At 39.0% G+C, this 144,179-nt stretch overlaps 6 protein-coding genes across 7 annotated transcripts; 4 read left to right on the top strand and 2 right to left on the bottom strand.

The window, feature by feature from the left end:
* The first annotated feature begins 3,448 nt into the window (after positions 1-3,448).
* Positions 3,449-27,700, top strand: lbh (LBH regulator of WNT signaling pathway). The gene is made up of 3 exons (XM_033988233.2): positions 3,449-3,679; positions 17,146-17,248; positions 23,909-27,700. The coding sequence occupies exons 1-3, from the start codon at positions 3,651-3,653 to the stop codon at positions 24,140-24,142; spliced, it is 366 nt and encodes a 121-aa protein (XP_033844124.1). The 5' UTR covers positions 3,449-3,650; the 3' UTR covers positions 24,143-27,700.
* Positions 27,701-41,783: 14,083 nt separating this feature from the next.
* On the top strand, positions 41,784-62,776 carry lclat1 (lysocardiolipin acyltransferase 1). Its single transcript, XM_055230987.1, has 6 exons — positions 41,784-42,134; positions 49,130-49,297; positions 50,310-50,508; positions 51,032-51,178; positions 52,635-52,751; positions 59,393-62,776. The coding sequence occupies exons 2-6, from the start codon at positions 49,130-49,132 to the stop codon at positions 59,890-59,892; spliced, it is 1,131 nt and encodes a 376-aa protein (XP_055086962.1). The 5' UTR covers positions 41,784-42,134; the 3' UTR covers positions 59,893-62,776.
* Positions 62,777-70,937: 8,161 nt separating this feature from the next.
* On the bottom strand, positions 70,938-77,210 carry LOC129457328 (zinc finger protein 3 homolog). Its single transcript, XM_055230988.1, has 5 exons — positions 76,993-77,210; positions 75,305-75,425; positions 72,692-74,383; positions 72,199-72,325; positions 70,938-72,114 (listed from the first exon to the last, which is right to left on the bottom strand). The coding sequence occupies exons 1-5, from the start codon at positions 77,063-77,065 to the stop codon at positions 71,386-71,388; spliced, it is 2,742 nt and encodes a 913-aa protein (XP_055086963.1). The 5' UTR covers positions 77,066-77,210; the 3' UTR covers positions 70,938-71,385.
* A 7,931-nt stretch (positions 77,211-85,141) lies between these two features.
* On the bottom strand, positions 85,142-90,091 carry LOC117390539 (protein yippee-like 5). The gene is made up of 3 exons (XM_033988293.2): positions 89,971-90,091; positions 88,694-88,855; positions 85,142-88,321 (listed from the first exon to the last, which is right to left on the bottom strand). Exons 2-3 carry the CDS (start codon positions 88,832-88,834, stop codon positions 88,097-88,099), a joined length of 366 nt encoding a protein of 121 aa, XP_033844184.1. The 5' UTR covers positions 88,835-88,855; positions 89,971-90,091; the 3' UTR covers positions 85,142-88,096.
* Positions 90,092-92,907: 2,816 nt separating this feature from the next.
* On the top strand, positions 92,908-118,006 carry plb1 (phospholipase B1). 2 transcript variants are annotated; one of them, XM_033987759.2, is made up of 43 exons: positions 92,908-93,135; positions 95,807-95,859; positions 95,940-96,003; positions 96,582-96,645; positions 96,728-96,762; positions 97,513-97,576; positions 97,673-97,718; positions 97,832-97,897; positions 98,450-98,515; positions 98,669-98,724; positions 98,845-98,917; positions 99,339-99,428; positions 100,253-100,306; positions 101,994-102,065; positions 102,159-102,245; positions 102,660-102,720; positions 102,816-102,874; positions 103,593-103,666; positions 103,747-103,790; positions 104,531-104,639; positions 105,553-105,604; positions 105,690-105,770; positions 105,852-105,917; positions 106,016-106,116; positions 106,847-106,928; positions 107,103-107,207; positions 107,770-107,865; positions 107,935-108,006; positions 108,092-108,169; positions 109,027-109,087; positions 109,856-109,914; positions 109,990-110,057; positions 111,233-111,276; positions 111,366-111,468; positions 112,273-112,324; positions 112,403-112,483; positions 113,814-113,879; positions 113,952-114,046; positions 114,307-114,388; positions 114,483-114,587; positions 115,363-115,458; positions 116,397-116,471; positions 117,042-118,006. In XM_033987759.2, the coding sequence occupies exons 1-43, from the start codon at positions 93,081-93,083 to the stop codon at positions 117,288-117,290; spliced, it is 3,261 nt and encodes a 1,086-aa protein (XP_033843650.2). In that variant the 5' UTR covers positions 92,908-93,080; the 3' UTR covers positions 117,291-118,006. The 2 variants fall into 2 exon arrangements, with proteins under 2 accessions (XP_033843650.2, XP_055086955.1); XM_055230980.1 differs by having other exon boundaries at positions 93,000-93,135; positions 102,000-102,065; positions 117,042-118,000.
* Positions 118,007-119,055: 1,049 nt separating this feature from the next.
* On the top strand, positions 119,056-143,033 carry LOC117390385 (serine/threonine-protein phosphatase PP1-beta catalytic subunit). The gene is made up of 8 exons (XM_033988108.2): positions 119,056-119,136; positions 126,302-126,433; positions 132,695-132,925; positions 133,539-133,643; positions 133,734-133,805; positions 137,936-138,087; positions 140,110-140,244; positions 141,153-143,033. The coding sequence occupies exons 1-8, from the start codon at positions 119,085-119,087 to the stop codon at positions 141,255-141,257; spliced, it is 984 nt and encodes a 327-aa protein (XP_033843999.1). The 5' UTR covers positions 119,056-119,084; the 3' UTR covers positions 141,258-143,033.
* Positions 143,034-144,179: the final 1,146 nt, after the last annotated feature.

Below are 144,179 nucleotides of genomic sequence, written 5' to 3'. Positions count from 1 at the left end.
GGAGGCCCTCCTCCAGGCCAAATAAGACTCTGGTTTGTGGAAATACAAGCTCATTCACAGTAAGGACATCCATCCATCCATTTCTTCTTCCGCTTATCTAGGGCCGGGTCGTGGGGGCAGCAGTCTAAGCAGGGACTCCCAGACTTCCCTCACCCCGGACACTTCCTCCAGCTCCTCCGGTGGGACCCCAAAACATCTTTTTCCGGTCAAGAACCATGGCCTCAGATTTGGAGGAGCTGATTCTCATCCCAGCCGCTTCACACTCGGCTGCAAACTGGCTCGAAGAAGCCATCAGGACAACATCATCTGCAAACAGCAGAGATGAGATCCTGTGGTTCCCGAACCAGGCCCCCTCCGGCCCCTGGCTGCGCCTAGAAATTCTGTCCATAAATATAATGAACAGAACCGGGGACAAAGGGCAGCCCTGGCGGAGTCCAACATGCACTGGGAACAGGTCTGACTTACTGCCAGCAATGCGAACACAGCTCCTGCTCCGGTCATACAGGGACCGGACAGCTCTTAGCAAAGAGCCCCGGACCCCATACTCCCGGAGCACCCCCCAAAGGACACCATGAGGGACATGGTCGAATGCCTTCTCCAGATCCACAAAACACATGTGGACTGGTTGGGCAAACTCCCATGAACCCTCAAGGACCCGATGTAGAGTATAGAGCTGGTCTAGTGTTCCGCAACTGGAACAGCCCCACAACATCCAGAGACTTGAGGTACTCAGGACGGATCTCGTCCACCCCCGGAGTCTTACCACCGAGGAGCTTGCCAACTACCTCGGTGAATTCAGCCAGGGTGATGGACGAGTCAACAAGGCTCGATAGGACTCCTTCTTCAGCCTGATGGCATCCCTTACTTCCGGTGTCCACCACCGGGTTTGGGGATTGCCGCTGCGACAAGCACCGCAGACCTTACGACCACAATTACAAGCAGCCGCATCGACAATAGAGGTGGAGAACATGGCCCACTCAGAGTCCATGTCCCCAGCCTCCCCCGGGATCAGGAAGAAGCTCTCCCAGAGGTGTGAGTTGAAGACTCCTCTGACAGAGGGCTCCGCCAGACGTTTCCAGCAGACCCTCAGGCTTGGGCCTGCCAGGTCTGTCCGGCTTCCTCCTCCGCCAGCGGATCCAACGCACCACCAGGTGGTGATCAGTTGACAGCTCAGCCCCTCTCTTCACCCGAGTGTCCAAGACATGCGGTCGGAGATCAGATGACACGACAACAAAGTCAATCATTGACCTCTGACCTAGAGTGTCCTGGTGCCATGTGCACCGATGGACACCCTTGTGCTCGAACATGGTGTTTGTTATGGACAAACTGTGACTAGCACAGAAGTCCAATAACAAAACACCACTCGGGTTCAGATCGGGGAGGCCGTTCCTCCCAATCACGCCCCTCCAAGTGTCACTGTCCTTACCCACATGGGCATTGAAGTCCCCCAGGAGAACAACGAAGTCCCCGGTTGGTGCACTGTCTAGTACCCCTCCCAGGGACTCCAAGAAGGCCAGGTACTCCGCACTGCTGTTTGGCCCGTAGGCTGACAGAACAGTTAGAGACCTGTCCCCGACCCGAAGGCGCAGGGACGCAACCCTCTCGTTCACCGGGGTGAACTCCAACACGTCGGCGAGCTGGTGTGGGCTTGCTCATTGCCCCACAGCTCAGCCGCCGCTCCCCACGGGCAACGCCAGAGAAATGGAGAGTCCAACCCCTTTCAAGGAGTTGGGTTCCAGAGTACAAACTGTGCTGACTATCTAGCCGGTAACGCTCAACCTCCCGCACAAGCTCAGGCTCTTTCCCCCCCAGCAAAGTGACATTCCATGTTCCCAGAGCTAGTCTCCATGTCCGGAGATCCGGTTGTTGAGGTCCCCGCCTTCGACTGCCGCCCAGATCTCTCTGCACCCGTCCCTCATGGCTCCTCCCGCAGGTGGTGGGTCCACGGGAGGACGGCCCCACGTCGTTCCTTCGGGCTGGGCCCCGTGGGGAAAGGCCCGGCCACCAGGCGCTCGCTGCCGAGCACCCACCCCAGGCCTTGCTCCAGGGTGGGGCCCCGGTAACGCCAGTCCGGGCGATGTAACTGGCCTTGCTGTCTCTCTCCTCATGTTGGGCTTCTGAACCGCTCTTAGTCAGACCCGTCTCCCAGGACCTGTTTGCCATGGGTGACCCTACCAGGGGCATGAAGCCCCCGACAACCTAGCTCCCAGGATCATTCGGGTGCTCAAACCCCTCCACCACGTTAAGGTGGCGGTTCGGGGAGGGGGTCCATTTTGGGGCTAAAAAGTGACATACAGTGGCTTTAAATACCTGTTATTTGAAAAGAAGGAAATTTTCATAACAAACATATTGTTAAAATGATTATTGTGGAATAGAAATAAAAATAGATAAACAAATTGACAAATAATCTTAATTTTTGAACAGAAAAACTCGTGTTTCAACAAGCGCCTTCAGTCTTCAAAAAGATTTCCATCCTCCACCGCTTGGCGGCAGCAGAGTGCTACACAGATTTACCGCTGGCTCCGCTCCTAAAAAATCTGCGCGGGTCCCGAGTGTGCACCTGCTCCGTTTTCCCTTCACACCAGCACATCCAGCGCTGAGGAGCTCCGTGCGTAAATTACGAGCCGTGAAGGTCACTTTGGCACCGTTACGCACACTTGAAGGCGAACATTTTGACACTAATCAACCGTGGTGCAACTGAATGCCTGAGTGATGTAACACCCCTCAACGGGATTACACACGGTTTGGAGACAGGGAAGCGGAATATAAAGCCTATTGACTTGCCCTTGGAATACATTTGTGAATGGGCAAAGCTGTGTCCCTCCCTCGCCTTTTACGCATTACCTAACGAGAGAGTTTTGTCATTCAAGACGCACTGCTGCTGCTGGCACTGTCCTCACGTTGCCTTGGAGACAATAAATCAATCGCACCACGTATCTCATCACCCATATAGTCTAGATTACACGAAAGGACCCATGCATAGGCTACAATTCAGACGGCTGGCAGGTCGGAATTTTATAGTGGATAGATGAAAAGCGTTAAAATGCAGATCTTTACCCTCACAAAGTTGTGCCTTATCTGTTAGTAGCGTTAAAATGACTTTTTTCCTCCTACAACAGCCTCTTAATAACTGGCAAAAAGACATCAGATTAACACAGTAAATGAGAAACCAACTAAAATTATGGTATATAGGTTATTTATGCAACTGCAGCAAGTAGTTTATGCAAACTGCAAATTTTTTTCGATATTTAATTTGAAACAGTAGCACCCACAGAACAATATCACCCCTCGCCCTTGATCTGAGATTTTGACATCATCAAATTCTATTCCCAACGAGGACCTGCAATGACTTCTGACGTCACTAGGGTCCTGTGATACGATTGGCTGGCGCGCGTAAAAGGAGGGGGCCCCACCACCACTCACCCATAGTCATTGAAACATTTGCGCCGTGCGAGCGTTTGGTTTGGAGGGAGGTGTGTGTGTCATACTCCACTGGCTAGCTCAGATACCCGCCTCTCGCATATATAGTGCGCGTGGAACTCGAGCAAAGCGCAAATTAAAAGGTTTGTGGCCGCGTCTAGACGAGGCGCAGCTGGGTTGATTGTTGAGTTCGTTCGTTCGGAAAGTTTGGAGTTCCAATTGTCTGTTCCATGTCTGTAGTTTCCCCCTACATCTACTGGTGAGTGGCACATCCTCTTTTCTAGAAGCAAGGTGCATTGGTCTTAGGAGATGAACAAGATAGTTCTGAACAAAGGTGGCTGCGTTGGCACGGACGGTTAATAAGAATGTTCGCGCGTAATTTGGGTTTAATCGTTTTCCAAATGGAGAAATTGCAACACGTGGAACAAACAACTCTCTTCCATCATGTGTGTAGGGAAAATATGTAAATTTATGGGGAATTCACCTAGTTTAATAGAAAATTGATACTTTGTTGTTCCATTAATTTAAATAATAATTTAGTCAAAAGTCAAAATTGGTATTATTAATTTTATTTGAAAATTTTGATTGCTACAGACCTTAAGAATGACCTCTCCATCCATCTGTTTTCCATAGATTCTTCTTGATATAGTTCAGTTTTACAATCATAAATTCTACTACAGAATTGTCTTGACTCAATTTCTAGGTTCCAAGGTCACACCTCATCTCGAATGCCAAGCTAGTTTCTTACATTCCCAAAAGTTTAGCTGTAAAATTGCATTCCATATTTTAATCCGAGTGCAAAACCTCTTTCTGCTAAACCTCTTTTTCACATGGCCTATAAATACTGTGTAGTACTTTCCCTGGTTCTGTTCCGCCTCTGTTGTGCACCCACTGGAGTTTCCTTTAAAGAATCTTTCCTAAAGCATTTGAATCTATGTCATGCCACAGTGTATGTTAATGTGGCATCTTGAAGGTTTGCGTTACTTTTTGATCTCAAAGGCTGTCTAATCTGGAATGTGTGAAGTATCTTGTCACGTTAAATTGTTACTAGTTCCTTTTTTAAACAATTTACAGTGGTTCAAAATTATTCCTCACTTACCTTATGTATTCTGAGCATCCTAATTATTCACCACGATGACTTTACAAGAGCTATTCACAACTTTCAGAGAGATGTTTTGCTGTAGTGGTAAGGCTAACAGCAACTGGCATGCCAATGTGCACTTCCTGACTACTGGGCAGTAAATCACTTTCTAATTAGATGCAGACGCTACACAGATTATTTATTTTGATCTCAAGAGCTGCTTATGCAATGTATCTGTATTGGAACTAGACAGATGTTGCTTAAATACATGGAGAAAATTAGGTACTCCTTTATACGGAACTTTTGTGGATAGAGGTGATATTGTTCGCTTTGGGGTTATAAATGGTAAAGTGAGATGTTACGAGAAGTTGGTTGAGTCCAGTCTATTGCCATGGGTGAATAAATATCTTACACTAACCCTAACCCTCACGATGGCCATTCAGTTTGGTGGTGAAGATGTAAGAAGTATGTTGTTGTTTTTTGGTTTTTTTCTCCTGACAGTACGTGGGTAGGCCTGTCACCATGATTTCTATATTGTCTTATCTTTCAATATATATAAAATGAAACATTAATTTTTGGGGGTTCAGTATTGGGGACTTTTTCTTTGTACTCGTGGGAAATTTTTGGCAATTTTTTTCTGTACTAAGATGAGATTTGAGCTGTAGAAGGTCAATTTAGTTCATATTTAAAACCATAGTGTGCATTTTTAGAATAGTATTGGGGAGATGGTTCTGCTTTATGGTTTGGTTTCAATATTCTTGTTTATCGTCTGTAATTACTTCAGCAATATATCAGACTTCAAAATTTGTTATCACGATAGGCCTTTAAATGGGGCTTGGATAAGTATTGTGGTGACTTTTGGTTCCCTGTGCAACTTTTTCTGGTTGAGGGTACCGCTTGCTTGTCTACACGGAGATGTTGTTGCTGGAGTTTAGTTTATCGCCATGGGGACAAGCAGCGACGCCACTTGGCAAGTTGCACATGGCGTCGAAACTTCACGCAGACCAAAGGTGTGTGTTTTATCAAGGTGTTTTTTTATTTATTTTTTTTAATTCAAATACCTGTACAGTGTAGATAAGTTTGACGGGGGGAACATTCCAAGCAAAGTAATGACCTCTCTATGGAAACAAGCAGGTGGCGCACCATCCACCAGAGAAAATATACAGCATCTTGATTTGCTATTACTTTGAAAATCAGCCAGTCTTTGTAATCTTCAAACTAATGGAAGTAAGAAGTACATATTTAAACTGTTTTTGCACGACCAACACAGTCTCACCTCAAAACATAACATGGTGAACATTTACTTGAGTCACTATTCAGTACTTTTCAGAGTAGTTAAGTACTTTTTTTTTCTTTTCTCTTACTCGCAGTGGGAAGAGTAACCAAAACTTTTACTCAAGTAAGTCTACAAGTGTCAAAAGCTTTTGATTAACAACAAGAAATGATTTAAACATTTGTCTTTCTTGCACTACTATTATTCTTTTGAAGTAACTTTTGGCTACTCTACCACCTCTGACAGTGAAGTACAGTCAGTCAATAAAATGAATTTTTATTATTATTATATGCAGACAGCGATTTGGACACTGTCAGCTTTTACCATATACTCTAGTTGAACTGTTTTTGTGAGTAGGCTACGTGCACCTGCAAAACTCCATCACCCACAAGTAATGGAAAAACACTGCAAACATTAAAGGGGACCCCAGCTCTTTTTTTTTTTCCTACACCAAATATTCTAACCTAACCTACATACTTATGCACAGTTGTACACATAGAAAGGGGTGGGTATGTTTGTGCTACTGCTGCTGCTGCTGCTGCTGCTGCTGCTGCTTGGGAACCTGTCACTTTGAAACATGATTTGGCTCAAACCTCAGCTAACATAGCGCAAGGAGGAAGTTCTGAGCCCACGTCTTTACAGTAACCACACGATGCTTTTCCGTCAGCCCCAAAGTTGCTCCTCTCCGGTTCTGCTTGGGTTTTCTGAAGGAACAGGAAGACCTTTTGGTAAACAATGCTCACAAGAATGTAGCATGGAATTTAACTCTGAACGGTAGGCCTGTCGCGATAACATATTTTGAAGTGTGATTATATAATGCTGAACCAATTTACGCCGCTGACACAATAACCCAAGAGCAGATTTATACCACAAAAACATTCTAAATCTACAATATAAAAACAAAAACATGAGCTGCAATGAAAAAATGTCAGAATGAAACACTTCAGTACTTAGTTTGCCTCTGTAATGTGTCATAAAAATGATTAATTCAACCTTTTACAGCTTAAATCTTATACAGACAAAAAAATAACACATTTCCCAGTAGTGCAAAGAAAGTACACACTATACATACTGACCCCTGAAAAATATTGTTCCATGTATCACATATTGAACGTAAGTCGATATAGTAATTATCATGACAGGTCTAGTGAGTAATAAGGAATGAGAGTAGCTGTTAGGGCTGAAAGATGAACCGTGTTTGCGATGTTCCAATTATGTCCATTGCAATTTCGATTCAAAGACTACAGTTATTTACCTGGCTTAACTTCCTCTACAAACAATAAAGTAAATGGTGTAATCTGTTCTAATAGCTGACTGCTAACCCTGTAGTTTAGATCTCTGTAAACATGTTCTGAAATGCAATGGGATTCATGGGTCACATTACAGTCTCAAATGTCAATGCTCCAGGACAGGTCGAAAATGCAGGCTTTGAACAGAGTCAACTATTAAAACAAATTGATAATCGTAATTTTAATCAGAAAAATCGCAATTTGATTTTTTTTTTTTTTTTTTTTTTTTCCTCTTTCAAAAATTGTGACAGTCTGGGCTGTTGGTCAGTATTTTTCATACATACTTTTTGAGTCCAGAGCTCGGAGTAGAGCCGCTGCTCCTACACGTTGAGAGGAACCAGCTGAGGTGGCTCGGGCATCTGCTCAGGATGCCTCCTGGACGCCTCCCTAGGGAGGTGTTCTGGGCATGTCCCACCGGGAGGAGGCCTCGGGGAAGACCCAGGACACGCTGGAGGGACTATGTCTCTCTCCTGGCCTGGGAACGCCTTGGGGTCCCACCCGAGGAGCTGGAGGATGTGTCCGGGGTGAGGGAAGTCTGGGAGTCCCTGCTTAGACTGCTGCCCCCGCGACCCGGCCCCGGATAAGCGGAAGAAAATGGATGGATGACTTTTTGAGTCGGCAGTCTTTACAATTTTCTTTTTTTTTCTTTTTTTTTTTTTACAGCTTATGAACGTGCATTGTGTTCTGCATCCTGATTGGCTGAAGGACTGTAGACCTTTGTCCATCAGTCTCCTCCGTGCCGTGTCTCCTGTACGTTACAGAATGTGCACCTCTTGACAGATTTACATGAATGTTCGATCTCAGTGTGACTCTGAAGTGTTTGCAAGTTTTCTCCCCGACAAAACCCACAATGTCGATGAGACATTCTGCATTGACAAGTTTCCGAAACACTTTGGACTCAAAAGTGTTTTTCTGCACAGAGAGGCAACTCTGTGGATACTAGTGGAGCAGAGGCACGTGAACAACACATTTAAAGCGATCGAGGAAGAGGGGTATGATATACGTAGGTGTGAACTTTGAGAGTGTTTAAACGGGAGAAATGTGAGAAAATGTTAATGCCTGATTTTGCATATTGGGGGTTATTTTTAGAACGTAACCCCTGCGATAAACAAGGTACCACTGTAAAGCTAGTATATTGAAAGTGTCTTGCTCAGGGACATAACACTGATAACACTTGACAGCGGCTGTCAAACCACAGACCTGTACGTGCACTGTCAGTATCGCCTTGGCGCTCCACGATAAGCACTGTAAAAATTAGATTGTTTTAGTGTCTTGCCCAAAGAAACATCAGCAGTGAGTCACGCTGTAGCTGGGGATTAATCTCACAACCTCAAGTTGACGAATAGTGGTTAATTAACTGCGTATATTGTAGTTGTCATTTTGTAAGGACATCAGCTTTGTTTGTTTTGGCCATGTTAAAACAGTGTACCATCACCATAAGCTTACTCAGTTGTATTTCCGTTGACTCCTGCGTGTTTGAGTAATCCTGTGCTGTCTGGCATTTTGAGGCTCAAGTGCGCAGAAAAAAGAAAAAAAAAAAAACTTCTTGGAATCGCAGATGCTAAAATTAGATTCAAGATTGTATTGATTTTAAATTCTTCCAAATCGATACAAAGTTCCGTCGTCCATTACGCATTTGTCATTGGTGAAGAGTTTTATATCATTAGGAGGATGGGATGGAGGATGGATGGTACTTTCCTGGAGGTTGACCTCCAGTTTCCCCAGGGAGAGGTGCTCTTATCTGGAACACAGTGCAGAGGTTGTTGTGAGTATCTACTTGGTTGTACGTTACCTGTTGAAGTATTGTGCCTGTTTTTGATGCAGTCTCCTTTATATGGGTTTGGTCAGTGGTGGATGAAGTACTCACTTGTGTTACTGCTACTTTTACTTGAGTAACTTCTTACCTCTGCATCTGTACTTTTACTTAAGTATCACAGGAAAAAAAAATCTACTTGAAATATTCAAGTAATCATTTAAATTGTACTTTAACAAATGAAAAACACTTGTGTCTTTTTGCTCTTAAAGTCTCTTAATTTTTCTTTAAAATTTTGTATTTATTTTTGTTTGCTTAAAGCTGAAACCTGAACTTGAAAGTCAAATAAAAAAATTAAAAAAAACATCCTCAAATCATAGGAAAAGTACTTTTTACTTTTCAGTCCAGTTGAAAAATGTAGTGGAGTAGAAAGTACAGATACTGCTCTCAAATGTAGTGAATTAAAAAGTGTCCACTGTAAAATTTAAGTGCAGATACTACTTTCTACTTAAGTACTGTACCCTACTACTTGTACTTTGTTACCTTACACCACTAGGTTTGGTCTGAAGCTAAAATAAAAACAAGATAATCAGTTCTTGGCGTAGATCACAATTTTACCAGTTAGGGCTGCAGCGATTAGTCAATTATATTAAAAAAAGTTGTATTTTGATAATCTTAATCATCACTGGACGATACCAACCTTATTTAATCAAAATAAATGTAAAAAATGTCTGATTTCCCATAATACACTTGCATACTAAATACTCTCAATTCAGAACCCTTCAGTCGTCATATTTCAACATTTTGTTCGATAAAACGTTCCAATGTACAACAGTAATAATCGCGTGACCTGTTGATTGACCGGAAAAATAACTGCTGACTAGTCGACCGCTAAAATAAGTGGCGTTAATATGACTGAGCTTCAGGAGCAGGACCACGCCTCGACCTCCTCCTGCTCCTCTCCAGCAAACCACAGCTCACCTCAACCACGCCTCTAATTACCCAGAAGCCCCGTTTATACAAGTCTATCCAAGCAACACTGTCTCCTGAGTCTCCACCCATCCTCCACATCGATCCATGTCATCAGTAAGTCTCTTTATCGCACACCGTTGTTGTGGCGTGGTCCTTGTTAGTGAATCGTTGGTTGCGATTCCAAAGCCCATAGCAGGTTTTGTTTTTGAAAAGTAAAAATGGTTGGCGTACTTTACAAATGGTTAAGTATGCTGCTTTACAAGTGAGTTTAACCAATGATTTTTCAGAGATCAGCTGATATGTTTAGTTTTTTTTATTATTGCCGATACGATTGTTTAAAATCCAGAGAAACCTATGGCCGATGAGCTCTGCCAATATTAGATCATTTTGCCCAAATTCTGTCATTTAAATTTACTACAAACTCACCCACATCTCTTTTTTTTTAACCTATGAGACCTGTGTAGTCATAGTAGTGCAGTTATCTCTTCCCACTCAAGTGTCAAAACAAAGCTTTATGTGGATTCTTTAGGCAGCAGCAGGTTGGGGAAAAAAATTTACCTGCTGGAGATTTCAGTCCGATAACCACTTCGCTAAAACATGCAAATATCAGCCATATCGATCCATCTTTACTTCGCCTTCACTCATTCAGAGGAAAAGGAGCGACAGGAGTTTTGACATATCAGATCGCAATAAGATTTTTCATATCCAACCCTCACCTGTTTTCTTATGAAAACCAAACTCAAATACTTTCATCTGTGTGTGTTTGAGTGATCCTGTGTATTTACAGCTGCTATTTAAGTCGTTCCGTGTCATCGGGTGCTTTCCTTTTTAACCCTCTTTCATTGCGTTGTATGAAGGTTGTAATCTAAAACAGGAAATGTAGCAGAATATTTTTAAAAAAATGACCTGTTATAACACTTTTTCTTGGAAGTTCACCTCAAAAATCCCCAAAGAGTTGTACAGTCACGTTTACAACTGAATTTAGGGCATGGGTTAAGTACATTTGGTAGAACTGGCGTATGGAACTTTTTCTTTTTGATTTTGCGACACCTCTCCCACAATAGCCTGCAGAAGTCACAGCGATATGTCTAGCACTCTTGACTTGAATTTGCACGACACTCGGCAAGTGAAAGTGATCTGGGAAAGGCAGAACGTGAGAATGAATGCTCCGATTGGGCAAAACGCTACAAAAAACACGATCTAGCAAAACTTTGGCATCCCGGCTCGTTCTGCTTAAGACAAAAGCATAGACATGTACGGATTGAAGCGCTTTTGCATTTGTGGAATGGAACGAGATGAGTCTTGCTTTATTTCTGTTAAAATAGCCATTGAATTTTGCACAAACCATAATGCTGCGCTGTGATTGGTCCAAACTCCTTCCTATCATGCGATGAAGGTTAAAACCGGCATTGGAACAAAGTTGGATTCTCGTGTTATAAAATTCCTTTTTTTTTTTCTTTTTTTTTTTTGGAATTTTTTTTTTTTTTTTTGGAATTTTTCTGTTAGTTATTGTAACTTTTTTATGGTTTGCTAACACAACATTTTTAGATCACTGTTACCTTTTTATTGATTAAAAAATGCTACTCACGAAGTAGGGTGGACAAACGTATGAAGACGCGCGCAGATATGACTTAAGAAGGCCGTTTGTTCTTAAAAATAGGGATGTGCGATGAATTTTTTGAGTTATGACCTCGATCCAGATTGACACTCGGTCATGGCCAGTAAAAGCCGATGGTTCGGAACTCCATCTCACCGTCAAGCGTGCCATGTAACCTTATAACAACTTGGCGTTATATTCACTCGTCTGCTCCCCTCCCTCCTCCATCAGTTCTCCCTCCTCCTCTCTTTCTTCTTATTGTCCTCTTCATGTTTTATTAGGCCGGTGCTCTGTTATTCTTAGCCAAGCAGGATGTTTATAGGATCCCAGTGCAGAAATATGACGGACAAGGACTCGCTGTTTATCTCCACTCCCCACTCCTCTGCGCAGGTCCCTCTCCTGTGCTCCATGGAATATCTAGAATATTTGTATGGTTTGGCTTCACGTGTCTATTTTCATTCACTCGTCTGTTTAAAACGACACATCTGGCAGATTTTGTGTTCCGTAATCCTTGCATATCCTCCTTAACCTTCTTTTTGTATTTTTGGATATCCGGGTATTGTCTCCAGAAATGTCTGCGGTGTTCTGCTGGACTGTGCTGGAAAGGTCATGGCACACGCAAAGTTTTTGTATGCAACTCTGATGGTTATGAAAAAATACATGTTTATACATTTTTCGGACTGTATTTTAAGTGTATTTCCATAAACTGTGTGTAATCTATGCAAGTACACCACAGTCCACTGACAAAACCACAGTGGCAGAGCGGTTAGTAAGTCTCCCTTTTTTTCTTTTTTTTTTCTTTTTTGAGCAAGAAGGTCTCAGATTCAATTCCCCGACCATGTGTCTGGCTCAAGAGTATTAGACCCCGGACACTGCACTGGTTCTTTCAGTGTTATTAAAAGGCCACATTTGCTTTTTATAGAAAATGTGCAGAATAACAAAGCCGTACCTTTGGCTTGACTGGGCCATTTATTTCCTCCAGTTGAAATGATCTGCGATATTCCATTTTATTACCTCATCTATATTTTATACAGTTAAGGTGATGTAGTTAAAGGCAGTTTATCATGTTCTTATGACAGTAAAAACAAAATCATAAACAGAACTACTTCATTTTAAACCGTTTGCATAATACAAGTGAGGAATGACTTTGGACCACTGCATTCAGAGCATCCTAATTATTCACAGCGACGAGTTTATAAGTACTTTTCACAACTTTCAGAGGCCAGTGGTGAGTTGACAGCAACAAGCTAACAACAACTAGCATGCTAACAGTGCACCTACTTAACCTTGACCTCTAAACGCTTTATAATTAGATCATAGTACACAGCTGACTTATGTTGACCTCAAGAGCTGCTTATACATTATATCTGCACTGGGGCAAGACACATTTTTCTCAACCACATGGGAAAAAAAATCTGGTACATCCACTTTAAGTCAGTCACGTCACTGTCAGGGTTTGAGGTTTGGTTCCTTGCCATTTTTTTACTATTACTAAGGACAACTAGTATGCCAAAGTGCGCTTCTTTAATTTTGGACATTAAAACGCTTTATAATTGGATGCAGATAGTTCACGGTGGACTTGTGCTGTATAGGCAGCTCTTGAGGTCAAAATATCTGTACTGGGGCAAGACATATTTTGCTCAAGTACATGGAAAAAAAATGGCTTTTACTATAGCTGCATGCAAAAGTTAAATCTGTCAACTGGACAAAACGTTGGAGTGAAGACGTTTCTCTGCTCATTCTAGCCGCTTCTTCAGTGCATTCAGCTACTTTAAGTCACCCCACTATCAGTTTGTGGTTTGATTCCTGCTATTTACTTGGATTAGTGGTGCTAACTAGTTGAATAAAAACCTTCTGGTTGGTGGTCAAATGTTCTAACCACTAAGCCACTGCATAGACCTTTTTTGGGTTCAAACATTTTCACCCATATCCTTCGATTCTAGGACTGGCAATTCTTGTTTTTACAATTGGTCTTCTGCAAAAGTCACATGAATTCAGTTTGGAATTTGCAATGGAATCTATTTTTGCTTTTGATTTATTTCTTTTGCAGTTGCACGTGCTTGTGTGTTTCTGTTTTTAGCTGTTTTTCCGCTTTTCCAAAAGGCCAGGTCCCATAAGATTTAGGATCCAGACTGGGCCGCAGCACAACAAGGCTAACCCTGACCGCCGCTGTAATGGGTAGCTTCAGAACGGCAGGACAGTCCAAGGAGTTAGAGGGATGCACTTAAACATTCGGTGCGGGTTCTTTCCTTGCTCTGTGCCTTATGGTAATGTGAGTGTTACCTAATGGGGTTAGCGTGACGTGGCTGCTTGTGTTTACGTAACCATAAGTCATCATTTTAAGTAGGACTGTGCCCAAGAATCAGTTGTATGTATCCTTGCTTAAGAAACTATTTTTAAGGTTGTTTTTTTCTTTTTTTTTTTCCCCCTTTTTTCCCTCCTTGTTTAAATTTTGGTTTATGTCTGCAACAGTTTGAGTTTCTGAAAATTACAAAAACAAACAAAAAAATTGAATGGCATGTCATTTTAACCAGATTTAGCTGCACAACCCTACCGAAAGACTTTAGTGAATATTTTGTGCCATGTTTGTCATCAATCCTTCCAGCACATGTATGAATAATCATTTACAATTATTAAATACGATGCTTGTTATATTTGATTAATCAGTCTGACTGGTCACTTGTATTATCCATTCACTCCATACCCACTGTGATAAACTGCGATTGTAGCCACAGCTGCTCTGGGACTGACCTGAATAGATAGAAATGTGGCTGCCAATCTGTGCCTTTGGTCCCTCTGACCACCACTGACCCTCACACACCACATTCATACCAACGGTACACTGTAGTTTTAGTATCAGTCAGTATAGCTATAGTATGAGCATTAATATTAGTGTTTAATGTAATTTCCTGCTTTGAAAATGCACTCGCCTCACAGCAGTTTTTGTGGATATTTTTGAAACTACTACAAATGAGCTCCAGCCCGCGATAAATCATTCAAATTCCACCTCCAAAGTGGGTCAAAAAGCAATTGTGTTACTGAACCCGGCGACAGGCTGATATGACTAAGCTGGCTGTTCTTTGTCCTTTAAAAGTCAGTTAGCTCACACGTAGCGCACCAGCCTGCAGCCACTGACCAAAATGCCCTTTACTTTAAATAGCTCTCGTGAGAAGGCCCGCCAGCGTCTCCTCTCAAAACATGGGGCTACTTTTTTTTCCTCCCAGATGATAATTCTCAAAAGTGGATGCATCGGACGTGGATAAACAGTGGTCTAAAATGGAAAGTTTGATGGAACGGAGTACATGACGGTCGAATACCACAGCACGCCCCCAGCACTCTCCAAATGACTGATTGCCTAAAGAGCTTGCACATTAGAGCCGTTAGCGAGCACCTTATGCAAGCGTGTGTACCAAAGCCCAGAAACTTTGTGGTCACATAGAAAGAGAAACCCCCAGAGCATACACCGTGAGCCGTACTGAGAAAGAGTTGGTTAGAATTCAGAATAACGTTTATAATTTTGTCTATTGACTTTAATCGGCCCCACCCACTTTTGCTGTAAATGCTACTAAACCGGGCCTTCTTTGTGGTTACACTTACAGTTAAGCGGGAATCCCATGCATTTCAATGGAAAATTTGAGAAAAGTTTTGCCGTTAAATTATGATTTTAAAGTTGATTGGTTTGTATAAAATGAACAGTGAACACTCTATTTTGACGCTAAGGAATTGACTTGATACTCCTTACCTATTCTGATACCACAATGATGATTAAAAACACTCTTTATTTAGGGAATATGTGATTGTTCAACATTAAATAGTAACATTTTCTTTTTATATTCCCGTGTGGCCTTATATCTGTGTAATTCCCCACTTGTCTTGGTAGGTTCCATAGTGGTCTACGGGTGTATACTAGTCTGTGTCTTATACTTGTTCTGATACAGCTCAAGATCATTGTAAAGTTATTCAGGAAAGGTTCATTTATGCACTATGAATGGGACTTTTTTTTTTTTTTTTATATTGATACCCGCTCAAATGAGTATACAGTATTGATTAGTGTCAGGTTTATGGAGATTAGGACTGTCAAAAGTACCAAAAATCAAACTCTAACTTTGCCTCTTCCTTCTTGTTTCCATGGAAATGTCATTCCTTTTGCAGAGAATGTTCAGTACTATGGTTTTAACTTTCTATTGCCATGGAATCATGCAGGTCACACACCACCTTCAGAAAGTTGCATAAAACTAAACTGAAATAAGTTTAAAATATTTATTTCATGGTTTCCACATAATTATCTTTAGTGATTGAGTACAGTCTTTTGCTTCTGCGCAGTTGAAAATAACTAATTATGCCTTGGGTTTATATGGCACTTTTCAGGGTAATTCAAAGATGCTTCGTAATAGTTAACACAAAACAAGGACAGGACCAACTAAATAGGGCTTAAACCTGCTTTGCAAAGGATAAAATATGGTTGCATGCAATATTTACAGTTCTATGCAAATGCTCTGATCTTGTCACAAATCGCTGCTCTTGGTACATTTTCTTTTTCTTCGTATAATATATATATATTTTTTTTTTTATAAGAGAAAATATCATATTGCCATGTCAGTGTCATAATCTGGTATTTTGTATTCATATAGAAATAATAACACTTACTCTGTTGTAGGATGCGTGGATCAGATATTGCCGCAGATACTAAATATTGCCTTCCAAATATCGGTTCAGTCAATATCCTGTTTGGACGTATAAATGTATGTAATATCCCAAAAAGTCTCAGTGTTTGAACTTGTATTTACACAGCTGTTTTATAGTTACTTGAAGGTTACGGTAACGGCTAAATAACACAATTTGCCTTATTTTATTTGTGTTTAAAGGAAATAAATGCTGTTTTCAATCTCTGCGCTGGTACCGGGATCGAAATCTGTATCGGAACTCTGTAGAAGGATCGTTATTCCAAAAAACCACCTCACTTTGCATTTAAAAGCATCAGTGATTGACAGGGTTGTTGCAGTATATTTTTGTTCTCTGCTGGATCAGTTCATGCTACAGAAGGAGCCGTTCTAAAGGTTGTAATGAATCCGGCTCTATGGTTGCATAAGCATCACAGGGCATAGGTGTCATTCTCGCTGCTGAGGAGGCACTTGTTGGCTGGTTAGTAACTCAACAGTGATCCAATGGTCCAATGATCCAGCTAGGTACTCTCGAATCCTGACGAAGTCTTACTCAGGATCTTTCTGGGATTGAGCACTAATCTTTTCCTAGATTTCTGTGGGCCAGTGTGGTTTTCTGGCATTTTGTTTTGTAAAATCTTCTACACATTTTGGGTTGGTCCTTGCTTATAACTCAGGCTGTATGAAGTATTGTGTTGTCCAGAAAGTAGGATTCTAGATTCAAAATTCACATTGTTAAAAAAAAAACCTGAAGTATTAACATTTTAGAGAAGACTGAAATATGTTCTGACAGTCATGCGATCCTTGAGTTAGTTTAACAGTTCATGTTTGTAGAGGTCTAAACTACAGGTAAAATATGATTTTTCTATAATTGCTAGATATTTTGTTCTATGCAGACGACATTCTATTATCTAAATGACTCCAGCCTTTGCACTAACTCGGATTGTGTTTTCAAATTAATTGTGAAATATTGTGCAGCCCCATGTTAGACCTTGTTTAAACCTGGAATAGTCCTGGTTTAGATCTGGTACCACTGGTTTGCATAATAAGGTGATGTGGAGTGTCATACCTCATAGTGTTGTTCTCTCTGCCTCCACAGCCCAGTGTTTGTGCCCTGCTCAGACATGACTGAGGTGATGATCAGCAGCACCCCCATGGAGGACATCCGGCTGAGCCCCGGCAAAGACAGGCTCTCCTACCAGGTACATGCACACACACATTTACACACATACAAAAGGACAGCGTCTCCTACCACATACAAGCACATGCAAAAGGACAGCATCTCCTACCTCATACATGCACAAGTGGGTCTGCCATGAGAACAAAAGTTGATTATATATTACATAAATATCTTCTTACGATAATATTGAAACTACTTTAAATACCATTGACTACACCAAAGCAGGATGATCCTGTGAAATCTTTCTCTAAATGTATACTGTAAAATGAGTTTGAACAAAGACAAGAGACAAGACATAGAAGTTACTAATTATTCAGCTCTGAACAGGCCAAATCTCATATTACAAAATACGTTCCCGACTAAGAACACGTACACACTTGAGCCCCGAAAAGTTTTATCGATTCGTTTGGATTCCACTGTAGTGTCATCCTTTTCTAGAAGTATACCATAGTGTGTTATGTAAGGCGTTGTTGCAGACAGCTTGATTAGTGCGGCCCAGATGCAGGTGTACAGGAATAGCAGAGTCCATCAGGTGCTGATGACAAGCTCTTTCCACGCCTTTGTTTTACTGTCACTTCAGGAGCTATTCTTGACACATGTACGACCTCACGTCTGACAGGGACCTGCTCGGCTTTAGCGGGCAGAAAATAACTCCCATGCAAAATGGCCTAAAATGGTCTCAGTTAATAGAACTGTATGTAGCATACACTCTTACAGTTTTAAATATTAATATATAATTTATTCCAGAGCTTTAAGCTGCCTAATAGAGGATTCATTAATGACTCATCTGAATGGTCTCTACCTTAACCCCGCACCTGCAGCCAGAGAGTCCTTTTTAGGTTTAAACCAACTGGATTTCAGCATTGAAACTGGCAACACAAATGGAGAGATTCATGGGAGGCTCATTCTGCTTTTTAATTGGATAATCTTCATGTTATAATTTGGTGTCTTGGTTCAACAAGACCATCATGTCCAATGTGTTTGATAATTATTGTAATGTGAATTTATTATCAGTATAAGCCTGTTTTGATTTGAACATGTTTATTACCTGGGGACAGATTATTATTATTATTATATATTTTTATTGAATTATTAATTTATTATATATATATATATATATATATATATATATATATATATATATATATATATTTTTTATATTTTAACTTATTTATTTTTTACAAAACCATAGATCAAACACATCCAAATATATTCTTGTTTATGCAGTTTGTTTTCAATATGGATTTGGCAGTGTAGTGCATTTTGTTAAAAGGCCCTGTACCCAGTTTTGAACTATGAACAAACATGTTTCAGGATGAACTGTTAGCCACGCCCACTCCATTCTCTCACTCTGATGTTGGAACGAAGACAATCAGCTGTTGGATGTGTAAAACCATGTGTAAACAACAGCATGTGACTATTGGATCCAACTGTGAGGACCATACAGAAGCAACAACCAGGGACAGATTAAAATGCCTTTTATATATTTGGAATATCACTAGTATTTATATATAATTTTTCCCCCCATAAATTGCTGCTTTTACAATGATTGATATACTTGTTGTGGGCGAGATTGAAAAATGTGCTAGATCAGATATCTGCTTCCAAATATTTGTTCAGCCGATATCTTAGTTGGACATATAAATTGATGTAATAAGACGTAGTTGGCCAAGAAAGTCTCATAATGTTTTTATCCTACTAGTAACTACACGAAAACTTTGTATTAAAAGACAAATTCAAATTAGGATCAGTTTCATCTTATTTTACATTTGTTTTAAGTAAATAAATGCTGTTGTCAGTCTCTGCACTTATATCGGTTGGTATCGGGCATGGGCAGATACTTAACCTACTTAACTAAACTTATACTATCGGGATCAGAAGTGAAAAAGCCAGATTGGTGCATCCCTGTTTACAATATACTGTATGTATGTTGAGCCTAGACGCTTTAGAATGCCACAGTACCACCCTTAAAATACTCGTCGCGTGCATGAAAATCAAATGGAAATCCAATTCGGCGTCCACAAAGCCGGCTTCCTTCCTTATAGCATTTGAAGCTAGTATGACTAACACCATCCGCTCCTGTTTACCATCAGCCACCCAACACACTTCCAGCTGTATCCACTGAAGATTATTGAAATGACTTGGCCCATACAGAGGATAAGGAAGTGGCTGCGTCCATACTGTAGTAATCTCCCAGGACTGCTAACACGCTCTCTATCCCACTCCGAAGGCTCTTAAAATAGCCCTCATTGTGTAGTGTGAAGTGCGAAAGGTGGAAGTCAGACAGGCTGTGACATATGAGGGTATCGGGAGCAAAAGGGCAACTACGCTTTGTCCGGGCACCCGCAGAGGACGCATGGGAGACGGCGATAAGAACGTGATTGGACATAGGTAGGCCTGTCATGATGATCAGTATATCCACTTATCGTTCAGTATATGAAAGCTGGGACAATATACGTGCGGCTCAGTGTTTATCGTGTGTACAGTTTCAGTGTAAAAGCAGGGACATTTGGGGGATTTTTGTTGGTAGAAGATGAGATTTGAGATGTAGAGGGTTGAAAAAGTGTCATTCTGCGATGTATTTGCTGCAGCTCGTGCCACTTACTAGTACTGTGTATTTAAAAATAGTTTACTGGGATTATTTTACATTATTGTTATTGTATCAGTGCCATAAAGTACTTTCAGTATTATTGTTTATCGCAGTATGTCTCCGTAGCAGTATAGCGTGCTTCAAAATATGTTTTCGTGACAGGCCTAGAACTCTATTAATCTTACAATGCTGTCACAAATTATGTTCTCTACAAAGAACAAAATATCCAGTTTTAAGTTTGTTAAAGATCTATTGTTCTTTTGTCTGGTATGTAGTTATAATCTTTGACATCCGTGGATCATTAGGTAATGTTTTGGACATTTTAAATCACAATTTTGATCTAAAATGACTTGATAAAAGAAACAAGGCCATTAACTCCCAGGTTGAAAATGCAGAACAGATTCTCTCCTGCCTTTTTACAGCACATCACGCAAACGTAATCCCGTAAGTCAGATTAAACTCTTTTATATAAATACATTGTCTCCTAGTACTTTTTGCTGCATAAATGGTAGTTTTTGCATGAACTCCCCCTGCAGGTGTGGTGTTGAGTGCAGTTTGAGTCCGATACATAATAGTTTTGTGAGGTTTTTGTCATCCAATAATTTCTATTCTCTCCATTAAACCAACTGATCATTGTTAATTAAAATTTGACTAATTGCCCTAACGTTATTGGTCCTAGTGTTGTTTACAATGTACGCTACCCTACCCTTTTAAACCTGTGTGGGTCCAAGCATTTCATCTGCACAGATTTCTTCTACTCTTCTGTCATTTCTCGAGGAAGAATGTAAGCTCATATATAAAACTGCATACTTGTTTTATCAGACGACTGTCCACATTCACAGGATATTTTTAGCTGGTTTTGTGTGTTCCTCGGCCTCATCCATCTCCTGGAGGAATCTGTGTGGACACAGCTGGATCTTCTCCATCTCCTCTCCCTCTTCATTTCATTTCTCTTCATCTCTTTTTCTCATCTCTCTCTCTCTCGCTCTCTCATTGGTTCTTTGTTTCTCTATATATATCTGTTATCTTTTGTTTCTCTCCCTCTGCTTGTTTCTCTCTCCATCTTTCTTTCTCTCTGTTTGTTTCTCCATCTTTTCAGCTTGTTTCTCTCTCCATCTTTCTGTTTGTTTCTCTCTCAATCGTCCTTTCTTTCCCTTTGTTTCTCTCTTCTTTCCCTTTGTTTCTCCTTCCATCTTTCTTTCTCTCCGTTTCTCTCTCAATCTTATCTGTTTCTCATTCTTTCTCTATTTCATGCTCTTTTTCTCCATCCTTCTCTCCATTTCTCTTATATCCCCTGTCTTCTCTCCATCTTTCTCTCTTTCTCATTCTTTCTATTTTTCCCTCTTCATCTCCCTCTTCTTCTCTCTTCATCCATTTCCCTTTTCTCCTCTTCTTCTTCCCTCTCTCCAGTCGGCGCAGTGCCCAGACAGCCACACTGCCCCCACCGCCCCCAATGTCTTGGAATGAAATATGCAGGTCTAAAAATACTTCCCGGGACAAATGCTGTTCTTGGCCGAGTCGGAGGCTGTTTGTTTGGGAGCTTTATGAGAACAGATGCGGAGAACCAGTCTCATCCGCACAGCGCTGTCTAAAGCAGGAGCCTCATATCCCTGTGCCTGTCATATGAAGATCCACTGCCGACGACCTCTGACCTCACGGGTCAAGTGCCCGGTTACATAAGCCAATTTTCCATCGACTGTTGCGGCTCCTGAATGTGCACAGAGTCGACTCAATTGGTGGTTTTCAGATTCTAAAATGTGATATTATACAAGGAGAAGGGGCAAGAGTTTTCCCCGTTGTTTACGTTGTACTTTGCCATGAAATATCCAAAAAGTAAATGCACAAATGTTGAACCGGATTATTATATCATTAACTAGACCAAAGAACTCGATGCATTATAACCATAGACTGTATGTGTAAATGGACATGGCTAAACCGCTAGCTGCCACACTCCAAATAGGAAGTGATTTAATTGACAGCATTGCTAAGCACCCACTTCCTGCTAAACCAGCGGAGCAGGTGGGATGTTCTCTTCAACAGCCTCGCCCCAGATTGGCTCTCTGGTTGCCATGATACTCGCTGTCGGAATTCCTAATATGGAACTCGGCTCCAAATTTCCTCCTATAACTGCTAGCCTCAAAGTCCACTTCTTCTTAGTCAGTGATTACAACAAAAAACTGCATTTCAACAATATTTTTAGATTCCCCTAAATCTGTATTAAAAATGACTGGCCTATTGAATTTTGTGACATCATCTGAAACCCAGCAACAGTGAAGCAGAGTTGAAGTACAGTTCAGTACAAAACCATTTGTATTGGTGGGTAAAATGGCAAAATGTTTTGTTTTTGTCACGGTTCATGTACAGCGTATGGTTCTGTTGTTTTTATGAGGAAAAGGATGTAATCTGCCTGTTCTGAAACTTCACTGTTTGGTTAAATCCAGCTGTCACTCACTCAGAGAGTTACATGGGCTGAGCAATAGAAGTGGAAGAGAAAGTGTCTGAGCAGCTGCATTAAATGGATAATGGCTAGGACTGTTTTGGTCATATTGTCAGAATCCAGTCATATTTTAAGTGTTATCTGGGGTGAAGCTTTCTTGTGATTTCAGGTGTTATCCAAAAGTTATCCCAGTCCATGTCTTAAACTGAGACAATAAAGCAGATAAAGTATAGAGTCATAGAAGCAGTCTCTGCCGTTGACTTAATCCAGTCTTTCATCTCAGGGCGTACAGTAGTTTTCCAGTGCGTCAGGATAATCCTTGACGCTGTTCCAACCATGAGCACAGAAAAAACAGGTTTGGAGATTTTCGGCACCCGAGACTGGTCTTCTAATAAACGCAGATCTGAAAAGACACCTGAGCTCTACCAACCTATTAGAACCACCATAACTTTAATCAGGTATGACATTATGAAAGAACATTCCCAGAAACAATGAAGAAATATCCCAAGTTCAATTTTACATTTCCAAAAAAAGTTATCAGGGATTATTTTCATACTGTGTAACCCAGTCGTTGCTTGATAGTATCTGTTTGAATGTTCTTTTGTTTGCATTTACTTATGGCTTCACATATTTCTCAGACACTTTACATGAGAAATGGTGGGAGATTTTGTCAAGGTTAAGATCCCTCTGTCATAAAAGTTTCATGTTTGAAGAATCACCCTTTTATTGTTCAACAACATATAAAACTGAGATGCAGCGTGGCATTTTAATAAAATCTAAAATAAGTTTCTCACCACCCTCTAAATGTATCACAGTGCCTCATTTGTAACTATCTCCATGTTTAAATGTTTAAACAAGTTCAGCCTAAGACATAAATTGCCCGTCTATGTACAAATCTCCAATAGTGTGAATGCCACTGCAAAACACTTTTCCAATACAGATAGTAGAGATATGGAAGATCTGCCTCAGCAAAAGTGTGCATCTGTTTGGAATAATCCAGCTAAGTCTCAACTTTTGCTTGATTGATGTAACATGAGGAGTGACAGTTTGTTATGCACTGCCAATTTGAATAACCTCAGCAAGCAAGGTCATGTCGGCCCGCGGAGGTGTTTGGCTTTGTTGCTCATCGTCTCTGTTTTGCAGGATGCCACGTGCGCTCATTCCTGTTTTTAGTTTTGAAAGCATGGTGATTTCAAGCTTTTTCCCTTTACAAAAACAACACCAATACTTTACACCAATGAGAGAACTTAAAACTGAGCCACACACTTTCAATAGAAGTCAAAGTGTGACTCCTCCATCTCCAGATCTTGGTCAGAACTACTTTTAGCTGGAGGATTTGACCTATTGTGCATGTTTTGGGTTGGGTGAAACTGCATGTTCTCCCTGTGTCTGGGTGGGTTTCCTCCAGTCACACCAACCTCTACATATGGAAAGGACCGGGCACCAAACCTAGAACCTTCATGCTGTGAGGTGAAAGTGCCACTCAGCCTCCATAGGATCGATATTACGACTGAGATAGCATTATTTGGTGTCTGAAAAACAAAAAAAAAACAAAACAGATCAATGTTTTTCACTACTGCTACAGCTATATTTACCCACTTCTTCATCACTAGTCTAGTCTTGACCACCCCGTCTTCATGTTTTTGTATCTCCAGATCTTCCCGGACCCATCGGACTTTGATCGCTGCTGTAAGCTGAAGGACCGGCTGCCCTCCATCGTGGTCGAGCCCACAGAGGGGGAGGTGGAGAGCGGGGAGCTGCGATGGCCCCCGGAGGAGTTTGTGGTCAGCGAGGAAGAGGAGGAGGACGACGAAGAAGATGAGGAACAGCACGCGCACAACAACGGCAACCTGCAAAACGGACAAGCCACGCAAATCTCCCAGCACTAGGCTCCCGTCCGCTCCCCCCGCCACCACCAGCCGCCATCTTGGTAGACTCCAACCCAAAGTAACATTCTGTCACCAGACCAAAATATTTCTTTCAGCAATATTTTGTTCCTCAGTGTTCTGTCATCGATGGAATTTAAAGACACTGGTTTTCTTCATTTTCAACAAGAATGAACTTTCTTGAATGGACCTTTTTGTTTTTTTCACATCATTAAAAGTTACAGAAAGTTTTGGAAAACTCTGGAGAAGCTGCGTCTCTGTAGCACGACGTCAACAACATAAGCAATAACATTTTAATTATGATTTTGGTTTTTTTTTGGCAAGGTAAACGTCATTTTGCTCTTCCTTAGCCTTCCACTGTGTCTACCGGAAGTCGTGATGTTTGGGGAGGGGGCACCCGCAGCCCTTTAGCCCATGGACAGAGCCTCGCTGCTGGGTTAAGGCTGCTTTGTGTTGTCCTCTGTTGTGGTTTGTCCCAAAGGCTTTGATTTCTGCACATGTTCACACTGACCGAAGATTCTGTTGGGGTTGAGATGGGCAGTTGGATAAACATAGATGCTCGTTTGTGTAAGCAGTTAAATGAAGGGACCATTTTGTTACTGTTGTTGGGCCTAAAAAGTTCAAATGGTTATGTGTATATATTGATGCCCTACAAAGCTTAACATAAAGTAAGAAAGCTTCGAACAAAATGACTTGATTTGGTCTTATTCAATCTTTTTGAAATGAAGATGCACTGTGCAAATTTTTAGGTGTGTCGGGGTTTGTCCATCACCTGCTTGTCGCCATGGAGATGTTATTGGATTGCCTAAAATGACCCACAGTATGGCATTAAACTATCTAGCTTGCATTTATTCAATTATACGTGTTTTTGTTGCTCAGATATTCATGCATCTTGAATATTATGAGCTTTTTGTGCGCAGTGCTGCCTCTCCAGAGAGCTGAGTTTTAAGTTGGCCTGGTCGTCTCCATGGAGATAGACAAGTTTAATGTCATGCTGTGGAACATTCCAGACAAACCGATGGGTAAATGATCACGTTTATATAGCGCTTTTCTACCTTCAAGGCAGTCAAAGCGCTTTACATAAAAGAACTAGTCATCCATTCACACACACTGGGGGTGAGGTGGGTTAAGTGTCTTGCCCAAGGACACAACAACAGTATTCATCTGTGGAAGCTGGAATCACACCGCTAAGAGGATGCGCACTCTACCAACTGAGCTACAGTTACTTTTTCACTCGCACTCACTAGAAAAGTTACATAGTGCATCTTTACGAAAACAAATATATGATTATTTTGTGTGATTATGTTGTTCACAATTGGGAACCATTTCTACTCTGCCAAAAAAAATATATCGCCAAAATACAATAATTTCCATAATTTTCAGTCTAACTTGTGCAGATTTGTCTTTTGGTGGAGTGTATCTCTAACTGCTGTCTAAATTCTGTCTTGTAACCGTTTTTGTGAATAGTCTGTTGAATTTTTCATGTTTAATATTATCCACTTCACCTGCAATAATTGTCTGATTTGTCTGATTTGTGGCCTTATGTTCAATAATTTACACAAATATTAATTGAGAAGGCGGCATACCAGCATATTCTACCTATGTATATTTTTAAAAGTCAGTCTGGCAATGTTGTGAGTGAATTGGTGACTGGTGAAAAAGATTTTAAAGATTTTTGTGGGAGGAATATGAAAATTGTTTTAAAAAAAAAACATACAAAAAATGCAATGTACAGACCCATGAAGAATATTTGTAAATATTTGTAGTTCTTTGTATTAGAAAAGTAGTGTGATTTCCTCTGGGTGGTTTGTATCAAAAATAAAGAAGTCTTCCTTTTTGCAAACATTTATATTGTCGTAATATGATATGAGTGGGCAGTATCTCAAACAGTAATGTTTAAACATGTTCACCATTTTGTCATTTCAAGAACTTGTGTGTATGGTTTGGTTTATACAATTCTTCTAATAAATAGCAAAAAATATTTGATAGCCCCTGCCAAGCATGAATGACGCTGTGTCCACACTTTGCAGTTTGAAATGTTGTTAAAGACTCAACTGGTAGATTTTTATGCCGTTTGCCCAGGTATTGCCTGAAGACACACACTTAATACTATTAGAACCATCTACTTTATTGTTTGAGGGCAAATGCTTATGGAGTGTGCCACTGTCACTTTGTCAGCAATCTCACCAAAATACAAAAAAATATCTTCTATATTTTGATTGTATATGGTGCCACAGAGAGTTGAGGATGACAATATGACTGCATTGTCAACAGCTACACAACTTTTTTTTTCCTTTTTTTTTTTTTTTTTGTGGCAACTGGCAACCTACATTTATTTGATAATGTTTATTGAATATTTTGGTATCCATTTTTTACATATATTTTTTTTAAACTGTAGATTTTAGGGATGCAAGATAAATCACAATTGAATTTGAGAAAAATTGCAATTTGAATGGACACAACTGGCAAATCAGGCTGCAAGGTTTGAAATGCCATAATTTCCTTAAAACATGAACTTTATAAATTGCAAATCTAATCGCAACGCTTATCACAAAATTTGCAATAGGATATTTTACTCAAATCATCCAGCTCTAATAGGTAGGCTTATTTGGAAGTAGAACCTTGGTAAACATCTATTTTTGTGGCAACTGGCAAACTACATTTATTTGAATATTATAAAAACTCATACCAAATATAAAGTAGTAAATCAAATTAAAATGGTGTTGGTATTGGGATAACCTATTAAAATGAAACTGTGGAAGTAGGGCTTGAGTCACTAGCATGGACTATATAAAGCTGCTAGCATCAGTGTGGACATGGCTAACATGCATCTTCCTAATACGTGTGGTGTTAGCGCAGTGTGTCATTGCACCTTTCATACCGGGTACCAACTTCGTACTTTTAGCCAAACTGCGCATACTTAATAGCAACTGTGTTAAAGTCATTTATAGGTACTTTACAAATTATATTGTGTATTTATATTAAGCATAGTTGTAAAATCCTACCCGGTACTACGTCAATTCGATTACTCCTTCATGTATAAATTAATGGAGAAGCCAATCCTCATATTACAATATATAAAATGTTTAATTCATGATATTTAAGTCTCCACTCCAGTAACATGTAAAGAAAAAGGATGTTTAGTGGTCTGCTAAATGTACGATAGCATTACCATCGAACAAAGTGTCCACTAATTATGTCTACGTTTAGCAGCAGCTAGCATCCAATGTCCACACTTGCAAAATAGTGGAAATCTTAGATAGCTATATATTAGATCACATGCTAACAACACGTAGGCCAACTTAAACCCAGAAAATAAATAAAACTGTTAAATGAGGCACGTTTAGCTAGCTTAGGTTATCTTTAAGGTTGTAAGTGGGCACCCGGTACAAAAGGGTCATTCCACTGTGTACCAAACTGTCTTCCTTGTGTCTGCCCGCTGTTTCCATGTTTGTGTAAAGCTCAGGGAGACGTGCCACCGCCATCTTGTTTTTTTTGTTTTGTTTTTGGAATCTTGCGCACTTTGTGAAACTGTAAATAAACATTTGCTACCCGACTGTGTGCAGCTTCACCTGCTCTCACTTCCTGCCCTGTTTCTCGCATAGCTACAAGTCTAACCAATGTAACCAGCAGCTTTTCAGATCAGGCCACATGCTACTTCCTGTCTTTGAATGTTTCTGTGCAGCGTTTGTTATCTTTGTAAATGCAGTTATAGCTTCAGTGTAAAGTGTAGCCTACATGAACAGCACATGTTTAAACTTGGTAATTTCACATAACAGAATCAAATATGAGATTGTGGAAGAGTGCAGTGGCCCGTTGAATGGCAATGGAGAGTGGGTCAAATGCAGTAAATAACTTTTACCGTAATGGTGCATCATGTAACTTTTTGGCTCCATGGGCTGCCATGTGCTTATCCCTGTGGAAATTATTGGTGTTATCGTTTACCTGGAATGTTCCACAGGATGGCATGAAAAGCAATGCATTATTCCTCTGAGTAGGGTTGCCTCTCCACAGATATGACTTGTAACTAGGCCTAAAGGTGTTACATATTTGTCTGCATGGTGTCATATAAGTTAACATATGGCCTAGTGAAGCAGACCCTCCACTAGAAAAGTATAGGCTTTTTTACTATTCTTCCCAGTAGGCACATTATTATTATATTAATGTGCATTTGACCCATCCTTAAGAATCACCTACAGCTCATAGTAAAGAGGGGGTATTAACTGTTAGCACATACCATATTTAGTGTTGTGCTGTGTTTACTTGTATTGCTTTGAAAATGTTATATTTGCTGAGAACAATTCATTAACACATTTTATAAGTTTCACTTTCATTTTTGACACTCTCACCTTCCTTTGCTTTCTGTGGTCACTCCCCCTTCAGAGCGCTATCACAACACAATCAGCTCCATCCCGCTAATGCAACTACTGCACATCACATCAGGTTCACATCAAGTTGTTGTGTACAGTTTTGTGTCATGCTTTTGTATACTTATGAAGACTTGTCGTGTGAGAGCCTGGGTGGCTTGTGGGCGGAGTATTACACAGAATCTTACATCTAACCATAAGGACGGTCCAACTATGTCCCACTAAATTACTGAAACAAGCATGGATGACATCTGAAACCTCCTCAGGCATGTTTTTGATGAGGGAACAATATAACATGGTAGAAAAAAATCTCAAAAAATCTATTTTTCATAAAACCCCCTCTTTAAGCAATTAAAACACCTCTAATTGAACAAGATGCAAGACTGTGGAACATTCCAGTCAACGCAATAACATCTCTGGAAAATCTTCACTTTAAGGTCAACAGTGACTGGGAAAATACCGGAACCCACCCTTATGAGAACATGAAATTTCCACACAGAATGCCCTCGCACAATGCTGGAATCAATACTGCTACACAATTAATGTTTTCCATGAAAATCACTGGAGAATCTTACTTGGAATCTTTGAATAGACAATAGGAAAAATAATCTTCCTGGAATAACTACATAACTATAGATGTGCTGTAGTTAATCATACCCCAGGTCTGAAGACACAACTCACAGAAACAGCCCATCAGACTGAACATGCTCATCTCTAATCAGGGAGTGGAAACAGTGCAGAGGTCAGGTCAGTATATGGAAGGTCATAGACCTCTTGTACTTAAACTGGAGCTATGGAAACATGCCTGAGGTGAAGAGGACTGTGGAGTCAGCAGGGCTCTGACGCAGAGATATCCAGATCATCTGAGGATCTGTATGTCAAACCCCTTTAACTTTCAGAGTTATGATGTTGTTTTCTCTTTCAAAAAACACTCCTGAAGTTGTTCGGTTTCACTCACATAACTCTAAGTTAAAAGTGTCCAGAAAATGCTTGGTCCCACCATATGATGTCATCAGAGGTGGGTAGTACTGTTACATTTACTTGAGTAACTTTTTAAAAAATCTTTTGTATCAATTCAATTTATTTTTGTAAAGCCCCAAATCACAACAGCAGTCACCAGGGCTTGACAGGAGCGTTGATTTAACTAACAGAAAGTTAGAAAATCCAGACACTGGTCAATAACAGACAAACAGTTTAACCAACATTTATTATGTTGGTTAATCATTACCAACAAATTGTACTTTTCAGAGTACTTTTCTAGCAACAACTACTAGCATGCTAACATGCACTTCCTGATTATTGGACAATACCACACTTTATAGATGCAAACTGTACACAGCAGACTTATTCTGACCTAAAGACGCGCTTATACAATATGTCTCTACTGGGACAAGGCACATTTTTGTCGGGAAAAAAGCAGGTGCCTAAGTTTGGATCATTGTTTATTCAAGTCATTTGGTGTCTTCTATTTTATAGCTTTATTTTTATGTGCACTGTAAAAAAAAATGCTAACACTATATAACACTGCAGTATAAGCTTATACCATCACAAAGTGAAAACAGTTCCCTATTAAATCTGCCAAACTTTTAGCTGTCCATAGATGTACATTAGTTATTTCTGTTTTAGTTGAAGCTCGTCCCTCATAACAGTCGTTCGTCTGTTTACCTGTTGCTATGGTTATGCTCACAGTGCAGTGATACAGAGCAGTGATGAACTGTTGCTGGACCTGCGCAAAAATAAGTTAGCATTTGAATTCTTACTGACTATGGTATAAACGAATAATACGATCCTTATTTTGGACATAATTCCACATCCATTCTCACCACATTAGACACGATGACAGTGCAAGTACACGCTGTATTCGGACCGCTGAAGTCACTCACGGCTCTTCTGGATCATTCTTGGGATTCTTTCCGACGGAAACAATCTTCGTCTCTGATCCCAGTGTGTCAGCAGCAGAGAGCCTGACCTGCCCACCCCTGGTCTACTGTCCTGCAATACACCCCCCTCCCCTAAAACACTCATGATGTCGTCTCAGATGTCAACGAATAACACCACATTTTTCATGCTCTCAACTTGTTTCCATGGTTAGCTAAAAATAAAATGTCGGCCAATCAAATGTGTTGTACCTCATTACTACTGGCTTAAAATGTGAATAACAGAACTGGTTTGCGGAAGTCCAAAGTTAGGCTACTCTTCATTTACCTCATGCATTCCAAGCATCTGTATTTGTAAGTGCTTTTCAGAGGCCAGTGAGCTTTGCCTTTGCTGTAATGCTAACAGCTACTAGCATGCAAACGGCATGTTCTGATTCTAGGACAATAAAACCCTTTACAATTAGATGAAGACAGTACACCTCATGAGATCCTTGTACAATATATCTGTACTGGGGCAAGACCATAGACTGTATGCATAAATAGACATAGCTAACCTGCTAGCCGCCGCGTTCTAAATATGAAGTGAGCATGACCGCACTTCCTGCTTCATCAACTCTGGCTCCAATGACTTTACATTGAAAAACTGTCACCCTTTTCTCTGTAACTGCTGCTGTCAGGCTTGTCATTTTGATCTTTAAATGTTTATATTAACCCGCTCTACATGATCCCATTTTTTATTTTGTTATTTTGTCCGTGAATCTAGATATGAACATTAATAACAGACAAATCAGGCGCCTTCTTTTCCCGAGGTCACTCCTACTATCATTAGCAACAGGTTTGATTGACAGCGTTGCTAAGCTCCCGCTCCCTGCTAAACCAGCGGTGTGGGTGGGAAGGGGCGTTACCGTCATCAGCCTTGCTCTGGATTGGTTGCTATGATACTCCCGGTCGGAATTCCAAATATGTAACTTGGCTCCAAATTTGCCCCTATAACCGCTAGCCTCAATGAGTCTACTTCTTCATACAGTCTTATACGTCTTATACTACATTGTAAAGTAGAAAAGTAGAAAATATATATATATTGATTTAGGGTAAAAATTCCATTGTCTTTGAGTTTAATAATTGTACTGTGACCTATTTCCATTGTATCACTTATGCTGATACAAAGAAAATAATTTGAATTTACTTTACCTGTAATTAGGACATCACAAACACTGCAGATTTAGGTTTTATCATTTCAGAATTTTGATTTCTGATAATGTTGGTGTCTTATTCTATGTTTGCTAAGCTCACCCTGTAGTTTACTCTAAGCCTCTTGCATCTGATTCTCGCATTAGTTCATATTTCAGTCTCTCAAATTGTAATGCTCCTATGCATAATGTAAACAGTTGGAGCCGGATCTCGTTTTTTTCAAATTTGTATGCATTCTTACACCGATTAATGCTGAACCAACGCAAGAATCAGCACAGAAGAGCAGAGCAGGAGGCACGAGTGAGAGCTTTGAGCATTAAAAAAGTATTTCCCATGTATAAAGTGTTCTATTGTCCTAGAATCAGAAAGGACGCTGTTAGCATGCTTTTTTAAAATGATCATTATAGCCCACCTTTTGTATTTAGATTATGTATAATTCCAAAGGCTAAACACACTCCCACTCTCAGTTTGAACCATTTTAAACTGACTGGAGCCTTGGTCATTTCTCTCAGTGATTAGTTTGTTGTTAAAATTAGTTCTCACATTGGCTTCTGTTGTATAATTCAATATAAAAAGAGCCAGGCTTCCAAACAGCTGTTTGCAATGAACAGCTCCAAAAGATTCAGAGCCGAAAGTCCCGTCGCTATATCCATACGAACTTTCATTGTGAAGTGACTCCTGATCTTGCATTATTTCAGTTGAAAACAAACAGAAGTTGACTTGCGCTCTGGCCCTGCTGGTGTATTGTCTCAGATGTACAGTATGTTATACGGGCTCGTACTTGGCAGTCGGCTTGTGCAGTGCATTCCCACACAGCAGCAGTAAGTTTATGTAATGTGAGCCCAGTGTAAACAGTGACGTTGCATGTGCCTCAACAACAGCTGTTTTCAAAGCCCCAGAGAAAAGTTATCACAAGACACAATAATGCAGATAGTGTTGTTATACTTAAACGCCCTGTATTACACAAAATGGACTCTTGGGAGTTTTAAGGCATGTTATAATGTTGTTACCTCATCAAAAACATACCCGGAGTTTCATTCACACATGTTTGAGCAATCCTTGAATATTGTCCTGTCTACATCTCCACAGTTCAACATGCTCTGTCCCACCTTGTGATGTCATGAAGTGGTAGTTTTGTCACTCATTTGCATCAAGGACAGAACTTTTATCATTTGTGTATTTTCCATGTATTTCAGCAAAATGTGTCCCTTTGCCCCGGTACAGATATAAACTCTATAAGCAGCTCCTGAGGTCAAAATAAGTCAGCTGTGTACTGTCTGCACGATTTAATGATAAAGTGTTCTATCGTCCGAGAATCAGGAAGTACGCTGTTAGCATGCCAAGTGTTATTAGCATTACCGGGAATAATTAGGATGTTTGGAAAGCATAAGGTAAGTGAGGAATAACTTTGGACCGCTGCAAACTCTTTATGCAGATTAGTACTTGGATGGGAGATCGCTGGGAATACGAGGTGTCACAAAATAGTACCTTGGAGTGAATGAATATTGTAATGTCAAATACTTTTACTTTCACTTAGCTTCTCCAAACTAGTATTGATTTGGTCCTGGTTAGATCCTGGTTTTGTCCTTATATACCAATAGTTTTGCCTCGTATCAGTCAAAGTAAACACATTCATGGATATTACAGTATCAGTGGTGGAACGTAACAAAGTAAAAATAGCAACGTAATGGTACTTTTAGATATTTTCTTACTTTTACTTCGCTGCATTTGAAGGTATCTGTGCTTTCTACTCCATTACATTTTTGAACGGATGGAAAAGTTAGGGTTTTTATTATAATTTGAGTCCTGCTGAAAAGGCTGAGGGTTTATTTTTTATCAAGTTAAAAAATATACAAATAAAAATAGCTAGAAAAAACGATCGCTTCAATCGTTTCACAAATCTTTATCAAAATCAACACGTGTGAAGACTCATAAGACCTCGAAATACACGCGAAATACTGTGACTTTTCACTCTTAGTACATTTTTTATACTTTTACTCAAGTAGATTTTTTCATGTGACACTGTTTTTGCTCCGGTATCTGCACCTAAACTTAAGTAACAAAACTGAGTATTTCTCCCATCACTGTATTCATTTATTATTCATTCATCACCATGGAAACCCAAAGTTTTATATAGCATAATCGCGTGTGGTCTGAGCGTTAGGGAAAGAGTCTACTCCCATGGCTCCTCCAGTGTGAGACTCTCAGAACATGGAGAGGTCTGGAGTTATTTATAACCTGTCTGGAGACGCAGATATGGCACTGTCAACAAGGGGCCATACCCAGGGACGGGCTCACCACGGCGGGGAGGAGCAGCGTGAGGAGAGGGGTGCATGTGGGGGTCAGCGGGTTAAACAAGACAGGTTAGATAACTGAAACGGATGGAAATATCTGACACTCATAAGTCAGCTTTTACGGGCCTGCTGCATCGGCATGACAACCGACTCATAAGACGATGATACGCAAGTGAAGTAGAAGTGAAATATGGTGGGGTTTTCAGCATTCCTTCAGGTAAATAGAAGGAGTATGGGAATGGTGGAGTGTTATGAAGTACAAGTAGTGAAGTAAGTACTGCGTTTAAGTGTAAATTATGGGTATCTGAACTTTACTCATGTATATTTGAAAGTGGATGCTTACTTCCACTTCTCTACGTTTGAGAGAAAGTATCTTTACTTACTTTCTACTCCACTACTTTTTTTTTTTTACTGGACTGGAAAGTAGAAGTATTTTTATTATTGTTTCAGACATGCTGATTTATTTTTATCTAGGTCATAATTTTAGCAACAAAAATATACAATTAATCAGTACAAATCTTTAATCAAATCAAAACATTCTCAAAGTCTGTGTGAAATACTTTTACTTTTTAATCTTGAAGTGGATTTTTAAACAGGTACTTTTATTTTTTGCTTGTGGTATCTGTACGTTTACTTAAGTAACAAAACTATGAGTACTATACCAGCAGTCATGTGTAAAATATTTTAGGAATAAAACATCTATTGTGTCCAGACATGTGACAGTAACATGTGAAATAATGTAGGCTCAATGAGACAAAATACCATGAAAATTTAAAGGTCAGATCTGCGGAACTGCAGACCCTGCTCACAGTAAAAATGCAGTTAAATAGATGAAAAGATAGAAAGGTTTAATGCCATACTGTGGATCATTCCAGGCACAGCAATAATATCTCCAAGGACACATGCAGGTAGTAGTCTGGCAAACTTTCACCAGAAAAGTTACACAGTGCATCTTTAACCTGGGTAATCTGAGTGTTTAAAGTACAAAGTTGTATTTTACTATGGGGTACTGCTAACACATAACATATTTAGATCACCATGTTACATTTTATTGTTTTAAAAGTGCTAAAAACAACATATTAACTTTACATATTAAGTTTCCTGTTCTTTTTTGATGCTCTAAGTCCTCCCTCCCTTTTCTCTCTGCACTAAATCACTCCTCCTTCAAAGCGCAATCAGCGTGCATCCGACTAATGACACTACATCTCATTGTATCAGGTTTGTGAAGTTGTAGTATATTGTTTTATATCATGTTTTTGTATATTTATGGAGAATTGACGTGCAGGAGCATTCGTGGACTCAGCATTAGACAGGATCGTACTGCTAACCGTAAGGAGGGTCCTAACAAAGCTCGGCAGAGATCGCTAGATTACTCAAAAATCTGTGAATGACACCTAAAACCTTTTTTTTTACGAGTGAAAAGCTCTATAAAGTTGATTTTTGCATAATACCCCCCAAATAAACAGCTATCACTATAACAACAGCATATTCGTGTCACATAACAGTAAACTTTGACATTGCAAAACCTCTTTTCACTAGTCAACATTCCAGCATGATTCAAACCCTATCTTCCATGTACTTGTTGTCCACATATAAATAGCTGTTTTATGGTTCGCTCCCACATCCTAGAATCCTTGCGGTACTGTAAAGGAGGAATCCATCGGCCTTTTCTACCGCTAGTCCTAAACTCCACAAGCTCCAGGTGTGCGCCCTCAGCTTAGGAAACAGCAGAGCAGCTAAATCACCCATGCCCCCGCTCTGACCCGGGAGAGAAAACAAGCCCTCTTAATGGAAGAATGTACCAAACCCGTGGAAGTGCTATCAATAGACTCCAAATAAACCGGCACAGAAACATACAATGCCCAAAAAGGCCTCTGCGGTGCTCCCAGCAGATGTTATGTAAGGCCAATTCTCTACTGCATTTATCATTGTTTTATAACCCGTAATTAAGTCAAGGAAGAGGAACTGTACGGCCCGGAGTGTTTTTGGACAGTTAAATGCATTCTTAGTGTCTCTATAGCTGGAGCTCAGTGAGGCAATGGAAAAAGAAATGATAAAAAATGTATGTAGTAATATTTTGTTCACTAAATGAGTAATAGGTTTTGGGGTATTTTGGATTCAACAACAGTATGCACCAGTATGAGTATTGGTTCAAGCTAGGACAGTGAACTTAAACCACTCACCCCCCCAATCGCATTTTTATGTAGCGCTTTTTCACCTTCAAAGCACTTTACATCAAGGAACCACTCACCGATTCACACATACATTCATACACCAGTGTACGCAGACACTGGGGGCGAGGGGGTGGGTTAAGTGTCTTGCCCAAGGACACAATGACAGCATTCATTTGTGGGAGCTGGAATCGCACCAGCAACATGTGGGTGAGTGGACCTGACCACTCAACTAATGATGTCACCCTAACACTATATAAAGTATGTTTAAAATGTCAGTCAAAGTAAGAGTGGCAGTGGTTGGAGGTTTGACCCCGATGTGAAATTTTGCTGTGTCCTTAGGCAAGACCCTTCACCCACCTTGCCTAGTATGACTGTGTTTGGAACTTGTGCGTGAGTGACTAGTCATGATCGGACAGGCAGATGGCGCAGGTCAGTCTGTCCCAAGGCAGCTGTGGCTAAATTAGGAGCTTACAACCAGCAAGTAAGGAGTGAATGAATAATGCAATGTAAAAGATCTTTGCGTGTTCACGAAATGTGCAGATAAATTGAATCCAGTATTATTATTTAACATTAAAGGTACAGTATGTAACTTTCTGGAGGAGACCTGTTGACTGCATCATTCCATGTGGAAAGGTAAACCCATACTTCAGAACATTCTCCTTGGAGATAGATGCCCAAACAGGAGGCCGCCCTCTTCCAGGCCAGAGAGGAGGGTGTCAGGTTTGTGGAGATGCAAGCCTGCTAACAGTAGGGATGTTTTTCAGTACAATAAACACAACCAGAATTTACAAAAAAGTTACATACTGTGGCTTTAAAGGTGCACTATGAATCTTTTCTGGTGATGTGTCTGGATGTAACTTATGCATTTTATCGCTAAAAATAATAGGTCCAAGCAAATCAAGCAGGTCGCTGACCCTCCACTGGAAAAGTTACAAGGTGCACCAAATACTTTCTGTTCTTCTTCCAAATGAAACTGAGCAGTATTTTTCCTCTGCATGTTCTCACCTCTATCTCCTCACCCTCTTATCCTCACGCATGCTTTTCTTTCCATCATGCTTTTGGATCATAAACTAAGCCAGCCTTTCCACAAGCTTCAGATATTTCAAATTCTCCAAGAAGAGGACTATAATTAGAACTGATCGAACGCCTACATTGCGTTAGCCTGGTGCTATTCATTACACGGACCGTGGACTTTTCCTTTTTGGAGTCGAGACTTGGCTCTGAAATGTAAAAATAGAGCTTGTGGTTTGAAAGCATAACATTTTTCCATTGCCCCCTCTCTCCCTCTCCTTCTGAAGTGATGCGGTGACCCTTATGCTGATAATGCTGTAGTACCTCAGATAGAGTGCATGCCTTACCCAGCAGCTCATGGAAAAGCTGGAGAGGGTGTACTTGTCTGTCAGTCAGCCTGCACGCTCTCAACGCAGGGCCCAAAAACATGACTGAGGGCTGAGGTCACCGGGGCGATCGCGGGCTTAAGAGCTGTTCAGATGCGCACAAATCAGGACTGAATCAAGCCCACAGCCTGTACAAAAAAGTGTATTAAGTGAGTGTGACGTCACCCATAGCGTTCGGCTCCAGGCAAATGAAGCTCATCGAGGCTGGAGCAGTTATAGGGGCGAATTTGGAGCAAAGTTTCATATTTGGAATTCTGACTGCGAGTGTCATAGCAACCAAAGAGCCAATCTGGAGCAAAGTTGTTGAAGATAATTCCCCTTTCCCCCTCGCACCACTGGCTTGGCAGGAAGTGGGCACTTAGGAACTCTGTCAATCAAACCTGTTGCAAATGCTAGCTGTTTATGTCTTGACTTATGGACACTATAGCGAAATAAAAATAGTGACAGTTTTTGAATGTAAAGTCAATTGGAGCTTGGGTCGATGGAGCCAGAAGTGTGCCCATGATAATTTCCTACCCAGCGGTCAGCAAGTTAGCCATGTCCTTTTATATATACAGTCTATGATCTAGCTAGGACTGACCAAACAATTAGAGCTGCACACTTAAAGAAGACACTGTGATTTTGTCTGCTGTTTAGTTATATTCCATGACACCTGTGGATTATTATGTTATTATTTGCACATTTTAGATTGTGATATTAATCTAAAATTCCTTAAAGAAACAGGTCCATTAACTTTTGGGCAGGGATATGGAGCTCAACAGTCCTGCCCCGCTCTGGAAGAAAACCCGCCATTCATTTTTTAGTTTGACTTTTCGAAAACCCAAATGTTAAGAGTGTAAAGACATGACAGACGCTAACCAGCTATGTGACTAATATCTAAAACATAGTTATTTTAAGTCCATAAAGCACGTTCAAAACACAAGATTTGGAAAAATGTTATCTTTGTGGTTTATAAAGTTTCAGAAACAGATTTGAAATAAAAATATTGGTTTTGTGGTTTCCATTTAGCTGATTGTTGAGCTGCATTGCAGAGGCCAACTGGAGCTGATTTCCGCCTACCTCTTTATGGTAAGTTGCTGTAAATGTCATCACAATAGTCCAATGAGGTCTTCCGTCCATTTATTTTAATAGACTCTTTTTCCAGACCAAGGTTTAGTTTGTTTTCATACCTGACAGTTTGGACGGCTCACTAGCGCTCTTTGTCAGAGTGGTCACGTGATGTTGCTGTGATGTGTCTGTTCAGCTGATTTAAACAAGTTTTGGCGCTGTCTTCCTACCGCTGGAGGCAGGACGGCAGCACCATCTGCAGTCCGACTTCTTCAGGACAGTATCCCAGGTATGTGACAGTGAAAAGGCCCCCTTGTCCCAGTTTAAAGTCCAGTTGCTTTCTTAATTGCCTCCTTAATCAAGCACTGATGTTTGTTGTCCTCTGTCCCTGTGATGTTTGCTTCGTCTCAGTCCATAAGGGGGTCTCTCTTTTACAGTGGTCAGAAATGGACAGTTTGAGTTGCTTCTGCCTTAGCTGTTTCATCACAACAAAGCGTCTCCTTTGATGAAGCTGTAGCTGTAGATCACGGTAGCTAGTTGTTTTCTTTCATTAGTGCCAAAATGGCTATGTGACGCTGTCAAATCTTACGTGTATCATCGATTAAGCAAAGAAATTAGAGACTGAATTAAGTATGTCACAGTACCAGTGGCAGAGAAAACAGAGTTAGCAACGACATCTTAAATATAGGAGTATAAAAATGACTCAAACATGCATGAATCACTCTAAATACAACTTCAGAGGGTGAATCAGAAGGGGAAAGTTGTGAGACGTTGTTTTTTCATAATAGTCCTCCTTTAATGACAATCAAATCACAAAGGCTGCAGTTAATTAAATACTAGATTGACCTCTGCACAGAACAAAAAATCCTGACTTTTTATAGAGAAATCTTATGTGTAGTCTGCAGGGAGACCTCTACGAAATACATGGGATTCTTGTTTATTAGTTCATATTTCAGTATCCTCTCTAATGTTAATGTGCACTCTGAACTCTAAATACTTTTTTTATTTTTTTTATTTTTACATATTGCTAATCTCATTTTTTTCATTTTCATGCAGTCCTACAGACACACATAGACTTCTGCATAGGACTTCTGAAGATCTGAACAGGGCAAAAGATGCATCAGACCAAAGGAATCTATTAATAGTTTACTGTGGTTAAAAAGTAGGCTACAGAGAGCTGCCATGCATGGGCCTGTAAGGAATCTGGTCCGCATGAGATATGATCATTAGATTAAACAGTTACATGGGAATGTTGGTTTTCCATGGTTGATTTTCAGAGCAATGGCGTAGTGGGTTAAAATGCATATGACAGGTCAGACTGTGCATTTCTCTAATTGTATTTATCCACTATCATAAATACAAATATGCAACGCAAATTAAAGACTTTTCACCAGGATGTTCATTCATACACCGTCCGGATGCCCTCCCACACACTTGTTCCCCCGCAGCACCTATTGTGCCACATTGTTTAGTCAATAAAGTTAGTTGCCGGTACTATCAGAACTCTGTGCACAGAGTCAGGGAGCGGGAGATGAGGACAGTGGCGCTGGCGGTCAGAGGAACTTTGTACTCATTCAGAAATAGGACGAAGAACCCAAAATGACTATCATATCATTCCTTTAGACATGCAAATTTCATTAACTTCTGAAAATATGTATTGTAAAATATGGATTATGTTGAAGATTTTGCTAAACATCTTGTCTAGTTTTTCCTAGTGTTGTTGTAATCTTAGTGAAGTTTATTGTTTTACTTCCTGGTTGGACATGGCCAGCAGATATAATATGCATTATATAGAGGTGTGTTATCTAGCAATCATAATGTTCACAAAGACCAAAAACCTGGTCTAAATGACACAATATTTATTATTTGACCAATAACAATAAATGACAACACCTTTATTTTGTAAACTATCAGAAAAACTTCTTTGTGCATAAATTGTCCCTGTATTTTGATGGAATTGATGACGTTTGATGACAGGAAGAGAGATTCTGTTTTAGAACTCACAGCCACTTTGTATTTTCCAAGTTTTTATTTATGTTTTTCTTCACAAACTTTCATTTAACTGATATAAAATTATGATGAATATTTAACTCACGTGCTATCCCACTAAAACCAAGTCATTATTAGAAAAAATATATTTATATGTCAAATGCACTCAAAGCTATCATCAAACAAGAAGGAAAAAAGAGAGAGAGAAAGAGATATATTGGTTTACTTTGGATGTTTTGCAGTATGACAGTGAACTATTGGTGTATTACTGGTGTTTTAATTACATATAATACCTGCATTCTTTCTGTAAGTGGAGATAGATAAGTAGGCTATAATGCCATGCAGTGGAACATTATAGGCAAAGCAATAACATCTCCAAAGAGACAAGCTGGTGGTGCTAGAAGAAGTACTGGTTACTGGTTTGATTCCCGGAGATTGTGTGGCCTTTCTCTGCATAGTTTGCATGTTCTCCTTCCTTATTGGGACATCAGTGGCACTGATGAAATGATGCAAATGCAGACACCTCTGTAATTAGTAGATAGATAACCACCAGACAGTCCAGTTTTGACACATGCTTTCCAGCACTTAAAGATGATAACAAACATGCCAGAGACAGACCAGACATGTTGCTGTTTTGGAAAATAGCAGGTTTAAAATAGATTAATAGGTTAATGGGACTATCTTTGGTTGTCGCCTACTGTTGACAAAATCGTATGGGAATTTATCAAAAGTTAATTAACAAGAACATCATGACAACTGGGCAAAACAAAAATTTAATGTTATTGTTATTATGATTATTGTTGTTGTTATTATTATTATTGTTATTATTATTATTATTATTATTATTATTATTATTATTATTAGTAGTAGTAGTAGTAGTAGTAGTAGTAGTAGTAATAGTAGCAGTAGTAGGGAATAATAGTATTTTATTTACATTTTTTACATTAGCAAGTTGAACTACTCGCAGCAGGAAAAAATATTGTTATTATTATTTTTATTGTTGTTGTCGTTGTTGTTGTTGTTATTATTATTATTATTATTATTATTATTATTATTATTATTATTATTATTATTATTATTATTATTATTATTATTATTATTATTATTAGTAGTAGTAGTAGTAGTAGTAGTAGTAGTAGTAGTAGTAGTAGTAGTAGTAGTAGTAGTCTTTTATTTTTTCATTTAGCGAGTAGAAGCTGGCAGCAGGGGGAAAAAAAAACATAGCAGTAGTATTTTTTTTCTTTTCATTATTATATCATAAAGAAGCCACATATAATAAATAAATCATAATCACAAAAAAAGCATGTTGCACGGTTGAGGGGTGAAGAGTTCAAAGGTCGCGCTGCATCATTTTCACAACACTCCACCTGCATCATCTCTCAGGCCAGAAGATCGCTCTATTTTTACAAATCAACCTTTTTTTTTTTTTTTTTTACTTTGCCACAACTTCAACTCATGTGTCGTTTAGTTTCGACTCGGTGCCAACAGCTGTCAGATCCGAATAACCCAAAACAAGGTCGATGTTTTGCTTACGAGATGCTACGGGCTGCTACATGCTAACAGGCTAGCTGCTACTGTTGCTGCAATGTCGCAACCAAGAAGTGGTGTGTGGAGATAGTTGGCTTTCTTCATTTCTACCTCAAGTTTACACAGAGGAAGGTGAGTGATGTGATCATATTTTTAAATTGTTATCGCTGTAAAATGTATCAGTTTTGGCTTGTTTTTTAGCAACGTTGTTGATACTTTTCGAGCTACTTTAGCTTGTAGCCTTGCCATGATTTTCGTGACCGTAAGCACAGCGTGTACCTGGTGTCAGATATACTGTCAAATTAATCAGGAATTTCCAAGATTATGTTTGAGCAAACTGTCCCGGTTGTTCAGATCAAGTTGACTGTCATGAAATAATCACCTACTTTTCGATTCTTAGCATTGCTCAATTAAACGATGTACTTGCTGTTTATGTTGGCTTAATCCACTTGTAAGTAACTTAACTTGCTTCTGATACATGTTCTTCACCTAAATACAAATTCAACAGTGCAATTTCCATGTTAGGTGACCTATAGCTGGGATTTAGGTTCATTAATATTTTTAATAATAATATCAACGACACAGACGTGAGTACTGCCAAGTTGCATTTACCCAGGTACCTTTGCGTGATTTTCAGACACCATTCTTTTATTCCTATTTGAATAATATATTTGACAGTGTAACATTACTCTTAATTTGTTTACTGTTCCCACTGTGAGTGTGTGTACAAGTAACAAAAGGTTTATGTTGACAATATTAAATTATTTCAACATTTGTGTTTCTTGCACCGCTCCTTTAGATATGACTTTGTTTTTGTCATTTTTTCAATCCATCACTTGGAAGTCTGTGCATTATTTAATATTTTATCCTCCCAATAGTTCATTACAACCGAATAATGGCACCCACAGTTAGCACTAGAGACACATAAATGGCAATTGCACAATTCACAATACATTACATCCCCCTTTCTCAGCAATAAAATATAATTGACTGAGAATAGTGCAAATAGCTATCTTACTGTATTTTTTAATGATCTAATATTTTGTGTTTAGTTCAGAATTGACAATGTTTGTTGTTCATGTCACTGTTTGTGTTGTTGTTAATGTAACTGCTTTTGTATCTGACACTTAGGTGCTATGCGACAAATTTGTGTTAAGGTTCTATTTATCAGTTACTGTTTAGTTTTGGATTCTGGCTCTAGCGAGTCTAGACTGCTGCTGTTTTGCTCTTGTTTTGGCATAGGCTATGGCCTACAGTAGCCCTTGTGTTCAGAAAATAAACAAACAGAAGAAATTTGGCATGCTTCCTTACACCAGAACACAATCATTTGTTTTTAAAGTTTACAACAGTGCAATAATGAAATACACTTTTTTTCCTTTTTTTTTTTTTTTAGTTTATTACAGTCAATTAAATTAAGCCCATATAAGCAATAAAAAAAAAATAAAAAATCTTACATGATCAGTTTCTTACTGCTCTCACCTAAGTGCAATTTTTAGCTAGTCTACCCACCTCTTTGTATGTAGACAGTATTCTAACCACATATAATGCTTAACAATTAATAACACAATATAGTGCATTTTGTTCTATACATTTCTGCATCCTGCCTGTTGAATTTCCACCTCCAGTAAATTATTGTTTGGCCATAAGGAAGGCTGTGTTCCTGTGAAAATGTAAGCAGTCAGACATTAAAGTGACTTATCGGTTATATGCATGACGTCTTTGCAAATGCAGTTTTCCATAAGCGTGCCCTTTGCCCTGTACTTATCAATAATATGGAGAATACAGTGGAATCTCTACTCAGACACCACAGCACCCGCTCTTGTTTGGCCTGGACATACTTGGGTCTCTGGGGATGTCTGGATTGTGTAATGGTTATAGATATGAGCTATGAAAAGTATGCAGTACAGTGTTACAGCATTAGAGGTTATGACAGTAATGAAAATAGAATGGGGTAAACATAGGATAGATCATAACAAGGACTTTGTGACATGTCTGCAAGGAATTGGTTTTGTGATATATTTTTTGCTGTATAACTGTAGTATGCAGTATGAAACTACTACCTACTACTTACTGCACAGAATGTTCCACAATATGGTGTTAAAGTATGTCTACTTCCATCGAGATGAGCCAAATTACAGGTCAGATCTGTGGGGAGGGGACCTTGAGGGTTCTGAGCAGTATCTTTGCTGTTTATAGTAGTGCACTTTTCTGAACTGAGATGGTCTGATGTTTATTCTTGGGATCTGCTGTAGCCTCTTGTTGTTTATCCATCACCACAATGTCCAGTTGGTTCATTACCTTTCTGTCAGTCTGCATCTGAAGTCCTATAGTATCTTACTCTACTACCTTTGGAGGTGTTTCCCACCTTGACCTCGTTCTCTCATGTCTGTATTATGCCCAGATGTTTCTGTACACTGTGCTCACCACTTGGTTATTCCACCCCATGTATGCTTTCCCTGCCAGTGTCTTACACCATGCAGTTATGTGCTGGTCTCAGGGGCCTCTTCACCTTGGGTCTTGTCTGGTGTGGTAGATCAGGGCCTCTTGCTCTAGTGCTCAAGGCCTGCTCCTGTGCAGCCAGGATAAGTGCCTCTGTGCTGTCCGTCAGACCAACTCTCTCAAGCCATTGGTAGGATTTCTTGATATCAGCCACTTCATGTTATGTTCCGGTGGTACATCTCATGCATGGGGTTGTCCTCCTATGATGGTATGTACAGCACCGCTTCCTCTGCATTCCACTGTCTGAGACATTCGCTGAGCACATCATCTGTAGGGGCCTTGTCCTTGATGTACTCCTGGATCTTGGATGTTTTATCCTGGACTGTGGCTCTCACACTCACTAGTCCTCGCCCTTTTTCCTTAAGGCTCGCGTACAGTGTCAGGGTCCTGGATTTGGGATGGAACCCACCATGCATGGTCAGGAGTTTTCTTGTCTTAACATCTGTGGTCTGTATCTCTTCCTTTGGCCAGCTTATGATTCCTGCTGGGTATCTGATTACTGGCAGGGCGGAGCTGTTTATTGCCTGGTCTTGTTCTTGTCATTGAGCTGAATTCTTAGGACTTGCCTTACTTGTTGGAGATACTTCACCATAGCCGCTTTCCTTGTTTCCTCTTCAAGATTGCCATTTGCTTGTGGGATACCAAGGTACTTGTAACTGTTCTGTGTCTGCTATTGTTGGGAGTGAGACCCCTTCTGTGTGGACTTCCTTCTCTCTGTTTGTCACCATCCTGCTACACTTCTCAAGCACTAATGACATTTCAGTGTCTGTGCTGTAGATCCTGGTGTGGATCAGTGAGTTGATGTCTCAATCACTCTTGGCATACAGCTTGATGTCATCCATACAAAGGAGGTGACTGATAGTGGTCACATTCCTGAGTCAGTACCCATAGCCAGTGTTGTTGATGATGTGGCTGAGGGGGTTCAGACCTATGCAGAACAGTAGTGGTGACAGAGCGTCTCCTTGGTATATGCTTATATATAGATATCTATATCGCTCTCTATCTATAATAATTATTTATTGTTTTATAACTTTCTGTGTTAATGCTTGGAATAGAAGTCTGATGTTTTTCCATGTATTTGAGCAAAATGTGTCTTGCCCCAGTACTAATACTGCGAGTACATTTATAAATAACACTTGAAGTCATCGTATGTCCACTGCATGCTGTCTGCATCTAATTATATAAGTGTTTTATTGTCCGATATTCAGGCATGCTAGTTATTAGCTTTACAGTGACTGCAAAACTCTGTTGTGGTCCCTGAAAATTCTGAAAAGTGTTTATAAACTCATGGATCTGAATAATTGGGATGCTTGGAATGCATAAGGTAAGTGAGGAGTAATTTTAGACAATTTGCAAACCGTTTAAAGTGAACTAGTTTTGTGTTTCACGTTTTTAAGACAGTAATCACACAGTGGACTCAAGTACTTATAGATGTGAAATTGAATGTCTATATAAGAAAACAAATGACTATACTAGACTTTGCATGTGCTGAGTCATTGACAGTCTACTGCGTAAGCGCTGGCGGTCTCACCTGTCTTAGTCTTTCCATTGAAGCACTTGGCATTATGTCATTACAGGGCACTGACACTGCATTATAAATGAAACCAAAGGTGCTGCGTCAGGGGGTTCTAATTATCAGCTTGGCAAGGGTGGAGAAGTCAACAAGGATTCACTAATACCAGAGAACAGGACCATAGGCTTCAAAACATAAGCTTTAATTTTGAGGATAACTGGAATCACCTCATTCAAATAACTGTGTCTGAAACAACAAGACAACGTGTACCTTTTATTAGGGTAGATATTCTGAATGTACTAGTGCTGGCACAATACTAAAATTTCAAAATTGATTTCGATACTAAGGAATAGACTTGATACGCAAGTGATTCCGATAGCACGATGAAAAAAAGACACTCTTTCTTTAGACAATAGAATGTGATTTTCAGTATTAAATAATAGTACTTTCTTTTATATTCCCATGTGGCCTTATATCTGTGTAACCCCTCAGTGCTCCAGTAGGTTTTACAGTGGTCCATGGGTGTATATTAGTCCATGTGTCTTATACTTCTTCTGATACAGCTCCAGATCATTTTAAAGCCATTCAGGAAAGATTCATTTCTGTCCTGTGACCGTGCCTGCTCAAATGTTTCGATATTAGTTTTAGAATCAATTAGTTTCTGATTTTCGATAATGTACCAGATGAAACAGAAATTTTAATCAAATGTAATTGTTTTGTTGCATTTGAGTATTGCGATTAGATTTGTGATTTCTTTTAATAATAATAAGTTTTAATAATATCATTCTGTTCAAAGTTCACATTTTAAATGCATCAAGGAGAAGTGACCAAAAACTAATATAAGAATCACATTTCAGAACATGTTTGTACAAATTTAAACTAAGCTGAACTACATTGTTATCAGTTTTTATGCAGGATAAAATGATTTTGATCTTGTTTAGATTGTGATTCATCTTGCAGCCCTTAACTGCACCAGATAAAATGTCCTCTGCACAGAATGGAATCTTCTGTTTCCACTGTGTCTGTTAAAGACACTAATCCTGTAGTTTAGACCTTTTTACATTTTCAAAATACGTGGGACTCTAGTGAACAATGAACAACGATTAAACGGAGAACCGTAATGAATTTTTACACCTGTTACATTTTGTGTAGAGGGCAATGTCCACTTTTTGGCTTTGCTGTTTTTACATGACATAGACATTAAATAGTTACTTAATATGATACTAAAATTTCAAACTTTATTTTGATACTAAGGAATTCACTCGATACTCAATACGGATTCCAATACCATGGTGATAATAAAAAACACTCTCTGTAGACAATAGAATGTGATTTTTCCACATTAAATCACAGTGCTTTCTTTTATATTACTGTGTCTTATATCTGCGTTGGCAGGTTCTACAGTGGTCCATTGTTCGGTTTCAGATGACAACACAAATCACAACATTCTATTGGCCAATATTATCCAATTATTCTTAGAATTAATATGCAGATTTGAGTTGTGATACATTGAGTTTTAGGGTCAAGTTGAAAATATAAATGATATGCTTAAACATTTGTGAATTTACCTTTTGAATATTTTCAGGGCAAGGTGCAATATAATCAATAGGAAAAAGTGTTTCTTGCCCAATGTGGGACTATGATATCATTACATTCTACATTCTGTTGTCTGATACTTGTTTTGATACAGCTCAAGATCTATTCAGGAAAGGTTTGTTTCTGTCCAGTTTATTTATTTTTTATTTTTTTGTATCAATACTTGTATCAAAACTAAATTCTCATTTGAACTAGTTTTAGTATCAATTAGTATCTGATTTTTGATACTTTTGACAACCCTACTAAGTACAGAGAGCATGTTTCGATGTTTATCTTTTGAAAGGGAGGGGAATGTACCCATGTTGATCATGTATTCTCATATATTATTTGTGTTATGGCATAACTGTACTGCCATGTGCGTTCTTCCCATTCTGCACATAGCTCCCATCCACAAGCCCTGATTTAATATCAGTGTACGACCCATCCATCAGAGAGACTCCCGTATTTACATTCCACCTAGAGAATGTCTGCCTGCTCTTTCCACTGTTACATGGGCAATTCTGAGGCTACTTCAGCCGCTCCATTGGGTTATTATTGATTAAGTGTGGACCCCAAAGCATCCAATCATGTAGCGGTGTGTTTGTACATTCACTGCAGTCCTAAGCACAGCGCCTCATAGTGGAGAGACGTGTTTTTGACATGTATAACAAAATCAGTAATTGTTTTGGTCATGTAGTTCATGTTAATTTTTAACATCATGCTTAATTGTTTTATTATTTTTTATGAAACATAAAATTATTATCAGAAATGCTGCATTCAATTACAATGTTGTCCTTACATAAATATACACATTTATTTAATTTTTTTCCATGTTTTTTTTTCTTGTATGTGTCTTGTTTTGCTGATCCCAAGCAAATAATTTTGTATGCTACTTAAAATATATTCTCTCTCGTAGAATATATAGTGTTCTAGTGTAAGGAAACATGCCGAATTTCTTCTGGTTGTTTATTTTCTGAACAAAAGGGTTCCTGTAGGCCATAACCCACGCCAAAACAAAGAAGAGCAAAATGACAGCAGTCTCAACTCACAACTCACTCAAGCGAATCTCCTAAAATCCAGTCACTGAAGACCTGAACCTTCACATCAAGTTGTCGGTGTAGCAATCAAGTGTCACGTACAAACGCAGTTACATTAACAACACAAACACGTTTACAAGAACAACACAAGGAGTCAACTCTAAACTAAACACAAAATGTCAGGTCATTACAATGTGTTAATGTGACATAAAAATTCTAATGGAAAAAGGTTCAACATTTATTTAAAGTTATGCGATTTAACTTTCCTGGTGGAGGGTTCACCACTTTGTCTCCATGGAAATGTTATTGTTTTGCCTTGAATGTTCCACAGTATGGCATTAAACACATGGTCCCCAAATAAAAACACTGTGTTAGAAGCCTCATAAACAAAGGGAAAGTCCAGATTTTTAAAAAATGGAAAACAATATTTATCATCAAAATCTCTCTTCAATCTAATCCTGGCACAAATATTAAGATGCCTATGTGACTTTTTTGTGTTCCAGATGGCTGTGTCGGTGAGGGGGCTGTACTTCATCGTCACCCTATTCTTAGGCAGTTTCTTTGGGAGCATCTACATGTTGGGTCCCTTCCTGCCCCTTATGCTGCTGTCTCCGGCCTGGTACCGCTGGATCACTGACCGTATAGTGGCCACGTGGCTCACCCTTCCTGTTGTGGGTACCATACAATACAGTGACATGTTTGAGATATTCTACCGTTTAAAGTGCATGTGACAGGTTTTCATGTTTTTGTAATTATGACGTGGTTTGGTGGGATTGTCCCTGTGATAAATGGTAAATAGGATGAAAATACAGGAAGGAGCGATGAGTTCTAAAATGTACGCCAAGAAGGCATTTTTCTGACAGTTTAAACCTTCATTTAACAAAATAAAGGTGCTATGATTTATGTTTATTAGTCTAATGACAACTATTGTGTAATTTAGTTTTGGTCCTTGTTAAAGGAACTGTGTGTAGCCTTTTACAGTTAAAGTCCTACAATCACAACTGAACCTGTGTTGCCAGAGCCTTAACCTGCAGATAGAGGAAAATGTACGTTTTTTTTTCATTCTCATCATATGTACAGGCCATGGCTCCAGAATTCACTCACTGAGCTGCAGAGGCTGCACTAGCACTGATTAATGATGATAATGACTGGCTGCAGGTGCTGGGGTTTAGGTAGTGACCATTCAGATCAGAGAGAGTCCTTTTAGGTTTATTTCCAACTGGAATTGGTCACTGGATCTGGCAACCCAAATGAGGGACTCATGTGAGGCTTGTCTTGAGATCTAAAACACCAAATTATAACATAAACAACTTGTCCAGTGTTTTTGTAATCAGGAACAAATCACCATTACAATTGTTATCAGTAAAAGCTACATCTGATTTGAACTAGTTGAAGCAGTCCGTTTTGTGGAAGTCAAAATCTTGCATATGGTAACTTTAACATTATAGTTGCTAGGTTACAGTTATGGAATTACCTGTGTCCAACCAGGAAGTAAATTATATTTTATAATTAATTATTAATTATAAAATATAATTAATTAATTATAATTTTATCTAGTTTATGTAGTGCCTAATGACTAATAACAGGACACAATGCTATTAAAACACCATGTACACAGTTTAATAGGAAAATGTGTGTTTAGTTTCACTTTATGTGCTCCCCTCTCTCCCTGTGCCCCTTTAGGCCCTGCTGGAGCTGGTGTTTGGGGTGAAAGTAGTGATCACAGGAGATGGCTTTGTTCCCGGTGAAAGGAGTGTGATCATCATGAACCACCGCACACGTCTGGACTGGATGTTCCTATGGTGCTGCCTGCTCCGCTACAGCTACCTGCGTCTGGAGAAGATCTGCCTCAAGGCCGGGCTCAAAGCAGTGCCCGGGTTTGGTGGGTAACAGGCAGTGGACAGTGGACAGTGGGCTGTGGGTGGGGCAAAGCAGAGGACTGTGAGTGGGGTAAAGCCAGACTCTTCTAAAATCTGTCAGAAATGCTGTTTTTTTTATGACACTTTACAGAAGGTGGTCGGTTTGATCATAGATACTTATGAGGGACATTTCAAATACAAATTTGTTTATAATTTGTCACATTGTCACAAACTGATGCATAATCAATAGATAACCTCACGTCATTTAGAAAAACATGCAATAATCAGGCACATTGACTATTGGGGCAGTTTAGATGATCTTGAGGAGCTGCTGAAGTTAAATTGACCTTTACAATTCAAATGTAAGAGCAACAAAACACTTGAGCTCACTGGTCCACCAAAAAGATACACTGCATTCCACGTTCCACATGTTAATATTCTCAGTTCTGACTGATGTGTGATGGGCATAGTCTGTTCTGTTTGTGTATGTGCATGTGTGTAACATGTGAGAGTGTGTGTAATGTGTGAGTGTGTGTGTGCCTACAGGCTGGGCAATGCAGGTGGCGTGCTTCGTGTTCATCCAGCGGCGGTGGGACGAGGACAAGATACATTTGGAGAACATGCTCCAGTACTTCTGTGACATCAGAGAGCCCCTGCAGCTGCTGCTCTTCCCTGAAGGCACAGACCTGACTGGTGAGGGCATCACTGAGGAGGTTTCATATGCCTCTGTAGTACTGTGGTGGAATTGGCATTCCAGTTTTGGCCATGGATGCTATGCTAAAGTGAGCAGGGAGCAGAGTCACTTTGTACTTTGTGAACTGAAAGCCAAGGTGCTAACCTGAGGACAAATACAGAGAACACTCACTGGATTCAGTTGCTTATGTAGAGAAGTCAGCTTCTGCCCACTGAGAGGATGACAACCTCACCAAACAGCATGTCTTAAACATGTGTGACAGAAAACACTTTTCCTATTTTGTTTTAGAAGCAAAAATACCACAGCATAGTTAAAGTTGACTTTGCATAACACGTTCCCTTTAACACGTGCAGACTGTTTTAACACTGCTGCTAAACACTGTTGTATAGTGATGACCAAAATCCCAGCTGCCACCTGAGTCCCAGCTCCCAGCACACACATCCAGGAGGGCTCTGATCTTTCACTGCGAGTATCCAGAGCTCTGTCAGATTATCACTAAGCCAATCAGAAATGAGAGCTCAGCCTGGAGGAGCCGGTGATACTGTGAGGGGGTCAGGGGCTTACATCTACACTGGCCTACACTAGTGCCTTTGGTAGTTCTGCAAGCAACCTTTAAGTTTATAATGTAGTGTAGTGGTTTGTATTGAGTCCTTTACAAACCACAAAACATCCTGTTTTATCATCTAGAAACTTGATAATCTTGTAGTTTTGACTTCTACAAACATGTTCTGAAATGCATGGGATTTTTGCAGTTTATATTTCAGTCTCCTCTCCAGTGTTAAATTTTAGACATGTTTAAAATGTGAACTTGGAACAAAATCCAACTATTAAAACAGAAATCGCAATGTTTGTCTGGAAAATCCCAGTAAGATGATTTGCCAAAGTCGTTCAGCCCCAGTGAGACTTTACGGCCTTAAAAATGTGAAAAACAGAACTAGTTCATTTTAATCTGTTTGCAGTGGTTCAAAGTTATTCCAAGCATCCTAATTATTCACCAGGAGTTTATAAGTGCTTTTTACTGCTTTCAGAGGCCAGTAATTACCATGCTAACAGAGCATTTCCTGATTCTCAGAAGATAGTGTTTTATAATTAGATGCAGACAGCACACAGTGGTCTCATTTCTGCTTAAAGAGCAGCTTATGCAATATATATCTACAGGGGTGAAACTAATTTTGCTCAACTACTTCAAAATCATTATCTTGAATATTGAATTGAATCTTTTAAATATAATAAATATAATATAATCTTTTAAATATTTTAGGACTGTTCAAAATGTAAACAAAAATTCTCACTTTTCTCAATTGAAACTTTTAAAAGTTAGGTCTTACAGTTAACTAGACTCCTCAGAAGTTAGAAATCAAGACCTACCAAGTACCAACTAACTCCATGTATGCAAAACATTCTGTTAAGAGTCCAGTGATATTAATCCGATGTCTTTGTTGTTTGTTTGTGAAGAGAAGACCAAAGCCAAGAGTGATGCTTTTGCTGAGCAGAACGGCCTGCCCAAGTTTGAGTACGTGCTGCACCCGAGGATCACCGGCTTCACCCACATCGTGGGCATGCTCCGCAAAGGTGAGGCTAATAGTGCACTCTCCTCTGAACAGCTTTGAATGACCCTGAGGTCAAGCACATCAACTATAAGAAACTCTTTAGATGAGCGATTTCTAAGAGGGTTGCTAAGAGCGGACAGTTCTGTATCATGGACCTTAGTTACATATTGCACTATGTAACCACCTGTGACTGCCCAACCCTGGTCCTGGAAGCATTTCTCATTCATTTTTTCTATAGACTTTCTAAAAAAAACAAAAAAAATGAAGGTAGTTTAGTTGGTAGCATGTTCGTCCTCTGATATGAAGGTTGGTGGTTCGAATCCCGCTCTCGACATAAACATCAGTGGTTGAGCGGTCAGATCTACTGACTCACAGGTTGGCGGTGTGATTCCAGCTCCCACAGATGAATGTTGTCATCCTTGGTCAGACACTGAACCCACCTCGCCCCAGTGTGTGTGTACTCTGGTGTGTGAATGTGTGTGTGAATGGGTGAGTGGTTCCTTGATGTAAAGCGCTTTAGGGGCCTTGAAGGTGGAGAAGTGTTATATAAAAATGTGACCATGACCATTTAAAAGCAATTTTATTTATTTTTAGCTCTGTTAACAAAGCAGAGTGGCTACTTTGAGAAATCTGAATCTAAAATATAAACCATATTATTTAAAGAGAAAACACTGAACGAGAAGGTGTGTCCAGACTTTTGACTAAACCCACACCTTCACTCTAATGCTGTGATGACAGGCGTGTTTAGGCAACAGAAAGCTTTACTTGGATTGTCGACAGAGTCCCTCAAACCTCCTCCTGAACTGGCCCAAATGATCATAGACAGCACTTTTTTTACTGAAAGTGTAGTAATAAATGTTAATGTAGTAATTCTACCACTGCAACTTCAATAACATCACATTGCATTGTGGTACAGACGTGAATATTCTAAGCCATATTTAAAGGGCTCATTTTACACTGTTTTTTGATCTGTGTTATAATGTTGTTTCCTCACCAAAAACATAGCTGGAGTTGTTTTGTTTCATTCACACATTTAACACATAAACCCTGCATATTTAGGCTGCGTTCTCTGAGCTCTCAAACCGTGTGATGTCATGCAAACACACGCGCACACACACCCCCACATGCGCACGCACACACACACACACTCTCACTCTCCAGGGCTCCTGTTCTTCCTGTATTCTTCTGCAGTTCATCTGGTCCATGCGTCATGCCCCTGTCAGACAGCACCACACGAGGGACACTCCTGTTTTCTATCGGCTAATTCTGGCTCCTCTCCAGAGCTCTCCAAGCACCCAACTGACAAGCTTCCCTCCTCAACTTCCCTCCCTACCCATCTCTCTCTCTATCTCTACACCTCTCTGTCTCTCTCTCTCTCTCCCCTTTCCTATCTCCTTTCTCACCCTCTCCTCTGTTTAGTCTCTCCTTCTCTCTCACTCTCCCTCTCAACTTTCTTTCTCTCTCTCTCCTCTCTTTAGTTCTTTCTCCCCCTCTCCTCTCTTTCTCTCTCTCCTTCTCCTCTCTCTAGTTCTCTTCCCCTCTCTCTGTCTCCCTCTTTCTGCCTCTTTCCTCTCTCTCTCGTGTGCTCTCTAGTTCTCTCTAGTTCTCTCACCACCTCTCCTCTCTCCTTCTCCTCTATCTAGTTCTCTTTCCCTCTCTCTGTCTCTCTCTCTCTCTGCCTCTTTCGTCTCTCTCTCTGCCTCTTTAGTCTCTCTCTCTCCATGTGCTCTCTCTAGTTCTCTCTCCTCTCTCCCTCCCTCGCCTCTTTCTAGCACTCTCTCTCCTTCTCCTCTCTCTCCCTCCCTCGCCTCTTTCTAGCACTCTCTCTCTCCTTCTCCTCTCTCTAGTTCCCTTCCCCTCTCTCACTTCCTCTCTCTCTCTCCCTCACCTCTTTCTAGCTCTCTCTGCCTCTCTCTCTCTCCTTCTCCTCTCTAGTTCCCTTCCTCTCTCTCACTTCCTCTCTTTCTCTCTAGTTCTCTCTCCCCTTCTCTCTCTCTCCCTCTCTCTCCTTCTCCTCTCTCTAGTTCCCTTCCTCTCTCTCACTTCCTTTTTTGCTCTCTAGTTCTCGCTCCCCCCCTCTCGCTCCTATCTCTCTCCCTCACCTCTTTCTAGCTCTCCCTCTCTCTCTCCTTCTCCTCTCTCTAGTTCCCTTCCTCTCTCTCACTTCCTCTCTTTCTCTCTCTAGTTCTCTCTCCCCTCTCTCCCTCTCCTTCTCCTCTCTCTAGTTCCCTTCGTCTCTCTCACTTCCTCTCTTTCTCTCTCTAGTTCTCGCCCCCCCTCCTCTCTCTCTCCCTCACCTCTTTCTAGCTCTCTCTGCCTCTCTCTCTCCTTCTCCTCTCTCTAGTTCCCATTCTCTCTCTCACTTCCTCTCTTTCTCTCTCTAGTTCTCTCTCCCCTTGTCTCTCTCTCCTCTCTCTCCCTCACCTCTTTCTAGCTCTCTCTCCCTCTCTGTCCTTCTCCTCTCTCTAGTTCCCTTCCTCTCTCTCACTTCCTCTTTCGCTCTCTAGTTCTCTCTCCCTCTCTCTCTCTCCCTCACCTCTTTCTAGCTCGCTCTCCTTCTCCTCCCTCTAGTTCCCTTCCTATCTCTCACTTCCTCTTTTTCTCTCTAGTTCTCTCTCCCCTCTTTCTCTCTCCTTTCTCTCTCTCTCCCTCACCTCTTTCTAGCTCTTTCTCCCTCTCTCTCCTTCTCCTCTCTCCAGTTCCCTTCCTCTCTCTCACTTCCTCTCTTTCTCTCTCTAGTTCTCACTCCCCCCTCTCTCCTATCTCTCTCCCTCACCTCTTTCTAGCTCTCCCTCTCTCTCCTTCTCCTCTCTCTAGTTCCCTTCCTCTCTCTCACTTCCTCTCTTTCTCTCTCTAGTTCTCTCTCCCCTCGCTCTCTCCCTCTCTCTCCTTCTCCTCTCTCTAGTTCCCTTCCTCTTTTTCTCTCTCTAGTTCTCTCTCCCCTCTCTCCCCCCTCTCTCTCCTCTCTCGCTCCCTCACCTCTTTCTAGCTCTCTCTCCCTCTCTCTCTCTAGTTCCCTTCCTCTCTCTCACTTCCTCTCTTTCTCTCTCTAGTTCTCTCTCCTTTCTCTCTCGCTCCCTCACCTCTTTCTAGCTCTCTCCCTCTCTCTCCTTCTCCTCTCTCTAGTTCCCTTCCTCTCTCCGTCCTCCGCAGCAGCAGAGCCATGTTGTCACTGCACACTGTCATGTGTTTCTCCTGTGAAACTCTCTGTAAACTGTTAATTACTCCATTTTTATTCAGTGTTTGTTTATGTTGACTATATATTTTCAAGGCACCTTTTCAGAAACAAAAAAGCTTGCAATGGAATACATGTAAGATAGAGGAATTTGTTGCCATTCCTGAAATGTTCCACAGTATGGCATTAATACCTCCATGGTGGTGGAGCCTTGCACCAGAAAAGTTACATAGTACAGCTTTAAGTTATAACAGTGTGTCATAAATCCTTTGTCATTCATAAAACCTGGTGTTTTTGCATCTGCAGAGCTTCCATGGTCGGGGTTTTAGCTGCTCTAGGCGTTAGTGACATTTTATTCAGCCCTGTCCCATCTCTTGTTCATACTTTGCAGCTGATGTCATCAACATTCCGTGGAGGGTTAAGCTAACTAGAGGCACTGCTCTGTCTGAAGTGCTGTTACTCAAGTTACTTTAATGAAAGCTTTGATTTAACACAATTTGACCATAAAGAACTGATTTGTTTGGAGCTACAACAGGTGGCTGATTTCTACTGTTAAACTCGTCACAAGTTTGTGATTTAAAAAACTTCTAAATATTTTTATTTTATTTTTTCAGAGTATTTAGAACGACCCTTCCGACATTAATATGAACAAATACAGCACCGAGGAACGAACCCTCATTGTGCAGTGGTACTTTGAGTCACATGGGTCAAATTCACAAACCCAGCGGTGTTACAGTCGACATTTTAATACCAGAGATGCCCCGAGCGTAAATGACATTAAAGGAATAATAAGTTGTTTTCAAAGACAGGAGGCAGTATGTGATCTCCACAGACCTGACTCGTCCCGATTTCTTCCTGTGGAGCGATCTTAAAGAAAAGGTGTTTGTGAATAAACCTCAGACAATAAACGACTTAAAACATAATATTGAGGAGAGACATAAGAGCAGAAATGCTTTCAAATGTTATGCAAAGTGTGTTGGATAGAGCTATTCAAAATGGTAAATGGTAATTAGGTCAGTTTCAATTGCCAAAAATCTCGGAAGGTTCAGTTTACCTAGTGCTAAAATTTGGTGAGTATAACTTAAGAATTATAGGAGCTAATGAAGATTTAAAAGTGTCAGTGACTATATGGATTGTGTCATCATGGTAACATTCCTCCACAGACAGGGTGACATCACTGCAAATTATCAGTAACACAACGTACTGCACATAGCTTCTCCTCCTGACCTGTAATCCACCCCGTGTATTTGAGCGCGCGTTTAGCTGAGCTCCACAGAATCGGGCCTGCGCAGGTGACATCCTGTCCCCACAATATGGCCCTCACCTCTGGGTAGGACACTGCGGTAACACTGGTGCACAGGCCCATGAAGAACCTGCTGATGTATGCACGGCTCTAACAATCACTGCAGAATGGTATAGATTTAAAGGCGCTGTACCCGATTTCACAACTCTGAGACCAAAGCATGTTTTTGCCATCACATTAATGCTAACAATAACTAGCATGCTAACAGCTCACAGTGTAATTAGTAGGGCTGTAAGCCTTTAGTCGTTTAGTCGCTCAGTCAGTTGTTGGAGGATTTATACGGGACAACAGCACAAAGCAGGACTAAGTGAGTGTGTTAGCTTAAGAGTTGGTATTTTTTGGTATTTATATGCAAAAAGTCAGATTAAACTCATGATTCACAAGTTTCATCTGTCTTTATATAAATACATTGTTTCCTGGTACTTTTTTCTGTATTAATAGTTCTTTTTCCATGAACTCCCCCTGCAGGTGTAGCCTTATGAGTGCAGTTTGGGTCAGATACAGAGATATTTAATGGTTTTGAGAGCTTTTGCCGCACCCCCTTTTCAGTTGGATAATCGATCCGCAGGACATGTCTTTAGCTGTCCAAGAATTTTTCGACGGCACACAGCGGTCTCTGTACATTACATCTGTACTGGGGCAAAACAAATTATGCTCACATGACTGACGCAGGTGTGGCAGGTCTAACCACCTCTGTGCATCATGGAAAACTCGTGAAGCCAAGCCCGTGTTTTTGATTGAGCCTCATTATATCTGATGCAGTGATTACAGTAGGTGAGTAGGTAACTAGACTCTTTAATTACTCACCCTGTTGGCTAAACTGCAACAATTTATGCTATTTAAAGGCGCTGTACCTGATTTTTCCTTCCTTACAAACCTGAAAAACAGAGCTAATTAGTTTTAAACAGTTTGCAGTGGAACATTTGAAACTTTCCGGTCTGATGTCAATTATTTTCAGACAATACCAACACTTGTTTTGTGAAAACAGAAACATGTTTTCCTTTTTGTTTTGTTTTGTTTTGTTGACGTGTGCTACAATGTGTGTGCATGGATTATAAAGAATAGTACATACAAATCATAAAAATAAAAAATAAATCATATTAAAGGAAAGAGGCAGCTGGGTTACACATTCATACAGTACCTTTTGCAAATTATTATATATTCAGTGTTTTGTTATTTTTTTCTTGTGTTTTTTTTTATTTTTTTATTTAATAGTAAAGCCCAGAAATGTAAGATAAGCTGTAAAAGTCACAAATTAAGTTTGTTTTTGTTTTTTTGTTTTTTTTTAAGAATTGCAAGACATATTTATATGGGATATGAAAAAAGATGAATTTGAGTTGCTTTATTATAATGGTTGTGTCAACATACAGCCCCCTCTTTAACTTTACGTCTCTTCTGTTTCCTTGGTAACCCTAAAATGAAAGTACGCGGCCGTAATCATCAATCTCTTGTCTTGTTCATGATTTTGAGAACAAATAACTTTAATTACAACTGGAGGCTGGTCTTATAAAATAAATCCAATTTCAGACAATCTCTTGGACACATTGTGTACACCACAGAAACAAAGGCCTGGCTACACTGTGTTTACATAAAGAAGAAGTGCCATGCCTTTTGGTATTAAACTATAACATTCAGAGATCATTTAATACGTTTTTTCATTGTAAACCACAATATTGATCGGCTTGATAATAAAAATGGGTTCATTGACTTCTTGTTCAAAGCTGTAGAACTGATACTCTTCTTTTCAGTAATTCCAAGTAAGTACAGAGCTGTGTGTTCAAGCTCATAAAAGTCCATTTTACATTAAACCTTTAAACCTAAAGGCCTCATGTGAACAGTTGTTATATATCTGTTAAATGCCCTGTACCTGTTTTTTTCCTGTGTGTTTGAGCACAGTTTGTCAGAAAGTGCCCGTTAGCTGTTAACTTTACCATTATGGCAAAAACTTCCCTGCGGCTTCTGAAAGTTGTGAAAAAAATGTAAAAAATATAATGATGAATTATTAGAATGCTCTGAATGCATAAGGGAAGTGAGGAATAACCTTTGGACCACTGCAAACTGTTTAAAAACTAGTTCTGTTTTTCACGTTTTTAAGACGGTAAAACAAGATAGAGCGCCTTTTATGCCATTATGAGCCTAAAAAGCGTATACTCTAATAATCTAATCTAATCCCTGTCTTTTGTAGGTGACAACTTGGACGCAGTGCACGACATCACCGTAGCCTACCCCCAGAACATCCCCCAAACGGAGCGCCACCTAGTGCTGGGCCTGTTCCCCCGAGAGATATACTTCCACGTGCAGCGCTACCCGGTCTCCTCCCTGCCCACCTCCACCGCCCAGCTGGAAGCCTGGTGCAAGGAACGTTGGACCGACAAAGAAGCCCGCCTACGGGACTTCTACACGGGACAACCTCGGGCATTCGACAGGGAAGGGGTGGCTCTGGTGCCGCCCTGCAAAAGCGAACTACGGGTAGCTATGATCAAAGCCGCGTCGCTAATCTACTGGACCGGGTATATCGCGTTTTGTTTCGTAGGTTTGTGGTTGTGGGCGCCGTTTCGTTGGTTTTCCGTGGTCATGGTGGGCGTGTACGTGGTCCAGCAGAAGTTAGTCGGTGGCATGGAGTTGCTGGAGATGTCCTGCCATAGATATTGGAAGTCTAAAAAGCTAGATGAGAAGATTAAGTAAACGTTTAAGTGCATATGACAGGTTAGACTACACATTTCAAAACAAAGTTAGCTTCATTATATTTAAGATTTTACCAAAAAATATGCATAGTTTCTGCTTTTTTTTTTTCTTTTTTTTTTCTTTTTTTTTAGGTAAAGTTCCGCATTTTACTTCCTGGCTGGACATGAGCAGCACATGTGACATACAAAGAGGTAATTCAGTAACTTTTACCTAACAAAAATAATGTAAACAAGATCCAAAATTTGTCCAAGGCTGTTTCTGAATGTCCGCCCTCGCCCCTAACCTGGGTGAAAACAGTCTAAAGGCTAAACTCAGATAAAACATGCTTTCTGCCATAAATAATGATCAGACTGGACTGGCACAAGTATTTATAGACTAATAATAATCATAAGTTTTTGTCAAGATGGATCTCATGTAAACAGAAATGGAAATGTGTTTATTTAAGAGTGTTTTACTCCTAATCAGGGATCAACAGTGATAAACCAGCACTTCTATCTGCTTCATTCAGTCATGTCGTGTCAAGTTAAAGACCTGTCGGTGTTCGCTGTTATTTTTCCAACTCTTGCAATGCATTGTGGTCTATATTGACCAGTCTCGTGACCACCGACGCCCACTACTTTCCAAGGTGCATTGTGAGAACTTTTGAGCGCACTACTTTTTCACCAACTGGCGAAACCTCTAAATAGTGCCCTAAGTAGGCAATAGTGAGGCCATTCAGGCACAGCCTAAGTTACACAATATACTGAACTAGATAAATGTTGACACTTTGTTTAAACATTAATTTACCAAATATAAAAATGACAGGAAAGTGTTTGTTTTGCGTGTAAATTGTCCCTGCATTTTGGATAGAATTTCCCTGTTGATGACATGGGTAGAGGTATTTAATTTTAAAACTCGGTGCTACTTCCTGTATTTTTAGCTTGCCTGCAAACTGCCACTTAACTCATGTAAAACTATGATCAATATTAACTATCCCACAAAATGAAGTCATAATTAGAAAAACAAGAAAACCTGTCATATGCACTTCAACATGTTAGCACTAATGCTAAGGTCCTGCCTGGCTAATGGGCCTAGCATGCTCTTACCCAAGTTTGGATATGCATGAAGAAAAAAATAAGGAACTGTGTCTGTTGCCATAGGGTTAAAAAAAAAAAATCAGTTTTGAGGGTTCTGTCTGAGTAATCAGAAATGTAAAATTCCTCATTTAATTTCACACGTTTATGCTGAAAGCCCACAACACATCTATCACAGCTCATGTATGTTAGAGGGGTGGATCAGTTAACAACAGCAGTCTCATTTTGGATAGTAAGTTTAAATTTGGAGGCTTAATAAGGAAACTTGAACTAAACTATTGTTAAGAAGTTGTTTTATACAAGTGGAAAATATATTTCAAACATACATTTATGATTTTATTTTATCAACTTATGTCTCAAATATTTTTTTTTTATTACTTAACAAATATATTTTAGCCTTCAAGCCAAGACCTTTATATGATCTGGACAGGCTGTAGGCAGTGCTGTTTTGTTTTAAAGTGGTTTAGTTAATGCCCCGTTTGTGTTGTAGTTAATCTGCCTTTTCCACTCCCTGAAATGAAACTCAGTGGAACCAGGCAATTTGATTCTACAATCCAAAGATTTGTGTCTGCCCATGCTGCTTAAAAGTCTTAAAAACAAGAAAGAAAAGCAGGAGATGTGAGTGTGTGGTACGCCTCAGGACATAAATGTCTTCTGCAGACTGCACTCTTCTATTTGAATTGAATGTATTGTACATAGCATGTTCTTTTAAACCTGTGTCAAGATGCCATGTTTTTTCATTTTATATTTCTACATTTATCTTGAAACATTTAATGAGAATTGTTTAATTGAGAAATGTTTATTTTTGCTGTAGGACGTGTCACGAAACAGTCGTATTTGTTGCTGTTGCCATGTGTTTTTTTGTGTTTAATCGTGTTGTAGATGATGGAGCAGAGCCATAGTACAGCTGTACAAGCACTGAGCGTTCACTCAGCACATTAGAATCATTCGTCCTGAACTCCTTTGGTCCCTGAGGTCATGGGAAATGGACAAATCAGACTGAAATAGTGAATGTAGGGGCCATTTTATGAAGCTGTAGCTTCTGCTCAAACAGGCCAAAGTGTAAGGCATGACTTCTGCGGTCCCTCATTTAAGCCCCCAGCACAAGTGCGGATCATGGCTGCAGGGGCACGGGCCAGTCGGCCTGTGTCATTTCTTGAGGGGAGTCCCCTGTCTGAATAAGGCTGTGGCTCAGTGCTCTGCTGCAGGCCGGTGCAGGGTCCACACAGGACCAGACTTGGAGTGGAAAAGCAGCTCAGGATAGTCTTAATCCACAAAGCCCCATAATGCCCCTCTCCCCTGTCCTGATCAGAGGACAGACTGGTGCAGCGGCTAAACCTAATTAGAAAATGACAGCTGGGAAAGCCTTTGTGCCAAAAAAGACTAAAATGAGATTACATTGCACAATCAGGACCTGATTTGCCATAACTCCCTGTGTGATTGGTCTAATCTTTGTGAAACAGTGTCATGTGTGCAGCACTGATGCCCGAGCGGGGGTTTGGGCTGACTGAAGGGGGCACACAGCCAGGAGCAGGTGATGGTGCTTCATGTCTTATACATGTTTCTATATATGTCATATATATGTATACATGTCATATGTATACAGGTAGAAAAGCGCTATAGAAAAATGTGACCATTTACCGTGTGTGTGTGTATATGTCCCTCAGAGCAGCTCAGTCGGCTGGGCTGTCCCTCTGCTCTGTGTCATATGCAGAGGGTGGACCTTCCCCATACACTGTCCTCAGGTCTTTACAGTGGACACTACGAGACACTGTCTAAAAGGAAATGGAAAAATAAATGTATATGAGCAACTGACTAGTGTGTTCTTTCAGTTCAAACAGCTCGTCTTTAAACACAAACACAATGCTACATTTGATTTGGTCGTCTGTCTGCAGTCTCTCCAGTCGACATAAATGCTACTTGATGTTGGGACTGTAACAGTGGATCAGATTTACTGATATTTAACATAAACTCATAATTGAGTATACAAAGTACTACAATAGCCTGCAAAGGATGAGGTGCATGGACTAGAGTGAAGCGTTTAATATAAGACTAATGTAGCAGCTGCTATTCACAAGATATTTATATGGCTTTTTATAAGATGAAATGACCTGAGGAAACTCGAGGAGAAGAACTCTGTTATCATCAATCATCATATCCTCAAAGTTGATCATTTAACAGTCGATTCAACAAAACTGCCATTTTACAAAAGGATCTATATATATGTATATATATGTTTATATATATATATATATATATATATATATATATATATGTATTATGTAGTTTATATCTCCAACTTCTATTAGACATAAGCAAACAAAGTATGCACAGACAAGAAAAAAGATCTGGTTAATGCTTCCAGAGATTGAAAGAGGGATGATGGTGTCAAAGACTTTGTTCTCTTTGACTCTTTGGATGGCTCTCTCCACATGAACTCTCAGTCGGCCAATGGCCCGTGTCCTCAATACTTCCTCTTTAGGCATTTCTGCTCCTTTGGGAACAACTACAGGACGGTGCACACCTCCTGACACAAGGTCATCCACCTGAGAGCCCTTCTCCTCCATTTTGTCCATGTCAGGAGAGAGGAGTGAGACACCTGACTGACAGGAGTGCTCCCTGTCCCTCATGGAGCCCTCACACGGGTGACATTTGTGTGTGGAGAACACCTCACTCTGTGGAAGCAGTGATGAGGGTCTTTGACACAGCAGCTCTGTACACTCAAGGACGACTCTATCTTCACCGCCGTGGAAATCTTTAAGGAGAGTTTCCCTGATGACAGCGGGACACATCCAAACACAGATGGACCCCAGGAGACAATACAGGAAGTTAGCCCAGGTGACGATAACTCCGCTCACAGTGGAGCTGTGGATGTGGAATCTGTGGCCAAGTTCAGAGTGATTGCATCCAGTGGAGAGATACGTCAGGAAGAGGAACAACTCGTCTATAGGCCTCAGCTTCTGAAAAGAGAAACACATCCATTTTCAAATTCACATCATGGGCTGTTCATAAAAATACTAACTGAAAGCACGAGAAACACTTACTGTTGGCTCAGTTAATGGAGTTTCAGAGCTCGTTCTTGAAGGCTTCTTCACTGTGACTCTCACCATTTTTGTTGTGGCACTTTCAATGAGGTTCCAAAAGGCCATGAGGTGCTCATAGGATGCAAATCTGTACAGACAAAACACATTATAGACAAACAAAACACAACAGCAGGCCTGTGGTCATTAATAATTCAGATGTGTGTAATAACAGGCCTATAAATGCCATTGGGCTCTTTGCATGATACTGCTCCTCTAGTTCCAATCAAATGCCTGGTCATCTATTTCCGACCTCATTAATTCTTGCCTCAGATCCAGAATAGAGGTTATCCAGATGAAACGTCTCTGAGCAAGAGATTTGTGGTTGGTGCCAAGACATCCATCAGCAGTGTCATTCACAAATGCATGACTTGCAGAAAACTTTGAGGAAAAACAGAGCTGCAAATTATGGCAGATCTGTCTGCAGAACATTTGCGAACTGAGCCCTCTTCCTTGTCTGTTGGCCTGGATGTATTTGGACCATGGGAGGTCATAATGGGCTACACTAAAGGTGGTCATGCCAACAGCAATGAGCAGTTCTGTTTATTAAGCTCCTCAAATGTCATCAACTTTGTAGTACTAACTCTGTTGGTGCATCCAAGGAACTCAAGCTGGATTCTCCAAAGCCTGGCTGAAATGATACTCCTCTCTTTTCTCACATGGGCTGTGGTGGGAGCGTACCATGGGGTTTACATGGCGCATCCTGAACTTGATCAAAGTGGCACGTGTCAAGACTACAAAGATCACTGAATGCCTTGTATGTCATTTGTGTCATGTAATGTTGCAGTTTCACACTTCTTTTGCATTAAATTGGATAAGCCCCCACGAGAGGGTGTGGCTACAGCATATATTAACATACCTGGAGTACTGGTGAATGGTGAAAGACGACTGCAGATGACGCCACATTTTGTTTGAACTCCTGGAGCTGGCTCATACTCTCATCCACAGACCGTGTAGATCCAGCCCCATAATTGTGGTCAGTCGGCATTGGTACGCCACCGACTTCCTCCTGGTACTCCTCCTCTTCTTCCTCCACAGAATGATCCTCATCGTCACATATTTTGGGTCTTGGGCGATGGTCCCACACTCCGGCCCAGCTTTTTGCAGCTTCAGCCGTTCCAGTTGAACAGTGTACTTTATTCTGGTCTGGCTTAAAATGAGGGCTGCAGACCTCAGTGTGGTTAGTGATGGTGAAATCCTCTTATTATCTTGAGCCATTTAGAGCTCAGGCTGATGTCTTTTGGAAAACAATGAAAACTCAAACTGCTGTTGTAGAAATTTGAGGCAGAACTAGGCCCAGCAATAGACCCTCCCACACATTCTGGCAGATTTAAAGTCTGTAAAGTTAATCTTTCACTCATTGTGGCTTCTTGAGAGCTAGCACACTGGTTGCCAGATGAGTCGAGTTCTGAAGAGGAAATGACTTTTCCGGTAGGAGGGGCGGTGGTTAGTTCACCTTGAATGTTATCCACAGGCTGAAGTGTACCTTCATATTTCTTTCCAGTGTGACTTCTCATATGACCTTTTAGCTTAGAGCTTGAGGTAAATACTGCATTACACAGTGAACAGCTGTAAGTTTTCCTGCATGCATTTCTTGCCTTATATCTGAGGTTAGAAGAACGACTAATTTACAGATTGAACAGCTGTAAGGTCACTCTGCGTGAATTCTTCTGTGACTTTATGCTATTCCTATGGCTAATTGTTTTCTTACAAATAGAACAGCTGTAAGGATATTCTCCTGTGTCACTTTTCATATGATTTTTCCTATTTGTGTTTGAGGTAAAACTTGTATTACAGATTGAACAGCTGTGAGGTTTCTTGTGTGTTCTCTCATAATGTGTGAGGCTTGAGGAACTAGTAAAAAGCTTTTTTACAGGTTGAACAGATGAAAAATTTTTTCACCTGTGTGTACTCTGTGTTCTTCAAGATGATATCCTAAACGAAATGTTTTTTTTACAGACTAAACAGCTGAATGTTTTTTCATGTGTATATATTCTCATGTGTGTTTCTAGATTACTACAATATCTAAATGCTTTCTCACAGACGGAACAGCTGTAAGATGTTTCTTGCAGGTTGAACAGCTGAATGGTCTTTCACCTGTACGTGTTCTTCAAGATCATTTCTTTTGCTAAATGTTTTCTTACAGACTCAGCAGCTGAATGTTTTCTCACCTGTCATGTGTGCTTCACGTTTTTTACAGACTGAACCACTGTCAGACTGAAGCACTGTGTTTGTCTTCTGTGTGTATTCTCATGTGTGCTATAAAATGACCCTTAGAGGTACATTTTCTACAGACTGAACAGCTGAATAGAGTCTTTCCTGTGTGAACTCTAATGTGTATTTTTAAACCAAATCTAGTCCCAAATCTCTTTTTATAATTCGAGCACTCCTTTAGCTGGTCCTGACATGAGTGGCACTGTCTCTTGTATTTGGTGCAGCAGTGCTTCTGGCTCTGATCTGGACTTTGTCTCCATCAGCCTCTGTCTCCATCTGTGCAGCTGAACAGCTGAATGGAGTTCTCCAGTCTTCATCATTGTCAGTGTCAGAAAAGTGCTCTGTGAGTTCCTCAGTCTCTGAGTCGACATGTGGCTCTGGGCTGATGTCCTCTCCTTGTGTTTCCTCTTTTTTAGCTGAGTTTGTTGAAGCAGTGATGACTGTAGTAAAACTACAGCTCAAGAGCAGAATGTTTGTGTTTACCAGCCTGACTGGGGGGTGCCATCTTTGTTCACACAGTGTGCAGCAGCTAAAACAGTGACCAATTTATAAAGTACTTTACCATTTTACCATTTACCAAGGAAATCTCAGAGCATTCCTTAAGGCATGAAAGTTTAAACAGACAAAAATAAAATACTATTGCCCGAATAAAAATGTTTAGCCCATTAAATAGGTATTTTAGAACTCTACATGTATTCTTTCAAAGAGGTCTGATTACTACATAGTACCGGATTACTCAAACACAAGTGAATGACAATAAACTCGGAGTTTAAGCTAATGAGGGAACACCTTTACAACATGAGTTAAGCTCTTTTAAGTTGATTCATTGACTTCAGAATCATTTCTGTTGAAACTTTATAGATCAGCAACACTAAACTGACCAAAATGACCCCAATTCAAACTGAAGTTTGTGAATCCTGTGGAGTACACACAAAAGGCTGGGCTCTGTCTGTAGTCTTGTCCTCTGCTGTCTGATGTTCTCAGATGTTGTGGAAAGTGAAGTGGGAACAAGCTCTGCACAAAGGAAAATCACATTTCAAATCCCGCCTACATTTTTTGGGTAAATATGAGTATAGGTATAGCTGACAATTCCCATGTCAAAGCTGAAGCATATAGGACACGTTATAGTAGTATATAGTTAAGTTAAAAAAAAAGGCCTAAATCCCCATTAAAATCTGATTTTGTTTTTTAATTAAACTTTTTTTGGGGGGGGGTTATTTTGTTATCTGTGGGTTTGGAGTACAAACTGGTCCAGATGGTTTTAGGAATGATTGATTTGACAGAAAATAAGTGGGTTACAGCTTTCCCTTCATTTTGCATAAGCCTTGGATCAGAGGGTGGACAAAAAGTACAACAAAAAAATTGACATGGAATCTTATGAGGGTAAAACATTTGACTGAATTATAATTTTTAAATGTGTTGAAACTCACCATTACTTCAGTCGTGCCTTGTACCTTCATATGTGTGGACTGAGATGCTAAATTTGCTAGTTTTTTGTATTATATTGGCTCAGAAATTACAGAGACATCAACCACAAACCAGGTCATGTAAGTTACAATGAAATATCACATATCAAACAAACACAGCTACAACCAACTACTACAGCCTGATCCTGTTTAGCCACATATGAGCATCCACCAAAAAGGTCAGGAGCTATGAAGGTGAAGCTCTGTCGCCATAGTAACACTTGTTGACTGGCCCGTCTCTTAGCAACGGGATGAGGAGTGATGTCAATGGAAAGCATGCTATTTTCTCCCCCAGAATGATGTCACTTCTTTGTATGGGGTAAGGGGGGGGGGGCGGGTGAGAGAACAATGCATCATCAGCCAATTATAGTCGCAGTTTTGCTCTCAGCAGATTTATTTAGACATGTAAATATGGCTAAAGTTAAGGTACATTTTGTCCCCGTAGCGATTTGCATTTGACTCATCCGCCAATACCAGCACCCACAGACCCATCTCAAAAACAATAAAAACATTCGCAGTTAATGTGAGTGGGCTTGCATCTCCACAAACCTGACTCTCGCTAGACTTGGAGGAGGGCCTTCTACTGCTTGTTACCATGGAAATGCTGACTTTGGCTATATTATTATTATTACAGTAGCATAACACTTAGAGAATGTCCCAAAGTACAGAATCATGCATTTGACTTTAAGAATCATTATTTCAGCACGTTTTTATAATAGTGATTTGAAATTTGAGTGTATTTATTGATTTATTTACCCATGTGCATGTTTTGGGTGATGGGGGAAACTGGAGGAAACCTACCTCGACACAGGAAGAACATGCAAACTCTGCACAGACAGGCCTGGGACTCACTTTCTTTCCATTGGACACGAGGCTATAGGAGTGTGGCATGAGAAATGAGAAAAGGCATCTGTAACTGGATTTTTTGGCACCAAGACACAGATTGAAGGATGGCAGGTATCTGAAAGAAAAGGATACATCATAGTTTGCGTGTTCTGTAGGACATCGTGACCTGCAGACTCTGATGTAATGGGTTAAACTTCACGATGCAAATACACCGCTCACAATCATAACTCCTCATTCTTTTCCATTTGGAAGTTGTGGCTGTGAGCGAAGGCCTATTTTGGTCATAAAAGCAGGATTCTTAAGGAGGAATTAGAAGGTGGAGCTCTAAGTGCATTTGTGTTGATCCCAAGGGAAGATCCGAAGGCCAAAAGGGCACCCAACAGCTGGGAGGAAGAGGTGACGCAACTCCAGCTATTTTATCACTGCACAAAAGCAAGACAGTGTTTTAAAATGTGATTTGAAAGAAAATGATCGTGTAACAAGTTGTGCTTTTTAATTATCTTTTTACAGAAGGGGTATTTTACTTCTATGGGGGATTAACTGCTTACATATAACATACGTAGCGCACCATGTTAGCGTTTATTGTTTTGAAAATGCTATATCTGCTGAAAACAACATATTATCATGTTTTATAAGTTTCACTTGCTCTGACTCTACCCTCCCTTTGCTCTCTGCGCTAAGTTACGCAACCTTAAGGCGCTATCACAACACAATCAGCGTGCGTCCTGCTAATCTTACGGCTAACGATAAGGAGGATTCGAATAGTGTCCAGGAGAGATCACTAGATGACTCAGACAGACATGTTTTTGATGAGGGAAAATAAATAAAGCTCATTGTGATCTCAAATGGTAAAAATCCACTATATACATGAGCCTTCCAGTTTGAAGTCCCAGTTTGTCATTAGATTGTCCAACCCCACCTTGTTTTATTCTCACATGTTATATTATATTTTTATTTGAACAGGAACGGTGTACAAACCTAAAACAGGACGCACTGTTGTACCAGGTTATAGCAAAGCGTGCTGATTTCCATCTGCGTACTCCTAAGAGCTGTAGACCTTAAATGGTTCAATTGATGGCATCGAACAAGATTTTTACTTTTTTCTGGATAACTACTTGTTTTTTGCATGATCTCCCCCTGCAGGTGTAGTCTTGTCAGTGCAGTTTGGGTCAGATACATACAAATACGTAATTGTTTTGAGATCTTTTGCCACGTCCCCTTTTTTAGTCGTCTAATTCATCTGCAAAACATGTCTTTAGTCGACCAAGAATTCCTTTAGTTGACTACAGCCCTACTTCTTACATATCACCACTAGAGGGCATCTACATTACTTCTGTCTGACAAGATAAGCAGAAACCAGAAATGAGCCTGAACAAGTTTAGTCTTTTTTACTAACTATAATTTTGAAGGCAACCTACCTGACCAGTTTAAACCAAGATGTGATTTGCTAAGTGTTTTAATTTTACACTTCGCTCCAGCTTTTCCAGAAAACACTGATGAGTAACTAACGAGGTCCCATGGTGAGGGATGATCATCTCCTTTATAAGGCAGGACATGGCCCAGAGCGTTTCCCAGAGACCAGTCTACTTAGAACGCCAATAACCAGGGTTCTGTTTAGTGGCCCATTCCTCCTGACAGAGCAGGTGTAACTGAGCCAAGTTTGTAGTCCGCCTTGCTCACACGCGCCTTTTCAGGTCTGCCCATACATTTTCAAAAGGGCTGAGATCAGGGCTTTGTGATGGCCTCTCCAAAACATTGACTTTGTTATGCTTGAGCCACTTTGTAACCAGTTTTGGAGTGTGCTTTGGGTCATTGTCCATTTGGAAGACTCATTTGAGCCAAAGCTTTAACTTGAGATGTTGCTTCAGTTTTTTATATAGTTTATGTAAACTTCTGGTTTCAACTTCACAAACTGCCACTTAACTATGTAAAACTATGATAAATATTTAGCTACTACTATTGGTGGTACTATGGGCTTAAATTATCAGACACAAGAATGAGCAACAAAAACAGGTGACAACTTACGAATCTAGACACAATCTAGACATTCCGACTTGAAGAACCGTAAATGTTCAGTAGTGTACGACATCTCATTCTATCAAATTTTTCACAATTTCAGATCAAATTTACAGACAGTTTGAAAATGTTTGATGTAGCATATTAAATAAAAGTTTATGGTGAAGTCTTTATCCACTCAGCTGTATTTAAATGATGGGATTATTCTCAGTAAGTGAAACAAGACACAATATGATCTGTTTCCTCATCAAGTTCCACTTTTGTACTTTCACTTTTTATTTTACTGTCAAATTCTAGAAAATGAACACAATCTATTTGATGGCAAGTAAAAAGTCAGTCTATATCAGATTCTCTGTAAAAATGTCCTCTCCATTTTATTTTGAAAAGGCAGAGTACAAACTGATGCAGGTTTACAATTAGACTGATCTTTGTTCCAACCAGAAAAGAACTGATCGATGTGTTTAGGAAAACTCAAACCTTTTAGAGGGACAGAATTCTATAACAAAGTCAGCTGTGCTAAAAGCTGGAATTGGTAGAAATAATTGATTTTGGGAGAAAAAGTGCATAGAAAGTAGCTTATATTCTAATAGTACTATTTCTACTTTGAAGTAAAGAATTTGATTGCAAGATGGGATCAGCGCGTAGCCTGGATCTGAAAGAGCTGAATATTAATCTATTTTGAGATTATTTTTTCAGACCAATGCATCTTTCACTGGGAGGGTTGAACATGTTTTTGTCGTCTGTATAGAAATTATTTGAGATCAGCAGCCTCATGTAAACTCATACAACAGTAAAATGTCATTTATACAGAGGAGCATGCTGATAGTCCGAGAGAAGACAGGCCACTGTAAAGATCTGGTTAATGCTTCCAGAGATTGAAAGAGGGATGATGGTGTCAAAGACTTTGTTCTCTTTGACTCTTTGGATGGCTCTCTCCACATGAACTCTCAGTCGGCCAATGGCCCGTGTCCTCAGTACTTCCTCTTTGGGCATTTCTGCTCCTTTGGGAACAACTACAGGACGGTGCACACCTCCTGACACAAGGTCATCCACCTGAGAGCCCTTCTCATCCATTTTGTCCATGTCAGGAGAGAGGAGTGAGACACCTGACTGACAGGAACGCTCCCTGTCCCTCATGGAGCCCTCACACGGGGACGACACAAAGGGGAGTGCTCCATCAGGACAAATGCCCACCATGGCCTTAAAGGTGCAGTGACATTTGTGTGTGGAGAACACCTCACTCTGTGGAAGCAGTGATGAGGGACTTTGACACAGCAGCTCTGTACACTCAAGGACGACTCTGTCTTCACCGCCGTGGAAATCTTTAAGGAGAGTTTCCCTGATGACAGCGGGACACATCCAAACACAGATGGACCCCAGGAGACAATACAGGAAGTTAGCCCAGGTGACGATAACTCCGCTCACAGTGGAGCTGTGGATGTGGAATCTGTGGCCAAGTTCAGAGTGATTGCATCCAGTGGAGAGATACGTCAGGAAGAGGAACAACTCGTCTATAGGCCTCAGCTTCTGAAAAGAGAAACACATCCATTTTCAAATTCACATCATGGGCTGTTCATAAAAATACTAACTGAAAGCACGAGAAACACTTACTGTTGGCTCAGTTAATGGAGTTTCAGAACTTGTTCTTGAAGGCTTCTTCAATGTGACTCTGACCATTTTTGTTGTGGCACTTTCAATGAGGTTCCAAAAGGCCATGAGGTGCTCATAGGACGCAAATCTGTACAGACAAAACACATTATAGACAAACAAAATACAACAGCAGGCCTGTGGTCATTAATAATTCAGATGAAATTAAAACAAGACAATGTAATGTCTAACTACAGAAGGTTCTCAGTGATGAAATGTTCACATGCACAAACAGGTCAACAGTGCACCCTTCCTCTGGGAGGCGCTGTAGTCTGTATAGAAGGTATTTGTTGTCGAGACTGACAATAATATAATGGCAGTGCTTGCGGAAGTCAATAATAAAACTATACCAAATATATGATCATATTATATTAGGCGCACATTTCTCAGCCTCCAGGGGCACACAGGTGTGTGTGTTGCAGGTGGGTAAGGTACACTGTGTCTACAGCCTACACACCTGGTGTAATGGCGAATGTCCTCGGGACAAGTTGAGAATCTCTGGAGTCCGAAAGATGACTGCAGATGAAATGACGCCACATTTTGTCCTAACTCCTGCAGCTGGCTTATGCTCTCATCCTCAGACCGTGTAGATACAGCTCCATCACTGTGATCAGTCAGCTTTGGTTTGTCTCCAGTGTTATCCACAGGCTGAACTATATCTTCACATTTCTCGCCTGTGTGACGTCTCATATGAACTTTCAGATTAGAGCTGGAGGTAAATCCTGTTTTACAGACTGAGCAGATGTAAGGTTTCTCCTTTTCATGTGCTCTCTTATGATATCTGAGACTAGAGGAATGAGAAAAAGCTTTTTTACAAATTGAACAACTGAATGGTTTTTCACCTGTATGTACTCTCAGGTGTTCTTTAAGACACATTTTTTGATTAAATGTTTTCTTACAGACTGAACAGCTGAATGTTTTATCACCTGTATGCATTATCATGTGTACTTTAAGATAACTTTTTCGGTTAAATGTTTTCTTACAGATTGAACAGCTGAAGGGTTTTTCACCTGTGTGTATTCTCATGTGTGCTTCAAGTTTTGAATAATAATAAAACGTTTTCTTACAGACTAAACAGCTGTAAGGTTTGTCTCCCATGTCTGTTCTCGTGTGCACTGTAAGATCACTGTTTTGGGTAAATTCCATTTTATGACAGCTGCTTGTTTTTTCACTTGTATGTGTTCTCAAGTGTGTTTCCAGAGTAGTTAGATGGCTAAATGTTTTATTACAGACTGAGCAGCTGAATGGTTTTTCCCCTGTATGTATTCTCATGTGTACATTAAGATTACTTCGTTGGTTAAATGTTTTATCACAGACTGAACAGCTGAATGGTTTCTCACCCGTATGTATCCTCATGTGTGATCGAAGTGTTGAATTTCGGCAAAATGTTTTCTTACAGACTGAACAGCTGTAAGGTTTGTCTCCCGTGTGCATTCTCATGTGTACTACAAGCTCACTATTTTTCGTATATATTTTTTTACAAATTGAACAGCTGAATGAGTTTACATCTGTATGTTTTCTCATATGTGTTGTGAGAGTTGAATTTCGGTAAAATGATTTCTTACAGACTGAACAACTGTAGGGTTTTTCTCCTGTGTGTGTTCTCATGTGTGCTACAAGATCACCATTTCGGGGATATGTTCTTGTACAAACTGAACAGCTGAATGGTCTTTCACCTGTATGTATTATCATGTGTGTTCGAAGTGTTGAACGCTGGCAAAATGTTTTCTTACAAACTGAACAACTGTAAGGGTTGTCTCCCATGTATCTTTTCATGTGTCTTTTTAAATCATATCTAGTCCCAAATCTCTTTTTACAATTAGTGCACTGGTGTTTCTTCTCTTTGGCTCCTGACATGTCTCCATTGTCCAGAGTGGCACTGGTTTCTGGTGCAGACTTGTATTTGGGGGATAGACCTAAGTTTGGAGCAGTGGTGCTTCTGGCTCTGATCTGGACTTGGTCTCTATCAGCCTCTGTCTCCATCTGTGCAGCTGAACAGCTGAATGGAGTTCTCCAGTCTTCATCATTCTCAGTGTCAGAAGAGTGCTCTGTGAGTTCCTCAGTGTCTGAGTCGACATGTGGCTCTGGGATGATGTCCAGTGAGGACTCTTCTGTCTTCACATCGACAGCACTGGACTCAGGGACACACCTGAAAATAAACCAAAAACATGAGGGTCACAATAGAGGTTATGTTTGTTTGCTTTGTTTGCCCCATTTACTTTCCATCCATTTTCTTCTGCTGTATCTGGGGCCGTGTTGCGGAAGCACCAGTCTGACACACACTTCCTGCATCTCTTCCAGAGGAGATATGCTAAGCTATTTTCTATGTAAATTGTGTTGATGGAATAATCCTATTGAAACTCCTGAATTTCAGTGACAAATTTACAAATTCAAAGCGCTCTCTGAAGCTTCTATTTGTGCGAGAGAGGGAAGGGGTGGGTCTGTGTCCCAGAGGGCACTACTTTCATAAATACAGTGGAACATACAGTATGGTCTGCAGGTTTGGACGTGTTGGGTCAATGAAGCCTGGCAACCCTGCTCCATCACGTTGTTTTTTTTCACAGGGCCTCCTCCCAGTGGGAAATGCGCAGGATACCTTCCCAGAGAGGTGTCCAGGAGGCTTCCAGATGCCCTCAGATGTCTCTTCTCCACATGGAGAAGCGACTCTATTCTGAGCTCCTTCAATGTGACCGAGCTCCTCAGACTATCTCTAAGAGAGCGCCTAGCCACCTGCGGAGGAAGCTTTTATCCACAATTTTGTCCTTCTGCAGACAGAGCATGCTATGCTTTGTTTCGATGTCAGGTACAAAGTGAATGCTAAGTAGATGTAGATGTTTATCTTTGTTAGCAGACTGTAGCAGCTCTGAGACATTTTGAGCTCTTACAGGAGCAGATTTCATCCCTCACCATTGACTCTCAAAGACTCGTTGCTAAATTACAAAATGTTGTGATGTTGCCTGCATAACCACTAAAAGAAATTACGTCTTTAAAAAGGCGACTGAAAATGGAAAAGAACTAATCTCATTAAAACTAACTGCAGTTGGATGTGTTTAAAGTGGTTGAGCCTCACACTTGCAGCTGCTCTTCCTCCTGTTTGACGCTCTGTTCCTCTGGCTCCTCTTTGATCTGTGCGGTCTCTAGGATTTCCTGCTTCAGACCTGGAACAGGACTCAGAGAGGGGATCTGGACACCTGCAGGAGACAACACAGGTCTGAACTCCCTACATATACATGTGTAGCACTTACAGGGCCTGTATTACGCAATTTTCTGATCTATGTTATAAAGATGTTACCTTATCACAAACATACCTGGAGTTATGTTTTGTTTCATTCAGAATCAGAATCCTTTTATTGCCATCACTTGTGAACACAGTTCACAAACTAGGAACTTACTTTGGTGATAAAATGCAACATAAAACACACTGAATAAATACAAATACAAATAAGGGCATGCACAAAGTTTTAAAAAAAAAGATATGCTTAAAAAATCAAATAAAATACTTAAAGGTAGAAAATATATACAACAGCAGCATCAGAACAACAGTGCAAACATGACTACACATGTTTAACACATAACCCCTGTGTATTTAGGCTGCATATGACACAAACACTCGACCTTGTGGTAATACAGGAAGTGCTCCCCTGTGTTTTCAAACTCCATCCACCTTCACTACAATCATGTGGATGATTTCAAACCAGAAATTTCCAATCTCTACTGAATTAAAGGTAAAAGCTGTTAACTTGAAAACTACCACTACTTGACATCACAAGGTGGAACAGAGCATTGTGAGCTTTGGATGTACACAGCCTATTAATCAAGGATTACTTAAACACGTGAATGAACAAACTTCAGCTATGTCTTTGATAAGGTAACAGTATTATGCCTACATGCCTCAAAGCTCTGAAGAATCAATTTTTGTGTAACATAGGAGGTTTAAGCTTGTGACTCATCAATCAAATTAATCAGCTTTTTTCATATTAATACCAAAAACTACCAAATCTTCAGCTCACTGTTTATGAATGGCATGAGGTTTCTGGTAATGAAAACTGATCATTTAGTTCAAAGTCCATGCATTTTTAAAATGTTTTTATTTTCTTTATTTACAAAGCAGGCATATAAAACATAACAAATCAAGATACACTTATAACATACATACAAACAAAACAATAGTAAACTGATAATAACACTTAAAAGACAAAACAAAGAACAAAAATATAATAAAATAAATTATTGTGTTAATTGCTAGTGTGTGTTAATCCCAGTGGGTGCAGTATTTTCTATGACACAATAGATCCTTGCAGCTGGTTTATTGTCGAGCTGTTTGATGTATTAATGTAGTGTTTTAGATCATAGCAAATGTGGTCCCAGTTGGGATTTGTATTGTTCCGTTTAACTTTGATATTTGCAACAGAATTATTAGTTGTCATTTCATTGCACAACAGCAGAAGCATGTGGCTCTCCTGGAGGCTCAGCACGAGTCCAGATTTATTTTATTGTAAATGAAATGTTGAATTTTAGCCCAGAGATCTTGACTATAGTTACATTGGTAGAAGGATGGGGGATGGTTACTAAGAGATTTACACAGAAACTGCAATTGTAGTCTAATTTGAAGTTTTGTTATGCTTTATTTTAGCCGAATAAATATTATGGAGAATTTTGTTCGTTGTGTCACTTCCTTGTCTTTATTGCTAAAGCAGCACGTGCTTGTGGCTGTTGTACTTGTGTATAAAGGAGATAACGGCTCATATCCCGGTGTACCTGCGGGAGATGAGGCCACACAGAGCACTTTTTTCTCATTCTTCGGTGTTGTTGATCCTTTATCTTTGTCCATGTCGTAGACTGTGGTAGAAATGATCGATTTTGTATGTTGGAGCTGTCGGGGCTGATGTGTCAGAAAAGCAAACGGAAGAAAACCAGAGGTTTGAAACGTTACAGCTCAAGAGCGGAGTGTTTACAGGCGGCCGCCATCTTGGAGCGTAGTCTCGCGAGAGTTTCTTCTTATGATTTATTTTTATTTATTTAACAACTTTTTGGTGCATTACCGCCACTAACTGGTATGGAAAGTGAACTGGAAGGCATAGTAATGGCAATAACAACAACAACAACAATAAAAAATAACTATTATTTTAAAAAAACAACAACATTATTTGGATGTTTTTGCAATAGCTCTATCAGATCAAATTTCATTTTAAGGTTATTAATACTTTTCTCCATTTCATTCCTTTCTTGATTATGCTTAACCATCCATAAAGACATGCACAACTCACAGGAGCTTTTTTATTGCAAACTTTCAAACAGAAATATTTGAGCATATAAACAAATGAACAGATAAGGGTCTTCCAAAAAGGACACATGAAAACCAGTCTCTTTTCTTTCAGCTAGGTTCAGTGATTTGGCAAAAAAGTCTGTGGTCATTCCTCCAGTCTGCAGTTCTTGTTTTAGTTTTGAAGAAAAAAATATATATATTTGCATATAAAATCTTGACCGAGTATAAATTATGAAATGGCTGTTATTTCATTTTTTTATGGTTAGAGGCCAACTGATTCCCCAAAACCAGGACTGAATACACAAGGACAATACAAGGAGAGATGTTCCAAGTTCTTATCTATGAGGCAGATAAGATTACTCTTTTATCTGCTCCTTTTCAATAATTTTGTATATGTTTAACTTTGTAACATCGTTGATGTCTTTTTTTATATTTTATGATCTAAATAAATAAATAAATGGATGGATGTCATTGCTGATCTATCATTGGCACGTTTCATGTGACTAGACTTAGCTACAGACGTCACAAACTATGTCAAAGAGCTTTATTTAAGCTACACTGTCCTTATAATTATTTAAATAATTAACTGTAGACTCCAAAACTCGGGTTAGCAATTTGAATGAAGCTTGACCCACACGTGTAACAAAGACATCCAGACTTCTATCTTACTTTACTGCTGTGTAGAAAAAGTAATGCCCGCTTACGCAGAAAAATATAAATCCATTTACAAAACAGTCTGGTGGAGATACAGTGGATAAACTGTGTCCACACTTAAACACTTAAACTGCCAACACAGTAAGAGCCCTATCTGTAAATGAAGGAAATCAGTGTCCTCTAGTAGGAATGACAAAAAGTACGGTTATCTGCAAAACTAAACTTTGGCCCAAACATATTCGGCCCCTAATTGTTAAAAAATAAACATTTGCATTCAAACATAAATGTATTACTCCATATTCACTTTGTCCATTAATCATTTAAACCAGCAGTAGCCTCAGTTACATCATGATCATGGATCATAACGGTGGGGTGCAGACTCATCCAACAACAAAACATGTCTCCAGGAACAAGGTTTCTGCTGACCCTGACAGACTGTGGGCCACCTCAGGCAAACCTGGGGCAAATGCAGAAGATTCTTAGATGGTCTGCCCTGTACCATACCTTCTACCATTTCTATACAAAAAAAATACTGGTTTAAAAATAACCCGACCTACGTAAAATAATAACCCAGATCACTATTGGACCAACATGACTCTGGGTTATTCTGACCCAACACCACAGGATTATCTTGACCCAGCAGTTTGGGTTATTATTTTAACCCAAAGTTTTGGGTAATTTTTTTTTCTAATCAACTCTATGTATAGCACAGAAGGTCGCTTGTTCCAATGAAGCCACTCGACACAGATATATATAATTTTTTGTTTGTTTTAGGTTCAGGATTGTCCAAGGGTTGGTTCTTTGGCATGACCACAGTTGTGAAGTCTGACTTTCTCTTCTGGACTGTAGGGTGAGTTGACTTGAGGTGTAGATTAGAAATCCCCTGTCAGTTCCCCAAGCAGAGGATGCAGAGCCATCTTAGCGCGTGTCCTACTGAGCCCACAAGGTCTTTAAACATTGGCGTTCGGCCTTGTTTCTCCTCCTCCTTCAACTTTTAAGGTCCGCCACATGTTGGCCACACTGTTCATCTTCTCCATGAACTCAGTTTCAGCCATTGCATTACTGCAACTCATCAGAAACCATGAGTAACCTTTTAGCATCATCTGGTACGCCCGCTTTAGTTCCATGCAGACAGCTTCGTATCAATTCCTTAGGCTGTCTGCCATCCGAGAACCTGATTACTCTCAGTCTTGCTCTCTACACCATGCTCAAATTCTCTAATGAGGAGTCTGTAATCCATCAAGCCTGTGAATATAGGGATATCTTGGGATAACTTGACAATGTAGTACTGAACAGTTAAAAGAGTCTACACCACCACCAGGAGGAGCAGAAAACTGACTAAACATAAACTACAGGCTACAAGCAAATACAATACAACAATATTTCATTATATCATCACTCTGCTCACTAAAACTCCCTAAAACAAGACACTTTAGTCACCACAACATTATGTCACACAGCACATTAGTCTGATCCTGTTTAGCCCACTTAGGAGCATCTACGAAAAAGGTCAGGAGCTGTGAAGGTGAAGCTTTGTGGCCATAGTAACAATTGTTGACTGGGTAATCTCCTAGCAACAGGATGAGGAGTGATGTCAATGGAAAGTATGCTATTTTCATCCATTGACATAATGATGTCACCTCTTTCTATGGGGGGAGGTGGCTTCTATATTCTACCCCAGCTCCTGCGGTGATGGACTAAAGTGACTATACACCAGAATAACACTGACAATACAATGAATCATCTGCCATTTTTACAGGCGCAGTTAAAGGTTGGGCTCACATTCAGGATTTCAAAAAAATCTGAAACTATAGCTGGTCAGAAATATGCAGATGTAGATTAATAAAATAATTAAAATACAACTCAAAAATGTGTGGCATCTGAAATAGAGGGATAGGAGGAAGGAAAGGCATCTAAAAAAAAAAAGGATATACACATTTGTGAATAACATGCTGCCGTTTGAATCCACTACAAACAGTGATCCATCAGTGATCATTTCAAAATGATGCATCATGGCTCTCTCCACATGAACTCTCAGTCGACCAATGGCCCGTGTCCTCAGCACTTCCTCTTTGGGCATTTGTGCTCCTTTGGGAACAACTGCAGGACGGTGCACACCTCCTGACACAAGGTCATCCACCTGAGAGCCCTTCTCCTCTGCTACAGGAATGAGAAAATTGAACAGCTGAATGTTTTTTTTACCCGTATGTACCCTCATGTGTTCTTTAAGATGATTCCTTTGGATGGATGTTTTCTTACACTGTACAACTGAATGTTGTTGTTTTTTTTCATCTTTATGCATTTTCATGTGTCTACTAAGATTACCTCTTTCGCTAAATGTTTTCTCACACACTGAACAGCTGTAAGGTGTCTCCCCTGTGTGCGTTTACTCATGAAATTTGAGTGAAGAGGAAAGAGTAAAAGCTTTCTTTCAGAGTGAACAGCTGAATGTTTTTTCACCTGTACATATTCTCATGTGTTCTTGTATAATTAAGGGTGGAGATTTTCTCACAGACTGAAGATCTGAGTGTTTTTTCTCCTGTATGTACTATCACGTGTATTTTAAGATTACCTTTTTGGCTAAATGCTTTTTTATAGCACGAACAGCTGAATGCTTTTTCACCAAAATTATTTCTGACAGAATGAACAACTCTAAGGTTCATCTCCTGTGTGTGTTCTCAAGTTTACTGTAAGATCACTGTTTTGGTTATATACTTTTTACAGACAGAACAGCTGAATGGTTTCTCGCCTGTGTGAACTCTAATGTGTCTTTTTACCACTGAATTCAGAAACACTGTTTTTGCCAAATTTTTCCCAAATTTTCTTCCCTAATTGTGAAGAGGAGTTAGTTTGTTGGCTAAAGGCCCTTAATCATTTCCATTGCTGGGTTTCAGATGACATCACAACATTTTATAGGCCAATAGATAAAATTAATATTGTTAAAATTCAGATTTTTGTTGTAATATGGTAAGTTCTTGGGTCTCGTCAATGATATAAGTGATCAGGTTCAGCATTTACCTTTTGGATATTTCATGGTAAAGTACAATGTAATCAATAGGAAAACTGGCTCTTGGCCCCACATTTGAGTCTCATGTGAAAACTACCAATACGATCATTCTCATATGATTTTGGTCAACTTCCTGTTAATAATCTGAGGACATTTGGTAATTTTTTTTTTTCCAAATAGTAATTAATGAGGCCATGTTGCTATTTTTTTCCTTGGATAAATTTTCCTGTCAGACAATAGAGGGGCCAAGGATTCTCCAACCGCTCTACTCCCACAGTGAACGATACAGGAATACGTCCAGAGCTCACCCTTGCGTAATCTCTACAGCTACACTTTTATCTGTGTATTACATCTCCTTAAATAATGTCTTTAAAATAGCCACTGAAAATGGATTCCTGATAAGATGAAATAAGAGTCACATTTGCAGCAGCTCTTCCTCCTGTTCGACGCTCTACCTTACCACCTCACCACCAGCCCATCTGAAGTACACCTGTTTACCAGTGCTCCTAGTGGGGACTGCAACTCTGAAATCTGTAATGTTTATGTCTGGGTTTTTTGTTCTGTCTGTGAATATATGGGTAAAAATCAAAGCACTCTTGAGTTGAGGGAGTTGCTGAGTATGGAAATGAAATGGACACAGCAGGGAACACTTCAGCACGACATAATTCCAGCTCAAAATCATGACACTCTTTACCTAACAGATTTGCTAAATGGGTCAATGGACATTTTTATATCATGCATTTCCACCTTCAGGGCACTCAAAGCACTTTACATCAAAGAACCACTCACCCATTTATTCATACATACAGTGTCCACAGAGACACCAAGGACTCAACCCAATCTGCGGGTCAGTGAATATAACCGCTCAACCAATGATGTTTATGTCGAAAACAGAAGTCAAACCGGCAACCTTCAGATCAGTGGGTAAACGCCCTCCCAACTGAGCTGCTGTCACCCCACCAGTCACAGTAGGATGTGACTCAGTTAGTTAGTTGTTGCTGCTCAGACCTTCAATGTTAATGTTAATGTATATATAAAAATGAGTTTATTGTGATTATCCTGCTTTGTTGTTGTGTTGTCAGAGGCAAAAAGTAGTTTCAATATTATCGTTTATCGTAATATTTCTCTCATTTTAACACAGAGGGGGCTGTTGATGCATATCCGCGGCAACTACCCCCCACCCCCTGCCCCATTGTCCCCCAACCACACATCTTATATCATTAATCATGTTTTTACATTTGCTTTCAATCTTGTCTAAGTGTGCCTTCCATGTCAGGTGTGAAGTAAATGTGACATCCAAGAACTTAAAATAGCGTACTCTCCCAGTTTCTTCACAGCTTTAGCTTAAAGCTCTCACTCACTTTCCTTCTGGTAAATAGCGCCAGTTTAGTTTTTTCCACTGAAAGTCTAAACCCCAGTCTTGCTCAGCCGCCGGCGAGGAAGGACGACTGACGAGGTTTGAAGTTACCACATTTTTCCAAGTACTACATGCCCTACCAGCCGATGACACCACCATCTGCCATCTTCCTACGTCATCCCTGCCCTACCAGTCTTACAATGGCATTTTTTTTTTTTTTTTTTTTAGGGAGGACAACAATTTTACTGAACCCACCAAGGGAATTTTGTATTTTTTTTCTGTCATTTTCAGATAATTAGTGACAATAAATGGAATATAGGCCTACATGTAATAGGCCGATACACACCTACACAGGCTATATATTTTTTTCTTTCTTTCTATGTATTAAGCTCAAGCTGAATCCACAAATGAATTCATTATGGTGCCACAGTTGGTATAACATCCGTTTTTAAACCAGAGGGTATTCACCTTATTCCAAATGTTGCTTTTTGTTGCAGTTCTCCATATAAGAGAATAACAGCATAAGGTCAATAACCGCTCCATATCTCACCCAAAGCCCATGTTGATATTGTGTCTCTTGGCAAGACACTGACATCGCCCATTCTAGTCACACCACACAGGGACATACCATTTTTATCTTAGCGCATCTTTGTGAAATGTGCCAGTCTGAATGGTCTGAAGGCACAGGAGGAGCCAGCTACACATCAGAGCTAAAAATAACCAGACTGCGACACTCTAGTGGCTGGATTAAGAGTGTCGTCAGAGCCTTATTTAAACCCACACAATCAGGTTTACTCTGCTTACGAGCCTGGTCATGGGTGAATAAGTGATTGTAATTGACCCCATATTTAACAGCACGGGCTTAATTACAACATGGGCTTAATTGCAGAGTTATAATTAAGTCCATGCTGTTAAATATAATGGATTTATAAAGTGCTTTTCAGGACACCCAAAGTGCTTTACAGTGGAAAAAAAAAGAAAAGTGTTTACTATTGTGGCCACTCTGCACCATCGGACCCTCAGACCACCACCAGCACTCACACACGTACCACTTTCATACTAGGCAATGTAGGTGAAGTGTCTTGCCCAAGGACACAACAGCAGTTTCCACTAAAGCCAATGTTGCCCCTCTGTTGGTCTGGTGTTCTCAGCAGTCTCCCATCCAAGCACTTACCAGGCCCAGACTTGCTTAGCTTCTGAGATCTGAGAGGCATTGACAAGAGGGTAGGGCCACCACAAATGTTGAAGTGATCGGCTGTGATTAGCTGATTGATAGTGTTCAGTCAGGGTAACATTGCTATTCATTCATAGATAAAACACGCTCAGATCACACCAATAATAGGAACTGGGCCCACACTTTTTTGCACCTTAATTAGTTCAGTCGAATAAATATTTGACTGTTCCACACTAAACAGATGCCCATTTTAAAGCCATTACAGTCTCAGAGTAAGACCCTGCTTTCACCCACTGTTGCCGTGTGCAAGCAAGAGGGAATGGGAGGTTCCTCTGACTAAATATGGACTATAGAGACCATGAACCATCTCACGCTCTGAGGACTTCAGGGACCGGCCTCCTGCTGGTGCCCAGAGTCAGGACTAAACATGGGGAATCAGTGTTTCAGTTTTATGCTGCTAAAACCTGGAACAGTCTTGCTGAAGATGTGAGACAGGTCTCTACTTTGATAATGTTTAAATCCAGACTCAAAACAGTTCTGTTTACCTGTGCGTGTGACTGAAAGGTTTGAAAGGTTATTCTGCACTTTTCTCCTTTAATATTAATTTTATGATGATTATTTGTGATTATTTATGTTTTGATTTGTTGTATTGTGATTTTAATGTCCTTCTTATTCTGTAAAGCACATGGAATTACTTTGTGTACGAATTGTGCTATACAAATAAACTTGCCTGGCCTTGCTTTGCCTAGGGACTATGACTGACTATGTGTAAAAAATTTCAAATGTACCTGTTTTGCCAGTGAAAGAGGCAAAAAAAAAAAAAGGGATGAAGTCTGGAGTCATAAGGAACAGTGTGATTGGTCAAACAGTTATCTGCACTTCAAACTTCGCCCCTGCATACTACATGACATCACACAGGACTGCCCTGATTATAGCCAGGTGTTTCTGCTTAAAAACACCTGGCTGTAATCAGGGCGATCCTACGTAATGTCACGTAGTACTTGAAATTGTAATGGCCACAGTAGATAATACTATTACAAAACACCACATACAGAGTTTAGTAACAAAACAAGTTGATTCAGTGTTTAGCTCCACTCTAATGCAAACTGGGACCAGTTTGCCAGTCCTGTGTGGATTTAAATACAGCTCTGTCGCCATCTAGAGGCTTCAAGTGACAGTGTTTGAATACATTTTTAATTGAAATCATTGTCAAGTATCATGAAGTCTTGAAAGAAGTATGCAGTTCAGTCATACGAACCTATTAGCTTGATTATTCTTGGGGAATGACATTTAAGCCAGACTCTATCTATCTTTTAGGTATGTAACTAAATACAGGATGTTTTGAAAAGCACTTGTACTACTGGCCATTTCAAGGTTCCAGTGTTCACAAAATCTTATTATTGATGATGTGTATAGAGAATATGCATTTAAAACCATAAGCAGTAATCTAGTCAATCAAGTAGTATTCATATTTATTTATAAAATCTGTTCAAAGATGTGTATCAAGCTTACATTCAGAAAAAATACACAATTCAAGAAATATCCATAACATAGTACATACAATAGTACTTAAAAGGTAATTAAAGCAACATCACATCACTCATTTCAATGTAAAAAAAACAAAAAAACAAACTAATCTATGTTGTTCAAAGTCAACTTGCACCAGTTACAGAATTCAATTTTTTTAAATGTACAGTATGTAACTTTCTGGAGATAGCACGTCTCCTGCATGTTTCCATGGAAATACACAGTTAAAGTCACAAAGCCATACTTTCCCCATGGAGACAGATAAGTTTAATGCCTTAGCTTGGAAGATTATAGCCAAAGGAACAAGATTTCTGTGGAAACAAGCAGGAGCAGGCCCTCCTCCAGGCCAAATAAGTCAGGTTTGTGGATATGTGAGCCCGTTCAGAGTAAGGACACATGTTTCATTACATTTTACAATGCAATAAAACTTGAAAAAAAACCCCAAAAAAAACATGCTTTTATTTTTGTCTATTTTTTGACCAAAAAGTTACATAGTGTGGCTTTAAGTGTATGCCATGTGACTGAATTTTATTGTACTTTATTAAAATATTTATTATAAGAGCCAAATACTTATTTACGTGGTATTTCTGAGGTTAATTATATGCAGGATAATAGGTTCCATTTTAATTATCAATAACTTGACTATAATCATTTGGGTAGCACATGGCAGACAACACCGAACAGAACCCAAACACTGGCACACACAAAAAATGTTGTACTGCAAAAGATACTACATTTCCTAACTGCAATAATCACGCTTAAATGCCAAAATTTACAATATTAATCTGGATTTGATTTTAAATTTTAAAAGAAATCTTGAACCAAGTAACAATCATTTGACCAACTGACTTCTAAAATGGTTCTGTTTTCATATATATTATATTCATGATACTAAAATTTCAATACTTCTTGCTCAAATGAGTATATATTAGTTTTAGTATTGCTTAATATGTGATTATCGATACTTCTGACAACCCTAATATATTGTTGTTTTTTTATTTCACCCCAAAATTTAAAAGTAAGACAGTCCAAGCACAATTTTCTTACCCCATAGATTATTTAAACCAAAGCTCCCAAAATGGTTCAAATCCAGTTCAATATTTATAATTCAAGATATTTTAAATAAACTGTTGAGGTCACACCAAAATGACTGGGTTTTGATAAGAGTCTAAAGAGTAGCAAGTGACCAGTGCGCATCGTGAATTAGCCTGTCTGTACAATAGAGCCACACAGTATGGAAGCACCACAAAAGCAAAAATCACAGTGAAGCCACAGAGGTCAACAAAATCATGTGTGGGATCAACATATACAATCTATCCTCTGCACTCGTCCCACACACTTGAACAAAATATCTTCAAAAAATAGTGCAGTTGGTTGAATGTAGTCTGACCGATTTAGAAACTAGACATTTTTATTCTGATATTAGATCACAATGGATAGATTTTTAAATAAACAATTGTTTAAAGTGGGAGTAAACACTTAAACTCCACCCACAATCACATCACTGCTAAACTGGGTGGTACCTGGAGGACTAAAGAGGAGTGGGGAAGGAGGAGGGGCGGAGTATGGAGGTATAAGGAATAGTGTGATTGGTAGGCCTCTCATGTTAATTACTATATCAATTTATCATTTAATATATGTTATATAACTGAAAGTACTTTTTCTTTGCAATACTGGGAAATTTTGATTATTTTTTGGCTATATGATGAGATTTGAAGTGTAGAAGTTTGAATTAATAACTTCTATGAACTATTAATACTGAAGTGTTTCATTCTGCATTTTTTTTTTTTTTTATTGCAGCTCATGCTTTTAAAAAAATGTTTCAGTGGCTTAAATTTGTTTTACTTCAGCAAAATATCACACTTCAAACTGTGTTATCATGACAGGCCTAGTGATTAGTCTAACAGGTATCCACACTCTGCCCCTGCAGCGAGGTGTCTGTAATCAAAAGCACCTGACTGTAATCAGGGCGGTCATGTGTGATGTCATGTAGTAATTGAAATCACAGAAGCCACTGAAGGCAGCACACACTTAGACTCAGATATTTTTTACCAGAAAGTGGCAAATGTACCTAGTTTGCACTAAAGGTGCCAAAAATGACTAGGAAGAGTAGATTCCTATTAAAACACCATGTACAGAGTTTAGTCGAGAAAAAAAAAGATTTAGTGTTTAGTTCCACATTAAATGTGTAAATCTAAACGCGATAAGATTGACAAAATGACAAGGGGCCAGGAGGATACAAATCCTCTGTTTCCATTTGAAAACTAATCTTTTAAGAATGCAACTGTATAACACAGACGTTGACAATTTCACAATTATTCATCATTACATTGTGGAAAAATTGCTGGTATTGTTGCAAATAAATATGCAACCCAATAGTAGAGAATTCAAGTATCATGACATTGTTTTACCATTTTAAAAACATTCTGGTTAATACTCATCTAGTTCTTGTTCTCAATCCGATCAAATTGCGAGACATTCCTTTCACTGAAGGCTACTTCCCAGGCTGGTGTAAATGTGTCTTATGGATTCAGAAAGCCCCTCTATGTAGCAAAAACAATCCAGCAGATGTGTCTTCCGATGCAGGCTGCAGGACAGAAGCGTTGTTGCGATACTAAAATTTTCAAACTCGATTTTGACACTAACTAGTCTATGTGGTCTTGTGCTTGTTCAAGATCATTCTAAAACTATTTAGGAAAGGTTAATTTCTCTCCTGTAAATGTGACTTTTTTGTATCGATACCTGCTCAAATGAGTATCTAGTTTTGATACTGGTTTCAGTATCGATTCGTATCTGATTTTCGATACTTTTGACGACCCTACAGGATGATGAGGGGCAGGTGGGCTCAAGGCTGATCTCCATGCTCCTCTGGCTTGATCAGGAGTTATCTGAGGGTATGTGCTCCTCAAAGCCCTCGCTCTCCCTCACCAGCGCCCTCTCCAGGATGACACGGCCCTCCTTGTAGCGCTGGCTGTCCTCGGTGGCGAACTCGTAGATCCAGCCTAGTTTACTGTTGCAGTTCTTACAGCTGACGTCGCGCACCATGTGGCGGCCGGTGAGCATGACACGGTCCTGCACCTCGCTGTACTGCAAGTTCACTACCTGGACACAAGAGTGCGTAAAAGTGAGCAAGGAAGGAGCAGAGCATATATCTGTATTTTTAAAGAAGACATATTGTGCTTTGCCTGATATATAGTTATAATCTATGGACACCTGTGGATTATTATGTTATAATTTGGACATTTTAAATCGCAATATTGATCTAAAACAACTCAGCTAAGTTTGCTAAATCCTACGAGTATCACCATTAAGAAAATAAAATTGTAGAATGAAGTAAGTATAGAGCAGTAGGTGTGTACCTGTGGAGGTGAAAACATGAAAACGGAGGTGAATTACAGAATGTGTTTTTAGAATTCTTAACTATATGTCGTCCATACTAGTCCTATGTAAAGTTAGGCCTATGTGGTGTAATACCTTGTTGAAGAGAAAGGCTCTGCCTGTGGCTCCAGTGAAGCGCGTGGAGATGAGCTCAGATCGGTTGGTCAGGATGGTGTCACAGTTGGCACAGGAGAACAGACGCGTGCCTCCAATGTGGTCCAAGAATATCCGACCCATGGTTAGACTGACTGGAATAAACTAGAAGAGATAAACAACTTGGCATTATTCTGTGGAATAAAAGAGAAAGGTGACAAGCTGACAACAAGCCAAAGTTCAGACGTGGTCCTCCACAATAATATTTATAAGATATTCATAAGGAAATAATAAACAGTAAGAAATATACAAAATCTCAATCTTGGTTCTTTTAATTACTTGCTTTTTCTAACAAAATCTTAATCTAGAGTATGGTTGTCAAATGTATTGAAAATCAGATGCTAATCAATACTAAAACTAGTACTGAAACTATAGATACCAATTTGAGCAAGTATCAATACTAAAAAGGTCATATTCATAGGGCAGAATTGAACCTTTCCTGAACAGCTTTAGAATGATCTTGAGCTGTATCAGAACAGGTACAAGACGACATAGACTAGTATACACCCATGGACCACTATAGAACCTACATGGACAACACAAATATAAGGACACATGGTAATATAAAAGAAAGTACTTGTATTTAATGTTGAAAATGAAGGGAGTTGAAAATCAAAGAGTTTTTAAAATTTATTTTTATCATTGTAATCTATTAGTCTGGTCTATTCCTTAAAATCAAATTTGAGTTTTAAATTTTAGTATCATAAACGCTAATTTGGAGGGCATTAAAATATCAAAAAAAGAAATGCATTTGAACAGATAATAATGGAAAGTGAAACTATTTTCTCTCAGCAGTTTACAAAAGCACTTCTTGTTCCTGTCGTGAGAGCTGGTGACTGTAGGGGGCAGATGAGCTTTAAAAGCGTTTAAACCCGTTTGCCAAAACACAGATTTTTTTACTAAATATATAAATAATTACAATGATAAATAATATGATATAATTACAATATAAATAAATACACCTTCTTGATTGTTTTATGACACGTGTTTTTAATATATTCCGTGATTGTTCGTGTGGCGTTTCCTCGTCGCATAAGTCGCTGCAGTGCGCTAGCTGAAGCTAAACGGTAAAACAAGGCAGCCAGGCTCGGCAGAAGAAAGGCAACGGAATGAATCAAACACACGTGTGTTTAAACGGAGCATCTGCTCTGATCAAACTCACTACACGCCCGGGACAAGACCATGACAGTGACACGGACACAGATCAAATATATAGTTACCTGTGGTTAGCTGTGAGATCGTCGTGTCTTTTGTTGTTCCTCTCAGCTGTGCTCTGCGCTGCGCTCAACAACATCCGCTGACGTCACGTACGTGCACATAGCGCGCGGTCACGTTTGCTCCGCTGTGGGGCAGCACGTGCCTGGAAAAGATTAGAAAGTATCTGTTTATTTGTGTTTATTAGAGCTTGATAAATATTTATTCTCCGTTTTAAAAAAAGTAATTTGGTATCCTTTTCACGTCATATGGAAGTTATTAGCAAGAATGCATTTGATTTATTTGTATAACACTCTTTTTAGCCTATTTTATGCTAATTAGAAAAACCGAGCACTTGAGTATGTACTGGGACTGACACAGCCTGTGTCAATGTGATGTGTTTTTAATTTAGACTATATGGTCACACTGTCTAGACAGGCGATCTTACGTACATTGTAAGTGTGTTATGTTATTAGTGTTAAATGTGTTCATGTAATGCACAACATGCCATGATATTTACTGTTACTGTTTTACAGCCATGAGTCATGATGCTCGGCCTCCTGGATACCACAGGCCTGAGAGCGTCTTTCTCATGTGGTAAGAAAAAAACACACGGGCTCCCAACCTTTTTTGTCTCAAGTACCAAACACTTCACACTCCAAGTACCCCCTAACTAGGTGAAATTAAGCTGTTTAAATTGTTGATTATTACTATTATATGTTATCATGTTTTATTAATATTGATGTCCAAAATAATCCAAAACGCCACAAGGATGAAACACGGGGGCTGAGTGGCTAGCACTCGCCTCACAGTTTGCATGTTTTGCCTGTTTCCTGCAGCACTCTGGTTTCATAAGGTCAAATCCCCCAGCTAAAGTAGTCCTGACCAAGACAAGATCTGGAGATGGATCCACTTGCAACCACTGACAGGTTGCCCCAGTGACATTAAAGAATAGGTCAAATGCAGAGGACAAGTTTCCCTATGGAGACAATACAGTTAACCTCAAAAATATGACCACAAAAAACATGTGTATAATCAGATAGGCCCTGCTAAGTGTTTGCATTGAGAAACACTGAAGTAACGTGAGGTCACCGCCCAAGGGCTCACTGCTTCTTCCTCTTATCTGAGGTTATTATCATGTGACCATCTCCACTCTGACCTCTTTGTCACTAGGATACACTACATTCCCGTGGGTTATATCAGGACCGGGCTCTGACTGTGTGCCAATGCCAAGGGTTAAGTTTATCTGAGGAGCAGACCAAGGACAGGTCCATAAAGTCCTTCCCCTGGAATTAACATATCAGCCATGTAAACAGTCAGATCAAATCACCCCATGTAACAATTATCGCGTGTTGTAACTTCTTATATAACGGTTATGCAGGACCAGAGACAGCTTCAAGTCTAGCCTGGTGTCCAGACTGGTGTATTCTGTATTAGGGTTGTCAAAAGTATTGAAAATCAGATACTAATAAGAACACATAGACTAGTATATGCCCATGGACCACTATTGAACCTACCTGGACGACTGAGGCATTACACAGATAGATAGATTAACATTAATGTCATACTGTGGAACATTCCAGGCAAAATAAATATCATCTCCATGGTTTTTAGCATTTAACAAGAGTACAATGTATCTGTTGTAGTGTTGTCACGATACTAAAATTTCAAACTTGATTTCGAATGGACTTGATACTCAGTACTGATCCCAATACTATGATATTAAAAACACCTTTAGACAATAGAATGTGATTTTTCAACATTAATAATATTACTTTCTTTTATATTCCAATGCGGTTTTATATCTGTGTAATCCCTCAGTTGTCCTGGTAGGTTCCACAGTGGTCCATGGATGTATAGAGCGTTGATAGAGAGCCACGGAAATCCGGCAAAGTTCTGGAGGACAGTAAGATCCCTCAGAACCTATTATTATGTAACAATTTAAAATCAAAATGATCATTTTATTACTGAAACAAATATTGTATCCCAATAAATTATAGAAAATAAATAGTGCAAGCAACCTTCCTCTCCGTACTCAATTATGGGGATGTGTTGTACATGCAGACTTCAGCCTCTACTTTGAAACCGTTGGATCCACTATTTCACACTGCCCCTTTTTACAAGTGATGGATTTCAAACTCATCACTGTATTCTGTATGAACAAGTGGGTTGGCCATCACTGTCTATTAGAAAAGAACAGCACCAAACGGATCTATAAGGGACTACTTCAAAACCTGCCAGAATACCTCACATGCACGTTACTCATTGATACCAGAATAGTTAATACAAGGTCACATGACTGCATAAGGCTAAGGACGAGCCGCACCAAAATTCAGACTGGAAAGTGGGTTTTAGCTGTTTTGCTTCACAAAAATTAAACACACTCGAGGGAAAAGCAGCAAGTTGGTGACACGATTGCAATTTAATAATCTGGTAACAATCTTTTATACACACACCTGCACCTGTTTTTAATGTTGTTTTTTTTTTGGTCTTGTATGAATAAAGATACATAAAATACTAGTCTATGTGGTCTTATACTTGTTCTGATACAGCTCAAGATCAATCTAAAGCCATTCAGGAAAGGTTCATTTCTGTCCTCTGAATGTGACTTTTTTAGTATCTGTACCTGCACAAACGAGTATCTAGTTTCGATACTAGTTTCAGTATCGATTAGTATCTGATTTTTGGATGCTTTTGACAACCTTAGTCTTAAAAAAACAGACACGATATCATATTCACTATTGTAGAAAGAGCTTTGTGTTTGGACTAAAGTAACCGCTTTTATTGTACCATAAATGTCACTAACCCTGCAGTACTCATCTGTAGATTTCGAGATATAGATCAACGAGACATCATCCTACAGGCGTTAAGGTTATCTACACGGTTTGGTTTGATGAGATCTGATAAAAAACTCAGCGTGAATCCTGCTTTATATTTTCCATGTGTGTGGTTTTTTTATCGTGTTTAAAACTTTGCCCTCCTTTGAGCTCCACGCCTTGCTCAGGTGCAGTGTTCTTTCCAGGCAGCAGACAGCAGAGAGCTCTGTGTGAGGGGACACAGAGGACTCAGAGGACGCAGAGGACTCAGAGGACGCAGAGGACAGAGGACTCACTGTGCTATAGTCTCAGTGGACATCATGAACACCAATGCTGCCCTTATCCTGCTGCTGGCCATGTCTCTGTGTGCTGCAGGTAAGAAAAACAAGTTAATTTTCAACATTTGTGAGTAAAGAACAGGATTTTAGGTATTAAAGCGGCAGTATGTAACTTTTCTGGAAGAGGGTAGATGACAGAGGTGGGTTGTACTCAGCAGTGGTAGATGAAGTACTCAGTTTTGTGATTTAAGTAAAAGTACAGATACAGAGCAAAAAGGCACTTAAGTAAAAGTATCACATGAAAGAATCTACTTAAGTAAAAGTATTTAAGTACCCGTTTAGAAATGTACTTTAAGTTGTTCATTTGTTCAAGTGTAAATGGAATGATATTGGGCAAAATTATAATATACATATTTTGGCCAACAGTAACAATATAAATCAATTTCAATTTTTTTTAATGAATTTTGTGTATTTATTTTGCTCAAAGACAAAGCTTAAATTCCAAAACTTAAAAAATAACCTCTCAAATCATATGAAAAGTACTTTTTACTTTTCAGTCTAATTAAAAAATGTAGTGGAGTAGAAAGTAGATACCTGCTCTCAAATGTAGTGAAGTAAAAGTACAAAATATACACTGTAAATTTTACTTAAGTAAAGTACAGTTACCTAAAAATTGTACTTAATTACAGTACTTTACTACTTGTATTTCGTTACCTTCCACAACTGTTACACGTACTTAAGAAATTGTACTTTTCAGAGTACTTTTCTATTAGCGTACTTTTACTCCTTGTCTGAGTCATTTCTTTGACCACTACTTCTACTTGAGTGATATTATTTTGAAGTACTCTTACCTAGGATTTTAGATATTAAAGGGGCAATATGTAACTTTTCTGGAGGAGGGAAGATGCTTTTTGTTTGTGTAGAATCTCCCAGTACTGTATGTCATAATCCTGTATTTATTTACATGAGAGGGACAGCTCTTATTACCAAACATCTGTAGTTCCAGTGTAAATATGACAGATTACAGCAAAGATGCTAATTTTCATCCCTTGGCAGGTAACTGATACAGATACAGGTCAGATCTGTGGAGAGGTGACCCTGCTAATGTTTTTTAAGGTATCAGTAATCAGTGCAAGATGGATCATTTAGGGACATACTGTGGTACATTCTCGTTCGACTCCATGGTGATAAACAGATGGTCAAAAGTTACAAAGTGCAACAAAAATCTGTATTTTTCTAAAGCATAAATGGTGATGTATTTTGAAATTTAAGATTCACTTGGCAGTGGAGATTTTATACTTATACAAGACTCCCATGCATTTCACAGCATGTTTGTAGAGGTCTATCTAAATACAGTCTTTGTGATTTAAATGTGCACTGTGTCACTTTTCTGATGGTCTTGTCTTGCTTGTCTCCATTGAGAGCAGGCCAAGTTACAGGTCAGATCTGGGGAGAGGATACCCCGCTCATAATAGGGTTAGGGTACGTTTTAGCAATAAAGACACTTGAACAATTGAATAAATGCAAAATAGATACGTTTAATGCCAGACTGTGGACAATTCAAGGTAAAGCAGGAACATTTCCATGGAGACAAGCAGGTGCTGGACCTCTCACCAGAAAGGTTACTCAGTGCACCTTTAAAGTACAGTATGTTTGGTTTTAGACATGCTAGAATAGTACAAATAGAGTGATATTACATGATGTACTGCAGTGGTCACAAAATCCCAATTTATAAAAGACTTGTGTCATCAACAGTGGTGGAAGTAACAAAGTAAAAGTAGTAAAGTACTATACTTAAGTACAAATTTTAAGTATCTGTACTTTACTGAAGTCAGTTTTAAAGTGGATACTTTTTACTTTTACTTCACTACATTTGAAAGCAGGTATCTGTACTTTTTTACTTCACTACAGTTTTGAACTGGACTGAAAAGTGAAAGTATTTTTATTATTGTCTGAGACCTGCTGAAAAGGCTGAGGATTTATTTTTAACATGGTCGTAGTTTGAGCAAACTAAAATATACAAATAAAAATGATTCAGTTGTTTCTGTTTCAAAATTCAGCACAAATCTTTATCAAAATCACTACATTTGAAGCTTTATTAGATCTAAAGGCTGCAAAAAAATGTTTACTTTTTACTCTTTAAGTACATTTTACATGAATACTGTAATACATTTACTTAAGTAGATTTTTTCATGTGGTAGTTTTACTTTTCTTTTACAAGTATTTTTTGCTCTACTACTTTTTTTTAAGTAAAAATGTAGTTTTTTCAACACTGATTAAACATCATAGAATTTTAGCCTAATGTTAAACCACTGGAGATTGCTAAATATTAAGTCTGCAAGATTAATCGCAGTTAATTACAGAATTATACAAAATTACAATTTGAATGGACACAACTGGCAACTCCAAAAGGCTGCAACTACTGTCATTTCACACAAAATCTCCTTTTTTATTTTGCCTTAAAACTGCTAACCTGTTCTTATGTGTCAGATGCCCTCCCTATATACATATTTCACAATGTGATTCTTATATTGGTTTGTCAGTTCGGATTTCAGGGTTTTTGTGAACTTTGAACTGAATGCTTTTATAATAGCATAAATTGCAAATTTAATAAAAAAAAAAAAAGATAAATTACAAGTAGATATTTTTTCCTAATCGTTCAGGCCTAAACTCTAAACTTTCATTCAAATTTATTTACCAGGATTTACCCAGCAGTTTATCCGCTTGTTCCATTGTTATTACTATTACAGCTCTATTGTTCCCTGCAGGAGGAGTGTTTTCTGGTGATCATACACATGAGAGATTGACCCAGAGCTCAGAGGTATTTGTGTGTACTGTGCTTCATTCTATGTCCAGTATTTAGTGCTGATAAACTGTGCTCTGTTTGACTGTGTTTTGCAGACAGACTACTACCAGTCAGTGCTATGCCCTCCCATGCCTGCAGCCTTAGCCCCATCACTGTCAGGTATGCGCGCCTCCTGATGTTAATGTGAAGTATTTTGTTAAATATAAATTGTGGAACTGTATGTAAGATTTAGATTTTAAATTTCCTAAACTTGAACCACGTCTGTCCCTAGATATGAGTTAAACATGTTCAAATCAAGGATAGCTCTTGCTGCTCTAATGCTGATTTATTCTTAATTACAAAAACATTGGACACAATGTCTCATCCATTTATATTATAATTTGGTGTTTTGGTTCTGAAGACTCTACCATACACATTGATAATATAACAATAATCGTGTCATATATTTTTGTGAGAGACCTTATTTACATTAAAGGCACACCATGTAATTTTTTCTTTTGGGGATTCACCACCTGTGTGTGTCTTAATACACATCTACCTTACATTTATTCTGTTACCGGAGATAGAGCATTTGCTGTGTAATATTCCAAGCAAAGCAATAATATCTCTATGGAAACAAGAAGTAGGCAGACCCTCCTGCAGAAAAGTGACATAGTGCAACTTTAATGTTAAAACAATAGTTGTAATTAGTAATACTAAGTAGTGTTGATGTTCATGTCTGATTGTTCTGTGTTCAGTGCATTCTCTCTCACCTGCTGACATATCTTCTGTGTATGCTGTGGGAGTACCAGCTTCACACAGGTATAAATACACTAATATATGTACTGTTATTATGTTAGCAGTATTCACTTATACATTTATTTATTTTTCTCTCTCTTTCCAGAAATGAAGTATTCAGGGTTGTCAACAGACTAACTGGTAAATATGTTTGCAGTCACCAAGCATATACTAGATATTTAAAAAGGGGGTATTTTACTTCTGTTGGGTATTAACTGCTAACACATCATTAAAATTGTATTGTTTTGAAAATGCTATATTCACGAAAAACAACGTATTAAAAGTTTCAGTTTTGTTTTTGCTAAGTGACTCCCCCCTTCTGAGCGCTATTACATAATCAGCGTGCATCCTGCTAATGAAACTACTGCACATCACATCAGGTTTGTGAAGTTGCAGTGTATTGTTTCGTATCCTGCTTCTGTATATTTATGAGGAATGGCAGAGCAGGGGCATGGGTGACATAGTTTGTGAGCGGAGCATTTTACAGGATCGTACTGCAAACCGTAAGGAGGGTTTGAATATGGGAGATCGCTGAATTACTGAGGCATGCTTTGATGACATTTAAAACCTTTTCAGTGTGGCATGAAACATATGCCAAGCAAAGCAATGACATATCCATGGAGATAAACAGGTGTCAAACCCTCTTTCAGAAAAGTGACAAATCACCTTTAAACCATCTATAGCAGACATGTCACTTATCATTGTGTGTTATGTCACAATGCATTAGAACAATACAGTCCTGTTTGGTCGACTTATCTCAAAGACTGGCGCAGGCTGTAAAGACAGAGCAATGACCCTGATATTACACACACCGTTAGTCAGCACTTCTGCTCACTACCATCCAAGTGTGAATGACAATGTTTTTAACCCGCACACTCCTGTTTCAAACAGAGCTGCTGTCCATGTTTAACCCAGATGTCCTCACACAAAATGTGGAGAATTCTGTAGAACAAAGGTACATCTCATAGTCTATAAATGTTTGTATGGAATAATATTATGAAAGCTTTTGCCCTGTTACAAATGGTATGGTAGTATATGTTTTGTTTTTTAGGACACTCCAAGCTGAAGTTGAAGAAATATCACTATACCTTGCACAAGTAAATATAGCATACATACATACAAGATGGAGTTTGTGAATTTGTGAAATCTGCGAGAATTCATCCTGCTGGAATGGTTATTGTTACTTATACCTATAATGTTTGTTTTCTAGGACAGCCAGTGGAAGCTTTGGTTGCTGTTTGTTCCAGCCAGTTCCCTGTGTCCCTGTTCACCACATGTAAGTTGTCTGCTCACAGTCATTTCATAAAAAACTTTGGAGACACTTTTTCATGTAATGTTTCATGTTTTATTCCGCAAACACATGGGATGTAGTCAAGAAAAAATGTGAAATGGCTCTAAACATTATTTATATTTTAGATTCTTCAAAACAGCCTTTACCCTCTGCTTTGATCACTGCTGTGCACACTCTTAGCAGTTTTTGATCCTGATGTAGCACAGCTGTGAAGTGAAAACCATTTCAGAAGACTTCATCTTGAAGGTCATTGAAAGAAGGTCAAGGGTTTGCAGAGCTGTCGACAAAGCAAAGGGTGGATACTTTGAGGATTTGAACCTAAAATATAAAAAAAAAAATATTTATTTACTACTCTTACTACATAATTCCATATGTTAAGGTTCACATATTTGATGCAGTCAGTATGTCAGTACATTGTACTAAGTAGTAAACAGAAAAAAACATTGAATGAGAGAGTGTGTCCAAGCGTTTTACTGGTAGTGTATACAGTCATGTTTATGGCTTGGCTGGTGTGTTACCTGGGTGTATGGTGTACAGGTTATTGAAGATGTTACTGCATTGGTCCAAGAAGTGGAGGAAACTCTTCTGATCATGCACAACAAGGTGATGTCTGCAATTTCAAAAATCTCAGCACAATCTGGTGTATATGGTAAACTCCTAAGGTTTAGAAAAAAGCTAAGACAACTATCATATATTGGATTTTGATACTGTTACATTTGTTATAAATATTGATGATTAGACCCTCTCTGTTTACAGCTGCACCGCTCTTTGGTCCATGTGGTGGTGTGGAGTGGACCTGATCACCTGGAGAGGTGGGTTCTGCTACAGAGTAAATCACTTTTTCATAAACTGTTCAAACCAGCAACTTTCACTATCACTTTATTGCATAGATAACAACAACTTTCCTGTAATAATATAATCCGTACTTTCAGCTCCTGTGAATGCCTCCAGAACGAGAACATAAACCAACGGCTGCATCGGGCCTCACTTCTCCAAACACTGCAGGTACAATGTTAATTTGAAATAATTGTTATTGACTAAACTGAAAACTCTTTAAGTGCATATGTCAGGCTAGACTTCAACATCATAACATCATTAAATTTATATATATGTTTAGTAAAAATCTTGCCTAATTATTATTATTATTATTATTATTATTATTATTATTATTATTATTATTATTATTATTGAGGTTTATAAATTTAATTCCTGGCTGGACATGGGCAGCAGATATGGCATGGGTATTGATGGCAGAGCTATTCCATTATAATTCACCGCTACTTGTATAGTTTGTATTTTTTACTTTTTTCCCCACAAACTTCCACTTAACTGCTGTAAAACTATGATAAATATTTAGCCAATATTTCAAACCAAGTCATAATTAGAAAAACATAAAAACACAGTATTTTTCCCCTTCTTTACCCAGGACTCATTAGACTCGCTGATGGTGGACAAACAGTGGCACAGTGATGACTTCAGTGTGGTCCTACAGCCTGTCCCAGTCATCTCTGAGTCTGTAAGTACTCATGTAAACACCACATATCTGCGCACACTACAATGACAATGCGATACTTAATCAGTTTTATGTTTTTATTACACTTTCAATTGTAGTTTTATTGATTCTGTTCAAAGCAATAACAATCACATGTAGCTGCATGACAATACAGAAATCTTTGATCACAATTTAAAACCCCGCTGTGTAACTTTCTATAAAAAAAAAAAATACACTGAAATAATATACACAAAGTTTTTCCATTGTGGATGTTTTTTTACATTATAAAACTTAGAAAAACTTTCATTCTTAGTGTGTGCAGCTTGTATCTCCACTAGAGTTGACAAAAGTATCAAAAATCTGATACTAATCAATACTAAAACCAGTATTGAAAAGTATCAATACTGAAAAAATCCCATAAACATGAGAAAATTTGACATTTTTTGCACAGCTTTAGAGTAATGTGGAAGTTTATCAACACCAGTACAGAACCACATGGGAACTTAAAGAAATGTTATTATTTTGTACTGAAAATTACATTCTATTGTCTGAGTATATTTTTTTTCTTTTTATCTGTGTGGTATCGAAATTGGTATCGAGCCTTTTCCTCAGCATCACATTGAGCACATCTCCACAAACCTGACTCTTTTTGATATTTTGACTGTTCTGCTTGTTTCCATGGATATGTTGTTGCTTTGGCTGTAATATTCCACAGTATGACTTATCTATCTCCATGGAGAATATATAGAAGTATGGTTTTGACTTTGTATTTTCATGCAATCATACACGTGACATGCCACGTCAAGAAAGTTACATAATGTTACTTAAAATGTATCTGTGTTTTCCAGGTCAATTCTGTGTCAGATGTAAACAACATGGTCGTTCAGCTGTGGACTAACATGGTAAGTCTTTGCTTATGGTATGTATTATAGAGTCATATTTTTTAATCAAACTCATCAAACTCATTTAAAATTAAATTTGGACAGTATTTCAATTATTGTTGTATTTTTAAGTGCACGTTTGCAACAAAAAATTAATAGTGGTGTATTCATTCATATTCATATTTGGCTCTTTTCTGATATATGTTATAATGTTGTTTCCTCATTAAACACAGACCTGGAGTTGTGTTTTGTTTCATTCACACACGTTTAACACACAAACCCTGCATATTTAGGCTGAGTTTTTCTCTTAAACAGAAAACACTCAACTTGTGATGTCATGTGGTAAAACAGGAAGTGCTCCACTGCTTTTAAACTCCATACACCTTCACGAGGATCATTTGGCCTGGAATTGCCAATCTCTACTGCACTAAAAGTAAAAAGTAGCTGTTAACTTGAAAACCACTGCTTCATGGTAGCATAATATGGAAAATAGCATTTTGATCTTTGGAGATGTAGACAGACTAATAATAAAGGATTACTCAAACATGTGTGAATGAAACAAAACACAACTCCAGGTATGTTTTTGATGAGGTAACAACATTATAACACGACTAAAAGCTCAAAACAATAAATTCTGCGTAATATACGACCTTTAACCTGTTAATCGCTATGGCAACCATCCTAATTTTTCATCATCTAGAAACTACTGGATATCTCATAACACTAAAAGTAAACATGGGATTTACAGTTTATTGGACATTGGAAATGACCCTTCGTGCCCGTCACACTGAAGCAAAAGTGCGATAGTAGAGTCTTATCAGGAGCAGATTAGATATGAGATGTAAAGATTAATTAGATACCACAGGGATAACTTCAACTGTCAACTGCTCTGGTGTCATGTAATTCCCATTAAGCTTTTTTTTAAATAAGCTCTTGTGTAAACCTAAATCAAAATGATCAGGCAATAAAATACAAATCATTTATGAATCTCTGTTTAAAGGGCACAAGAAGGTTTTAATGTTTTTATAATTGAGTAAATATTTCAAGAATTTGTACTTCCTGAGTATATTTTTAGCAGCATACTTTTACTCCTACTTGAGTAATATTTTTATTGAAGTTACAGTACAGTACTCTTTTCCCACTGTGAGTAAGTCTACAAGTGACAAAAGCTTTATGTCGGCAATATGAGATTATTTGAACATTTGTGTTTCTTGCAGTGCTCCTTCAGATATAATGTAGTTTCTCATTTTTGTATTGATCCTTTGAAAATACCAGATTTTATGTGGTACTTAATGTTTTGTCCTTCACATTACATTAACATAAAATTATAAATCAGATGGCACATCTCGACAGTTCCTCTTTACTCTTACTTGAGTTGTATTTTCCCAAATACTTTTTTACTGTTGAGAAATTTCTTGGACCACCACTTTGTACTTCTACTTAAGTAAGATTACTGTTACTTCAAAATAATATTACTTGAGTAAAATTGTCGACTACTCTACCCACCTCTGATTTTACATCAAAAACCAAGAAAGAAAAAAACTAGGCATTTTTTGTAAAATCTTAACTCTAATGATGTTAACTCTTTTTAGTGAAATGAGTAGTCTTACCTGTCATATGCACTTAAAAACATCTCTATTCGCAGTGTTTTTTTGTTTGTTTTTTATCTATAATGGTTTGATAACTGTGCTGACTGCTGTGGTGTTAGCTGCAGGTTCCATACACAAAGAGGTCAGAGGTCATGGACAGCTCGCTCATGCAAATCCCCTGTCCTTCCCTGGTGAGATACGCTGTTATCAGGCTACAGAGAATGTTGTTATTATACCATCATGTTGTGTAGTTTGAGTTTGACTGTATTGCGCGCCCCCTGTAGGAGCAGCCATACCTACGCACACAGATGAACTCGCCTGCCGAGAAGGAGCAGAGGGCGCACAGCACAGCACCTGCAGCCGTGGATGTGGTACGCTTAGACAGTTTTTTAGAGTGTTTATTTATTCTTTATTTTCTTTTATTTATTGTTTGTGTATTTGGTTATGTATTACTTGTTTATTTTGTGTATTTATAGTTTGTTTATTTAATTTTATTTTTTGTTTATTTCATTTATTTATAGTTTTTTTTGTTCATTTTGTTAATTTATTGTTTGCTTATTTCCTTTATATATTTTTTGTTTATTTCATTTATTTGTTGTTTTGCCTCTTTATTGTTTTATTTATTTTTACTGTATGTTTATGTTTGTTTATTTGTTGTTTTTTTTTCACTTTATATATATTTATGTGTTTGTTTGTGTTTTATTTATTTATTTTACTAACCCCGTAGTTAGTATTCATTAGACAGGAAACTTTGATTATTACTGTTTTACTTTTATTTTCTTCAGTATTATGGGACTGAACTTCCATGCACACACCGCAGTCCTTCTGCCTCTCCACCCACCTCAGGTAAATGGGCATGGAGCCCATAGTTACACATGTTTGTTTATTGTATGTTTATTCTTTTTGCTCTCACCACACGACTGTTGTGACTGTGTCTCCAGTGCATGAGGTCAGACCTGCAGACATCAAAGTGGTCGCTGCTGTTGGAGACTCTCTGACGGTGAATGGCTCTTATCTTAGTATCCACTGTAAAATGTACTTTACTTTAGTACATTTTACTGTACAGTATCATTGCATTTAACAATTTAACAAATGAATAACAGTTACTTTTACTTTTTACTCTTAAAGTACATTTTTAGATGGGTACTTAAATACTTTTACTTAAGTAGATTTTTTTATGTGATACTTTTACATTTACTGAGTACCTTTTTACCTCTGTATCTGTACTTACTTAAGAAACAAAACTGAGTACTTCATCCACCGCTGATTACTAGACCCTTGATTTCACTGTACTACAACAAAAACCTCTACTACCATATTATATTATATCTGTATTAAATATTATTGGCCTGTAGAATGTTCTTCACCCAACAATTACAATTGATCACGTTACAGTAACTGAGAAGATCCTTTGAGTAAATGTACTAATTTTTTTAGTACATTTTAAACCTTACTTAAAGTTTGGCTATAATTCTGTCATTAATTTTAATTAGTTACATTTTATTGAATTACTGAGCACAATACAAGTGATTTATCAAGTGCAGTATAAAATTGCATTAAAATGAGTAGTATTTTTCATGTGTACATTTGACTTTTACTTTTTGGCAGCCGTACTTGAATAATTGAGTATTCTAGCCATGTTACTGTATCTTTACATGAATACAGGTTTTCACTTGATACAAAGCACATCACTAGTGTACTGGTTGTATTTTGACCAGGCTGCCAATGGTGTAGGTGCAAAGGACAACAACCTTCTGGGGGTGATGACACAGTACAGGGGACTGTCGTGGAGGTAAGCAAACTTCACTCATTTGTGCGCTTCACCTTAACTCAACCCAGAGTCCCAACTGTGTCCTCTGTGTCTCCTTTTAGCATCGGTGGAGATGGCAACATTACTACAGTCACAACCCTGCCCAGTATGTAGCTTTTCTTTTCTTATAACAGTATGCACACATGAGATTTAGTTGTTGTTTTTTTTACATTTTGATTGGGTAAAAAAGATTAAGCGCTGGTGAGTTAAAGATGGGTATTATGGTATTACTTTGTACCATGTCATTAAAAACAAGAAGAGGTTTTAGATGTCATCCATGCATGTTGGACTATTTTAGCAATCTCTCCTATTCAAACCCTCCTTAGAGTTACCTGTAAGATTCTGTGCAATGCTCCAACCACAAGCTTACATCACCCAGGCTCCCACACGACAATTCTCTATAAATACACCAAAACACAATACAAAACTGTATACAGCAACTTGATAAACCTGATGTGATGTGCAGTAGTTTCATTAGTGGGATGCACGCTGATTGTGTTATGATAGCGCTGTGAAGGGGGAGTGACTTAGCATTGAGAGGAAAGGGAGGTGAGACTCAGAGTGGCAAAAACAAAACTGAAACTTGTTAATACATTGTTTTCGGCTAATATAGCATTTTTAAAAGAATAAAAGGTAACATGGTGATCTAAATATGTTACGTGTTAGCAAAATACCCCGTTTTTACATCTATCAATAAGCTGTTTTATAAAATAAAATACATAAAAAATTGTGAGGTCAAAATTATGAACTGAGCTTTTTTCGCGTGTCTCATCTTGTGTGAATTGTATCTGATCCCATCCCTAGTGTTAGTGCACATACATACGTTTATCATTCTTCTTCAAACAGACATCCTGAAGGAGTTCAATCCCAACGTGACTGGCTTCTCTGTGGGGCAGGGCTCACAGGACAAGCCCGAAGCCTTTCTCAACCAGGCCGTAGCAGGGGCCAAAAGCGGGTATGGCTTTATTCATCATTATACACTTATATATAGTGATAGTCTTGGTCCTCTTACAGTTTAACTTCATGAATGTGACTAAAATACATATGACACAAAGGTACTCCATTAACATGTCGGTTTATAAGATTTTAGTTTCTAAGATTTGACTTCATAATGCTTCTTCCTGGTTGGACACGAGTAGCAGATGTGACAGATGTAATTCTTCGACTGTTACCTAGCAACTGTAATGTTAACAAAAACTAAAACCTGTCTAAATTACACAATAGTTATGGTTAGACTAAAACCTCCATATTGTTAAAACCACATTTTGGATGTGATTTTCCATGTTGATGAGAGGTATTCCGATTGAGAACTCAGCCCTAGGCCAGTCATGATAACTAATTTTTAAGTTTGATATATTGCTGAAGTAAATATAGATGATAAACGATACTATTGAAACTAATTTATGCCACTGACACAGCAACCCAAGAGCAAATTTAAACCACAAAACTATTCTAAATCTACAATATTGTTGAAAAATCATGAGCTGCAATAAAGAGCAGAATGAAACACTTAGTCTTTAGTTACTTTGCATTTGTAATGAGTCATACAAGTTATTATTTCAACCTTTTATGGCTTAAATCTTATCATATAGCTAAAAAATAACCCAAAATTTCCAAGTAGTGCAAAGAAAAAGTACACACTATAAATATTGTTCCAACTTTAATATATTGAACAATAAGTTGTTATAGTAATCATCGTGACAGGCCTACTCAGTACAACTTTTGTACTTTTTTTTCTACTTTTTTCCCCACAAACTTAACTGATGTAAAACTATGACACATATTTACCACAGGTACTAATCCACCAAACCAAGTCTTTATTATAAAACATGAAAACCTGTCATGTGAACTTTGTGTTTGTTCTATAGTAATATGGTTGCACAAGTGCGTGTGCTGGTGGACAAGATGAAAACTGACCCGGTACATATATATTCATATATATTCTACACATTTATTATTAATATTAAACAATTACAACTCCAACCATGTGTCCTGTTTATCCAAGAGAATCGATTTCCACAATGACTGGAAAGTGATCACGATGTTTGTGGGAGGAAACGACATTTGTGACTTTTGCATGGATTCTGTGAGTAACTGTGTAGTACTTCCTGTTTTGGTGAATTAGTTCATTAATGCTGGTTTAATCAGTTACTTATATTTCCAACAGGTAATTTACTCTCCCCAGAATGTAATAAACCGCATCAAAGCCGCTCTGGACATCCTCCACAAGGAAGTAAGAATCCCTCTGGCATTCCCTCCTAAACACTGTACATAGGGTACCGTATATGGTTGGTACATGGTGTAAGACTTGTGTTGTTGTGTTGGGTGCAGGTGCCTCGGGCCATAGTGAACCTGGTGGAGCTCTTAAACATTGTACCTCTGAGAGAGCTGCACATGGACAGTACTCTGAGATGCCCCACCTGGCTTGTCAAGTCAGTATCATCAGCTCTTCTGTTCATTTTGTCTACTAAAATACTTGCGTAGATATAGATACTAAAAAAAAAACATCTTAATGCCTAAGACTATTACTAAATTTATGCTTGTTTTTGTTGTCTAAGAGTTCTAAGATTTGCTTTGAATAATGCAAACAAAACATAAATGAATGAAAGAGCAGACACTAGATGTAAGTTCCACTTTTCAATCCCAGAGCCCCAAACCAGACCACAAAAAAACTCAACGTCTAAGATCTCGTCTGTACATGTACAAGCAATCACAAACAATTTGTCAGAGGTAAATACCAAAACTAAAAATAATGATTTGACTAAAACTCAGCCTAAAACAAAAAAAAATTATAATAAAACACAGCCTTAAAAGAATTATACCAACAGTCAGCTAGACTAGATGATGTACCTTTTGAACTCTTGGCTTCTGTCAAACATACTGATGACTGGTGACTTGTTTTGTACTTTACCTTTTACTTACACATTGCACCTTGACTCTTTTTTTTTAGACATTTAAAGTAAAAGATATTTTTAGAAGCATAAATACAAATATACAAAATAATACAAATAATCTAAGACTTAAAATTAAATACTTGCTCTAATCAAGGTGATGACCCAAACCTTAAGCAGTTTCAGCTCATGTAGATATAATGTTTTGAAAGTGTAAATAAACACATGGTATTGTTTCTCATATGTACTTACACTTCTGTCCTTTTCCCAGTTTGATTTGCCCTTGCATACTGAAGCCAAAGGAGGGATCAGCAGAGTTGCAGAAGGTCAAAGATTTTAACAGAGCCTATCAGGTACAGTAACGCCAACCCTTATACCTAGATGTCTATATGTCATGTAGATCACGTTTATGTCTATGAGCACCGATGGAATAAAGTGGTTGAATAAATAAACATCAGATGACCATTGAGCTTTTAGCAGGTTTGTATTCTCTCGTCACATACCTCCTTGTGTTTGTGCACCTGTAGAAAGCCATGAGAGATCTGGTAGAGTCTGGACACTACGACAAACATGAGAACTTCACTGTGGTACTGCAGCCATTCTTCAGAGAGGTGTTCCTGCCCAAACTCCAGGTTCCACCCATATACAGTCTATGTTAGCACCACATACCGTAACACTCACTATTTAAATTAGCAAAAGATTACTATAAAGAGATTTAACAGTTTATTGAATAGCCAAGAACAGCCTAGAATGCAGCAGGTTAGCAACTTTAGGATTAGAGAAAGTGAAGGAATTGCAATAAACAATGGTGGGTTAAGTGTCTTGCCCAAGGACACAAACAGTAATCATCTGCAGATTCTGCGGGAATCACACTGCCAACCTATGGGTCAGTGGATCGGACTGTTCTACGATGCACCGCGTGTGCATTTGTTTAAGTATTTATGACTCTGATTACAATGCATAGGAGTGAGTTAGACAAGCTTTAGCTCTTCTTAACATTATAGTTGCTAGGTAACAGCTGCGGAAGTACTTCTATGTATGACATATCTGCTGTTCGTGTCCAACCAGGAAGTAATATTATAAACTTCTCCAACATGGAAAAAATCGTAGCCTAACTTGTCATATGCACTCAATGCATTGTGGGATTTACAGTATAAGTTTAATTATACTAAATGTTGTTGTTTTTTGTTGAAGGACGGTCGGCCTGATCGCTCCTACTTCACCCCGGACTGTTTTCACCTCAGCCAAAAAGCCCACACGCTGATGGCCCGCGCGCTCTGGAACAACATGGTACAGCACTTTTCAATTCACTTCAGTCCTTTGACAACTTTAAACTAACATTAATATAAATTTCTTTAGTTGGAGCCACTCGGCAACAAAACTTACACCCAAGACTTCACCCAGGGAATCGCTCTGAAGTGTCCCTCTGAGGTGGATAAAAGCGAACTGATGTTACAAAAAGTGGACCATGTTTTTTTGTTTGTTTTGTTATCTTAATCTTATTGTTTTGTTTCAGACCACACCATTCCTAAGAACTGCTCTCAACAGCAACTATACATTCTCCGGCCCGCCACCCGTTCCTCCTCCTATTACAGTAAGTCCACGTAGTTGTTTTAAGATTCTTGAATAAGGAAATCAGTCTCACAGATGGAGCTGGTAATCTTGTATTATATAGGATTTCAAAATGTATTTACATGTACCTGCAACTAGGACTACTTGATCAGGAAAATTATAATCACACTTACTTGGTTAATTTACTTCTATACTCTCAAAACTAACCTCTAAAGTAACTATGTACCTACTTTATTTTAATAATAATGTTTTGTGGCACTTTTGTTTAAAAACTTGTGTAGATCAGAACAGTGTTTCCCAACCAAGGGTACGGGGAATGATTTCAGATGTAAAAGAAAAATGGAAATTAATAGTATTTTAATCTAAAATGTTGTTAGTAATATATTTTACATACTTAATAATGTTTTTGTGGGATCATTTTGACAGAACAATCATCATCATAGTTATGGGCTATAATAGGAAAAAAAAAGGGGGAAAATTTAAAAATAAAAACAAGGCAAGGGTACTCAGCAGTGTGAGACAATGCTTTAGCAAGACATGGTGGCTTAGATCCAGGTTTTAGGGGAAAAATGAACTCGTATATCATTCTGAACGGAAGGTAATGTCACTTAACACCTATACACTGTGTTTTATTGGCATGTACAGCATTTTTTAAATCAACCCATACAGGCACTGCAGGTAGGAATGAGTAATTTTGAATTACAACCTGGCATAAACATATTAACTCTTTTCTGTAGGTCAATGTTTTTTTATGTGTTCATTGTCGCTCATAAATAAACATTAAACAATGAAACAAAAATATTAATGTTACATGCCTCCCAAAATATGGAATGTGGAAAATAAGAATGTTCTAATTGCCTTAACTATACTTCTTTTTAGAACTGGGGTAGTGATTTCTCCTGCGTGGACACAGCCCCATCACAATCTGTGCCCACCTCAGGTAAGTCCTCAATAACTTACCCGATTTTTACTGTCTTAACACAGTTAATTTTTAAGAGTTTGCAGTCGTCCAAAGTTCTTCCTCACTTACCTTATGCATTCAGAGCATTCTCATTATTCACCACATTGAGTTTATAAGTGCTTTTTACAACTCTCAAGAGACCGGTGTGGAGTTTGCTGTCACGCTAATTCTAGCAACAATTAGCATGCTAACAACATACCAGGGTTACTTTCTGGTTCACAGATGATATGCTTTATAATTACATGGAGGCAGCGCTCTTGTTTTGACCCCAAGACTTCTCATACACTATATCTGTACAGGGGCAATTTTACTTTATTACATGAAAACTTTAAACTTAACGCCTTGTACCTGAATTTGCCCCATGTATTTCAGCTAAATTAGTTTTGCTTCAGTACAGATAATGTACAAATAGCTTGAGATCAAAATGAAGCATTTCATCTGATAATTAGGAAGTGTGTGGTATCATACTAGTTGTTGTTAGCTTTACTGTCACTGCAAAAATCCACAATGGTTGCTGAGACCTGTGAAAATGGCTGATAAACACAGCTGTGAATAATTAGGATGCATAACGTAAGTGAGGAATAACTTTGGACCACTGCAAACAGTTTAAAATGAACTAGTTCTGTTTTTAAGACAGTAAAAATCAGGTACAGTGTCTTTTAAAAATTCACAGGGGATGTAGAACTAAATTTCACAATGATACAATATCAGTGCCTCTTAATAAACCATCACCCTGTTTTTTAATAGTTCACAGGTTACGCCCGGCTGACATTAAGATAGTAGGTGCTCTGGGAGACTCAATCACAGTAAGTTCACCTTTATTTGGTCTGATAAACACAGATCTTCAACATTACAGCTGTTTTTACATGATATTTTTACAGACTGGATTTGGGGCCAAAGCAAAAAACCTTATGCAGCTGAGGACAGAATACAAAGGGGTATCTTGGAGGTGAGAAATGTAATGCTGTTTATTCAGAATCTTTTAAATTTTAGCTTTTAGTGCCCCTTTGGCCTAGACCATTGCTTGTTTATATGAATGGACGTAGCTAACCTTCTAGCTGCCACGTTCCAAATAGGAACTGATCATGGACGCGCTTCCATTTCCATCGACTCCAATTCACTTTACATTGAAAAATTGTCACCCCTCTCTCTGTAACTGCTGCTGTCTGGCTCGTCATTGTGGTCTTAAAATGTTTGTAATAACTTGCTCTACATCCCTATCTGGGTGTTTTTTCTTTCACTATTTTGTCCCTAAATCAAAATATGAATATTAATAACAGACAAATCAGGTGCCTTTTTTCCCCAAGCTCGCTCCTACTAGCGTCAGCAACAGGTTTGATTAACAGCGTTGTCAAGCGCCCATTTCTTTCTAACACAGTGGTGTGAGTCACACTCACTCAGTCCAGTTCTTTATACAGTCTATGGGCTAGACCTCATTTACAGTATGTTTAGACTTGATTTGGCTTTCTCCAGTTTGGGATTTTGTTCTTTTTCTAACCAATTCAGTCCAGGTTTTCACATGTTTAGCAGTAAGTCCTGTTTTTTTAATCTAGTTTAGTCTGGTTTTAGTCCTATTTCAGACCTTGTTTGGTCCATGCATTGCCCTGGTTTAGTCCGGGTTTAGTTCTGTCATAGAGCTGGCTTAGGAACTGTATGTAAGATATTGACTTAATTGTATTCCCACATCCAAGTAAACATGTTCAAACAAGAAAATAAAATAAATAAAAATTGATTAAATAAAAAATAAAAATTATTAAAAAAAATTAATAAAAATTAATTAAAAAAAGTAACAGTTTATGTTATGTTATAATTTGTTGTTTTGCAAAACAGTTATCCAAAGTAGAACGAGCCTCACATAAGTCTCTCCTTTGAGTAGCCAGTTTCAAAGCTGAAATCCAGTTGGTTTAAACCTAAATGCCTCTCTCTGATCTGAATCATCACTACCTAAACCCCAGCACCTGCAGCCAATCATGAATCAGTGCTAGTGCAGCCTCTGATCTGAGTCTAAGGTGGTGTCGTCCTTGACTCTCTCCTGTTTTCGCCCTGATAGTGGTGATATATTGCATTTATTTATGAATCACTATTCTATGTCCAAGTGTTAAAACAATGTTGTTTTTCCTCAAGCATTGGGGGTGATCAAACACTGGAGAAAGTCACAACATTACCAAGTATGTTTTTTAAAATATTCAAATTCACAAAGCTCCCACTAGATGGCACCGTTGCTGCACTAATTTGTTACATTGTTCCATTGTTTCAGACATCCTAAGAAAGTTCAACCCTGACCTGAAAGGCATGTCCACAGGACAAGGGAACCTAGTGCAGAGCAAATTCAACATGGCTGTGTCTGGAGCTAAAATAGCGTAAGCATTTCACCTGTTATATTAAACTCACTATTTTGGCTGTAAAGTGTGTATGACAGGTTAGACTACTCCTTATTCACTTTTTTCCATTTATAGTGAAGTTTATAATTTTACTTTCACTATTTGGGCAGCAGATATGACATGGTTAAGAATGTGGGGTCTGGAGGAATGTTCTGATCATTGAAGTGATGACGTTTAAGGAGCAGGGTTACATTTTTAAGTTAAGAAACAGGTTATGGTTAAGGTTAGGGTTTGTTAGGAAACTATACAGCAGATACAAGCACAATATGTTTTTTTTAAGGTTGAGTTAGTAAAATGTTTTGGGGTAATTAACATGTTAGCAGAAGTAACTTAAAAAAATCTAATTTGTCACTTTCCAGCCTTATCTCAATTCAACACCATAAAATAGAACATAAAACAGTCCAGAGTATTGCATTTTAGGCCTGTTCATAGCAACAGAAGCTAACACGACATATGCAGAGGTAATGCCAAAACTGTTACTTAGCAACCATATTGTAAACACGTGCCAAAACGTGTCTAAATTGCATATAGTTATGATTAGACTAATAAAAATGAATGACAACACTTTTATTTTACGTATTTGATGGGACGCTTGATGTTGATGACAGGTAGAGATTTAATTTTAAAACTCACAACAACTCCTGTATTCTTCAATTTTTTTCCCCCCCCACTTAACTCATGTAAAAATATGATAAACATTTACCACAGACTAAACCAAGTCATGATTAGAAAAACATGAAACCCTGTTATATGCACTTTAATAAACTGTCTGTTTTCACACAGGGGAATCCCAGCTCAAGTGAGACGCCTCATTGACGATATGAAAACTGACCCTGTAGGTTTTAAAATACTTTGAAATAAAAACATAAATCAAAATGGTGCTGACAAATATCTGATGTTGTATTTCCCGTAGTCTGTAGACTTTCAGAATGACTGGAAGCTGATTACCCTGTTCATCGGAGGCAACGACCTGTGCTCATACTGCAATGACCGAGTGAGTATACTCTGCAGTGACATCATGCTGGGGTCCATAGGGATGATTTCCTCACCAGAAAAGTTACACAGTGGACCTTTAAGGGAACTGTATGTTGCCTGCACTCTTACGGTTTGTAAGATGATGTGTAATTCTGAATCAATAAGAAGTTGAATATGTGAGTTATATAACAGTCCATAATGAGGAGTGGGATGTCTAGCTCTCTGCAGTGTTGTTGTTGTTATAATATCCCTCTCCTATAGCCGGCCGCTCTGTGGACAGTCGTGCTCTGTTTGTTTTATTGTTCTAGTGAAATGTGAATGAGCGCTCTGTCACTTCAAAGCCCACTTCCTCCACTACAGACGCAGGCTTTGTGCTGTGAGGAGCATAATACAAGCCACTCATTCACAACAAAATCACAACAATAATGTAACACGGACCATGTGGGTTTCAATGGTCAAACGCTGAAATAGATTTTTAACGATAGGGTCTTGCTGGTTTAAGAACAACAATCACAAATGAACCTGTTTTGCCAGTGCCTTAATCTGCATGTTCATGGATTTTAGGATTACGCATGATTAGGACTGTTGCCATAGCGATTAACAATTATATCTTTTAAATGGAAAAACTCCTTAAAACGTTGCATAAAACAGGAAACTGAAACCCGCGTATAGAGGACACACGCAAGTTTTTCTCAGGTTCTGAGCTTTCAAGGACAGGCCTCATGTGAAGGCTCATAACCTCCATTTCCTTCACTCACTGAGCTGCAGAGGCTTCACTAGCACTGACTGCAGGTGCTGGGGTTTAGGTAGTGACCATTCAGATCAGAGAGAGGCATTTTAGGTTTAAAACAACTGGATTTCAGCTTTGAAACTGACAACTCAAATGTGAGACTCATGTGAAGCTCATTCTGTTTTCTGATTGGATAAACATCTTGAGAATCAAAATACCAAATTATAACATAAACAACTTTTTGTAATTGAGAATAAGCATTATAATTGAAAGATCAGTTAAAACAAAATTTGATTGGTAATGTTAATGACATTTTAAATACAAATTTTGCATACTCTCTCCGGAATGTAAAGGAACTCCCTACCACATCATATTTCTGTTTTGTTGTCCTATGAAAGCATTATTTATGATGAACCTCTTATCATTTCTGAATGATGAGAATCATTTCACAAACCAAGCTGTAGATGTATTTTTAGATTTTAAACTGATATTGAAATAAATTTAATTACAGATGTAGTACAAAGCAAGGAGCTTTCATGGTTGGAGTATATCTTACAGTGTTTACACTACTGCGCACTCGTACCAAATTATAAATGATTCTTTTATTTGTACTCCACAGGCTACACTGTCACCTCAGAACTATAGTCGGCACATGATGGAGAGCCTGGACATTCTGTACAATGAGGTGAGGCCAAACACTGCAGACATTTGCTCTAGTATCACTGGCACATGTTGTACAGCGCTGTCATCTGTGCAGGTGCCCAGACTTCTGGTCAATGTGTTGGAAATCCTTCAGATCGAGGGCCTTCGCATGGTGAAGAGGGACAGTTTGGGCTGCAGCGTGTTGCAACAGTAAGCATACAGTAATAAACATCTGATTGTGAACAGTCAGACAGAAATCACACTATACTCACATCAGAGGTAACTGTACAATAATGTAAACATAGACTGACACTGTAGTTAAAATGCTATAAATGTAATGCATTATTATAATTATAATTGTTAGATATGCATTTGATTTAAAGCATTTTAACTCTAGTGTCAGTGTGTACTCTAACCACTAAATCACTACTTGTTTTTTCCCTGATTCTTTTATGTCCTTGTCTCCTCAGGTATGTGTGCACGTGCTTCTTGGCTCCCGGTGAAAACTCTCCAGAACTATCTGAAATCAAACGTGTGAATCAGGAGCTCCAGGTGTGTGACAGACAGAAAGACGGTTCACTCCATAACACAGACATGACTTTAATGAGTCAGGACTGTTACTAAAGTCTTGTGTTATGTTCTTCAGGTTGAGACGGAGAAGCTGGTGTACAGCGGTCGCTATGATGGCAGGGAGGATTTTGCAGTTGTTGCTCAGCCTTTTTTCAAAAACTCCATTGTTCCTCTGAATGATGTAAGCTCTTTGCATTCAAATAAGTTACGGTCACATCCAAAAGTCTATTGATGTCATACTTTCAGATGTATATAACGTATATGTGGGATTTAGTGTTTTTGAAAGAAATATCCAAAACTTATGATCCCCAAAACTGTATTTTTTTTATTTTTGGGGGGGATTGATTGATTTATCTTATGTCCTATACTTCACTCAGACTGTACCCGGTCCAGCTGCGACACCTGTGGCTGACCGGTTTTGCTGCGATATTCTGCTCTGCTGTTGCGGTCACTGCCTTTTATTAGGAAAAGGCTGCTGCGGGATGCGGCATCTCAAGGGAATTAAGGCAGAGCACCAACCGGACTGCAGGGCATGCAGTCTGAGCTCCTCTCAGTACTTTTAATTATACAGAACACTTACAGTCAACGGGCTGGAGCTGCACCGCATGCAGTCTGAGCTTTGGATTATAGTCCTTCCAAATCATGTCTTGGTTGAATAAAAGCACCACTTTCTGAAGCTGTTGTGATCAAATAGTTTCACTTTTGTATTTTTGTGCTGACAAGAAGACGTTGAACTTTGTGTCCGTTTTTTGTTGGAACAGGGCCAGTAAACACAGAGATGTTAACCATAGACCAGGTCAAAACATCTGCAATCTGACAGTTAAAGAGCAAACTCCACCATAGAATTCTGACCTCTCTCCAGATCAGTTTAAACTATAGAGATTGTAGAATGTTGTAATGTCACTTGAATACGACTGGACAGCTCCAATGCTCTCATGCTCTGGACTTTCTTTCAGGAGGGCAGCCCCGATACCACATACTTTTCTGAGGACTGCTTCCACTTTAGCGAGCGAGGACATTCCAACATGGCCACCGCTCTATGGAACAACATGGTAAGGACGAAGGCCTACAGTGAACAGCAAAACCAGCAGGGTTACTCATTTTGTCCTACCAAAACTGGAATGTAACTTACCTGTTTTCAGTTTATTAAAGTTAGCAAAAATAGACACACATCCGTATTGGTATTAGGCATTACTAAATTCACTTTTTTTGTTTTTCAACCCTGTACATGGAAAATGTATCTGATTACAGCCAGCTGTTTCTGATTACAAACACATTATGGACACAATAAAAAATAAAAATGCCAGGATCATGTAGAGCAGGGTAATACAAACATTTTAAGACCAAATGATGAGACTCACTGCAGCAGTTACAGCGAGAGGGGTGACAGTTTTTCAGTGTAAAGTGAATTGGAGCCAGAGTCGATGGAAGTTTCCTATCTGATCACTGCGGCAGCTGGCAGGTTGGCTACGTCCGTTTATATACTGTATACTATACCGTATATGCACTTAACATATGCATTCTAAGGAATAGATTTTCAAGAGCCACACAGTGTTAATAAAGTACCTGATTTAGATTGGGTTTCTGTTTGGCTTTAAAGAAATGTGAAATAGACAGAAACTGAGAGTCAGTTGGCAGGGAAAGTTTATTTGTACAACACAATTGGTACACAAAGTAATTCAAAGTGTTTTATAGAATAAGAAAGACACTAAAATCACAATACAGACAAACAGTCAAAAACCTAAATAATCATCATAAAGTTTATATTAAAAGAGAAGAGAGAGAGAGAGGCTAAAAGGAGATAAACCAAGATGAAGGCCTCACACTAAAGGTCCCAGAGCGTTTTGTGATGGGCAAATCCCTAAATGCATTCTTTATGTTGAGTTTGTACATTTTTGTGTTACTGTCATTCCAATGCTCTTCACTGGGAAATACCCTCTTTGTGTCTCTGAAACCTTTAACTACCATGTTGTCTCTGTTTATATTTCAGCTGGAGCCAGTGGGGAAGAAGCAGACATTCAACAATTTCTCAAATGCCAGAAATGACTTAAAGTGCCCCACTAAGGTAAAACATAAGACACTGTGGGGCCAGCGCTGTTTGGCAGGTCTTCAGATATTCTCATCTATGTTATAATGTTGTTAACTCATCAAAAATATACCCAGAGTTGTGTTTTGGTTCATTCACAGATGTTTAACACACCAATCCCATATTTAGGCAAAGTTCTTCTCTCAAACGGAAAACTCTCTGTTTCAGCTTGTGATGTCATGTCGTAACACAGGAAGTGCTCTACTTTGTTTTTAAACTCCATACACCTTCATTAGAATGATTTGAATTGACTGGAATCGCCAGTATCTAATGAACTAAAGGTAAAAGGTAGCTGTTAACTCTAAAACTACCACTACATGACATCACAAGGTGGAGCATAGCTTTGGAGATGCAGACAGACTAATAATAAAGGGTTACTCAAACATGTGTGAATGAAATAAAACACAACTCCGAGTATGTTTTTGATGAGGTAACAATATTATAACATGGCTTAGAGCTCACAAGAATCCATTTTGTGTAATAGAGGACCTTTAAGATGGGGCCAGTACAATATTATTGTCATGGTTGGCGCATATGATTCTGTTGCAGGATCATCCATACATCTTCACCAAACTCAACAGCCTGCCACCTGAGACCACCACCTCTCCTCCCACCCCTCCCCCCACCACACCCTCCATCCTCCCTGAATGTGAGAACAGTGTACCCGTGTGGTTGTCTCCCGTGTTGGCTGTTGCAGGCCTGCTGATAGGCTGTGCTGTCACATGGCTCTTTTTCTCCTGCAGAGCCAAAAAGAACAAAAAGACCACCACCGTGGAAATGAATGGAACTATGTTTTAAAGACTGTAAACAGTTGTACTAGATTACTAATTGTATTACAAAGTAATATGTTCACTTATGCAGTAACAGCTGGTTTAACAGCTTTATATTGATGCCACATGCTTGCCTAACAGTTTGACCACAGCCGTGTCTCTCAAATGTGAGAGACCTCTCCTCCTGAAAATGTTCATATAATTCAGAACAAAATATAACTTCTTTTCCCTGATATAAATAACAGTTGGCGCTTCAATTGTTGATTCTGCAGAAATCCCGCTGTTTCTCAGTCCTCTTTTTTTTGTCTGTTTTTACTTGTCAGCCGCCATGTTTTGTTTTTACATGAGTGAAGCATGCATTTCTCTGATTGGTTAATGTGCCAATCACGCCCTCTGGAATTGGGGAGACAGGAGACAGTTCCAGACCCACTCATCTTTGTAAGGTTTTGTCAGAGCATGTGGTTCTGGCGGGCCAGGTAAACTTTACAGGCAGAATAATTATTTTGCCTGTATAGTTTATAATAGACTACTCCTTATACTAACTTAATTTGTTGCATTTGCCTTGTATATTGAAGACAAAATGCCCTTTAATTATGTTTTAAATTGTGTTTTATTTATAATGTTAAACAGATAATGCATTAAGTGAACTTTGGAATTGCCTGACTAGAATAACATATGTAAGTCTATTATTCCATTCAGAGACAGAACAATAATGCAACCTCACAGTGACCTATTACATATAATACTAATAAATGTGGAAAATTTTAATCATTCACTGTTTTTTATACGGATGGAAGTGTGCAAAATCAGACTTTCAATTTTTATTTTTGTTTCATTTATTTAAGATGAATATAAAATAATATAACTTGTGAATGAAAATGAGCAGAATGAGTAAAAGGATAAAGGTTCCAACAATCATTTTGTTTCTGTATTAATTGCCTTCATAATACTTTTTCTTCACATATGCTACAAACAGCTTTATTAAAGGATCTGTATGTACCCCGCACTCTACATTAAGAAGCAAAAATCACAACTGAACCTGGGTTGGCAGTGCCTTAACCTGCAGATAGAGACACATACAAGTGTACAGCATGTACTGCAGCAGCAGAGATACTGATTTATGACTATGGCTGCAGGTGTTGGGTAGTGACGATTCAGATCAGAAAGAACCCTTTTAGTAACCCTTTATTATTATTCTGTCTACATCTCCAAAGCACAAAATGTTCTGTTCCACCTTATGATGTCACAAAGTAGTTTTAAAGTTAACAGCTACCTTTTACCTTTTCTTAAGTAGAGATTTGCAGTTCCAGGGCTGAAATTACCCAAATGTTTCTAGTGACGGTGCATGGATAATGATTGGCTGCAGGTGCAAGGACTCTCTGATTCAGATCAGAGAGTCCTTTAGTTTTAATGGATTTCAGCATTGAAACTGTCAACTCAAATGTGAAACTCTGGGACTCATTCTGCTTTCTGATCCTGTATCATATCATCTTCAGAATCAAAACAACAAATTATAACAAATAACTTGTCCATCATGCCCAATGTTTTTGTAATTAAGAATAAATCAGCATTACAGTTGTACAGTAAAAGCTATATTTGATTTGAACATGTTTACTTCACATCTGGGGACACAGACAGGTCAGGTCATCAAAATCTTACATACAGTCCCGTTAATACTAAAATAAAAGTTACATTTCACCATAAAGCTGACCTCGGCTTTGAAAACAGACAAACACACGTGATCTCTGCTCTGCTCCGTGAAACAGCGCCCCCTGTCGCCTCCCTGTGTACACTGCCGCTGCTCAGTACCAACAGTGTGAAGATGGCGGAGGGCGAACTGAACGTGGACAGCCTTATCTCTCGGCTCTTGGAAGGTGAATTAATTTACTCTCTCTAATTTTGCATAGATACACGGGTGACTGTTCACTACGGCCGTGTGGTGCGTGTAGGACCGCGCTGGCTTTGCTAACACACCCGCTGAAAGAGCTCGTAGTACGGTTAGCATTAGCCCGTGGTAGCGCACCCGGCTAACTGTGGCTAACGGGACCGCTAGCTCCTCCGGCCGTGTTTATAAACAGTGTCAGCGGTCAACGCCCACAGCTTTCGCGCTCAGATGCAACATTCCTCCGGGGAAATGTGTCACTATGGTGTGGGTAACAGTTGGGCTGCTCGGGCTGCTCTGGTCTGGGGGATTGGCTCTACTACGTATGAGGGATCCCCATTTCTTTGATTATTTAGAAGTGTGGATGAGTGAGAGGGGCGGGGAGCTGTCATTTTAGATCGAGGTTAAACGCATCATCACATGTTTTGTCACTAGCAAGATTGCAGTAGCGTGCAGATATGTTCATGGATAGTCGATAATGATTTAATAACGCCACTTTTTATACAAACTACATTGTCATTTTTTTGCTGACATATTAAATACATATATTATCCGAGCCTGCCAAATTAAACAAGCCTAGAACTATAGTTTATTAATGTTTGCATATGTTGGACTGTATTTGACACTGTACAAACAGGGCCAGTGTCAGCGGGCTACTTGTTTCTTCACAGATTTGTCCTCCTCCTACACCTCATTTTCGCAGCTGAGCCTTCAGTACTGTTGTTATCTTTGGAATTATCATTATGCATCTAGAAACCATATGACAGCTCTGCAGATGTGTAATGCATTTACTACACAAAATGTACCTTCGTGAAGCGATACTAAGAAAGACAGGTGCACTGGTCAGACAGGTGCACTGGTCAGACAGGTGCACTGGTCAGACAGGTGCACTGGTCAGACAGGTGCACTGGTCAGACAGGTGCACTGGTCAGACAGGTGCACTGGTCAGACAGGTGCACTGGTCAGACAGGTGCACTTATAATATACCCTCATGTGTCACACATGTCCTCTTAAATACAGCCCTGCATTAGAACAGCGCGCTCACACTCACCTCTCACAGATGTAAACCAAAACCACGTCTTTCCTGAAGAAACATCCTGTATTTCCCTGAAGTGGAGCAGGTCCAGAGCAGCCACATGTTCCTCCACACATGTGAAATAGTCCTGTTATTCCTGTTCCTAACACACAGGTCACAGGTGAGACGGGTTCCTAGCTGGCACAGCCGCTTCACATAAACTAGCCCTGAAACAAGCTCACTGTTTGATTAAGTGACTGTCTGTATTACTAACTAAAATCTAATGATTAGAAAGGTGAAGCTAAAAATGTGTCATTTTAGTTGCTTGTATTGAAAGTTGGCATGGCTGTTGTCGTCTCACTGGAAATCTCCTCTGACGGCGCACAGGGCCAATTCCTGAGCTGCCAAAATTGTACTCAAGTAAAAGTTAATTGACTGTACAGTGTTGTACTCCAATGGTTCCCAACTTTTTTGTCTTGATCACCCCCTAAGCTTTGTCTAAAGCTTTGAGTAAACCCGAGCCCAGTTAATGGGGATTTTTTTTAGTATGAAGTATGAATCCATTTACTAATGTATTTATCGACTGTTACTATTGTATTTTCTAGTTTTTACGATAATGATCCAAATCATCCTACAAAAACTGTGTACTTGCCCTTCAAAGTACATTTTATATTCAAATGTTATTCAGTATTACCTTTTTTGTAAATATGAAATCATTCCAAGTACTCCCTGAGTGCTTTCAGACCCACAGGTGTCCCCTTACCCCCCGGTTGGTAAGCGTCGCTGTACTTATTAAAATTAGTTATATAAAATCTTTTTAATTTAAAATATACAAAAAATATTACAATTACCCAAAAAAAAATCTACTTAATGACAGTAACGTGAGTATTTATAGTTGACTACTTTCCCCCCTGATTATCTGATGGTGATTAGTTATACGCCCCAGTTTGATTTGTTATTCTATTATGGCTACCAGATTAATCCCAATCAAATCAAAACTGCAGATTGTATGGATGCAATTAGCAAACCACAAAGGCTGCAATTTTTGAAGTACAGTACCATCATTTCCTCCACAGACAACAAAATATCCTGTCTTATTCTGCATAAAAACTGCTACCCTATAGTTTAGGTAGTTTCTAAGCATGTTCTGTGTTGATTCGATTATGTTTTAGTTGATCACTTATATTGGTTTTCTTTTGGACATATGGTGCTGATTTCTTGCTTGACTGACATGTTGTAATTAAAGGCTGAATGACTAAATATCTAATTGCAATTTGTATTTTAATAGTAGCATTCTGCTCAAGGTTCACATTTTAAACGCATCCAGAAGAATTGACAAAAAAGCCTGAAATGCAAACTGATAAACTAATACAAGAATCACATTTAAGAACATGCTTGTACAGATCTAAACTACTGGGTTAGCAATTTTTATGCAGAAGACAGGAGATTTTGTTGTTGGAGGAGGAGGAGGAGGAGGAGGAGGAGGAGGAGGAGCGGCAGCATGGTAACCTACCTTCAGAGATTCTTGAGTCACACTCACACCAGACCACAAAGACATTACACTTGTCCTTGGCAGAGACTCCACTGGTTACGTGTGACTCAGATATGGATGAATTCTTATCGACTTAAGTTACAGTATGGTTAGCAAAAACAAATGTTAACATGATTATAGGGCTGTGTAGTGAATGTTGACTTCTGCTATATAATATTTTGACATTATAGCTCCTATATTACGCAAAATTGACTCTTGAGAGCTTTAAGCCATGTTATAATTTTGTTTCCTCATCAAAAACATACCTGAAGTTGTTTTGTTTGAGTAACCCTTTATTATTAGTCTGTCTACATCTCCAAAGCCCAAAATGCTTTGTTCCACCTTGTGATGTCATGAAGTGTTATGTGTAGTTCTCAAGTTAACAGCTATCTTTTACCTTTAATTCAGTAGAGAGCCTGGATTACTTGCATTATCCTTATATTCCTGGATTCTTGTATTACCCAGTGACATCACAAAGTGTTTTCAGTTTGAGAGAAGAACTCAGCCTAAATATGCAGGGTTTTTGTGTTAAATGTGTGAATGAAGCAAAACACAACTCCAGGTATGTTTTGATGAGGAAACAACATTATAGAATAGATCAGAAAATGGTATAATATGGACTCTGAAAAATAGCGGTCATGCAGTGTAAAATTGTATCCACTTGTTGGCCTTTTATCAATAATGAATGCTTAACTGAGAAACTATTCCTAGTCAAGTCTAGTTATCGTCAGTATGTATAATGTCAATGAATTTCTCCAGATATTAGTATCAGTCCAATATTGAAAATTTTGCCAATATTTAGCACCAATATTTTTCTGCTCTTCCCCAGTGTGTGCGCCCATGTGTCATTCTCATTTTCTCCTCAGTGCATCACATCTGTCTGTTGGAACAGATTAACAAGTGCAATGTTAATTTGTAAACTTCATTAGAACTTTAAGAGGGGGTATTTTAGTTCTATGGGGTATTAATTGCAATATAACCTATTTAGATCGCCGTGTTTCCTTTTATTGCTTTGAAAATGCTAAATTCACCAAAACGTATTAACGTTTTTAATAAGCTTCACTTTTTTTTTGATGCTCTAAGTTCCCTTTGCTCCCCGCACCGAGTTACCCCCTTTCAGAGTGCTATCACAACACAGTCAGTGTGCATTCTGTTAATGAAACTACTGCACATGACATCAGGTTTGTGAAGTTGCTGTGTACAGTTTTGTATCATGGTTTTGTGCATTTATGGAGGATTGTCATGTGGGAGCATGGGTCACTTCAGTTTGTGGGCTGAGCATTGCACAGAATCTTACAGCTAATTGTAAGGAGGGTTCGAATAAATACTTTCCAATGACACTGGGGATGTTCTACATGCATGTCTCGGGTGGAATGTTTTAGCAGTTACCATGGAGACACAATGCACACATTAGTAAACAGTGTCACGAAAAATACATAATGGATTTAAACACATTTTGTGATCAGTACACGGTCCTATATAGGGAAAAAAGGTGTTGATGACAAACTGAAAAATTTGTTGGCTAATGCTAGATCGCTTATGACTGTAATGTTATTTGAGATGGACTTTAACAAATCACCACCTGTTGTAGTTCCAACTATGTCAGTTCTTTCTGGTCAGATTGTGTTAAAACTGAGATTAAAGTCCAACAAGCCTCAGATAGAGCAGTGCGTACAGGCATCATCACATCTCCCAGGAATGTTGATGACATCAGCTGTATAAATAGGGCCCGGGGGAGATAATTAAAATACTCAAACATGCAACGATGACATCTAAAACCTCTTCAGACATGGTTAGACAGATAATGATTATTCGATTACTAAATTAGCCGACAATTATCTCAATATCTGATTAGTTTTGATTAATTGATCACTTGTTGATATACTCGATATTCTAGTTTCTTAATATCTCCAAAACTATAATTGTGATTTATTTTTTTTTGCAAGTATTCTATGTTAATGAAATCGGTGAATTGTTTCAGTTTATCATGAGTCTCTCAGTGGACCATAGCGTGGACAGATGGTACTCGTGCTGCCAGCTCATTCTTCTATTCTATATGAGGAGCCGGTTTGCTGTAAGGGGACTTGGGTTTCTATAGGCCCCGTATCCAAGTCACTAAAGGTACTCAAGCTTTTAATTTTGCAGATTAATATGACCCATACGCTACGGCAGAAACATTATAAAGCTGTACAACCACATTTTAATTGCAATATTCCATAACTAGGCTATGTTTTGTGTGACGATGTTATTGGGATATTTGAATATAATTGTTTACGGTGACTTTATGTAAAGGACTTTTGAGCAGCTGAAGTTTTGTTCATTTAAAACAAAAAATGCACTTGCCTTTAGTATCGAAACTAGAAAAAATCCCATTCACAGGACAGAAATGAAGCTTTCTTCAATAGCTTTAGAATGATCTTGAGCTATATCAGAAGTACCAGACCACACAGACTAGTATACGTCCATGGACCACTATGGAACCTATCTGGATAACTGAGGGATTACACAGATATAAGGCCACATGGAAATATATCGTAAAAGAAAGTGCTACCATTTAATATTGAAAATCACATTCTGTTGTCTAAAGAAAGATTGTTTTTTTTATTATCGGACCTATTTCTCAGTAGGCATGGCATGATATTGAAATTTGGTGTTATGGTTATGATGGACAAAGAAATTGTGATTATGGTTCTATATTACACAACTTTTATATTCAATTCAATTTTTTTTTTCTATAGCACATTTAAAATTACTTCAGCCGACCTTCACATGCTTTACGTAAAAGTCAGCAAAAAACAAATATACAGATAGCATGATACATAGGCAAAGAACAATAAAACACCAAGATATTCTGTGTAGCTAGTATTAAATACCAGGGAGAAGAGGTGGGTTTTCAGTCTGGTCTTAAACTGAGTTAAAGACTGAGAGGATCTATAGTATTGTACTTTGATATTAAGTAAAAACAACAGTGACCTAGACGAAAACAGTAGGAAGTGGAGATATAATAGCGGTTGTTGGTAATTCTCACGATTATATAAAGACTCCCATGAATGATTATTGGCAAAATTTTTATCGCAATGAACAATATTATAGTTTACTGTCCCATCCCTGTTCCTTAGTATCAATCCCGAGTTTGAAATCTTAGAATCGCAACAATACTAATACAATCTGTCTTCACTTTCAAAAAACAATCACACTTTTGTAAAATGGAGAACTTTGTGTTGTTGTCATAGATTTTTTTTTTTCGCGATATCGATGGTGAAGGTTCTTGCTGAGAGGGAGTGCGTTGTGGGCGTCCAGCCTTAAGGCACAATCAAATGGTTGGTTATTACATAATTCCATAAATGGCTTGTGGATTTGTTCACGGCTGCGTTACAGTATCCACATTTGATGATGTCATGGCCCGACTTGGAAATGCAGCCCTGGTCCTTTGTGCCTAAAGAAAGACCTTTAGTTATGCAATCATGTCTATGGTTAGGCTTCGTTGCCAGACATCACAATTTTGCTTTGAAACTATGGTGAGAAGCAGAAGAGACTTTGCTGCTACAGCTAAAGCAGATTTCAGTTACTTTTTAACCCACCTGTACACATTAATTAATCGGTTTATAGAGTCTGAGCCGACCAAAATTTATATAAGTCGAGTAATTGTAGTGAGACAACAGCAGAAAGCAGAAGTGTGTCAGTGAGTGAGTTAGTGGAAGATTTGGTATTTTTTGGTATTTATATGTTAAAAGTCAGATTAAAAAAAAATACATAGTACATAATACATAGTTTCCTAGTAGTTTTTTTCTGCATAAATAGTTGTTTTTCCATGAACTCCCCCTGCAGGTGTAGTCTTGTGAGTGCAGTTTGGCTCAGATACAGAGATATGTAATAGTTTTGAGAGTTTTTGAAAGCTTTTGGGAGCTTTTTGAAAATTGTATTCTATTGTAAAAAATAATACAAATTTCAATACCACTATGAAAATTAAAAATATGTAAATTTGAGACAAAAATAGACTAAAATATTAACTATTTAATAACTATTTCCATCTAATACTGCAGATGACGTACCACTTCAAAAAGTTACATACTGTACCTTAAAAAAAGATGGTCTTTAGAAGTTGGGTCTTCAATCTGAAAATAATAAAATCATGAAAAATTATGTCTTATTTGCATTAATTGGATGCCTTACAGTTTTGGAGACAGTGAGTTTGACTAACATCGCTTGTATAATTGTATAATCCCTCAAAAGTTACATTTCCATCAATTAAAGTGCACATAAATTGCTGTAATTATCCAAGCCTTTTTTTTTTTTTTTTGCTTTTGCTGAAATTGTCAACAATCTGTCCTGTAAGCTGGGATGATAAATTGTGTTTTTAGATCGTAAGTACTAGCAAATGTCTGAGGATAAGATATGTTTCTAAAGCTGTTTTGAGATCTGAAAATTCTTTACACAGATCATTGTTTCCTCCTTTTGCATCATTAACACATTCAATGGTGTGTAACACATTCATAATAAAAACCTGTCCATATGAGTGCACTACCAGGTCAGAATACACACACAATGGGATATATTTTCATCTTGGTTTGAAACTGACATGTAATTGTATTACTGGTGGTTGTGTTGCAGTGCGGGGATGTCGCCCGGGGAAGATTGTGCAGATGACGGAGGCGGAGGTCCGGGGCTTGTGCATCAAGTCCAGGGAGATCTTCCTGAGCCAGCCCATCCTCCTGGAGCTGGAGGCTCCACTCAAGATCTGCGGTCAGTACTCTCCACTAGAGATGGGAATCAGAGCCCGGCATCATAACAGCACCGGAGTCTTAGTGGTCCACTGGGTCAATAGGCCTGCTGAGAAGTCTTGCTAAAACTCCTGAAACTCAACTGTAAATGTTTCAGAGTAAAGAAATAAATGATCTAATATTATTAGTAATCATTATTAGTAATTATAATTAATTATTAAGCCTTTTATTTTTCTGTAACTGTACCGATAAGAGTACATCTAAAAGACCAGCCAAGTAGTAGCTGGGATTGAATCACCAATGACATCTGTTCTACCATATCAGCTGTCACCCTAAGATTAAGAACAATGGTGCCCCCACACTTTGCTTAGGTTGAATTGAAATCAATTCATACATTTTTTTAATCTCCTATTTTTCAGCTTTTACTTAAATATATTACAGACAATATACATGATATCCTCAATCACACTCTCTTCTATCTTCAAAACCAGTAAAATACCACTAGTTGAACACTGGAAGTAAAGTTACAAAATACTGGCTCTGTCCCCATAACAGAGGAACACCAACATCAATGACAATCCTAAAACAAAATAACTAATAACAATAAAAAAATACGTATTATTTATTATAGACAATAACATAAAATCTACCACTAAATGTTTAAAATAAAAAATGTAATCTGACCAGTAACAGTCTGAACTCAAATCTCACAAATACATTTGTGTGTAGGGGTGATGATTGCAATAGCTCCCTCCCACTACAGCACACTGCCCGGCCTGCACGCCCCAGCAGCAGCTCTGTGCTCTGGAGCTGCTGTCTGTATCTGCCTGTTCTTATGTAATCACATTGGATCTCAGGGGCTGGGCTGGGCATGTACTGCTATAATCAACTCACTGTGCTAGCCTGAGCCTGCTGTCTCCCCATACACAAACAATACCATACCATGCTACTGAGACGACTCTTGAAAGTAAATAATATCAAAGCCGCCACCTTGTTTGGATAAAGGACTGTGCGATGAATCACATTGGTCAGCGATCAGCGTGGGTGTTCTACAGCCAATCCTCTGTCAGTAAAAGCATGTGGTTTGGAGTCCCAACCCTAGAAGTGTTTACATTTGACTGACTAAAAATAATGGTGTCCATTATGTGCTGACTAAACACATTTGTACAGTCAAGGTGGATGAAAGGCATTATCAAAGGACAAAGCAACAGTATGAAGGGTTGGTACCAACTAGGCCTGCATGAAGAAATTCTAAAGATATCAGTATTGCCATATTGGCACACAATGATCACAATGATCGATATTGTGTGAAAATCAATATATCTTAAAAACACAAAGTATTTCATATGGTAGAAATAGTTTTTTGAAAGTATCTAGGTGTAACAAAGATGCATTAAATACAACTTGGCTGTTAGGAGGTGGGAAAAATAATATATTTTTTAGATGCATCATCAATTCTAATCAAATGATTCTGAATCAAGTCAGACATGCCAATAATCTGAATTTTAAGTGTATTCTCCTGCCTCCTCCCTCCTTTCACTGCAGCAGAACACTCTGTGACAGTGGGCAGCAGCAGCAGCCGTCTGCTACAGTGTCCCACAGGAATATCTCTCTGTTCAGGATTTGTCTTAGGCTTTACGTTACTTTTGAGTTTTCAGTCATGACACTGTGTTATCTTGTAGCACAAACTTTTTTCTCCTGTCCGAGATTGTGACAGCTTCATGTTAAGCATTAGAAAATCCACTTTAAAACTATTCTAAACTAGCCCAGGCGTGTGGGCTGTAGTTTATCTTATTAAAGTCTGCAGAGAAGCTAAATGGCTAGCATGAAGCAATGCTAACAGCTACTCTGTAGTAGATGTACTGTTAATGCTGATATTTCCTACCTGCTAATCTCTGCCACAGAAAAACAATGCAATTTAGCCATTTAAGTAAAGCAATTGTATGAAAGAAAAGTCATTACTTCACCCTGCAGCTCTGCAGATTTAAAAAGTAACCACTAAGTTAGCTTCCGTCTGTCCTCAGAGGTATAATACTCCCTACAATGGAAGCATAGCCAGACTGGACTGTACTAGACTGAAATGGACAACACTGCCATAATTCCCTCAGAGTTCATGTATCTAGGTGCTGCATCCTGCACTGATGGTAAATAAACTCCAGCCTCATGCCTCTTCTCTTCACCTGTCAGACTGTCAGCAGTTTATTCAACAACATGCTGATCCTAACTGCGTCATGTTTTGCTCTTGTTTTGTTTTTGGTGTATTCATGTAAACTAACAGAATGAGCCGTGGTCTTTAGCCCACATTAAAGTGCGCGTGTGGTGTGAGCGTGACTCAGTGCTTCACCTTTAAAAACAAACTGATGAAGAGTAAAGAGCTGTTCACAGGCACAGACACGTAGCTCCCCATGCTCAACACCACATGCTCCTTAATGTTCAATCAGCAAACACAACTGCTGCCAGATGGAGCACTTTCATTTTAATTTCATTTTAAAGTCATACTAAATGTGGAATATCATCAAGAACACATATTATGCATTTTTGTGGCTTTAATTTCCTTTTAAACATGCTTTTAATCACCTTGGAATTAGTATTTCACATTTTCTAATTTAAAATGAAATGAAAACATACTTAATACCTCTGTTTTCAAAGAAACATTTTGCGTTGGTGCTCACTCTGCTCTTAGCAACAGGAATTTAGAAAGTGAAGACCGTGAGTAAAGTGAATGGTATGCTAAAAGAGGTGTGCATTCATTGTGAATACAGTTTGATCACAGAATGAGTCCAGTGAAGGTTTATGGACTTAAACTGCACAGGAGAAGCACAGATGTTTTACCTGTGATGCAACCATCCGGGCAAAATTTGTTTAAAATCACATCCTAAAGTTTTTCATTACGATAGTGGTATCAAAATCTATATTGTGTATTGAGGCTATTCCTTAGTATCAAAATCGAGTTTGAAATTTTTGTATCGTGTCCACACTACTCCACAACTGGTAGTCTTTGCCTAAGTACATGTGTCTACTTTCCTCCTCTGTTTAATGCGCTTGTAACCTTTGGTTGATTACTTGTCTTTAACCCCTTAATGACAGACATTTCTAGCACGTTCGCTCACAGTGAAGACACAGCAATACCACAGCGTCAATAATTCACCGCATCCACAGGTCAGGTTGTGCGCCCACGTGCTAGGCTAGCTAATGTCACCGCTCTCTCCACCGCTTCCTCGCTGACCCATTTTAGCAGGGTTTTCAGGTTAAGTACAATAGGTAAGGGTTATGCTCTAGAGCTGATGATCACAATGTCAGAGGGAGCAAAGGGAATGTTATTGCTTTTAAGGGCAAGGGACTATTTGAGAGAAGCAAAGTTGCCAGAGTTAACTAAAAGTGATTTTGGCTGACAATATTCACACCACCACTTGTTGCCTTGACAGAATCTGGTAAAACTAGTAAAATGGGCCAGAAATGTCACCCAACTATAGAACCCTGGAAGACATCTGACCAACCCTCGCCGCTTACATCTGTCAGCTAGCTACAACAGCATTGAAGGGCCTTGACCTTGTTTTTTGGGAACGTATGGCTCATGATTTATGTTATTTCAAAAATGGGATTAATCTGATCAATTTTAAAAATCAATTGCCAATACTGCTTGATGATAAAACATTTGAATAAAAATCACCTTAGTTAATTTGTGCTGACAGAGTTGTCCTTGAACTTTCTACCAGTCCGCATTTCATGTGGATAGGCCCAGTAATTAGAGAGATATTATCCATAAAAAGATGCCCTTCACCTAAATTCTTTTAATCATTTGAACACACAACTTATTGAGGCAAACACGCCCTGAACACTTCTTGGTACTCAATGCCATGCTTGGCCTTTAGCAATACTAGAAGTGTTTCCAGATTCCCAACCCTTAAATAAAGCGCAGATATGCCAGAGGAGTTAAATCTCAGAATAGCTGTGCCGTTGCCTCCATAACCTCTGTAATCATATGCTTCCCGCCTGCACTTCCAATGATAAGTGTTAGAATGCCGCTCCCTGTGTAAACAAACACACTAACAAGGATACTGTTTTGGCCCAAAGTGACTTGATTTTTTAAAGTTTAAACACGTTCATTGGAATAGAATAAAACAATGTAGCAAAAATGATACACTATGTATAAAAGACAGTTGGGACTAAACACTTGTGTACCATCACTAACAAACTCAAGATTTCAGAGCTCAAGATAGGACTGCTTGATTATGGGAAAAACATTATTATTATTTGGCTCATAATTGAAGTTATTTCAACAATTACAAAAAGCATGCACATAGTATATTTTATAAGGGTAAGAGTAACATTTTGTGTCACTGTTTTGTGTTGATTAGAATAGTGTCTTTCCTACAGGTTTTGAGAGGCAGAATGAGTGAATGTAATTTTGAACAAGCATTTCTCATTTGTTTTTGATTAAAATATTTTTGTAATTGAATAGAGTCATAATTAAAATCAGATTCAGATCAGCTTGTGCCTGACAAATCCAGACTGATATATCCCTGTATTTTCTTTATACAGATTGATAACAGTCCCATATCCTCTGTTGCATCTCAAGCCCGGTCAAATGTGTTTGTGCATCAGATCCGTTTTTTCAATGATACATGTGAAACGAAGTAGCTCTTTGGTCACCTACGATTTACAAACCATTGGCTAATCCACCTGTCAATCACGACCAGACTCACATCTTCATAAATTATTCAAGTGTGTATTCTTGATTCCAGGCGAGCACAGCCCTAGCTAAAGTTACCTTTTCTGTCTGCAGCTAACCAATTTCAATGCCTTAGCCACTGCTTTTTATCCACATTAAATTACTTCACAAAACTTACTACTAGTGCAAACATAAGGGCTCAGACAATGTCACTTGTTTCTCATACATGTTAGACAAAATGGCATTGGTAAAAAGTAACAATATAAAGCACCACACTGGTTGAATTTTATTTTTAACTACAGATGGGCGATACATTGATTCCAGTATTGGTATTGGCCAATATTTTCTCTGGCCCAGTCTCTGCATTTTTATTTGAATAGGCCAGTCTATTAATTTCCCACCAGTTTATCTTTGGTGCTTCAGTCTCTTTGATCAGACTCATGAGTAAAAATTAAATTAGAAGAAGAACTATGAACCTAAAATATGGATGGATGTATTTTCTTGTTGGTTAGGAAATTATTTTATTATTCAAGTTGAACATTGGTATCGGCACATATCGGTTATCAGCCACAAGTCAGATATCAGATCTCTGTATCGTCTCAAATCTGACCATTTTTAAAAGACTTATCTTTTCACTTAGTTTGTGTTCTGTTTGCACATAACAGCTGTTTATAGTGCTACATTACATTTTTTTTTACCGTGTATATGTTGGTGTGGGGCACTTGGCCTAAATACGAGCTTTTGTGAACACGGGCCAAGGATATAAAAGGAAGTGGCTCTTAGTCAGTGGATGAAGTGATGTGACTTGAGTAAAAGCCTGACCCCATCGTCCCCTCGGGGGGCTGCTAATTAAAACTACAGGTGTATTTTAGTGTTAACCTACATCCTGTGTCCTCCTCCAACAGCTCATTTCCCACAGAGCACGAATTTATATAAAACTGCTAATGGTAGTTTGAGAAGAATAATATTTGAAAAGTTATTTGTACATTGTAGTAATATTTAAATACCTGTTGAAATGTAAGCACTAAGCAGGTAGTGTGCACCTCTACTGTATGATGTGATATTATTGTACTCTACCGTATTGAGAAAACTCAGATTGTAGGTTAGTCTAGACTGGCCTATGCAAATAATAATGCATTGGATTTGTATAGCACCTTTTCAAGATACCCAAAGCACTTTACAGTGCAGTAGTCATTCACTCCACATTCTGTGGTAGTAAGATACTATTGTAGCCACAGCTACCCTGGGGCAGACTGATGGAAGCAAGGCTACCAATCTGAACCATCGGCCTCTCACACCACCACCAACACACACACAACATTCATGCTAGGCAATGTGGGTGAAGTGTCTTGCCTAAGGATAACGCTCCACTGTAGCATCTGGTATTCCCAGAGGTCTCCCATCCAAGTACTAAGCAGGCCTGGCCTTGCGTAGCTTCTGAGATTCTGACAAAATCAGCCTTTAACAAGCCGGCATGGTCACATCAATCACATGAATGAATGATATTTTTGATTATAATTTTTTTTTACATTTTGACTTACATTTTTGTAGTTGTATTTAACTGTTCAAACCTACTCAAAAAACCCTCTTCTTTGTCTTCCATGTTCACAGGAGACATCCACGGGCAGTACACAGACCTGCTGAGGCTCTTTGAGTACGGCGGCTTCCCCCCTGAGGCTAACTACCTGTTCCTGGGAGACTACGTGGACCGGGGGAAGCAGTCACTGGAGACCATCTGCCTGCTGCTGGCCTACAAGATCAAGTACCCCGAGAACTTCTTCCTCCTGCGGGGCAACCACGAGTGCGCCTCCATCAACCGCATCTACGGCTTCTATGACGAGTGTGAGTGTCTTGGAAAAAAAACTAAAGTTTTACATCAGGGTTTATTGCATCATTTTCCTATTCATTCATTCATAGATTCAAGATAGAATATATATTTTGAGTTGTGCTTTACATATGAGTGCTTCTTTTCTCTCAGTCTCTCTGTCACCTGTTCACAGTGGGAGCTGTAGAATTGATCCTTTGCAGTGACAGTGTTATAAAGTCTCCATTCAGCTCTATGAATACAGGACACACGTGTGGCATCTGAAACAGCAAGAATCGCGTGCCTCTGCGACATGTACAGTCTATGGGCGGCATGGTGGCCTCACAGCAAGAAGGTTCTGGGTTCGATCCCCGAGTGTGAAGTTTGCATGTTTCAACCCGTGTCTAGGTGGGATTCCTCCGGGCACTTCCCGGGCGTGGCCTCTGCTACATGCAGAGGACAAATTGTTCTACAGAAATGATAAGGGCTCAACCTAATTTTAACTTTAACCTTAGGTAGCAAAAGAACAAAAGTCACAAACTGAACAGTGTTCTATTGAAGTTTCAACCTAAAACTGCTTAGAGAATGAACAAATGAAAATTGTTGTGACTCCTGGGACATATCTTATAGACAGTATTGTTTGTTTTGCAGGTAAGCGCCGGTTCAATATCAAACTGTGGAAGACCTTCACTGACTGCTTCAACTGCCTGCCCATCGCTGCCATCATCGACGAGAAGATCTTCTGCTGCCACGGAGGTAAGGAGCACTTTTACTCACCATATACTCTAATCTATGTCCTCTTAGTGCAAGTATGAAACTAAATGCACGTGTGTAATGTCGTCTTAGGGTTGTCGCCTGATCTGCAGTCCATGGAGCAGATTCGCAGGATCATGAGGCCCACAGATGTACCAGACACAGGTACTTGATGGGCTGCTCACATGAATCATCTATCTATGACACCCATGGATCATTGTTAATTTGGACATCGCAATCACAATATTGATCTAAATGACATGATAATAACAAGTCCGTTGACTTCCACAAATGGCGGTGCCCATTTGGGGCTGATGTCACCGTAAATGTCATCACAACAAAGAGACGTGTAGCTGTCAGCCCCTACGATGGATAACCCCAGAATCTTACATGTGTCACAGATTAAGAATATAAATGGAGAACGAGGTACAGACCAGTGAGTGTGTAGCAGTGGCAGTGAAAATGGGGATAGATCAGTACAATGATGATCTTGAATAAAGGAGAATAAAGATTACTCCAAATACAATTTTGAGAAGGTAAATGAGAATTTAAACGACTATAACATGGTTAAAAGCTCTGAAATGTTGATTTTGTAGAATAGGCCAGCTTTAAGGAGGCCAAGTATTTAATTAGGTGGTATACAGGGAATTAGTATATATACATTCTTTTATTTGTATTAGTTGCTACATATTATAGGGTTATGTAACTTCACACTACATTATTATGAACCTATACAATTTAAACAAAAAAGACTATGACATTTAAATTGTATTACAATTATAAAAATGAGGACTGAGTTCAAGCATGAATTAGCATGAACTATGAATGCAGTATTAATGTTTACTTATTCAAATGCTTTACAATTACAAGCTGCTCAACTGCTGTACAGTCTATTCAATTTTTGTGTGTTGCTTGAACATGAACATGTTCAAGCATTCAGTTTAACCTCCTTTTGATTCTGAAATTACTCTGAGTACCCTCTTCCAAGTGCTTGGATACTCTCTCGGTTACTCATACTCCCAATGATCTAACGAACTGACCTGTAAAACAATAAGACCTATTTTTGTTTTTGTTACATAAATACTAAAGACTCAAAACACTTTTCTTTTAGTTGGTTTTATTCTTGAGGTTAAGAGCAGTGTTTGGAGGTGTTTTACTGTTTGTGGTGCCAGGACACCCTCCTCTGCTTCTTCATGTGGAGTTTCTTCAGCGTGACGTCCGTGCTTCAGGTTGAGTTTGTCCCTCACAGATGTGTTGTAGAGATAATGCGTCTCCTTGTCAGCAGTGATCTGATGTTGCAGCTTACCTTGTGTATTTTCAAGAGACCTTTGAGCCTTTTTGAGCTCAGTCTTTTTGATTTATCAGTCTCTCCTGGGTTTTCAGTCTCAGTTGCTGGGACTTATTCACCCAGACACATCTAGTTGAGCTTTCACTGTGGCCAACTGTTTCCAGAGAAGGTGATTCCTAAACCTCTAGGGTCTCCTCGGGGGGAGAAGGTGCTTCCTAAATCTCTAGGCTCTCCTCGGGGGGAGAAGGTGCTTCCTAAATCTCTAGGCTCTCCTTGGGGAGAGAAGGTGCTTCCTAAACCTCTAGGCTCTCCTCGGAGGGAGAAGGTGCCTCCTAAACCTCTAGGCTCTATGGGAGGAGAAAGTGGCCTGAGGACGGGAACCGCAGACTTCTGCATGTTGTCCTCAGGAGCTCTGGAGTGCCTTCGTTGGTATTGGGGCTCTCTCATAGAGAACATAGAGAACATAGAGAACATCGTCCTCCATTGTGTCTTCAAACCTGGACACACGTCAGTCTCTGTCAGTGTCTGGATCAGGAATGAGCTTTAGATTTGGACTTTTTTTTGCAAGTTTCCCAACACTAAAATTAGAATTTTGTATGAACGTCAATGGTGAGCAGTGATACTTTCTGTTAAAATTGTCTGTTAAATGAAATGGCTCTAAGCAAAAAGAAATGTGAGCCCAGGAGCTGATTCCAAATATTGAGTATATTCACTACTTTGCATAAACTATATCTGAGCCCTGTAACTTCACCAGAGAAATACTGGCTTGATTATTAGATCTGTAATAAAAAGGTCTTTTAAAAAAATAAAAAGGATTTTGCACCTGATCAGTTAATGGGATTATAAAATGTCTTTATGGACTTACTTTAATCTAGTGACTCAAACTTTCACAAAGTACCACCTCAGACAAATGTGTTGCTGCTTATGTACCAGCTAAAGACAAACCTCTGAAGTAAACCAGGACTCGAGCAACTTTAAACCAAGAGAGATAAACCAGAACTTAGTGTTGTCACGATACCAACACTTCCAACTCCATTCAATACCAATTCAGTACCACAATCGGAATCAGAATCACTTTTATTGATCCCCGAGGGGAAACTCTCTTCGTTACAGATGCCACCGACCCAAAATAGAAAAAGTAGCGTCATAGTAGTTCAGTGTTAAAAACAATAAGAATGAAATGGTCAATAAATAATTAAAATAGAGTCTATAAATATTTACAAACAACATATTTGCATCAATGTACAGACAGTAGATGGGATGTTGCAGTACTTGTATGTGATCAGTCACAGCGAAGAATCGAACAGTTTGATGGCGACAGACAGGAAAGATTTCCTGTGTCTCTCAGTGGAGCAGCATGGCAATATCAGTCTGTGGCTGAACAAGCTCTTCTGATTGGCCAGCACCTTGTGGAGGGGGTGGAAGGGAGAGTCCAGAATAGTCCTGATTTTGGCCAACATCCTCTTGTCCAACACAACAGTCAGAGAGTCCAGCTCCTCCCCCACAACATGGCCAGCCTTCCTGATGATCTTATTGAGTCTATTAGTGTCCCTCACGCGCAGACTGCTGCCCCAGCAGACCACAGCGTACATGATGGCACTGGCCACCATAGACTCATAGAACATCCTGAGCATTGTCCTGCAGATGTCAAAGGACCTCAGCCTCCTCAGGAAATGGATGCGGCTCTGACCCTTCTTGTAGACAGCGTCCACGTTTCTGCTCCAGTCCAGTTTATTATCCAAGTACGTTTCCAGGTACTTGTACTCCACCATGTCCACACTAACCCCATGGATGGAAATGGGAGTCACAGCAGATTTGGTCCTCCTCAGGTCTACCACCAGTTCTTTTGTCTTGGTCACGTTGAGTTGAAGGTGGTTCTTTTCACTCCAGGTGACAAAGTTGTCCACTACAGTCCTGTACTCCCTCTCGTCACCACCGCTGATGCATCCCACCACTGCAGAGTCATCAGAAAACTTCTGACAGTGATAATTAAATACTTTCTTAGGCAATAGAATGTGATTTTTAACATTATATAATAGTTCTTTTTTTGTATTACCATGTGGCCTTATATCTGTGTAATCCCTCAGTCATCCAGGTAGGCTCCATAGTGGTCCATGGGTGTATATTAGTGTGTGTGTCTTATACTTGTTCTGATACAGCACAAAATCATTGTAAAGGTTTTCAGGAAAGGCTAATTTCTGTCCTTTGAATGTGACTTTTTTAGTATCAATAGCATCTAGTTTTGAAACAAGTTCTCATATGAATTAGTATCTTATTTTCGATACTTTTGACAACGCTACCAACTAAATTAATTGAATTCAGAAAGTGCGGCAAATAATTATATGTAGCACGTGTCTCTCAAATGCAGGAAAAGTCTTCTCGAATATCCCTGTAACATTCAGAGTGAAATGGAACATCTTTTACCTCAGACACATAGGAGTTTAGTGCTTTGCTTGTTGATTCAGCAGAAATCTGTGCCGTTTCTCTGTTTCTAACTCATAAGCAGCCATTTTTGTTTTGACCTGAACAGACCATACGTTTTTCTTATGGGCTAATCCACTTGTCAACCACTCACATCTGAACAGGGGGATGCAGTTCGTCTATATATATATTTGAGTGTAGTCTTGGATGGCCAGGCAAGTGCTGAATCAATCTTTTTGCCAAATATTCTGCCTGCAAGTGGTAATATATAAAAGAATATGATATCTTTCAACCCACAGAGTACATTTTAACACATCTTTGTCAGATGTGTGAACTGCTAAACTTAAAAAGGGGGTATTTTAAATCAACATTTTGGACCTTTCTGCCATACCTAAAGTGGTTTTCGATATCATCCATGCACGTTTGAGTAATCTCTCGATCAAACAGGGCTCTATTCAAACCGTCCGTATGGTTAGCAGTGCGATCCTGTTGAAGTTTAAGCTACAGGGTTAGCAGCATTTATACGGAATAAGTCCTCAGGAAGACAAGCAGGTTGTAACATTCCAAACCTTGCACTTTACTTCAGGCTTGCTGTGTGACCTGCTGTGGTCCGACCCCGACAAGGACGTGCAGGGCTGGGGAGAGAACGACCGCGGAGTGTCCTTCACTTTCGGCGCAGATGTGGTCAGCAAGTTCCTCAACCGCCACGACCTCGACCTCATCTGCAGAGCACACCAGGTGACAACAAGGGGGGGTTCAAATAGCTTGGATTCAGAATGGCATTGATTTGGTAGTTTTGACTAGTTTTAATCAAACCTTGAATAAATGTCTTCCAAGATATTATTGTTGGGTTTTTTTTTTCAATCTTTTTTTGTCCTGTTTATTTATTTATTTGGCAAATTTTAAGTGGGATTCTTCTTTTCCCCACCAGCAAATAGTCTAGCTGACAGGTTGCCCCATCTCAGTGAGAATAGGTATCAATTTTATGGTTTAAAGTCCTTTCAACTGACAACAATCATAGTGAAAAAATAATTCCGCTTCAGTTAATTTACGTTAACAGAGAAAATGTTGAGCTTTACGCCAGTTTTTGTTTCATGTGGATAGGTCCAGTAATTAGAGATAGTAACCATAAACCAGTTCAATATATCTGCAGTCTGACAGTTAAACAGCAAATCCCACCAGAGAATCCTGGCCTGTCCTTCAGCTCCATTTTAAAGTATATCGATTTTTTTTTAAATGATAAAAATTAGGGCCGTTGCCATAGCAATGAACAGTTTAAAATTAATATTCTATCTTCTGAATGCGAAAAAGTACACGGATTTCCCACCTGTAGATATGAGTTAGCACAATGTTTGACAGTGCTGGTAACACAAGGACTGAGCTGGCTGCAATCTCCTTTGGATTAGTCAGTCACATCAGTTTGTGTTGACTGCGCTCTGCCCACTCACTCCGCAAGAATCCAACACCACATTACTCCATGGCTTGTCCGTTTCCTTACCTTGTATAGCAGCTAGCTTTTCACTAAGATGGAGAGTATGATATGAATATGCTGTGAATGTTTACTGTTTAAACCAATGCTATGTAAATATTTGGAGACGTTGTTCTGGTTAAAAAGTCTGATAGGAACTTGCGTTGCTGCGTTGTTGTGATATTCATACACACACTTGGGACTAAACGTTGGACTAGATCAGGACTAAGCCAGGACTGGAACAGAACCAATCCAAGTCTACATCAGGACTAAACTGGGCTCAAACCAGGTCCAAATCAGAACATGCATGAATGTAACCTGACCACCTGCTGAAAGTGTGCATGTTACTTGAGGTATTGTTTTGGCTATAGAAAAACCTGGGATTGAATAAATGCAATATAGACAAGTTTAATGTCATATTGTGGATCATTACAGACAAAGCAATAATGTTTCCATGGAGACAAGCAGGTAAGACGCCCCACCAGAATTTTCATAGTGCACTTTTTAAAGGGCTGTACATACGATTTAGATGTTTCCATATTTTCAATAATATGGGCATAATATTTCATTGGTTCATGTTATAATTTGGTGTTTTGGTTCAAGGTGATTATCCAGTCAGAAAACAGCATGAGCCTCACACCAGTTTCTCATTTGGGTTGCCAGTTTAAATGCTGAAATCCAGTTGGTTTCAATCCAAAAGGACTCTCTGATCTGCTCTAAACCCCAGCACCTGCAGGAAATTATGAATCAGCTAGTGCAGCCTCTGCAGCTCAGTGAGTGAATTCTGGAGGTTCTGATGTTTCACACGAGGCCCGTCCATAAACTGAGAATGAGAAAAACTTGTGTCCTCTATCTGTAAGGTTCTGGTAACTCGGGTTCAGTTCTGATTGTAGTAAAAACATAAAAGCACAGGCTACATACAGATATTTTAAAAACACAGTGGAGTGTTTGCTGTATTACCACATGACATCACAAGGTGGAACAGTGTTTTCAGTTTGAGAGAAGAACTCCTGGTATGTTTTTGATGAGGAAACAACATTAACACATAGATTACAAAATAGTGTGCTATGGGACCTTTAGGTGTTTCAACATTTGGTATTTAACATGATGGTCAGTGCTACTCAACACATATCTGCACTGTCTCCCCTGCTCCTATAAATGGAGCTGGAGGAGGCGTGTACTTTTACCCTGGACTGCACTGTTTTTTGCCTGTGTACCTTGTTCATGATGAGTTTTTGAGCTCGTATTGATTTGTTTGGTCAGTGCAATAACAACTGTGCATTTCCCAACAGGTTGTGGAGGATGGATACGAGTTTTTTGCCAAACGCCAGCTGGTCACCCTGTTCTCCGCGCCCAACTACTGCGGAGAGTTCGACAACGCGGGGGGTATGATGAGCGTAGATGAATCGCTCATGTGCTCCTTCCAGGTAACTAAATTAGGCACTAGGCTGATATGTGACTGTTGTTTTTAGGCTTGAGCAGTTCCTGTGGGGTCTGTCTGTCTGTTTGCATGTTCCTCCTGTGTCCTGTGAATCAAAATCAAAAGTTGCAGCCTTTGTGATCAAATAAAAACTGCTAATCTGTAGTTTAGATCTGTACTAACATGTTCAGAAATGTATGTAAGTGAAATATTTCTAATAATTTTGCCAGATTTGTCTTATTAAAATGGAGCTAAACACTTAATCCACTTTTTTGTAACTAAACTTTGTGAGAAAATATTTTGCTGGCAAGGCTGCCATATACAATTTTTATGAGTTCACAAACTCTTTGAGAATCCATCTTTAATCATTTGAATTGGCCTCAAACATGAATAATATGCTGAAAAACACTGGCTTTAGAAAAAGAACATCACCTAATATCCTAATGACACAATGTTCTGAAGCTGCTGCCATGTGGAGGAGTTTAAAACATTACAACATTAGAACTAATTATTGGGCTCTTTTTAAATAGGCCTTTTTACATCTGGTAATACATTTATTCATCTGGGGCTAAATTCACCATGGAAAACTTACACAATTTAGGTTGTGCCTTTATAAATGATTAAGTAAAATCATAAAAAATCAGAAGATCGGTATCGACAATTGCAAATATTTTTAAAAATTGGTATTGGATAGGGAGCCAAAAAAACTGGATCAGCACATCCCTAATCTGTGTGCTGCCTTCAGTGTCCATTGTAAGTATCATGTGACATCACACAGGATTGCCCTGATTACAGCCATTACCTTTGCAATTGTCTAACTGCATACACTCAAATTGTGATTTCGATCGATCTTACAGCCCAGATCTCTTCCTCATATTTGATTGATAACTCGCTCCACCACACTTGTCTCTCTAGATCTTAAAGCCGTCAGAGAAGAAGGCCAAGTACCAGTACGGAGGGGTCAACTCGGGCCGACCGGTGACCCCGCCGCGCACCGCCCAGGCCCCCAAGAAGAGGTGAACCCCCGGCCCCTCCCCTCTCCCCCCTGCATCGCCCAGATACAGGGGGCCTATCAAACCCCTCCTCCTCCCCCCGACTCCACTGACAGCTCTTTTCTTAATGTGTCCGTGTACATACATTTTGCTGTGTAATTCATTTTACTTGCCTGTCGTTAACGTCGGTATTTTTGATATTATTAACCAATCTTACAGTGGTGGACTTTTGGATTTTTGAAGTTCCGTGTTGTAAATTAAGGACTTCTTTTGAGAGGAAGTCGGAATGTTTGGTTTTTTTTTTGGTTTGTTTTTTGTTTTGAACGAAAGATCCAATAGATATGACATTGTTTTGCCTTGATCGCTCTCAGCTATAGAGACTGAGATTCCTGTACAATGTTGAATCCGTATAGAAAACCACATGTATTTCTGAGGTTTTAACCCTTGCATGTGCACGTGTTGTTGTGCACTAACCATGTATTTTTTTTTTTTTTTGTTTTTTTTATTTTTTATTTTTTTTTCATGTTGGACAGAAGGAATTGAAAGGGTTAACTGGTAAAGAATGTGGACAGACAAGCGTGAATGAAATGATATCCAAAAAAGAGAATTATATATAGAATTTTGATATTTTTAATCAAGCTAATTAATCAAAGTTACAGTGTTTTTTTTGTTTTGTTTAAGTTTTCAAGTGAGATGGTGTTTACAGTCTGTGGTGCACATTTGAGCAATATGCAAAATTTTCTTAGGTTTTCTCAAAAAGTTGGGTCAGGTAGCTAGATTGAGAAGCACGGCGATGTAATTATGGGTGGAAATGCGGTTCTCTCTCTCACCTCACAGCAAGACGGTTCCGGGTTCAGTTCCCAGACCTTTTTGGGCCTTAGTGTGTGGAGGTTGCATGTTCTTCTCATGTCTACTAGGTGTGTTTACCCTGGGTTCCCTATCTATGAACATGTATGCTAATGCTAATCCTAGCTCCTGAACATGAATTTTGATGTAGAAAAGGGTTGCCCCAGTGGCATTGAAGGATGGGTCAAATGCAGAGGGGATGATAAACATAAACTTTTAACAGTAGTTCTCAAAATAGTACTTTAAATGTGCTGTACCTGACTTTTTACTAAAAAGGTGAAAAATGGATCCATTTAGGATGAAATGACATCAGAGACTACAAATACCACCCCACTCGATGCTACAAAAAAACTGAAAAAAATGTAAAATTACAAATTAAATTAAATACTGGCAGTGTTGCATACAGACAGAGAAGGCACTTACCAAAGTTGCGAGATTAACTGAATTTTTCAAATATTATTTCTCAATTTTTGCACAATTCTTGTAAATTTTGATAATGAATTTGAGGTACATTTATGGACAAATCATCAACTAGAGCACCGAATGTAATTTGAAATGATTTGCATATAAACACTAAATATTATAAAATTCAAAAATATGTTTATACATTTTTTCTTAAGCTGCGCATGTCTTGGCTGAGCAGGAACAGGATCAGACTGACAGTGCCCCCTGGTGTTGAAATACAGTTTTTATCCAAATGTATATGGAAGTTGATTTTTTGAAGAACTGTTGCCTCTTTTGATTTTAATTTTTGCTATATTTCATTGGATTGCTCTTGGAGTTAGATATTTGGTTGTATTTTTTTTCTTTTTCTTTTCTCAATGTTTACTTCTTATTTACATAATTTATTTCCTAAACTTAAGAGTAAATGTATTACAATGAGGTGTTACCAAAAGCTGTTTTGCAATTTGTACAAGTTTGTTTGAAAGTCTACAGTTAAATAAAATGGATGGATACAAATACTGTGGCATGTGTACTTATTTACTTTGACATTGAGAATAGCTATGGGTATATGTTCTTTATCTGTTTTCTTAATCTTATTGATTTAAAATTAAGATTTGAGAACATTTTCAGCTCAAACAATTTGAAATTTACTAAAAAGTTGATATTTATATAAGTTCGGTATAGTTACAGGTATTGCGGTCACTTTTTAGAAATTGTATTTATGTGGATGGCTACAGTCTATTACTACCAGCCTATATTTCAATGCTTTGAAATATTGAATTTTTAAGTTTTGATTTGAGTTTTGACTTTTTATTTACTTGTGTCTAATATTTTGCATTGATTCATCTCATTTATCTATTTTTTTGTTTTATACACGTTTTTACAATTGCGTATATAAAACTGATACCATCATCTCTTTATTTCAGACACTGGGTCCAGATATGGGCAAACTACGGCCCGGGAGCCACACATGGCCCTTTGGGCTTATTACTCTGGCCCGCCGAATGTGATCAAATTATATTAAAATAGATAAGGGTAAACCTTGTTCAATTTACCTGACAAAACTGAATGCAAGTTTTTCTGCTGTGTTTATTTAATTGAAATGTTATAAATTAATTATTAATTTAATTAATGCATTTGGAAAACAATTTGTACAATGAGCTTTGCATATTCATGCTTTGCTACATGTTACAGGCCAAATCTCTAATCCTGGCCCAGCTCGTCTGTCAAATTTCCGAACCCATTGTGGCCCGTGTGTCAAAAGGTTTGCCCACCTCTGCTTTAAAAGCATCTCATCCGTTATAATAATGAATTTTAAAACTCTCTGATCATGCAGGGCTTTAATAGGCTTTGTCCTGGTTGCGGTTGGAGTTTCGGTGTCGTTTGGCCCTGGAGAATAGAGCCTTGAGGGGCACAGAGTACAACCACAGCAGCACGGCCAGCAGGAAGCAAGGGGCCCCCATGTGCAGGTACGACAGGGCCCACGCCAAAGTCAGCCACAGGGCCACCCGCAGGAACAGAGCGGTGTAGTAGATCACCTTCTCCTTTCGGCCCTCTACAGTTGGCTCAAAAGTTGGTAATTTTTCTGGAAGTGGAACTGACTGGAACAGAAAGTTGGTAACTTTAGTTTGGGTCACATATCAGCTGCTAAATAAAGGTT

The sequence above is a fragment of the Periophthalmus magnuspinnatus genome, chromosome 22 (genome assembly GCF_009829125.3).
Source record: "Periophthalmus magnuspinnatus isolate fPerMag1 chromosome 22, fPerMag1.2.pri, whole genome shotgun sequence".
In the NCBI taxonomy this organism is placed as follows: domain Eukaryota; kingdom Metazoa; phylum Chordata; class Actinopteri; order Gobiiformes; family Gobiidae; genus Periophthalmus; species Periophthalmus magnuspinnatus.
This window is presented reverse-complemented; position numbering and strand designations above follow the sequence as displayed.

Excerpts from the sequence above, each read along its gene's own strand:
- LOC129457328 (XM_055230988.1), bottom strand. The coding sequence starts at position 77,065 with ATGGACAAAGATAAAGGATCAACAACACCGAAGAATGAGAAAAAAGTG. Across the intron at positions 75,426-76,992 it reads TGTGGCCTCATCTCCCGCAG|GTGTCCAGATCCCCTCTCTG; the intron begins GTACACCGGGAT and ends TGTCTCCTGCAG. Across the intron at positions 72,115-72,198 it reads CTCCATTAACTGAGCCAACA|AAGCTGAGGCCTATAGACGA; the intron begins GTAAGTGTTTCT and ends TTCTCTTTTCAG.
- lbh (XM_033988233.2), top strand. The coding sequence starts at position 3,651 with ATGTCTGTAGTTTCCCCCTACATCTACTG. Across the intron at positions 3,680-17,145 it reads GTTTCCCCCTACATCTACTG|CCCAGTGTTTGTGCCCTGCT; the intron begins GTGAGTGGCACA and ends CTGCCTCCACAG. Across the intron at positions 17,249-23,908 it reads AAGACAGGCTCTCCTACCAG|ATCTTCCCGGACCCATCGGA; the intron begins GTACATGCACAC and ends TTGTATCTCCAG.
- plb1 (XM_033987759.2), top strand. The coding sequence starts at position 93,081 with ATGAACACCAATGCTGCCCTTATCCTGCTGCTGGCCATGTCTCTGTGT. Across the intron at positions 105,605-105,689 it reads ACAAGATGAAAACTGACCCG|AGAATCGATTTCCACAATGA; the intron begins GTACATATATAT and ends TGTTTATCCAAG. Across the intron at positions 107,866-107,934 it reads GCGCGCTCTGGAACAACATG|TTGGAGCCACTCGGCAACAA; the intron begins GTACAGCACTTT and ends AAATTTCTTTAG.
- LOC117390385 (XM_033988108.2), top strand. The coding sequence starts at position 119,085 with ATGGCGGAGGGCGAACTGAACGTGGACAGCCTTATCTCTCGGCTCTTG. Across the intron at positions 126,434-132,694 it reads GGCTCCACTCAAGATCTGCG|GAGACATCCACGGGCAGTAC; the intron begins GTCAGTACTCTC and ends CCATGTTCACAG. Across the intron at positions 133,644-133,733 it reads GATCTTCTGCTGCCACGGAG|GGTTGTCGCCTGATCTGCAG; the intron begins GTAAGGAGCACT and ends ATGTCGTCTTAG.
- LOC117390539 (XM_033988293.2), bottom strand. The coding sequence starts at position 88,834 with ATGGGTCGGATATTCTTGGACCACATTGGAGGCACGCGTCTGTTCTCC. Across the intron at positions 88,322-88,693 it reads GAGCCTTTCTCTTCAACAAG|GTAGTGAACTTGCAGTACAG; the intron begins GTATTACACCAC and ends TCTTGTGTCCAG.
- lclat1 (XM_055230987.1), top strand. The coding sequence starts at position 49,130 with ATGGCTGTGTCGGTGAGGGGGCTGTACTTCATCGTCACCCTATTCTTA. Across the intron at positions 50,509-51,031 it reads CAAAGCAGTGCCCGGGTTTG|GCTGGGCAATGCAGGTGGCG; the intron begins GTGGGTAACAGG and ends GTGTGCCTACAG. Across the intron at positions 51,179-52,634 it reads TGAAGGCACAGACCTGACTG|AGAAGACCAAAGCCAAGAGT; the intron begins GTGAGGGCATCA and ends TTGTTTGTGAAG.